General features: G+C 40.5%; 4 protein-coding genes across 13 annotated transcripts; 3 read left to right on the top strand and 1 right to left on the bottom strand.

Moving 5' to 3' along the window:
• Positions 1-4809: 4809 nt before the first annotated feature.
• Positions 4810-22432, bottom strand: HMGCR (3-hydroxy-3-methylglutaryl-CoA reductase). 2 transcript variants are annotated; one of them, XM_035553664.2, is made up of 20 exons: positions 22330-22432; positions 19838-20033; positions 18868-18979; positions 18222-18309; positions 18020-18104; positions 16414-16519; positions 15596-15702; positions 15056-15172; positions 14497-14648; positions 12967-13211; positions 12662-12834; positions 11919-12113; positions 11166-11324; positions 10877-11034; positions 9750-9855; positions 8540-8710; positions 7790-7930; positions 7528-7686; positions 7090-7244; positions 4810-6946 (listed from the first exon to the last, which is right to left on the bottom strand). In XM_035553664.2, exons 2-20 carry the CDS (start codon positions 20000-20002, stop codon positions 6892-6894), a joined length of 2649 nt encoding a protein of 882 aa, XP_035409557.1. In that variant the 5' UTR covers positions 20003-20033; positions 22330-22432; the 3' UTR covers positions 4810-6891. The 2 variants fall into 2 exon arrangements, with proteins under 2 accessions (XP_035409557.1, XP_035409559.1); XM_035553666.2 differs by having other exon boundaries at positions 5977-6946; positions 12662-12831.
• Positions 22433-24491: 2059 nt separating this feature from the next.
• On the top strand, positions 24492-36295 carry LOC126913652 (ankyrin repeat domain-containing protein 31-like). Of its 5 annotated transcripts, none has more exons than XM_050716470.1 (7): positions 24492-24623; positions 25317-25372; positions 26890-26960; positions 30265-30311; positions 30942-31036; positions 32078-32118; positions 33566-34273. In XM_050716470.1, the coding sequence occupies exons 1-7, from the start codon at positions 24523-24525 to the stop codon at positions 33656-33658; spliced, it is 504 nt and encodes a 167-aa protein (XP_050572427.1). In that variant the 5' UTR covers positions 24492-24522; the 3' UTR covers positions 33659-34273. The 5 variants fall into 5 exon arrangements, with proteins under 5 accessions (XP_050572427.1, XP_050572428.1, XP_050572429.1 ...); XM_050716471.1 differs by lacking the exon at positions 33566-34273 and adding an exon at positions 33316-33492; XM_050716472.1 differs by lacking the exons at positions 32078-32118; positions 33566-34273 and adding an exon at positions 36212-36295.
• A 1638-nt stretch (positions 36296-37933) lies between these two features.
• On the top strand, positions 37934-90814 carry LOC118251415 (ankyrin repeat domain-containing protein 31). The gene is made up of 21 exons (XM_050716397.1): positions 37934-37945; positions 38038-38706; positions 41565-41842; positions 42166-42293; positions 44937-45107; positions 47777-47919; positions 51093-51237; positions 53969-54030; positions 55402-55861; positions 56541-56786; positions 61355-61486; positions 62650-62792; positions 65226-65398; positions 65881-65974; positions 66703-66784; positions 69562-69658; positions 71477-72524; positions 74717-74857; positions 75476-75572; positions 78951-79022; positions 89643-90814. Exons 1-21 carry the CDS (start codon positions 37934-37936, stop codon positions 89786-89788), a joined length of 4539 nt encoding a protein of 1512 aa, XP_050572354.1. The 3' UTR covers positions 89789-90814.
• A 2253-nt stretch (positions 90815-93067) lies between these two features.
• On the top strand, positions 93068-112233 carry GCNT4 (glucosaminyl (N-acetyl) transferase 4). 5 transcript variants are annotated; one of them, XM_035553562.2, is made up of 5 exons: positions 93068-93277; positions 93462-93513; positions 96574-96777; positions 108091-108263; positions 108822-112051. In XM_035553562.2, the coding sequence occupies exon 5, from the start codon at positions 108823-108825 to the stop codon at positions 110188-110190; it is 1368 nt and encodes a 455-aa protein (XP_035409455.1). In that variant the 5' UTR covers positions 93068-93277; positions 93462-93513; positions 96574-96777; positions 108091-108263; position 108822; the 3' UTR covers positions 110191-112051. The 5 variants fall into 5 exon arrangements, with proteins under 5 accessions (XP_035409455.1, XP_035409454.1, XP_050572336.1 ...); XM_035553561.2 differs by lacking the exon at positions 93462-93513 and adding an exon at positions 106864-106912; XM_050716379.1 differs by lacking the exons at positions 93462-93513; positions 108091-108263 and adding an exon at positions 100518-101831 and having other exon boundaries at positions 108822-112233.
• The last annotated feature ends 26552 nt before the right edge of the window (positions 112234-138785 follow it).

Consider the following 138785-nt stretch of genomic DNA (forward strand, 5'->3'; position numbering starts at 1 on the left):
GAGCTGATATTCTCAAAAGCTGAAGTAATTTTAACTATTTTACTATCTTTAAACGGGACCAGCTTACACAGAGAAAGGTAGTCCTATGCCAGCTGTCACATGCAAAAGATGGACTGCTGTAAGAATTTTTACACCAACACTTGGCTTTTTCTGAGTACCGTTTAAAAAAGTTTTGTCCTTGGCAATATACCAGTACACAGTATATATAATATAGCAGGCTTAAATGTGTGTGGGGTATGGGCTAACCACTGATTGAGAAAAAAAAAAAAAGGTGATGGTAAAACTATTGCCCACTCATTTTAATGTATGTATAATGGAAAAATATGTCTTTCAGTCCAGCTTTACATAGCTCTTTGTCAGCAGGGTGACTGTCTCCTCAGTGTTCCCGAAGACCCCTTCTCTGAGAATTTGGATTAATAATTACATAGTCTACAACATAAAGGATTATGTAGTGTACAACATAAAGGAAAAGGATTGTTGCGTGGGGGTTAGCAGGGCTGATCGATAGGGCTTTAAACTAGATACGAAGGGGGAAAGAGATAAAAACAGGCACGTCAACGATAAGCTATGAGATGGTATGCCAAAATTTGAGGGACTGCGTGCTAGTGAGATCCTTTAGTCTGCTCCAGGAGGTGCTGGCTACAATGAAGCACATTTGAAATGATTCTGCACCAATGCGTTCAGCATGAGGAACAAGCAAGAGGAGCTGGAAGCCTTGGCTCAATCTGAGAGCTACATCATTGGCATAAGTGAAACCTGGTGGGAAGAGGCCTGTGACTGGTGTGTTATGATGAATGTTTACAGGCTCTGCAGGAGGGATGGGCAGGGCAGGGCAGGGCAGGGGTGGCAGTGTCTGTAATGGAGGGACTGGGCTGTATGGAGCTTGCAGTTGGTGAGAACGCATGTGGGAGCCTCTGGGTAAGGACTGAGGGACAAGCAAATAAAGGGGATGTCGTTGTGGGAGTCTACTATAGACCACCCAGGCGGGATGAAATATGCTTTAAGGAACTAGGAGACATCTCTAGATCACCTGCCCTTGTCCTTATGGGGGACTTCAACTTGCCAGACATGAACTGGGAGTACCACACAGATGATTCGAACAGGTCCAAGAGATTCCTAAAACACCTTGATGATAACTTCTTCGTACAGGTACTAAGGGAGCTTACTAGGAAAGGTGCCTTCCTAGATCTGTTGTCTGTGAACAGACAGGGTCTCGTGGGTGAAGTGGTGATTGGTGGCCATCTTGGCCATAGTGATCATGAAGTAGTAGAGTATAAAATCCTTGGTGATAGGAGGAAAACTGCCACCAAAACTGCCACTAAACTTCAACCCTCAATATGGAGAGAGCAGACTTCAGGCTGCTCAGGTAGTAAGGTCCCCTGGGAAACTGCTTTTGAGGGAATCAAGGTCCATCAGTGCCAGTCAGTGTTTAAGTACCACTTCCTAAGAGCACAAGAACAGGCAATTCCAAATGTCAGATGTCAAGCAGGTGGGGCAGGAGGGGCTTGGCTGAGCAGGGATCTTCTTCTAGAGCTTAGGTGGAAAAAGCGTATGGCCACTAGAAGCAAGGTCAGGCAACATGGGAGGACTACAGAGATGCTGTTTGCCTTTGTAGGGAGAAAATGCATGTGGCCAAAGCTCAATTAGAGTGAAGGCTGACCAGTACTGTGTGGGACAATAAAAAGAAGGTTTTTAAAAATATGTTATCAGCAAAGGGAAGTCCAGAGGTAACATTGGTCTGTTACTTGATGATCACCTCACAAACAGGGATATAGACAAAGCAGAGACATTTAATGCCTTCTTTGCCTCTGTCTTCAGCACCAATGATGGGCTCTGGGACCCCTGGAGCCCTGAGTTGGAGGACTGTGACTGCAGTAACAAGGAATTCCCATCCAACCTCAAACCTGTGTAGGACTTGCTGTTCCAGTTGGATGCATAGAAATCTATGAGACCCAATGGGATTCATCCCAGGGTACTCAGAGAGCTGGCTGCTATCATCACAAGACCTCTCTCAATTATTTTTCAAAAGTCTCGGGAATCTGGAGAGAGCCCAGTTGACTGGAAGCTTTGATATGAGAGGCTGGAGAGCAGACTCGCAGAAAGGGATCTGGGGGTTCTGGTCGAGAGCAAGCTGAACACGAGCCAGCAGTGTGCCCTGGCAGCCAGGAGGGGCAACCCTACCCTGGGGTGCATCAGGCCCAGCACTGCCAGCTGGTCGGGGGAAGGGATTGTCCTGCTCTGCTCTGTGCTGGTGAGGCCTCACCTCAGTACCGTGTGCAGTTTTGGGCACCACAGTATAAAAAGGACATAAAGCTATCAGAGAGCATCCAAAAGAGGGCAACAAAGATGGTGAAGGGTCTAGAGGGCAAGATGTATGAGGAGCGGCTGAGGTCCCTTGATTTGCTCAGCCCAGAGCAGAGCAGGCTGAGGGGAGGCCTCATGGCGGCCTGCAGCTCCCTCACGAGGGGAGCGGAGGGGCAGGCGCTGAGCTCTGCTCTCTGGGGACAGCGACAGGACCCGAGGGGACGGCATGGAGCTGGGAGAGGGGAGGGTCAGGCTGGGTGTTAGGGAAAGGTTCTGCACCCAGAAGGTGGTCAGGCACTGGGACAGGGCAGTGGTCACAGCACCGAGCCTGCTCTGCTGGAGTTCCAGGAGTGTTTGGACAATGCACTCAGACACATGGGCTGATTGTTTGGATGGTCCTGCACAGACTCAGGAACTGGACTCCATAATCCTTGTGGGTCCCTTCCAAATCAGGGTATTTTGTGATTCTATGATTCTAACATACCCTTACTGTGGGACTGCCTTCCACTTGTTCTCAGAGAACAGCATTTTAACACAGTGTAAGGGCAAAACAGCTTTGTTTTCTCCCCCTTGTCCTGATTCTCTCCAGCATCCTGGTGGAACAGCTGGACAAGCAGCTAGGTAGGGGCTTGGTTGCCAGTCTCAGTCACCCCACCACATCTTTACAGATAGCCTAGGAGTTCTAGTAGGAATGCTGTTGGGTTCTGTGACTGGGGAAGAACCTAAAAAGGCGTAGCTAAAGCCGTTAGTGTTCCCCTGGGTAAATTATGAAGCTGACTGAACATAAAGCAGTGGTGAAAATAGGACAGTAGGTAATTTTGCATTGTAATGTATTATACAGTGCAAAGGCCCTAGACCACTGTAGAGATTAAGGGTAGCTTCAGAGGCAGATCTCCTCCTGGAGGATAGTACAAGGCAACATTGGGTCCAGCAGTAATCTCTAGGTAGGAGGACAAGACCCAGAATTGTCAGCACTAGGAGCATCACTGGATGTAATTGCAACTAAAGCAAGATACATCTGCCTGAAATAGAAACTTCACCTGAGGCAACAGAGAGTATCTATGGAACAGAGATGCTGTTGCAGGAATGAGGGCACCACTTGAAACCCAAACCGTCATCTCTCTGTATCAGCAGGTGTCATTATGAAGTGTTACTGCCATAAGCAAAGTGATGCAGGAAAAAGGAGAGAACCTCAAAGGTGGTGAGCCATGTCCCAGAAGACAGATAGGGACGATACATCTGAAAAGCACTTTGAGCAGCAAGAGTTCTCACTCTACCTTGAAAGGCGTGCGAGTGTGGGACATCTACCACAGCTTTTATCAGAACTGTATTTGCATTAGCAGCAAGAGTTCACGCCAGGGATATGAACTGCCCAGACAGTGCTCTGTATAGACATCCAGAATCAGTCTGGATGAACTCAAACCCTTTCGTGGGAACGAAGCTGGTTCACAGTCCCACTCTTTTTCTGGAGCTGGTGTGCCTGCCAGACAACTCCTTGCTGGAGGTCTTTGCTGGCACATACACATTCAGTAACCAAGAAAGCGTCTGCTACAGGCTTCTGGCAGCACACCTACATTAGATATGAACATGGCCTGCACCCCCTCAATGTGTGAGCAAAGCTACCTGTCCTGCCAGTAAGATTAGGTAAGGGACGCTTCATTGATAACTTCTTAGTCTGGCCGAAATCAAAGTGGAAAAAAAAAAAAGTGTAATTAGTGACAGCTGGAGGTGCAGCACTCCCTAGCCTCACAACTCCAAAACTTTGTCAGGCAGCAGGAATGGGACGTGGTGTGGCAGGGGTGAAAGCAGAATTAGGACACAAAAGGAAGTAAGAGGGGAAGCAAACTAGCTGTCAAACAGCTTTTACAATTTTTCTTTGCCAGGATTTTAAAGTATTTGAAAAACTACAATAATTGTAATAATGTAGCATTTAGTTTGCTGCATGTTTTGGAACTTGATTCTAGGCAGCTGAGTTGGTTTTATCACAGAAAGTCAGGCTACACATATTTTGCAGTGGTGTTGAAATACCCTGCTGCAGGCGGTGAAATAGGAAGCCTGTAGTTCCCTAAACTTTAACAGATATGAAATGGTAACCTCTGATTCTGGTATAAAACGCATAGCGCTGAGGAGACTGGAAAAGAATGCAGACTGCTTTGTCTGTTTGATTACAGCATGATGGACATGACCAAGATCAAACACGCGAGGAAAAGGAAAAATACATATATAAAGATCAGATCTGTTCTTTTTAATCTAAAGGAAATGCACAGTAGCAGAGCTTGTATTATCAGGCAGTTGTTGATGTGGTACTAACCTGTTCTTTTATTCTTCCACACTTACACGTCTTGCAAGAACATAGGCAGTACTGCCTATTTCAATAAAAATACATTTTCCCTGTGAAAGCTGTGCTTAAAATTCAGGTAGTAACTTAAAAGATTAAAATGCAGCTCTGAAACTTTTATTTTGGTGGACGCATGAGAAACTGCCAAAAGTAGAATTTAACACTTTTGTGGGAGACATAAGAAGCACACAAACAAGCCTCAACAAAAGGTACCGCTAATGCTGAAGTGAAATGGACAAACCACATAATTTAACTTTTATTTTATTTAATGTTTACAGGCTTCTGCAATAAAATATTCTAGTATCATATCCCCACTGTGTTGAGTACTGTATTGCAGTCCTTAAGCTTCATTTTATGTTGCTTAATAAGATCAGTGTCATAAGATAACCTTAAAATATCACAATTAAACCAGTAAGTTTTCCACTGTTTTACTGAAACTGAAAAAGTAGTTCTGTACCAAAATGTACACAATTTAGTAATAATACAAAATGTTAATTCTGCAAGACAGAATGTCAGTTAAATCCACCAAAATGAACACTGAACCACCATTTATTGCCAGTACAGTGTTACTTTAAATAAGCTCACTGAATGAACATAGAAACCAAGTAGTTCCTCCTTAAATAAAATGGTAGCTATTAACAACAATACTGCAGGAAGATAAACATTCATGGTATTTACATGCTATCATAGCATATCTAGCATGTATGACTTCATGCTTGCACAGTAGCTTTATGAGCTCATTACAGTAATATTAATTTGTTGATGTACTACAAAACAACTCATCATGATTTATATCGAAGTTGCACTTTGAAGAGCACCTCTGCTAGTCACCCCATGAAAAATGCCACTGCATTCCTCTAAGAAATCCAGCTAGTCCAATCCACTGATTCCACCCTAAATCCCCTTCCACCCCTCTCCCCCTAAAAATCATTATCAAGCATATTAACGATTTCCCTCCTGTGATCAACTAGACAGGGCAAGGCATTTAACAATCTTCCAAAAAGTGAATCAAACTAGAATACAACTGTTTTCTCTATTACATTAAGAACACCTGAGACTGCTTCACTGGTCCAAGTACAATATTTTAATACAAAATCTGCTGTATTAACATGTCATTTCACTGAATTCCTTTAATTAGTACTTTTCATTTAAAAAAAGACTTCTTAAATAAATACTCCCCACCCCACCCCCACCCCCCCCACCCCAAAAAAAAGGTTTTAAAAGAATTAAAACATTAAAAAAACCCTTTAGCATTAAAGAACAGTATGATTTTCTGGCTTCATTTTATCTCAGCGTAAGCAGTGGATACACACCTATTCCTGGGGACTAAGTGCCAAACACTAAGAACAAAAAACATTTAGCAATATGCAAACACATTGTACATTAAGAGACCTCTTTTAAGAAGTGTAAACATCTGTTACTGACTTTTGTTGTTTGAATGCACTCCTAATCAAGAAGTTCAAGAAGCTGCATTTGCTTAAATTATTATGCTCTGACATGTAATCAGTTTCAATTTTTTGTACCTGAAGAAAATGACAGAACAGTTAAGATATTTTCCCCACTTCAGTACATATTATATTTAACAGGTCAGCACTTCGTAGGTCACAAGTTTTCTTTAAAGGAATAACCTAAATTGTAGAGTTACAACATTGAATGCTGCTTAGCTGAAGCAGCAGCAAATAAGTACTGTATATTGACAGAGGTTTCTATAAAGCTACTGTGATTTAATAAAAATGTCTCGTAGCTAAAGACCTAACTTTAACATCTGAAAGAAATTAAAACTGGGAGTTCATGGAAAGTGATCAGGTTTGCCATCACTTTAAGAAGGACCAATGCATTCAAGCCAAGGTTGGACAAACCAACCAACAAAAAAGAAGAGAAAAAAGCCACCAACAACAAAACAAACAACTGTACAAAGTACATATCACTTTTCACCTTGGTAGTTACTAGGAGTTTACAAGTTGAAGTAATGTCAACTTGTAAAAACATGGGACTGACCCTTCAGAAGATGATGTGTAAGCGTGAGAATTCCAAAGCTATGTTCAAGACAGCTGACAGGACTTCTTTCATGAAGTTATCTCTAACCACTGAAGAAATTGTCTCACACAAGTCCATTATCTCTCAGTTTATCATCCCCAGAAATCTGAATCAAAGGTGATTTTCATTCTAAACTTCACAGATTACATTATTTTTTTTTCTGTGCACCTAGTCAGTTGGTGGAACAATTCTTCATTTCAAAGCTTTAGTATTCAAGCTGCCTTCTTGGTGCAGGTTCCTTGCAGATCTTGCAGATTTATTTTTGACCTGATAAAAACAGTAAGATAACCAAATCAGTTACATTAAAGTGACAGACTGTTGCTGTATGTTACAAATATTAATATAACCGTTATTGATCGTGTGTACTTGTAAAAAGGACAAATAGCAGAGAAAGATAGGAAATTTCTTACCTGTTGTGGGTCATGTGGCTTTTGACTAGATGCCCAGCAGCAAGAGCTGCCATTAGAGATAACTCCCCAGCCATCACTGTAGCACATACAATTTTAGCAAGCTGACGGGCATTTTCACCAGGGTTATCTTGGCTTGCACCTTGAACCCCTAACATCTGGAGGGAAAAAACATGCTGCATTACACTGTGAAAACTAAGTAAATTTATGCTAAATTTTAATATTCAAGTCTTTACAAATTACATCTAATCAACTAGCTTTAAATTTCTTTAATGTTAATTTAAACTTTAAGAGCTAGCTACATGAAAATAAGTAGATAAGTGTATAATTTTCATGTCAAGTCCACCAAGTTTCAAGAGGGCCAATTCCCACAACAACAGTGGAACATAATAAAAACAATGTGAAAGCAGGCTTTGATTCAGGAAGCTTCCTGCTTTATACCTGCAAACAGGCCTGCTGTGGTAGCAAGTTGGTGCCTCCGCCAACAGTTCCTATTTCTATAGATGGCATCGTACAGCTGATGTACAGGTCTTCATTGGTGGCACCAGTCCGCTCCATCAAAGTGATGCAGTTAGAGCTGCCCACATTCTGCGCAGCATCCTTTAGATTAGGGAGGAGAAAAAAAAAAACACCACATTCAACTAAGTGTTCAGTTAAGAGCTACTCTACTAAAGAAAAGTCGATTAGGTATAAATAAACTTACCTGACCACAGGCAATGTAGATAGCTGTAACAATGTTTGCTGCATGTGCGTTGTAGCCACCTATGCTACCAGCCATAGCAGAACCCACCAAATTTTTGTTTATATTCACTTCAACTATATCTTCGGTAGTTGTCTTCAGTACCTAAACAAAGCGATAGGTTGTTCCTTAATCGGGAGTAGAAACACCCTGTTTCATGTTAATCAGCCCTCCCCCCAACCTTGTTTGCTTCCATATGGAAATTTGACTCAATCATTGTCACAGATGCCTGCTTTTATTTTTGTTCAAAATCATGCAAGACAGTAAGGCAGCTTTGAAATAAGTGGAACCACTTAATCGTCAGTTTCTCCTGTAGTAGGGAGTATATAAACTTTGACAAGAATGCCATGTTTGCACAAATGACAACAAATGAGTGAATTGATCAAAATTACTGAGTTTAATCTCTAAAAGTCTATCAAACTGTGGTATAATTTTTCAAAGGAAAAAAAATGAAACTCTTAATGCCTTCGACTAGATTAAATATATAGCATATTATCTTTGAAAAGACAGTGAAAGAAAAAAGAATATATAATCTATGAGATTCTCAGGGGAAGTGATGTATTGTACAGCAATAGTCTGAAAATACAAGCAGGAAATAATCTTACAAGGAACACAACTAACAGTTAATATTTATGACTTAAAATATGTATCAGTTTTATAAAATATATATATTTTTATGAACCAAATTCAGTAAGAAAGAACGCAGACACCTACTTCTTTAACAACTTTGGCTGGAATGACTGCTTCACAGACAACAGACTTCCCTCTTCCTTCTATCCAGTTTATAGCAGCGGGTTTTTTGTCTGTACAGTAGTTACCGCTGATAGCTATAACCTGAAGATCCGGAAACTCTTCATTCAGTCTTGCCAGAGCTTTTTCAGTACCCTGTTAAAACAGAAACAGGTATGTATCATTAAATGTTAGCGTACCAATTTCGGTTGCAAAGCAAGCTACTCAAGAACACTGGAATAGCAAGATCAGATTAAGTCTAATCAGATCACCAATTACAGCTGAGGAAAAGAAAAGAATTCCCCAAGAAACCTGAAACAGGCACATATGGTAGCACAATCACCATCCTTTCTCTACATGCTGAGAATTACATAGAGAATAACAAACAGCACTGGGTTCTTGCCAGTACGTATGGATTCTCTGGATACATTCCAGGAGAATAGGCATACATTTCCCATACTAGAGATACAGCATGAACCAAGTCAAACGTGACAGGCAAGAAATGAATTCATTTTGAATGCAGTAGGGAAGAGCTTCTCTACACTAGGAAATCAGACAGAAGGTCTGCTATATTTAGTACCTATCTACGGACAGACTCATTTCTGTAATGGTTCTAAGAAATTTTATATAGAACCTTTATATAGAACCAGCAGTCAATATCAAAGTCTATCTCAGACACGACACGTAGGATGTGCCGTTTAATGGTCTTCCACATTCATATTTTAAAAAAACCAAAGACCACACTATCCTGCTGCCACTTATCAGATTCCTCATCCTTTATTTAGAAAAAGTGATAGACACAGTAACAGATTAATTACTGATGGATAAAATAAATCTTTGGCCCAAAACAACAGAATAAGCAGCTTAACTTCTATATTATCAAGAATATTTTATTTAAAAAAAAACTAAAATACAAAATTACTTTAACCTTTTTTTCTTTTGTTGTTCTATTCCTCTTCTTGTTTATGCTCAAAAAGAGCAAGCATTTTAATACATATATAGTACATATATATATATACACATATATATACACACACACACACACATATATATGTTTTATAGCACTGCAACCAGAGCTGCATCTTGTTTTTTACTTTCCATCTTCACATACCAGGTAATCACAAATTAATAGCACACGATTTATTTTAATAGAAATATACATTTATTGAAAAGACTTATAGGGTCTGAACCTTACTTTGGAAATCATATTCATTCCCATTGCATCCCCTGTTCTTGACTGAAAACGGATATAAAGGTTCCGACCAGCCAAACTTATGAGAAGTTTTTGTAGGCGGGCAAACCTGCAAGAAAATGTAATGATTACTAAAAACTAGTTTAATCCTTGAGAATTTTAAGTAGCAAAATGACAGTAAATCATAGCACAGTGTAGTTATCACCATTATCTGCAATCTGTTCTCTTCCTCCCTCAGCACAGGAAAAAAAATCTTCAGCTACCATGCATTCTCTTAAGTAAATACTTTAAAGTGTACTGCTCCTGAGAGCATTGGTTGCCTTTCATGCTTTCTAGACCTTGGAAAATTTTATGTCAGTTTTACAGCAAGGCAAAACCTCTTCCATCTTCAGCAATGGTGCAAGCTCCATAAATCAAAGTTCCTACAGAGTAAGGGCAAACAAGAACTGGGACATACTGCATTTAAACAGCAGCACGAGTTGATTATCACCAAAATACATGCATGTCCATGGTCAACGCTTGTAGGATCAGTAAGAAACAAAACTGATTAGGAAGATTTACAGAAAGATTTCCTTAACAAAGCAAGTAATCCTCAGTCTTAGAAGAAACTCTAGGGTTTGAAATAAACTTATTCTTAATACAGTTTTACATTTTTAGATGTTTCTGTTCTAGTTTTAGTGTACCCTATATTCTCTGGAACCTCCATGTTAGTAATATTATCAGAAGGGCTAGATTCCAGACTTTAAATTACTTTTAGTATAGTACTACTTTTAGTACTTACTACTTTTAGTACTTACTTTTAGTACAGTACTACTGAAAATACAACTGAGCTTTAGAGCTTTAATGGTTTTTAAATGTTTAGACAAAATAAATAATGCATTAAGTAATATACAGTGCAAGGGTATTTGTTGATATGACCCAATTGTTTACCACTTATAGTAAAATGTTTATTACTAGCCTAGCTGTATAGCCAGAGTTACTTCTGTTTTCTTAGATTCACACTACATGGGACAGGCAAAATGAACGTGCCATTTCCTGCACTGCAGCATGTGGAAATACAATTAGGAGCTTTCTACCATTCACAGAAGTCTTTTATCAGGAAACAAGGCCACAATAACCACTGTACTAACCTACTAGTGCTGTCAAAAGCTTCTTTCACTATTTTAAAGCCTTCAGGGCTTTCAAGCCAAGCCTTCACTTCTGCAGCCTGGCAAGCGCTGGGCAGCCTTACAACAGGTCCTCGAGTCATCCCGTCTGCTAGAATGCGGCTACTTGCTCCTCCACCAAGCTACAAATCAAAGCAGAAAGGAAACAAAGATTGCTGAAACTGAGTTTTAGCTTTTATTAAGTCAAAAATATGCCTTTTATCACCCTCAAACACGCTTTACAGAAAGTTTAAGCTTGTCAAATGATACTTACACATATTGCTCTACATCCTCTATTGGTGCTTGCTACAAGACATCCTTCTGTTGTTGCCATCGGAACCTGAAACTCTTTGTTATCCAGATACAATGGTCCTGCTACGCCTACAGGAATAGGCATATAGCCAATCACATTTTCACAGCAAGCTCCCATAACCTTGCAAAAAATAATACAAAAAGGTATCAGTAAGGTTACCAGTTGAGCAGCACAGTATCATGCTACAAACTGTTTACGTGACTTAGCAAGGTATCTTAGCTAGAAATCCACAATCCTATCGATGAAGCAAACAATTCCCAGCTCAAAGAGTTGTAGCTATAATTTTCAATAAATAATACTGTTAAAATTAAGTATTTGACAGAACTATTGAATCTTACTAAGTCTTAAATGCTCTTCAAAATTTAATAGTGTTAAGTGAATTTTAGATGAACTTTTATTTTAATTTGAGCTCAGTGTAATAATATTCATTCAGCTGAAGTCATACTCAGTATTGGCAGAATTATTTATTTATGAGATAAGGCAACTGCATATCTTGGTTGGAAATATTTTTGGGTAAGCTACAAAACTAACCTACCTCTCTAGGTTTAAAAACATTGAAGCAATAAAAGCTAGTGCCTTATGTTTGCCCTTTTTTTTTTTAAATATCAGTTTTGACCAAGCTTCTTGTTAGTTCATACTCATCACTTCAAGCAGATGTTTCATAGGTTTTGAAAACTGTTCACAGGGAGTTTTACTTGTCTACTTTATACTTACCAAAGAATAATTATAGTTCCTATAAGGAAGATATTGCAAAGAAGAAGGTTCAGGGAGTTTCTGTGATAACATTTGTCTGCGAATGGACACGCCTCGCTCCTGAGTTTCCATCAAGGTTTCCAGTTTGTATGCAGGAATATGCTTAGCATTAACTAAGCTGATAACCTCAGCATCAGTGAGGAATTTTGCTCCCTTCTGGAAATGTAAAGGATGGATAGAGTAAGTATAGAGTCTGTTGGTGAAAATCCTTTTAAATGTTTCCAAATGAGAGAAGGTAACTTTACGTTGACAAGATCAGATCCTATCTAAAGAAACAAACTGCCAATGTCAGATTTTTGATCATATCCTGGCCTACTATAAAACTTTTTACACCCTCTTACAACTGAACTTAATGAAACCTCAAGTACTTGGTATGCCATGAACGATGAAGCTGCTTCTTCTCTCCAGCCCCATCTTGGAGAGAGAGAATCACAATAGGAGACTTTTCACATAAAACTTCAAAAACATATACCTATCTGTTTTCCTCATCTCTATTGAAGAAATAAATGCAACAGAAACTGACTGGAGCAGAAATAACTTCTGAAAGGGGTTTGTGTTCTCCACCTCCCCCCCAAGTTCTTAAAGCCATGTAACTCTTTAACATTACAATCAATGGGATCATTTAAAAGCCAGAAAACGAACTGCACAAATTCTTAAATCAGATTTTGTCAGAGGCTATAAAACAAAAAGTTATTTTTCCATACCTCTGCATTCCCAAGAATACGAACACATTCCTCAATAGAACGAGGTTCTTTAGGTAACTCGACTTCCTCCTCTTTTCTATTAATAACTGAGGTAGTTTCCACAGGGTTGCTGCTGCCAACTACAAACGTAGCCTTGGTTGATGACTCTGCTAGTACAGGTTTTATGACTTCTGCTGCATAAAGACAATTAAAATGAACTTTGGTTTACAAAAATCTTAGGTTTCATTTCCAAATATAACATGCTAATACAGATTTTCATTATTTGTTGCAAAGACTCAGCAAGAGATTCAGATGCTAAAAATTACCATTGTCATCTCTGGGAACAAAAGCTGCTTCTACTGTGTTAGATTTCTGATTGTTTTTCAAAAGTCCAGATTGTTTCCTGCAACAATTCTCAGGGACTTTCTTCTGGACCATCACTGGAGATATTATGGGATTCTTCAGTGAAAGCGTGGATTCAGTCTCTGCTTGCTCAAAAAAAATGTATTTCACTGCAAGGAGAAGGGCTAATCCGAGAGTGATTACTTGCTCAATATCCATACTGGCCATTCTAAAAAAGGACAAAAATCAAGAATTAAATGTATGATATGATTTGTGTGTTTTAAAAACGTTCTGACACCCCTTTCTTTTAGAAAGGATAGTAGTTTGATCATCATTTATACACTTATTCAGATGCCAGTCAAAACACATTTTCTAACAGGGAATTCAAGTATGCTAGTTTAGGGTAGATAATTTTTTCTTTGCATTATTAGGATATGTATTTTCAGATTTCATTAACTATTTACAAAATCTTAGTTAAAAAGCAGTCACAGTAAAATAAATGACTACAATAATCACCATTCAACAGGTAAATCATATTCATTTAACACCTATCTCCCAATGATTAAGTAGAAAGAGTCAATCAATTATCATCCTCTGTCACTAATGACTACTGTGGTGCAAGCTGAATTTCTGAGAGGGGGGAAAATAGCCTATAAGATACAGTTCTGAATTCTCAGAAGAAATACAGAACCACAGCTGCTCAGCTTTCAGATGAGCTGAAGGAAAAGCAATAGTGACATGGATCTCTTTTTGTACTTTCGTGTGAATGGTCAGAAACTCTGCAGAAATAATGACACTAACACAGTCAGAAAGCTTAACTTTTCAGTGTGCTCTGAAAAGTGACAGGGTTGTTGGGAAAAGATGGTGTTATCATAGTATCAGAATAGTTTGGGTTGGAAGGGACTTTAAATACCATCTATTTCCAACCCCCCTGCCATGGTCAGGGACCTCACCCACTACACGAGGTAAGCCCCATCCAACCTGGCCTTGAACACTGTGTTGGGAAGTGCACATCCACATCTTCTCTAGGCAACCTGTTCCAGTGCCTCACCACCCTCACAGTAAAGAATTTCTGCCTAATATCTAATCTACATCTACCCTCTTTTAGTTTAAAACCATTACTCCTTGTCCTATCACTACAATCCCTGACAGAGTCCTTTCCCAGGCCCTCTTTAGGTACTGGAAGGCCGCCATAAGGTCTCCCCAAAGCCTTCTCAGGTTGAACAGCTCCAGCTTCCTCAGCCTCTCTTCAGAGGAGAGGTGCTCCAGCCCTCCAGTCCCAATTATGATGCATCCAGCACAGCTGCCTCCTGATCTCTTTCTTATTACTTCAAGGAGACTAAAGGAATAGCAAAATATTGAGGTATTTCTTATGACACGTCATCTCCAGTTTCAAGAAATTCTAGTCAGCTCTGTAGGTTTGTTGTTGTTGCACCCTAACGATCATTGCCTGACAGTACTGGAGAATACACCCTATTCCATGACATTCAGGTATCCTATGTGAAGTTGCTTACCGAGAAAGGTAGAACTGCCATAGTGAAACATTAGGTTCAATTCTCTTTGGTGCGTTCTCATCCAATCCCACTGAATTTTCTGCTGTACTGTTCTGAGAAGTTGGTTCTGCTATCCACCGACTATGGGCATGAACAAGAACCAAACCCAGTGACTGTATTAAAAACAAAAAGCAAGACAAATATTTTTTCAACTGTAATTAGTTATCTAACCTACTAAAATCAATCGTTTTCATTTTTGTTTCCCATGCCTCACAAGTCTAAACCTAAAGGATCTTCTCCTTTCATCTATATCATTTAGCACCCAGCACATTCTTCCTCTTGCTCATCTAATAAGCAGAGAAAGCTGAACACATGTACACACGAAAAGCCAGAATTGTTTTGTATGGACATGGCATATGCAAGAAGACTGTAAATATAGATAAATGGGACGTTATTAAAAACTACCACAGTTAGCTAGAGCAACGGACTGCAGAACACTAGTCTATAGAAAACAAAGGCTTTCTTAGCTTTCCAAGGACCTTACTGACTGCATAGTAACAAGTGAAAAAAAGCCACAAACCATAATCATTTTGACCCTCTGTGTTACAGGATTTGGTTTATTTTCTTCTTCTTCCAGAACACGAGCAAAATGGCTAAGCTGCCATATTGGACGTCCTTCACGACTCTCTCGGGAAAGCTGTAAAAATAAACAAAACCAGGTCTTATTTAGCAGCTATCTGAAGAACAAGCAAGTGATGAAATAGAAATATAGTGTTAAAGCTTATTTACCAAGAAAAGATTTTGTGATTTAAAAAAAAAATAATAAAGAATTGGTCTACAGTCTACTGTTTAGCCTATATTAGAGTTTAAACAGTGAGAAACCCTGGACAGCCATTAATTTAAACTGTTTTTTTTTCCCCCCCTCTGCTTTAGATAAGAACTCAGACCATTGAGTGTGACTTGTTTACAATGGCATTAACAAGTTACTGTCCATCAGCAGAGCCACAGTAACTCTTTCTGTGCATTCCCTCTGTTCACTTCAGAAGGAAGACAAACATAGGCTACCAGAAGTGCAGGGTCTGAATACTAAGCTCCATTGTTGTCTTTAAGTGGGTCTTACCTCTAATACCAAGGATACACAAGCTGGAAAGAAGGTCATGAAGACAAAATAGTTGGCAAGAACAGACATACAGCCAAAACAGCACATAATTTCAAGCTGTCGCACTCCTACAGAAAAAAAAAAAAAGTTTTTTTTTTACATTTGAATATGCAAGAGTTTTTTTTATATACTTGAAGAACGGTTTCTGAAACCATTAAATTGACACTGTAGATTATAGAGGGAATTGCCTAGATTAATGAAAAATGAGCATATTAAGCCCTGTCATTTTGTATTAACCTACTCTTAGCACAATATGTATTTACACAAAAATTTTAAAGTGTAAATGTAAATAAAAATAATTACAGTTTACTAAGATTTTTAAAGCTTTACACTGGAAGTTTGAAACTCTTCCCTTATCTAAATAAAGATCAGTTAACCAACATAGTAGTTACGTATTGAAAACCCTTGTAAAAGGTAGCCTAATAAGTGTTCAGGAAATAAGAATATATGCCCCACCTGCACTTTCACAAGTGTGAAAGTCATGCATTTCAGAACACCCTTAATAAAGATAAATGAGCTAGCAGTGTAAATCATTCAAAAGTTAAAACAACAACAAGAAAAAAATAACCATATGCTATACCAAAATGAGTTTTTTCCTAGACGTGAACAGGAAAACTGCTTATCAACATACACTTCCCCCTTTCTCTGCCCCCAAAATAGCCAAACAAATACATCATCATTCCATTCCCATAGTTAAAACATTTCTTGAAACACTTAATATTCCAACAGTTTTTTTTTTTAAACTGGCAAGACTTAGACCTTTAGACCTGATCACTCACCTGACATAGTACCAACACCAATCACAAGACACTCCACAAGTGCATCCAGTGTAAACGTGGGGCCTAAAATTGCCATTCCACGTGAAATATTTTCTCTTACTTCATCCTAAAAGGAGAAATATCTCTACATTACAATAAGGACAAAAAAATCAAAGTAAGGTACAATGCGCATAACATGATTAGTAAATTGAGTATTATGGTGACACGGCTTTATAAAACAGACATTGAGAAATGAACTATTATGATAGAATGCATTCTTTAATTGCTTGGTTTCTCATAAGCTGTTATGCTTTGACAGTCTTTATTTATGCAACAGGATTATTTAATTTCCAAATTCTTCGTCTTTGGTTCATCACTATTCTGGGCTCCTATGACACTGATGAGCACAGACTTTAATTAATGTACATTCAGAAGATTAAGAGTTCTACACATTAAGACAAAATAGAAGCCGCTTATGTCATGGCATCTCAGAAGTTCTTCTAACCAGATATCTGTAACCTAACTTCTATTATATTTCTTTCTTTAACTCTCTAGACTCAGCTTAAAAGATACTGAAATTTTCCCCTGGCAAAAGGAAAGAGATTTCTTCCAAATACCAGGCATGGATAACTCTAGGGGTCCACTGCTGTTTTTTTTTTCCTCATTTGATTGATTTCAATCAAGGAGAAGCTGTAGTGAAAACGTATTTGTGATTTTTTTTAAACAAATAAAGAAGGATGCAATTATATAATAATATGCAAACACTAATAACATTGCATATATATAGAATATATAATAAACTATATTATATTTATAGAATAATGTACTATATTTTTGTCACAAATATTCTGCTGAATTACTATGAAAAGTATTTTATTGGTATGAAAGTACTTTTAGTGAAATTAATTTGTTTTACAACATAGAATATTAAGAAATAAACATTCCCATCTACAATGGGCTAAATGTACTGTTGATTATTCACATTGTGCTGTGTTAACTGCACTAAAGTATCACAGAATGTTTTAGGTTAGAACGGACCTCTGGAGGTCATCTGGTCCAATCCCCCTGCTCAGCCTGATACAGCTATTTCAGGTCAGCCACAACCACGTCCAGGCAGATTTTGAGCATCTCCGAGGAGATTTCCAAAATTAGAGCAAGACTGTGTGTGTATGCCATAACAATTTGTAGCCGACAAATATGCCATATTTGTTCTGGATTTTGTCTAGAAATGTGTTTTTTCCTGTACCAGCATTATAACTTTAGACATCTGTTTATATACTGTTCTGGAGCCCTACAGAATAATTTTCCTATCCGTAACTGTTCTATGGAAGACTTTGGTCTTAGAACTCTAGCCTCATTAACAGAGTTATAGGCAATACTGTTTGAAGTTCTGATCTTATAAAGTATTCATACATAAAATTAACTTAGCTCACATGATTGTATCGTGTTATTCTTCACTTGGAACACTGACCTGGATAAAAGACACTACTGAATACAGATTACATCTGATCCATTTTGCGTATCACTAATACCACGTTCACCTGTGTGTCTCTCCCTGTGGACTGTTCATCTATGAACACTAAATGCAAAAGCCCTACTGCAAAAAAAAAAAAAAAAAACAACTAACCTGTGAATTGGAACTTAGTGCAAATTTGGCTAATGCACTTGCTCTTGAAAGATCAATCAGAAGCAGGAAAAATGGTAAAGCTTCACTGAAAACAAACAAACAAACAAACAGAAACGTTAATACTTAAATTCAAGATTTAAAATTTACTGTGCTGAAGAAAAAAATTCAAGCAGGAAATCCAGAACAATAATTCACTACTTACTTTAAACCTGTCAATTCTTTATCCAAGAAGTGAATTACCACTGTGCTAAAAACAAAACTTGAGAAGATTGTGAAGAGGCCAGCAATACCTTGAAAAAAAAAAAAAAAAGGGCAAAAATATTTATATGTATATATATACACACATATATGGGGGGGGCAAACAAAACCAAAATAAGCAAAAAAACTGATACCTCTAGATCAATCTAGATGCTAATGAATGACAACTCATCACAGACTGCATTAACAGCAGTTGAGGTACAAACTAATACGGATGCGATTTTCATAAGGATATTTAAATCCAAAATTTGTACAGTATTCAAAGCAAGACTTTGAAAAATAAAAGCCGTAAACCTTCTCATTTATTATCTGCAAAAATGAGAACTGGCTTAAGCAGCACTAATTTTTAGAGTTTATAGCATAATAAACAGCTATTTCAAGAACTGTGTTTCCAACGTTTATATAATCCGACACAATGTCTCTTACAAAATTGCATATCAATTTTTTGCTAGACAGCAGAATGTTCTGCATAGATCAAAGTAAACCTGTTCTGTATCTACGTATTAAAATGCTAACATTCATTACTGATTTATAGTATAAAAAACAAACAACTAAAATGCATACACCAAATAGAAAATCAGATAGAGTACCTAAAATGTATTTTGATCCAAGTTGCCTTAGGTTCTGAAATTGGAAATATATATAAAGGATTGCTATACAGCGTGTGATTGTCAGTATTATGATGTCACTGCTCAGAACATCCTGTATGAAACACAATGGGATTTAGTTAGTTTTCACATTTAGAAGTAACTTGTTGTTAGGTTTCACTAATAACAACAATAAAAAAAAAATCCCTTGTGAAGCAGCACTTATAATGAAGGTGTTTCCCCCCCCCCCGCCCCGAATAAAACAATCACTGCTAGTCTGTCCTAAAAATAAAATATTGCAAACAACATTAATGTCACATCCTTGTTCACAAGACGATGCATAAAAAAATACTAGGTTTAATCACAGAATGGCTGAGGCTGGCAGGGCCCTCTGGGTCCATCTGGCTGAATTCCCTGCCCAAGCAGGGACACACAGAGCAGGGTGCCCAGGACCATGCCCAGGCAGGTGGCTTTTGAAGACCTCCAAGGAGGGAGACACCATAACCTCTCTGGGCAGCCTGTGCCCATGCTCCATCACCCACACAGTACAGAAGTGCTGCCTGGTGTACAGGGGGAACCTCCTGTGTTCCAGTCTGCACCCACTGCCTCTTGTCCTAGCACTGGGCACCACTGAGAAGAGCCTGGCTCCGTCCTCTTTCACCCTCCCTTCAGGGATTTACAGACACAGCTAAGATCCCCCTAAGCCTCCTCTTCACCAGGCTGAACAGTCCCACCTCTCAGCCTTTTCCCATAGGAGAGATGCTCTAGGTTTAATGAAAACTTTCTGCAGCACACCACTGCTTGCATACAGCTTTAAAAATCTAGTATGGGAAAGCAGGTTTTAAGTTTTACCTTTAAGAAGTTTTACCACAGTTATTCTCCTTCTAATACATCACAACCTAATCTTACTCTGTTGGAACCCGTCAATTACCTGATTAACAATAAGTACTATAACATGAATTTAAATCCTTACTTCTTCAAGTTTTGGGCACTCGTAATTCCAGCCACAGATCTTATCGTTCCCAGTGAACATCTTCATCGACATCATACAGATGGTGAGAGTCACTGTTCCCACAATGACTTCCCATGGATGAGAAGCCACAAAAAGGCCATGCATTCGAAAGAGTCTGGACAACATTTTCAGGACTGTTTTTCTATACTTAGCAAACCTGCAATAACAACAAAAAATATTTCACATAAGCAAATTAGAGTTTCTCGGGAAAAGGATAGAGATGTATAAATTCTTGCAAGTCATCTCTCAGGAAGTCTCAAAGCCAGCTATGTAACAGATGAGTAAGGAAACTCATCTTCAAATTTCCAAGTTTTTCTTCAAAAAACATTTATTTCTAGTATTCTGAAACTTAGTATGATCTGCTCCTGCCTTCTCAGCCCACTTTTTTTCTTTAAAAAAAAAAAAAAGAACACACATCTCCCTTATCTCTTCGAAGTGCCTTGCTTACAACACTCCTTCACTCTCCGTTAATGTTGACATTTTTTTAGTATCTCTGTTTAGTATCTACTGTCATGCAATTTCAACACCATTTTGACTCCAACTTCTTGTTTTTACCACCAGCATACGTAAGCACTCACTAAATTCTGTTACTTCTTTCTATCAAAAGATACTAACTTTGACTATATAAGTTACCAACAAACCATTGCTGGTAATTCTCAACTTCAACAGTAGGAATCTCAATGTTACCTTCCTTCGATTGTGTCTTCTCTACTTGCTGATAAATATTCTTCACTGATTCGAGTTAATTACATTCAAAGCAGTTCTTTCTTCACCTCAAGCACACGAATCCTTCTCAAATACAGTATTCTGCAACAGTTCCCTGTACCGTAACTAATTCCCAGGTTACTGATGCATTTCATCATCCCCTTTGCTTTAAATGGATTACAAACATTCAGGAAAAATGCTCACACCTCTCCTTCACGTAACTGAGAACATGGATGCTCCTTCTCTTATAAAATCTGCATCCTAGTCCATTTGCTCTGTGTTGTACCTGTAGACTTCAAGTTCATCGAGGATATTTACTCATGTTTTATAGTATAGAAACAAAATGCCATAAAATTGTCTCTTAAGTACGTTAGTACTGGAACTTTGCTTTTCTCATTGCACATAATCAACTTCTAACACTCTTATGATGAATGTTAACTCTATAGCTACATCCTAAGGTTCAAAAGACACTTAAATAGCAGTCTGACTTGTACTTCTAAATACTGAACTACAAAATGTCAGTACCAACCTAGTACTGTGGAGATTTCCACAGCAGATTGAGGGCTCTACACACCATCACACTGAAGTGGATAGAAATCCCTTCATGTTACCTTCAAATTAACAATCCAACCACCAGGCTTTTAGGGAGACAGTCCTTCTACTATTTCTTGTGCTCCGACACCAAAAACGTGACATTTGTTGTAGAAAATAATAAATTGAACAAATCTATCTGCTCAGTGATACTCAAGATGCCAGAATCATCCTGGTTGTCAGACTGCCTTCCTCTCAGTGCCTACTAAGCATCAAAAGCACCAATATATTTTTCTCTATCCTTCCACAGCGAAGGTGTCAGAACTTTAGTGTCTGATGGAGCGTACTAGGTAGCATCATTAAGAGTACTGCCTTCCATATGAACAAGTTTTTCCATTTCCTTTGAAAGGAAGGAAGAAAAAAAGTCCTCAAACGAAGAAAGCTTGCTTGCCTTTTTTTCCCCAAAATTCTTTTAAAGGTCAACATTACCCCTTGTTTTCCCCCCAACATAATCTGAATATCGTTTTATGAATTTATCTACATATTCTTTTATGAATTTATGTTCTTCAAAAACTGTTTTGTAGTGGTACTATGTTTTTTCCTCAGCAGCACAGAAAGTACCATTTAACTGGAAAAATAAAGACATAGCCATACTAATATCTTACTGCCAAAGATTTTGAAACACAAACAAAAATACAAAAGGCCTAGTAATATCCTACAAAGATACCGGTACTTTTGAATATCACGCTGTTTCAGGAAAATTAAAAATCAGCACTTATCAGATAACGATACAGAGACATTGCGGGGCTTAAAATTATAAACGCAACTCCTAACAATTTCAACTGCCGAAATTTGTAAAAGCAATTAAAGAATTGCTGTTAGGTCTAGGAAAACGCCATCCCCAAAATACATTTCTTCAAAGTTTCCTCACGTTTGTAAGCAAAGCTGGAAGTCCCGTCCTGGTAAGCGTGAAATGGCTTCACGGAAATCCAGCAGGGGAAAACGCGTTTGTTTGGTTATAAAAAGAGCTGTCCGTTGTTGGGCAATGTTCCACAACTGATCCCTGGTACGAAATTTGGGGTGCCTGCCCTGCCGGTCCCCAACGTACGAGGGTTCCCCGGCGGCGCCCCGCAGACCTCCCCCTGCCCCTGCGGCACCCCCACCCGCCGGGCCCCGCGGGGAGGCCGCTCTGCCCGCTCCCGGTCCCCGTCCCTCACCGCTCCGGGCCGAGCAGGCCCGCTCCGTCCTCGTCCTCGGCCCCGTCCCCTCGCCCCGCCGGCCCCGTCCCGCCGCGCCGCGCCGCGCACTGAGGCGGCCGCCCCGCCCCGCGCAAGGACACCCGGGGCACGGCGCCGCGGCCGCCGCCATCGCCCGATCGCGCAGCCAATGGCGAGCGGCCGCCACGCCCGGCCCGCGCCGCGTCGCCGAGGCAACCGCCCGCCGAACGCCGCGCGGAGCCCGGGTCTCGATCAGGAGCGGCGAACACGCCATCTCGCCACGGGGCCGCCCGCCAATGAGGCGCCGCGCTGCCCTCGCCGTGCCTGCTGATTGGGCGGCGGGAAGAGGCTTATTTACATACGGCGATCGAGCGACGGGATCGCCCCGCCCCCGCGCGGCGCGCTGAGGGACACGGCCCGGCCCCGCTCCGCCTCGCCCCGTGCAGGCTCCCCCTCACAGCCCTGATCCGGCCGCGGCTCCGGCAGGGTCCCTCGGCCCGGTCACCGTGGGAAGCAGGCCCTTGGTTCTCAGAGTGCGATGTGCGCGGGTTTGCGGCTTCCTGCCGAAGGCGAGACATTTTATTAGGGTTAGGTATGCGTGTGCAGCCTTCCCTCCATAGGGAAACACAGGGGGCTCATCAGCCTCTCTGTGCATGTAGAGTCATGGGGTCATTAAGGGTGGAAGAGACCTCCGAAATCATTTGGTCCAACCATCCCCCTACCACCAATGTCACCCACTAAACCATGTCCCTAAGCACCACATCCAATCTTTCCTTGAACACCCCCAGGGATGGTGACTCTACCACCTCCCTGGGCAATCCGTCCCAATGCCTGACTGCTCTTTCTGAGAAGAAATGTCTCTTCATTTCCAGCCTAAACCTCACCTGGCGCAACTTGAAGCCATTCCCTCTAATCCTATCACTATTTACCTGCAAGAAGAGGCCAAACCCCAGCTCCCCACACCTTCATGGCAATGCATCACCCCCCTCTCACATGGCCATTCTGTGTTGCCAGGTCTGAGCAATTCCAGGCTGATGTGTTTCAAACAAGACACAACCTGCAATGATTTTGCTACGGACAATTTACACATTGGACTTTCCAAATCTGCTTCTTACATGCACCATTTAGAAATATTTCGAGGCACACCATATGTCAGTTACTGTGCTGCAAAGCATTGACGTAATTCTGAAAAAAAAAAGATATGATGATGAAAGGTTTCCATGAAAACTCCACCCAAAGCAGCTGTTATGAGTGGGGAAATTATTCATGCCAGCTCAGTCTTTTAACACATAATACACTTTGCATTCTCAACATGATATACATAAATCCCGACAACTTGCTGCTGAATATCCCTATTCCCAGCTAGCTTCTTTCCTAATGTGCATTTTCTTGAGCATCTCACCTTTATTCACAGAAAAGTAAAACATTACCACCAAGCTTTCTGGAGTAATTTGGTAATGTGCAACTGCAATTGCTATAATTGCATGTGGATATGATTAAGTCAAAGCAAAACAGCAATTTGTACACACTTGCAGCAATTATGTATAATCGTTATGTAATTTAAGATAGCCTTTATTATCTTTCCCTGTTTTCTATACTTTTTCTGCAGTAGGGTATTTTTTTGGTTTTGTTTTTGTTTATTTGAATATTCTGTGATGGAATATAATTTAGAAATTAATCGGAATGCTTATTTTATCATCAAGTTCAGTGTGAGCACGAGTCACAATCATAATTTGGACTTTATAGGGTTTGTATATATATGGCATAAGGTTTCCTGCCATATATATATATATATATATATATATATATATATATATTTCTTTTTTTATTGTATCTGCAGCTCTCCCTGTGGCCTGCCCACACACCAGCTTGACCCTGGCAGTGACCATGGCAATAGCACTGGCCCAGCAGCTGCTGCAGACATGGAAGGCAAGGCTGAGGCAGAGAAAACGCTCCTCTGATTTTCAAGGTGATCACTGGGTTACGTACAAGAGTGCAGCTGCAAATACTGCAAGAACAACAATATTTCAGTATCTTTACTAATAATTCTGTATCCTGAATGCCCGGCCCCGCTCCCTACAAGATGGCCGCCACCGCTGAGGAGACGGCCGGGGGAGGGGTTGGGAGCGGGGCGGGGCGCGATCGCGGGGCTACCGGGGAAGAGGGAGAGGCGGGGAGCGGGGCGTCAGCATCATGGGGGAGCAGATTTGGGGCAGCGACAGCGACGAGACCGTGGTGGAGGGCTCGGTGGCGGAGAGCGATGTGGAGGAAGAGGAGTTCTACAGGAGGAGATGGTAGCATTCAGGCGGGCGTGGAGCGGGAGGAGCCGCGGGCCCGGCGCGGGGGGTCTGAGGGAGGCCCGCGCCCCGCGCCGCCCTGAGGCGAGGAGCGCCCAAACCCCCGCCGAAATCCTGGAGAGCAAACACCTCGACTGTTTTTCACGAATGTGAAAAATATACATACATCTTGCAGGCCGCCGGTTTTGTACCACTGCTTTCCACAGAGTAACGTTTTAGTCAGTGAGCTGAAACATTCCCAGAATCCTGCTCAGAGAAAATAAAAATTAAGTGCCGTCGAATAAGATTGTTGGTTATGTTGTTTCTCTGCAGTTTTAATGCCATTTTTATGACATTTTTTTCCGTATTCTTTAAAACATTGCAAAGAGCTGAAACTGCCAAGTAGCTGCACTTTTTATTTGTACTTAAATCTCAATATTGACTGGTAATATGTGAAAGTGATGTACTTTCCTACCTAAGGCTTAAAATGCAGAGTAACAGTACAATGCATATATATCATCATGGTTTGGGAGTGCTTTACAACTGGTATTTTTGTTACACAGTACTCATCTAGGTTTGCAACATCCTCGCAAAGTAAGCTGATAAGGTTTGCCTAAACTGCTCATTGAGCTTATGGGAATGGAAAGAGGGTGGTCCAAATGTTTGACATCTTTTCTTTTTTCTTTTCTTTTTTTTTTTCTTTTATAAAAGGTTATCTGTTTTCAATAAGGACATGGATTTAACAACAGAAATAAAAAATAATGGAGGTAGGACAGTCTTTTCTCAGTCTTAGTTTTTTCAGTGAACTGTGTCTGTGGATGTTGCCAGAGTCCGCAATACTGAAATTTAAATGTTGCATTCTTTTGAAATGCAAGTGATCTCTAACTAAACCCATGTTTTTAACTGGTAGTTTACAATAAATAAATAATCAGATTTTGAAAAATCATTTTGCTCTTAATTTCACCATTCTTTATATGTACTATAAATGAGAATGCCTTGCTTAGTAAGTGCATGAAGGATATCCTTTAAATTTAGATACATTTATGTGCATTGTATTTGAACAGAAGGAAATAAATGGAATATATACATCCACATAAACTCATGTGAAACTACAGTAGCATATATTATTGGAAAAAGTTTTAAATTTGTTAAATAGATCCATTCTCTTCAAATACTCAAGTGCATTATTCTAAGTGCATTATTGACTATGTTAAACATAAATGTGTGCACATGCAATTAAAACCTTAAAATCTCCTTCAAGAACTCTGTTGAAAGAGGTTGCATGAACAAGTATCTGGTAGTTACATAACAATTTTACTGTAACGTCTTTGGCTTTTTAACACAATTCATTTCTTTTCCTTAATGTTTTGTTCTGGCAATATAGAGACTGCCTACTCTTTAAGTGACACAAGATGTTCTTCAGGATTCTTTTTTTTTTTTTTTTTTTTTTTTGCCAGCTTGAAAACCTGATTGGATTCAAATCTACCATTTTTTAAATCAAACTAGTCTGAGTTAGCGTACATTTTATATACGGTCCATTGAAATCCGTGGAATTTTTTCCTATTGCTGCCATTTCCTGATGCTGAACCTTTTGAAGTTGCTAAGTAGTTTTGTCTGAGGAGAGAAGCATTTGAACTTATCCTTTTGACCTTACCTATGGTTATCCACAGAAATAAGAACTTGGCAACATTCAGCTTAGATGGTTTAAAGTGTGTTCTTCTGACTTGTTCTTCAGCTTGTGGTGGGAGTGGCTATTCACCTGAGGGTCGGGGTTTCTTTTTCTGTTTCTATGGATGTGACACCTTGAAGTATTTTTAGCATTTTGCCTGTGGTACTTTATGTTTGGTAACTTGGAGTTATTATTTCAGTATTCATATATTTGTGCATACTTGTCTGGTAGCAATTTGGTGATTAGATGCATATCATAAACACTAATTTCAAGAGTATTTTCTTCATGTCAGTGTTGTAGTTTTGTAGCCTAAGGCTCCAGCCCTGGGGGTTTCTCTTTTGTTTCTCTTTTTATTTATTTATTTTTCTCCAGAGTTCTCCCTCCGTATAGTCACCTTGAAAAGTACTGTATATGGAAGTATACATATTTTTACTCAGATGGTTTTATTCATCTCTCCTATGTTGTAGTTCAAAAATCTAGTTAGATAGACCAATAAACCATTCAAGTCTATTGCATATTAGAGATTTTGATACACGTAGAAATTTATGGAACCATAAGACAACAAAACTGCCTTTTACTACTCTATTTTGCCACTGTACTTATTTTTTTTTCTAGGAGTTTCCTCTCCAGAAATCCATTTTATGCATATAGCTCACGATCATATGTATGGACTAAAGTTAAAACAGGTAAATCCAGTATGTACAGAAATGATACATCTCTTTCTATGCATATCTAGCTATTAATAATTAATAAAATCACTGAGCCTGCGATTCTTTTTGTGCAAAACAGATTGGTGGCTTGCAGCTGAAATTTATTTTATGGGAAAAAAAGTTGTCATGTGTAGCACATTTTCTCCAGGAAATCAAAGTCTCTTCCTTGGTACTTCATGAATTTATAGCCTTTCAAATTTGAACCTTTTAGTATGTTCCCTTCAGGTGTGAAAGATAACTATCTGGGTTGACCAGAATACACCCTTGGTTACTCATAACTGAGCTGTGATCCAGCAATGGGACAATTGTTTCTTTATAAAAGAACAAGATAATAGTCTGAAAAGCAGAATAAAATCTCTGTTTATGTGCTAATAGGGCAATTATTCTAATCTATGTGTAATTCTGAGTTCCCTAATCTACTAATTAGCCTAGTTTTTAATGTATTTGACACAGTCCATAGCCAGCCTATTAAATTCTGTTCTGTTGAGCAATCAGCTTTCCACCCTTACATGGCATCCTTGTGTAATTAGAAACACATTCCTATTCTTTAACAGAAATTCTTTTTAAACCTGTGACTGTTATGCTACTTATAGTATTATAGTTCAAAAAAATAGTTTATATTGTATCCTTACCCCAGTACAAGAGGAGTTTAAAAAAAAAATTAAACTGTTCCCTAAATTACAATGGCTATACTGAAAAGACTCTCCTTCTACTGAAGTGAATGTTATTAATAGAGGGCTACAATATAGCAAATAAATTTGGTCAGCTGTCAGCAAAGGAAACACTGAACAAAATTGAAAAGATTTTCTAAGGCTTCTCTCCCTAAATTTATTTTACTGCTAGGCTTGTTTTGACTGAGGTTTATTTAAGGACAGAGGGAAGGAGAAGTGTGCCCACTTGCTTATTAGTTTGCTCCTCTGGGAGCTGATCTGACCATATGCTGCCTGAATTAAGTCTTTGGCTTTGTGGCTGTCATCAGAGTAGCCAGTCGGCAATCCCAATAAGGGATTCTTCCAAGTCTAAGATGGACAAACCTCCTTTCCCCAAAAAGAAGAGTCAGAAAAGCAAAGAACCGTCAAATACTTTAGCAAATAGTTGGGTTAATTCTTTTTTTTTTTTTTTTTAGTGAGATTTATATAGTATGCCACTGGCAGCTTGATCATCCACAGCATGGTGTCAATTTCAAATTTAAATGGTTACTGAAGGCTGTGAAGAACTCTGTTGGGCTCTCATCCTTGCTTCTTGTGTACGTAGACTGCACCAGTGTGGCTTTTCAGCCACTCCAAGAGCCAACATGGAATGTGATTACACCGAAGCCTTTCCTTTAGCTGCATCCTTTGAAATGGCTTATGTGAATACCGCATCTTGATGTGATGTGCAGCCAGAGGGTTGTGTGAGGCCGTGAGTTTCTTCAGGAAAAGCAGTGCCTGTTCCTGTTGTTCTGAAGAGCCTTGGCTTGTGCAGTTGATGTGGGTTCGCAACAGCTTGGGATGTGGAGTCCTGTCTTTGATTCTGCCGTGTAAGAGATTGTCATTAAGACTTTTCTTCAACCAGAGATTTTGTACCCTTCAGGTCCTTTCCACCAGACAAGTCGTTTCCATTATCTATTAAAACCCTATTCCATAGGTTGTTCAGGCAGGCCCCATGATTCACGTTTGTTGGGCATTTTTTTTTTCTTTCCCAGTTCGGTGAAGTGCACCTAAAATTATTAGGTGGCATGTAAAACTTTTAAACTTCAGTCTTTGTTTTTTTTTTTTTTTTTTTTTTTTTTTTTTGGGAACACCTCCAGAATCCCTTGAAATGACTGTATAAATAAAAGCTCAGATGGGAGGAATCAGTTGGGTTTTGCAGGAATTTCCTTACCACAAGCAATACAGCAGGACAGAAGGCTGTTCCCAGTACATGCAGTCTGTGGCCACAAATACTGTGTGTGTAACTTTTATGATTTGAGAAAACCTCTCAACAAGACTTCTGCTATCAGTGCACTGATTTTGCCTAGAATGTAATTTTTTAGCAGGTTATGTAACTCCTCCTTCATCTGAGATACAAAGGTAGTCCACTGAGCTTTAAGTGACTTTCTGAGCAATGTTACCCAAGCAAAGAGATTTACTAGTTCTACTGCTATCCTCCAGACCTCACTTGGTCTCTGGATAATGTTCTGTGTAAATACCCAGGCTGATTTGTACTAAGGATATATTTAGCAAAGTCAATAACTTTCTGCCAGCTATCCCATTGCCATATTTTGGAACTAGATCAGTCAATAATTATTGCATAAGCTGTTTCTAAAAGATCTGTTCTGTTCTTTGGAACCTTTCAGTAGTCATTCCTGCTGGGTGATCACAACCTGTTACTTTTCAGGTCTCTGCTAAAATGGTTGTGATTATTGTGTAACTAGTACCTAGTGCAAGCTGAGTAAGTCATCATTTTGTGTCCACACACAGATGTTCTTTCCCAGAGTTTTCATAGTTCTGTGAATGTTCTCAACTATATGCCAATAATTTGCTTGAAATTGTAGCCAGTAATACTCAATCTTCACCTCATCTAGAACTCTTCTCCAATTCACTTGCTTGTCTTCATCTTCCCTAAATTGCGTTGGACTTTGCGTAAAGCCTTCATTTTCAAACCTTGAGATTTCTCTCTTCTCAAAGTACGGTCAGAGGCACAAAAAGCATTCAAGCTCCTTTTAGTAAAGAACTTGACTTTGGCCCCTGCTCTGACTTTAGCTCTTTTCTTATCTGTATGCTCTTTCCTGTGTTTTTTTGCAGTGGTCCTGACTTCTTGTACCACTTAGAGCTTCCTGATGTGCAGGTCTTGTCATCTGAGAAGTTCCTTAATTCTTCCTTTTCCAGGGATATTCAGAGCTGAGTAATAAACTTCACGATATCTGAAACAGCTTGTTTAATTAGAAGAAGGAATTGTTCGAAAAAACAAAGGTTAAAATTGGGAGTTCAAATATAAATATCTTGTAGTTTAGTCTTCTAATGTATGAAACAGCCAAAGTTCAAAGTAATCATATTGTAATTGCATAGGTGTGTTTTCCTCCTGTGTGAGTTTTCATTCATAATCTTGATTTGTGTTTTAACATTTCTTTAAATAATGCAAAAAAAAAAAGATTAAAGAGAAATGGCTTTTTTATCGTATTAGTAAGGTATGTAAAGACCAGATCCAAAAAATCAATTACAGAAGGAAGAAGATAAGCATATAGCAATGCTGAGAAAGTTAACAATGAAGTACTTTGTTTACTAAGTTGCTAAAACACTTTTCTGTTGTTGTTGTCCAGATACCTCAAGAGAGATATGCACCTGACCAGTCTCAGTCTCTACTGCAGTGAGTATAGTACATCACACAGGAATTCCAGTCAGGCATACTGTAACTAAACCATTCCCGTATACCTCAATTTGTATGTTATTTTATTCCCAGTGTCTTACTGTGAAGCAGTTTTCTTGTTTGCTTAATGAAGGATATATTAATGTCAGAGGTAATCCTGTGTCCCATATCGGTCAAACTGTACCCATGTTTGTCTGTATTAATGGCATTGCCTTTAGTGGTATTAAGATATAAGCAGTTAGACAATTGGAAAAAAAACGTAATTAAAAAAATTATTGGACCTTTTGGTCTTAGAAATTATGGAAGGATTTCAGTAGAGGGTGGATTTGTAACAGAAGGGTGGATTTGTAACAGAAGTACAGAAATAAGTAATACAAAATTGGAAGGGGCTTTTTAAATTTGGAGAATGAGTGTACAAGCAGAGGTAGCTCAATTCAGGAGATCTGGAAGTCTTAATTACTGCATGCCCTTGTAAGCTGGAGAAGTATGCCTCTGAAATAACTTCAATTGTTCCTATAAATAATTGTAAATACAAAACTGCATAAATTAATTTACTGTGGAAATTTTCTTAAGCTGAGACGATTACAATTCTTTCTGAATAGGACCTGTTATTTTATTATTTAATTCTAGGGGCTGGATAAACTATCCATCGCTTACTGAAAATATTTCTAAACCTGCTTTCTCACTAAATTCTGCAGTAGAGGGACAGCAAAATAATTCTTTAGGTATGTTGTACACTGTATGAAACTGCAAGTTGTGCTAGGTATAGCAAAATCATTTGAGAAGCTGAAGATGAGTATCCGTATAGATTGATTTAGTCTGAATATATGTGACCTTTTCAACTGTTGCTTAGTTTTCATAGTTGCCTGTTAGTACTCTGTTAGGACTGTTTGAAAAAATTTTAAAAAATCCTAAGCCAGTGGTATATTTCCAGCTTAAAATTACTTTATTGTTATGGAATTTTTTGGCAAAAGTTACAGGTCACATGGTTGTCAAATGCCATGTAGATGCGTAAGGTAAGCATGGATGTGAGTAACAGACATTGAGGGTTCCTGCATGTTTCTTATTAGTGTTCCCAAGAATAAAAGACATCTCTAAGAAAGGAGACTTAAAAATGCTACCAGTCCTTCCCTAGATCTGTCTGATCTGTCTCTCATCTTTCTGCTGCTACTTCATCTGTACTTCTTTTTTTTCTGTGTGCTCCCAGTTACACAGTACTGCCCCATCTGTTTTGTTGCTCCTCCTCAGCAAATTTTTGCTAACCAAAGCCCATTCACTTTATTTGTGATTAATTTTCACTAAACCAAGTGTAAGGTCATCTTCCCAGGGAGTTGCATGAGTATCAAAACAGAGTGATGTGAGGAGGGGATGTGGGACCAGCCCCTTTCAGAGGTGGTGTTTTTTTGTACTGTATTACTTGTATTATCTAATTGCATTGTAATTATAGAGGGTGGGGAGGATGTCTCATCCTCTGTAATGGGTGGCAATTTCATCTGCTGGTAGTCTTTGGAAGCACAGGCTTCTAAACCACAGTTAAGAAAAGTGACAAAGTACCGCTGGAACGTAATTGGAATATAACAAGGGGTCTAGCAGAGTCTAACTAGAAAACTTATTGTCAGTTAGGAAATATGAACATAGTCATTTTTAAGAATGTTTGAGACTTAATCAGAGGGTGCAGTCTCATTTCATTAGAAATCATGAAAACTTCCAGGGGTGAAATTCAGTGGTAGTACAACTGAAATATTTGTTTACTCTCCTAAATTTAGATACCAACGTGCTTGGATTTCAGAGAGATTCAGAAGGAAAGGTTAGTGTATTTCTACAAGTTAATATATAGAAAATTTCATTTAATTGAATTACCACTGGAAAATATTTTACTGAAAAATACCAGGTTCTCTCATTTTTAAAAGCAGGTACATAGCTATTGAAACCAACACTGAGCACATTAGGTGTAAACATCTTCAGAGCTAACCTAGGCTTTATTCAGTTACCTGCTTTTTGAGTAGGAACTACAGGTAATAAGTTTACAGGGCATAAGCAGTAACAGTGAAGCATGACAAAATTGTCCTGACACAGAATCTATAAGGCAGTGGCTTAAACTGAAGTGGTGAAGACTTCTAGTGACTTAAAACCTGTTCCCCACCAATGAAAGTTATGGAAAAGGCATTAGGAAGGTGTCTGTGGAGGAACAAAGTATCCGTAACTGTCCTGTTTGGGAGCTGTGATTCATTCACTTTTGGACAGAAATAGGTAGTACCAGTCTCTTTGTCTCCTTGCTAATCCCAAAGCTGCTCATGAATTACAGATTTCACTGCTGATCGTGTAGAAGTGAAGGAACAGCTTTGGAGCTACCTTTTCCATCATTTGTCCGCTGCTTTCTCAGAGATTTTGAATCAGGGATAATTCCATTCCTGTGTAAGCCCATCTAATTGGGTGTTGCAAGGTGCTGCATGTTTTCCTTGTAACATGTTTTTGCTGCTTCTGTGCCAGCACTAGTACTTGTTTGACCCCTATCATGAAGTAGGGTTTGGGGAACAACTCTCAGATGTTGTTCATCAATTTTTTAAAGTTGTCTTAGTTGTTTTAGCCAGGTTACCTTTTCAAGCCAAGCTCCACAGAAGATTAGAAAAGTGCCAGTACAGTGCTAGAGAGAATGTGGAAATGCGTAGCTGCCAGCAAACAAAAGGCTGGGATTGTAGCAAGACTAATTTAAATAAGCTTAATGCAACCTAAATATTATGAATGTAACTCACATGTAGTGCTGATTATTTTAAAAACTACCTGCTTGTAGGCACTGTTTTTGCCCATAAAACAAAGAAAACCTTGGAGGGAAGAGGGAATTCCCTCCATCTTTCAGAAACTGTAACAAAAATTTCAACTACATATCAGTGAAACATCCAACCCACAAATATCTAGAACAGGAGTTGAGTCTGCTACCGTTGACATAAACATCCAGTGCTCGAATATGCCTTTGTTACTCCTCCTCTCCTCTTTTTCCTTTTAGCACAGTCCAGCCATGTTTTTTGTGGTGATGAAGTCCAAGCTGTAATGAAGGACTTGAGCATATTTATCACCATCCAGCAGAGGGAGTGCTGGCAGCATTTCATAAAGGGTTTCTTGGCCTTTGTATCATATGTCTTTATGCTGTCTACAGCCATGATTTTACTTGTATCTGGTCTGCTACCTCCGCATGGTTATCTCATTCTATTGCCCTTCTGAGGCACAGTGTCATCTTTGTGCTTTTTGATTTTTAGTCTCAGTTCACTGCTGACCGGTTCATGGCTCTCAGGCCTATGGATGCTGGACAAGGAAACTCATTGAAATTAGCTTCTGCAGGAAAAAAATAACTGCTATTACCAACTCCTATTGCAATGTCATGGACCATCATGAGAATTTCTGCAGCTCTGTTAACATCAGCTGCATGGGTTATAGAGAAACAAGAGGATCTTGGTGCGTACATGGAATGCTTGCTGCCATCTGCAGCTTCTTAGGAAAACTCCCATTAACTCACAGCAAGATACTGGTTTCAGAATTTCTTCCTGAAAAATATATGACTATCAATATGCAACTATAATAGTGGGTTTGGTAAACGAAACGTTCCTAGTGTGCGGAATGGAACAAAAATAGAACCTAAATGCCTTGAAACAAATGCCTGTAGAGAATAGCTAGATCAAGTATATTGAGAAGACCTCCATAGAGGGTATTTCAGGTGTCTGGAGTAGGAAGGTTGGAATTTATCTCTATGGTGAATTATACTTTTTCCATATTGGCTTATGTTGGCACTGCCAAGATCTGAGAGCTGCAGGAAAACGTATTGTGAGAGGAACCTACGACCGTCACAGCTTCTGTGTACTGATTTGAAGAAAGGGCAGGACAGACACCTTGACAACCAGCAGTGAGTCATTGGGCATGTTGGGTTTTTTTACGTAGTCCTGGAAATACAAGAGAAAGTCAATAATAAACACAATCTCTAGAAATCATGACAGCATAAATTGAGTCTTACTGTGTTTTCTTGATTTCGATAAAATAACTGCTTTGATTTGTGCTCTGGTTTGTCTGTCAGTAGTGGGGCCAGTACTGTTCAAAGTCTTCATGGATGACCTGGACAATGGAACAGCATGAACCCTCAGAAAGTTAACAGATTGTGCTAGGGGGAGTGACTGACACGTTGGATAGCTGTGTTGCCAATAGGAGGGACATGGACAGGCTGGTCAGAGAGGAGTCCCATGAATTTCAGCAAGGGAAATTGCGAAGTCCTTTATCTGCAGAGCTATAACCGCATGCACCAGGACATATTGGGGACCAACTGGCTGAAAAGCAGCTCTGCAGTGAAGGACTTCATGCTCCTGTGGTCAATAAGCTGACCACATTCTAGCGATGCACACTTGTGGCAAAGAAGGTGAACAATATCCTGGGCAGTGCTAGGAAGAGAGTTGCCAGCAGGTCTGCCAGGGGGTCCTTCCCCTCTGTTCAGCACTGATGAAGCCACAGCCAGAGTCCTGTGTCCCATGCTGGATCCTCACTACAAGACAGACAGGGGCATACTGGAGGGAGGCCAGCACAGGGCCACAAAGGTGGTTAAGGGACACGATTTCACATGAGGACAGGCTGAGAGATCAGGGACTCCTCAGCCTGGAGAAGAGAAAGATTGGGGGAATCTTATCAACGTGTATAAACAAGTGATAGGAATGAAGATGACTGAGCCAGACTTGTCAGTAGTCTGTATTTCTCAGTCTCTGTAGTTCCCCCACTGTTAGCTCAAGAGGTGATGGGCACAAATGAAAACCAAAGATATTCCATCTGAACACAAGAAGACACTTTTTTACTTTAAAGATGGTCACAGAGTGGAACAGGTTGCTGAGAGAGGTTGTGGAGTCTGTATATGTGGAGGTACTCAAAACCTGACTGGATGTGGTGCTGGGCAAACTGCCGCAGCTAACACTGCTTGAGCAGTGAAGTTGGATTAGATGATCGCAAGGGCTTCCCTTCCAACCTCAACCATTCTCTGATTGTGTACCTCTCATGTCCCGGTATATTGCTATTGTGTTCAGCTCAGCACTCTCCCAAAAGCTGCAAGTGTTGATCCTTCTGAAGTCTTAACTCTTTTATAGTGATTCTCTCGTATGTGTGTTTTGAAGGACTGAACTTCTCTGCTATTGTTTGACGTGGGGCTAGCAGAAATAGGAATCCATATGTCTGCTGCACCCTCATTACTTACACTTCTGCGCTATTCAGTCCATTTCTATCTTTTGTAACATTTCCAAGACACGATCTGTAGCGCCAAATAGCCACCAATTTATCAGTAACTTTTTAATTGTTCTCAAATGTGTAGAAAATCCATATATCTCAACATTCACAAAAGCGATTTGAATGCACTGCCATCTGCTGGAAGTAACGTGTCTCATACAAGCTTGTTCATACAGTTCACGGAGAGTTAGGCATATAAGGCTTGCCTAAGTCTGGCTTTGAGGCTTTTAACCCACAGTTTCTATATCTGCAGTCAAGGTTTCGTAGATGAGACCTTGATTTCAGTGTCCTTCTGCTTTCTCCTGTGCAAGGTTCTGAATCAGCTGAGGCTGGATTTGAATGTGGCCATGCTCAGCTGTTACCCAGTGTGTGCTTCCTGGGTAAGATGGGGTGACGAGATTGTGGGTTAATGCTGTAAGGTCAAGAGGATTTGTGCCTGGATTAAGGCACACCATAATTTGGATTTGTACCAGAAGTAAATGAGACATGAGGGTAGTGGGATTTGAACCAAGGCTTTCAAAGTACCATGGATGTGTTCAGTGGAAGACATTCACAAATACTGTGAGATGGCTGGTATTCAACCCTCTCCCTCACCCCAAAATTAGCAAGTTAATGCCAATGAGATACCTTTACGTGTTGGTATTCTTTTATAGGAACCTCTTCATGAAATGAATTGTTTGAAGCATAGCTCTTCTGGTAGAAGATGGACCTGAACCTACATTAACCACAATGTTGATGTTTTACTGCTGACCTACTGACTGAGGATGAGTTTTGCTCTTCTCTTGAGTGAAACTTTTGTGTATTCAGACCAGAGTTACCAGACTGGGGTGCACAAAAGAGAGAACTCCCTGTTTAAGAATCCTGCTGATGCTTCCGTTCAGTTGCCAGCTGTCTCAGCCCTGCTCCTTCAGCAGCTCTCCCGTTCATTTCCAACAGACAATTGGAGGTGTAGAGACCTTAGGCATTGGGGCTTTAAGTGTCTTTATGGGTAATTGGCAGCTAAGGATTATGTTCGGAGAGGGAAAGTTTGAACTTACATTCTGCAGATTTTGGTTACTTGTAGTCGCACAGGATTTTACTAACAGAAACGAGTGCTGGAGAAATATAGGCTTTATAGGTAGAAGGAGGTTTTTTGAATACCAGTCACGTTTAAGTGTTGGATTTCAGTTGGCATTTGGGTGTTCAAGGTCTTGATAAATTAGCCACTTATGCCTGACTGCTCCTTCTTCATTAACATAAATGTCAGTTTCACCTACCCTTCTACCTTTTTGGTAGAAAATTAATAATATACATATCTGCCATTTATACCATAGTTCTGTAAGTACAGAAGGTTACATCACTGTTTTCTTTTTCCCAGTTGTTTAAAGTTTGAAAAATTGGAGAAGTGGTCTAAAAATAAACTGTAATTCAGTGCACGAAAGTAAAACATAGGCAGTACTAAAAAAAGGAACAATTAGCTGCACAATATAGGAAACAGCAGACGGGAAAAATTTTGCAACAAAGGATCATACATTTATAATGGTTTACAAACTGAACGTGTGTCAACAGTAAATTTTCTGCCCTTTCTGTTTTATTATGTGTGGAAGAACCTTTAACATAGCTGGTAACGTAATTTATCAAAAAAATTACAAAAATATGTAACCAGCAATGTTACAGGATTGCACTGCACAGTATTGCCACTTGCTGGCAGCAAGAGTCTAAAAATATATTGAAAGAAATTATCTTAAGATCCAGTATTATTAAGCAACACCACTATTACATGCACACATCATATGGAAATATATGTTTTAGGCTTGCAGAAGCTTTTGAAACATGGAAAGGAAAAAAACGAAAAACCTATTAATTGATATAAAAATGGGTTCATGGGTTGAAAGCAACTGCAAGTAGAGAAACAACAGCAATATTTCTTTTACAAAAACAGTTGTAGTTTGTGGATCTGTACCGGTGTGGAAACTCAAATGTGCAGCCTCCAGAGATACTCCTAAGATTTTGACCTAAAGCTTGTGAGGCACAAATGCTCCATACCTTGGGATCTGCAGAAACATCTAATCGAAACTTAGAGTACACAGTGTTTTACTGAGTATGCTTTTTATGCTGTATGTCCACTTTGATTATTTCTGTGTGACAAATTTTTAATGCCTTTCTTTTAAGACCTTTTAACATCTTCAGGTCATTGGCAATGGCATAAAATCCTTGACTTCATAACAGATTTAGTCTCTCTCATTCTGAATTTTACTGCTAGGGAATGTAACAGCTGCTCTACTTTTGAAACTGAGGTTTCACGCTAACCCTTACTAAGAAAGTGAATGAACTCTTAGGGTAGGCTTACAGGTCTTAAAGTTTATGCAAAAATTGTAAACAAAACATAGATACTGATGACTTCTAAAGTAAATATTGATTACATGCTTTCTAGAAAGAGTTGTTCCATTCCCTTTTGAAGTTTTTTTTTCTTTTTTTTCCTTTTTTTTTTAATGCATAGATTTCACAGAAAATAAGTTATGAAGGTCTCTCTCCAGTAACAAGCCTGCATCCAGATGCCTTTCTGGAGGAGATAATAGCAGTTCCAAAGGAACAGACACCGCAAGATTTATTTCCACATGTTTTAGAAGATTGCCAGAGAACCTGCATGACTGTGATTGACACAGATAACAGTGTAAAAGAACAATCCTGCAATAATGATACAGATCTTTCATTGGCAACCCTAGGAAATATTTTCATGGAACCACTAGTGCTCACTGAACAGAGCATAGAGACTGCCGAACTTGAAGTCAGTGATTTGTTGAGACCTCTCAGTGATTCTGAGAGTCCTAAAACGATAAACCAATTGCATGACATATTAGACTATCAAGGTCATGTCTTTTCCAGTGATATATCAGCAGATGAGAACAGTGATGCCCTTCCAGTAGAGCTTGTGACAGCTCTGAATTCCTTGTCAGGATCTGTAATACAGTCTGACAGTCCTGTAGTGCCAAGCAAGAGACAGCGTACCACTGAGGAAGAGCAGTTAAATTCAGAATCTAGTACTCCCCAGCAAGATGATGACTGTACACAAATAACAAACCTGTTTGAGCCTCAGCTTCCTACAATTCACGAAGAAGAAATAAAAGCCTTAACAGGATCTAACTTGCAGAGGACAACAAATGAGCAAGTACATACATAATTTAATCAGTATTTGAAAAGTTACCTTTGTCAGAAAATATTTTCTATAATAGTCAAATTACATGGAGATGCAATCTTAACAGGGAATAAACTGGCATCAGTAATTTAAATGCTTAATATATTATTTTTGTTTTACAGTATTATTTTAGTGTGTTTCTCTTTTGATATATCCATGTTATGAAACTGGCTGAACTTGCTGGGATGGGAGAACCTAGTAAAGTCAGTGGCTGATGTGGAAATCTAGAGTCAGCATGGAAGTTTCAAAAACTCTTGATACCTCTGCATATCTTCTTTGTCTGACATAGTTTCCAAGGAAAGTTCCAAACCACTCTTCGGTTATTCCACTGTAACACACTGGCATATACTAACCAATTTTAACTCTAGATTTCTACCTTACCCTGTGTTGTTGTTCTTTTCCCATACTATAGTATGCTGTTTTCTGCTTTCATGTCCCCCGCCACTGTAGCGTACAAATACTTTGCAAGTATTACAAAAAGAAATTATAGCTGTGTCTTTCCCACAGACTAGCAAGGGAAATCCCTGCGTTCAGGTATTTTTACACATATACTCAGAATTGCATTTAGGTTATTTATTTCTGCCTGTGAAAGACTGACTGAAAAAGGCAGTTTTTGTGGCATGGTTTTGGGTTCTTGCCCTCCCCTAAAGAAGCCACTATGTGTGGATACAACATGTGATCCTCATTTTCATTTTTTTCCTGTAACCCTGTGCTGTTCTGTCCACAATGCATGCCTTGTCCTGTAAAGGTGGTCTGGAATAGGTCATGTGAATTCAACAACACAAAGGCAGAAATGTAGAGGGGGGCATGAAGAGAAAGCGATATTATAATGTCTTCCTATTTAGGTTATAGTAAAGGAAAGAGGACACATAGGGGAAAAAGGTTTATGCTGTGGAGTATAGTAGACATCCCTTGTAGATCTGGAATCAGGATCTCTGTGTTGTCTTTGAATAATCTGGAGCTGAAAATCAAAAATAAAGCATGTATAACTAGATACTTTAGGTGTTTGTATAGCCACTCTGCTGCCACAGAATGGCATAAAGCATCCCAAACCTGTCTGTTGTTTCAATCTTTTGTTGGTAATATTAACTGAATATAACAATGTGTAATAAAATGCTAATTTAAAGGTGTTGAAAGGTCTCTAAGCTAATTGTCTCAGAACCACAGCAACTTACATAGTGGTGATTTCTGAAATTTGTTGCACAGCTCTGTGAAGCTAAATATATAGTTTTACTCAATATTACAGCTAAGGCTGTGGAGCAGGGTCCTTTGTGGATGTGGATCTATAATCTCTTTGCAAATAATAATCAATTTTATTATTATTATTTTTTATGTCTCCATCTGCTGTTTTTGAAGGTAGAAAGTAGGCAGGCAATTTAATGAGAAAGAAATCTAGGATATTTGTTTTAGTAACTGTTGCCTTCTGGCAGTATATTGTTCTCCTTGGTCTTTTCTCATCCCTGTTTATTCAGAGGATTCTTCTTGTGGTGAAACAAGGACCCGAAAGAGGCGAGCCTGTTCAGTCCTGTAGATGTAATTGGCATGGTAGAAAGCTCGTTTGTTGTAATATATGGTCCCTTATAAAGCAAGTGGCTTTTATTTTCTTTGAAATGTTTTCTTCTCTTTCTCAAACCCTTTTCTCATAGCAGATGTAATGCAATAGAAAATACTTCATTGATTCAATTTTGTAAACTGAAATAGTTGTTTTCACCCAAATGCTGTGTTACAATGCATCATGTCTTGATCTGAGGGGCCTGGATCTAGGTATGGAATTCAGCTCCTTTCTGCTGAATATGTAAATTCTAAAAAGATCAGTGAGTCTTCCATTTGTGTCTCAGGAAAGGACTAACAAGTTCTCCCACATTGCTGTGAAAGAATTCATATGCATGTGTGCTGAGGGTGTGCCCTCGAAGCTTTCAGCATTAGTCAAGTGTGTAATAAGCTAAAGAGTACTCAAGCTGTTTCAGCAACTTGAGTGATGCCTCAACGGCACGTCATAGTCACTTGACTAAAATTGTGAATAAACTCGAGTAACTCAAATGAATTTCCATGTGATGACATATAATTAGGATGGAATTTTTCTCACTGACTGTTAGAGAAAAGCCTCTGGTGTAGAGCAGTAATTTAAGTTCCCCTTTGCACATCTTAGGATGAGATGAATCACTCTCTGAAAGCCGCTGTTCCTCTTCATCTGTGGTAGGGAGAACTGGGATGTTTAGTGTCATTTAGATGCCTGGTTTTTATAAGGCTGAAGGTAAGTGAAGTGATTCTCTTCTGTGGTGGCTGTAGCTTAGGGATGGTATGTCTTCAGAAACAACTTCTCAGCTGGTAGTTACTGAGCCTCAGGTGAAACATGGTTCCAGATCTTGTGCACTATTCCAGACTTGTGCAAGAGTGGAATAAGAAGGGTTAGCTTAAGACATCATAAATTGTCACATTATTTTTTCAGGACAGGAGCTTGTGTCCATAGGAAACTGAAATGAATCTGCTAAGTCGTTTCACATGTCCAACTAAACAACTTACGGATAATAATAATTTTTGTTCCCTGTCAGCCAGGCTAGATTTATTACCTAAGTTGTGATTCTAAGTATCGTACTTCCCATGGCTAGCTCTCCCACCACATGGTGTGGCATACTACTTTAGGAGTCCCTCTCCCATGAAAACGTAATGTCTCCGGTATCTAGAATTCCAGTTTCTCACTTAAGAAACTCTGTTATCTGTGAGCACATATATCATTTATAACACGGTGTTTTTTGAGTTCTTGTATTATACAGCCCTCGTTTTAATTGCATGCTTACCAGTTGCTTGTAATACTTCTTTTTTTGTCACAGCTTGCGGGTGATCAGCAGAAAGGGAAAGAAGCAATTTCAGATTATTGGAGTGCCATCTCTAATGAAAAACAAAATGAGGAGGGAAGTTTGCATTCAGTGGAGGCTGTTGTACGTGCAGAAACCAATAAAACAGCATCAGGGAGAACAATGCAGCTAGAAGAGACCTCCTCAATAAAGTGCAGAGATAGTATTTCCTGTCATCACCAAGCACTGGAAGAGACACAGCAGAATATGTCTCACAATCACAGTGCAACAAGAAACAAAACCAAGGATTTTAGGTATGACAAAGTCATGCGCAGTATTGTCAAATTCTTCTTTTTATTAATGTAACAAATGTAATTCATACAGACTGCTCATTCCTCACATTAGTGATTTTAGGTGATCCAAAAGTAAAGGTTTTCCTTCTATTTAAATATCTGGAAGTCAGTTTCTTTACTGATTTACCATTTATTCAGTACTACCTAAGTTAGCATATATCCTAGCATGCTATTAGAAACTTCATTTTAAAATCAAATATGTTAACCTTCTTAGGTCTATCGCAAATACCAATTAATACAGAGAAGAAAATACTTTTTTTGATTCTAAACAAATCTCTTGTCAGTAAAATTCTGAAACCTGCTTCTAAAGACAAGGAAGATCTAGAAACCAACATGTACCAAGAAGTAACTCCAAATGAGGATAGAAACGCTGAGCAGATAAGGAGAAGCAAAAGAATCAAAGATAAAATGAGTAAGATATTCTCTCATACTTATCAGGTTATTTTTTTATTTGAAAAACTATTCTGAATCAAATATAATTCATAGCCTTTCCAATATATTGTGGCATGAATTTTTTTAAAAAGGTGACAAACATTTATTTTAATAATTAAAATTATTAATAATTCCCCTTCCTTGTTTAAATCTGTGTATTAGCAACCTAACAGTTGACTTGTATACACAAACTCATTAGGAATCATCAGAATTTTTCCAGGATGCATTTTTAATCATGGAATGAAACTTACTGTATATTCTAAAAAGCAGAAGAAAAATGTTTTATTACAGAGTGAGAATGTTGATCATAATTCTATTATCTAGTATTCAGTGTGCAACATTATTCTGAGGGCAATGGCATCCCCAAAAACTGACCGATACAAAGTAGTTTATTTTATTTTAAATGCCTTCTGTTGTTGTTCTGTCTGTTTATATATAGGATTATAGGCCTTCGCTATCACATACACTGAGCACTCTTTGAAGTATTCTTCCTTGCAGTATTCTTTGTCAGAGAGAAAGATTGCTATTTTTCATCCTTTGAAGGTGAATGCAAAGAAATTCTTTGGCTCATAGAGAAAGTGTGTAGGAGAACACAGAATTTCCACGTTTCATGCTTACCCCAGAGCCAGCCTGTAAGACTGGGGTCTTAAATTTTGTTTTTCTTAAAGCCCACTCAATCTGTTTTTATCTGTGCAGTTACAAACGTTTAAACAGATTTAAAAGTTTGGTAGTATTTGAACTGTTACAGCTACATTATAGATCTTATAAAATATGAATAATTCTACCAGCAATTAACAACCCTTCTCTCTTACAGGGTTTCAGTATTCCCAGTGGAAGTACTATTTTTGTGAGATTTAAAGTTGGATTACTAACTGCTCATCTATTTCATGACTTAGTAGTTTCTACTTAAAAAACAGGCTGTTGTTTTTAGCATGATTTCTGCAGAAAGAGTTGTGCTGCCTATAGAGGTAGCTTCATGTTAATCCATCTAACACGTTTACTCCCCTTTTGCATCAAACCTAGCCATCAGGAGTCTGTGAGTCATCTTAACTTGGTAGTTCACTGAAAAAACAGCACCAAAAAAGTTTCATTTTGGGTCAACAAGCATCACTTGTTTTATTCATGGTCTGACACAAGGAAGGTGGTAGCGAAGGTAGAGTACCAGTGGCAGGAAATAGGTCCTCTTGAAGTAACAATGCCTAATTAAATTGGGTTAAGTATAAAAAAATTGCACTGTGTTCGATGAATATTTGTGTAGTGTAACCCCTTCTGAAATTCTTGGCTGATTTAAAATAACTTTGATTAAGCTATTAAATGATTAAGGTCTTGCAAGGCTGGATAGGTAGAAGAGAAAGACTTTTCATGTGCTCATTTGAAGGAAGGTGCTGCGTAAGTTTCTACCTACTGGATTCTAAAAATCTGTGCAGAGTTGAACATTGAACATAAAAAGGTTGGGAGCAATTTAGACTTGGGCTTACAGTATGCCAGAATGCACAAAATAGTGGAGTCATCAGGCTCCATGAGTTACACCTCTAAGAGAACAATGTCTTTAAAGGTCCTGCTTAAAATTTCTATTCCTGACACTCAGCTGGAGTTTTAGGGCCAGCGAAAGGGCCACACACGTGGAATTTTAGGGCCACATCTGCCACAGACTGTGGAGGAGCAGTGGATATGGCATGCACTCCCTGCAAACCCAAGATTTTTCATTAGTAGATCAACTAATGGTCTGAGACATTTGAGTGTGGTTTCCTGCAGGCCATCTTCCTGTCCTGCCATTTTCTTTCTTCCTTCCCCGTTTTTCAGAAGAGGCAGCAGACTCCATGCAATGAAGAGGTAATGGGATTGTGCTGCTGGTAAAGTGCAGGACAGCTCATCTATATATTGGAAATCATTTTGTCCAAACTGAAAAGCATAATGGGTGCATAATGCGAGACAGCATTTCCTTTGTAAAATAATAAACAAAAAAAATGATGATGGTTTGTTGTATTTTTGACATTTAGAATTCTGACTCCCAAGCAGAGATAATGGATAGCTAATGAGGGTTTTGGTCCAACTGTTTTCCTCACTGCACAAATAGCTGAGCTGGTTGTGAAGTAATACGGAAATATGAAGGAGCTAATTTCATTCCCTATCCTAGTGTAAATGCTCCTTGCTCATAAAGCAGAGGTTTTAAAGCGTAAATGAGTACAAAATCTACTGATGAATATGGCCGTTAAGAAGAAAGAATTTATTGAGTAGCTTGATTAGCTATTGAAATCTGCTTATCATGTAATGGGTAGTGTAGCCTAGAGTACCAGTTTTATCAACTGGTGGGAAACAATGCATTTTGAAAAAATGTAATTGAAAAACAAAAAGCCTAAACTTAGTACCTTTTTGCAAAGTTATTTTCCTGTGTGTTGAACTTAGTTGGGAGTTTTGTTATGGAATTCACTATGGCATCTTTTATTGAGTGTGATTTTTATTTACTTGGTAATGTCCCTTTTGATATATTTATTTCTACTAGATCAAATGAACATTTTTTCTCTCCAGAAGGCTTATCCACTAATTCTAATGCAATCTGAAGCCAAGGTAAGAGAGGAAATTAATTTTTCTGTAAACAGATATTTTAAATTGTTTTTTTCAGGACTAGAAGCCTATTTTGTAAATCCTTGTTGCCCCATATCACTTTCAAGAATAAATAGGAGGAATATTTTTGGTGAGACCTTACTTCATAGAGCTGTTGCTGAAGAAGATATAGACCTCGTACATAACATAATAAAATCTGGTGCAAATGTAAATGCTCAGGATTATGCTGGTAAGTTACAATTATATTAGAGTACTATTTTCCAAATAAGTGTCTAGGTATAACTAATATTATGAGTTTGTGCAGTGAAAGAAACTGTAGTTTTGTGGCTGGTCAGTAGATTATTGAATTTTTATTGATTTAGCTTGTTAACTCTTCTTGAGAAAGTTCATACACATAAAAGTATATTAGAAAATTTTACTGAAAAAGTAAGCACTCAAAAACTTAGAAAAAGCTACAATTATGTTTACTTAACCTTAATTCAATGATCTGTGTGTTTTCATCACAATACAGTCCCTTAAGTAAATGATCAACTTGATGTGCTTCACAGATTTTTTTTATTAATTCTTAGAGTGTGTCCATGTTGTACAGTGGCTGAGATTTCAAAATTGTGATGTGGGAACAAAAATACGTTGTCCTGCAGTTAAAGACTGTTGCATAATGCAGGCATGTAACAGACCAAAAGTAAGCTTGACATTTTGTCTTCTGGAACATACTGACAGATAAATTGAGTCAGGTGCAGATTTTGTATTTCCACAGCATAGGACCCTGGCATTTGAACTCACAGAGTGACCTGTACATTAACTTCTGCTAGAGCTAGATGAGAAAGCTCTTGGTGGGTTTCAAAGCCAGCAACTGACAACAGAGGAACATTGATAGTGTTATCAACTGCAGTCTGTGTGAGCAAGTGTACTAAAGTACAGTAGTTCCAGTTTTTGGTCTCATTGCTGCTTCCTTTTTCTGCCTTTGCACCTTTTGCCAGGCCACGGTTTCTTAATCCCCCAGGCTCTGGCATCTGTCTTTTGGTGTGAAAGGAGCACAACTGCACAAAATGTGCTTTGTCTGAACTCTTTGAAAAGATGGGAAGCTGACCTGGCCCTGCTCCTTTCTTTTACAGTGAGGGAGGTGTAACCAGAAAGGAATTGCCAGACCCGTGCCATTTTAAAATCCACTTTCATCTTACACTCTGGAAAATCACTGTTCTAATTATTATATTCTGGCCCTGTGCCCCGTCTTTTCCTTTAAAACCCTCCACCAGTAATTAGACATATCTTAACCTCATCTTTTTCATTCCTGCTCCACTTCATTACTCTGCTTCAGAACTTTACTGAATACCGGAGGTTGATTTTTTTTCCCCTTTTATTTTCCAGACATTAGTATGAGGGATATGGAAAGCATGAAGGAGATACTGTCTGTGCTCTCAGTTTGAGCCTTGGTTCACAGTCCGTTTAGGGAGCAGAAAAGTATTTGCAATGAAGCTTGTGCTTCTCTATAGTCTCTGGAGAAACAAGTTGCTCAACTGTAATGATTATCTATTAAGCACATTCCAGGTGCAGTTTTTGAGGGGACTATTAATATATCAGATAAAAGATACTTTTAAATGATGGGGAAATAGGTACTTTCACTTAAGTGTCCTTCTTTCTCTTTTCCTTAACAGATTTAAAGCTTTATCTCCAGAATATAGAGTTACTAGAATTTCTTAATGAGCTATAGATGCTCTATTATATTGTTACTGTCAACATTAGGCAATGTAGTTAGAACTTAGCTGAGTTTTGAGCATTTGGGAACAAAGCCTAATAACACAAAGTTTTTGGACAACCCAATGCAATATCCTGTGTACATAATAAACACAATTCTGTGCAAGTATACATTATTCTGGGTTGGGTAGTGTAGAAGAGAGCCTCAAGAGTTTTAACTTTCCAATTAACAGAATTTCACTTAATGAGAGCAGAACAGTCTTAATAAACAATTTATCTCTAGTGTGCAAATTAAGGCCAGACAACCTTCTAGTAATGGAAGATAGTTGAAGAGTAAGGCTGGCCATCAAAATGGACTTCTGTAAGGAATGCTGGTTTGAGAGGTGGGAGATAGGAATTGGAGGATCCTCTGCTTTTTCTCTTTTCTCACTGTACAAAGAAAAATGTAATAAAAGTTTAAGGAGCTGATGCAAAGGTATGCTAAACCCAGTTCAAAGACTTGCGTTCTACCTTTTGTTTTTCCTCAACACCTCCTTCATGGGGTATAATTGTTCCATGGACCATGAAGCTAATACCATGGCTTATTCCATACAGCTAGGAATGGATATGGAACTTCAGTAAGAATTTTGTAATGCTTTCTTTAGAAACTTGAATTTGAACCATTCTTGGATAGAGTTAAAAAACATTTTTGGAGATGCTGCCTTGCTGTTTCAAGTTGCAAATATATGTTTCTAAGATACGGCTTTATACATAACTCCAGGTTTTTATTTCATCTCTTCTTTCTCACCTGCCCTCTTGATCATGGCCATATAAATAAAAGGACATCCTGGAAGATTAACTTGTTCTTAAAATAGCATATACATTGCCTTCATGGTGAAATTACTAAGGTGGAATAATTTTTCTTTTTTTTTTTTTCTCAAAAGAAGTTTCAAAAGAACTATCAAATCTAAAACTAACATTGTTATAGCAGCACGTGGTTCTTCAGTAAGTGCAGATTTTGACAAAAGACTGAGAGCTCGCAACACTTTTGATATTTTAATAAATATTTCTTTATACAACTTACTGTAAAATGCATCAGTTTTCAACTTGTCAGTATGTCCTGGAATATTTATCAAGTAGAAAATCTAACACTGACCTATTTTTTTTATAAATTACACAAATGTGAAATACAATTTTCAGTTGTCAGGATTTCTTCTTTCATAGGCTGGACTGCACTACATGAAGCAAGTGTACAAGGCTGTTATAGGATAGCAAATGAGCTTTTGAAAGCAGGAGCTGATGTTAATGCTAGAGGAAGTGAACAAATAACACCGTTGCAAGATGCAGTTAAGGAAGGCCATTATGAGGTATATTCCAACTTTAATGTAAATTGTGGTTTGGGAATAGAAATTATTGTTGTTAATCCAGAAAGTTATGTAGTTTTATTACATGTGGGTTTGTCCTTTCAGATTATGTGTTAATTCAGGAGTGAATAAGTCTTTTCTGCCTAATTTCTGTTCAAACCATTGCACGTTTTACAAGATTTATCCAATAGCGGAAGTGAGTTGTTTTTTATAACTGTTTGGAACAATGGCTGAAGTGCTGAGGAATAGGTTCCTGCTGTTTAATGCTACTTATTTCACATACCTTATAATCACTGCAGAATCATTTTATGACCTGAGCACTCTTTTGGAGTTTTAATATGTTTTTTTTTTCATGTTTTAGTAAACATGCATGTATGGTGTGCAGCTACAGGTATACACAGACGTTTTTTGGGTAAAAACACATTGCATAGACCGTCATGAATACATGCCTTTGTATTTTACATAGCCTTAAACAGAAAGTCAGCTGAATATTCATTGTGAATTAGTTGTAACTGATGATGGTAAATGCTATGGTTTCATAGCCTGTGTCTGAATTCTAGATCCTCTTTCAGTCTGGTAGTGGTTGCCTTCACCTGCTTGTGTCCGTTCCTAGAGTGGCCCAAATTCCTGTTGCAGTTTTGCATGTTGCTTTTACCTGCTGGCTGCTTCTTTCTCTAGAAGTGCACATCTGCTGCCTAACATTTATTCATTTCTGTGATTTTTTTTAAAAAACTTTTGTACGATATAGTAACTTTTGTCCCTAAGCCTTTGCTCTCTTTCAGTTTCCCAATCAAAATAAGACTTAATCTGTTCCTCTCCAAGTACTGCTGGATGAAGAGCGGGCTTTTGGATAATATTTTTCTCTGAGACCAAGCCCCAGGCTTGGTTTTTACCTGCAGTGAAGAGATTGCAGACTCTTGGGGGTTCATGAAATATTTCTGAGATCTGTGAAAGTACCTAAGCCACTGTGTCCATGGTTAGGCACGAAGGACTCTGTGTCTGCACAAGTAATATTTGAGGATCAGCAACTTGAACAGTGTTGGAAAAACACTGGTCTCTGCTAGGCCATTTGAGACGCATCTGCATTGGGCTTACGTGGCAAGGTTTTGATAGCAGGGGTGGCCTCTGTGAGCAGAGCCCAGCAGCTGCCCCATATCAGATCAGAGCCAGCTCCAGATGGCTCCAAAAGAGACGCGCCGCTGGCCAGAGCTGAGCCATGAGCGATGCTGGTTGGGTCTCTGGGAGAGCAGACTGAAGAAAGGAAAAAAAAAAACAACAAAAACCATGCTGCAGCACAGCAGCTGGGAGAGGGGAGTGAGAAGCAGCCCTGCAACCCCCCAGGTGAGTGCGGCAGGAGGGCAGGAGATGCTCCAGGCACACAGCAGCAGTTCCCCTGCGGCCTGTGGAGAGGCCCCTGGTGTAGCAGGCTGTCCCCCTGCAGCCCATGGGTCCCACATGGAGCAGATCTCCACGCTGCAGCCCGTGGGAGGGACCCCGTGTTGGAGCAGATGCAAAGGGTGACCCTGAAGGAGCAGTGGAGAGGAAGCATCAGGGACTGACTGCAGCCCCCATTCCCTTGTGTTACTTGGTGGGAGGAGGTAGGAGGCAGAAGAAGGTAGATGGGGGGAAGTTGTTTGTGTTTTGCTTTTATTTTTTTCACTGCTCTGGCCTGCAAGTGATAGGTAATAAATTATATTATTCTCCCTATGCTGAGTCTGTTTTGCCTGTGACAGTAATTGGTGAGCGATCTCCCTGTCCTTATCTCAATCATTTAGCCTTTTCCATTTTATCCTCCTTTCCCTTTGAGGAGTGGGAGTGAGAGAGTGGTTGTGGTGGAGTTTGGCTGCCCAGCTGGGTAAAACCACCACAGCATCAACATCAGTCAACACAAAGCTGTGTTATGAGTTATGTGAGCTGGTATATTCACAGGGAATGGTACTGCACAGCGGGGCTCAGAACAGCTGCATCACTGTAGTGGTCTGGCAGGCTTAATTTTTGCTGCTTTGGTAATATGGCATTTGTATGTGCTTCTTTAAAAGCTACTTTTTTTGTGTTGTGTTACTACTGTAGACTGGAAACACAGCTTTTGACTGCCTTATTCCTTTCCCCACCTGCAATATTGCAGAATTAATTTCTCATTTCACAAAAATGGTAAGCATATGGAAGACTTTAAGACTTTCTCATAGTAAAATTAAGGAGGAGAGCATACAAGTGTGATGTGCAGCTCAAGACCTCATTAAGGAAGAAGTTCTCAACATTCCTGGATGAAAGAGTTCGTAGATATGGGACAACTTGTGAAGCCCAAGAGGGTTTTTGCTGTGAATTGAATACCTTTTTTATTTGCTTTGTTGTTAGAAGAATGTATGAATTGAGAAAACTTTGCTAGGAATTCTGTCAGTAGCAGTCTGCTTAGAAGGAATGAGGGGCTTTAAATGCACGGGTGAGGGATAATAGATGATAATAGATGTGGAAGAGAGATAAAGGCAAAGGTACAAGTAAAACAGCACTAGTGCTGGAATAAGATTGCAGCATTAGCCACAGAAAAGAAATCATCAGATTGTAAATTTTCCATGTTTTAAAAAAGTGTTCTTTAAAACTAGATGGAACATTTTGCCGAAGTGATCGTTTCTTAAACAACAACACAATCAGGCTTTGCATTTTGTAAAGAAGCTGAAATGTCAGTAAGACTGTTTAAATGGGTTTCCTTTGACCTGATGTACTTTATACATCTGAAATAGTTGTCGATTCCCTTTGCAGGCACAAGAGTCTCAATAAAGTACACACTTACAGTATAACTTATTTTCTCCCAAAGTAGATGTCTTAAGTAGGTAAACTGACTCATATCCTAAAATTGCTTGTTATTTTCCACCAGTTAAGGACTTAAGGAGTGATGAATCCTACCTTATGTTTTGGGTGGCCTTGGCTTAATGGCATCAGGTTAATCACTGGAAACAATTTTTTAAAATAAAAATAGTAAGATTTTAGAATAATGATGCATCTAGGAGAATACTTAGGATACATTAACTAGTAGAGGGAAGGGCTATTTATTGTAGGCTTTAGATTTATTTTTAGTTGCTCATGTTCTCAAGTATATCAGAGGGAAACATGTATAAGGAAGGAGTATGAAAAATATTGCCAGAAGAGAAACAATCTCAAAAAAAGCCTTGTTTTTCTAGGTGGCAGCATTATTGCTTTGGTATGGAGCTGATCCCTTATTAAAAAATGAGGGGGGGAGATGTGCATTAGAAGAAGCTTCTGACCAATCTATGAAGAGACTGCTTAAAAGCTATCTAGTGAAATCCAGAAGACATTCGGTATCAGGTGGGTGTCCTGGTTTCAGCTAGGACAGAGTTAATTTTCCTCCTAGTAGCTGGTAGTAGCTGTGTTTGGGATTTAGGATGAGACTAATGTTGATGTCACACTGATGTTTTAATTGTTGCAGAGCAGTGCTTACGCTAAGCCAAGGACTTCCCAGCTTCTCGCTCTGTCCTGCCAGCGGGCAGGCTGGGGGTGCAGCAGGAGCTGGGAGGGGACAGACCCAGGACAGCTGACCCAAACTGGCCACAGGGGTATTCCATACCATCCGACGTCATGCTGAACAGTATATAGGGGTGGCTAGCCGGGGTGGGGGGGGCGGCTGCTCGGGGATTGGCAGGGCATCGGTCAGCGGGTGGTGAGCAATTGCACTGTGCATCACTTATTTTGTACACGTTATTAGTAGTAGTACTATTATTATTATTATTTTCCTTTATTTTCTGTACTAATAAACTGTCTTTACCTCAACCCATAGGCTGCCATTTTTTTCCAATTCTCTCCTCAATCCCATGGGGGGTGAGGGGAGGGTGAGCGAACGGCTGTGTGGTGCTTAGCTGCTGTCTGGGTTAAACCACAACAGTGGAGAGAACTGACATATTATCATTATTAAACGAAGGAATTCAGAACATCCATTTCACAATATTTCCTTAAATATAGCTAGTAATTCCACGGACTTTGCTGTCTGATGTTGCAGAGAGCACTCCTTACCCAGCACAATTGCTGTATGCTGGTGAAGTATAAAAGACAATGGTGTTAAGCTTTTTCTTGGGCTGGAGCTACCTCTAAATTTTAAATGAAGATGTGAAGTACAACAGATGTTGCCTATCTAAATGTAAGACGGAGCATGGCAGGACTTGCTGAGATATGACTGCGTTATGGCTTAGGGCTAGGAGTAAGATTTGGCTCTAAACTGGCATAGAGACTGAATTTAGAAGGATTCATGAGGTTAAAAATGGAGGATCTAGGATTAGACCTACATCTGAGTTAAGGCCTTAGTTAAGGCCAAGCCTTAACTGCTCATGTTAGGGCAGGGACTAGGGTTAAGTTACAATTTAGGGGTAATACTAGTGTAGCTGAGGTACAGTAAAGGCTCAGTTTGCAGGGTGTTGGTAGAATGTGTAGGCTAAAGTGAGAACTGGATCTCGTACAGTCTTAGGAGGTAAGCTGAAAAGACAATTCAGAAGGGGCTGTTTGGTCAGGGGCAGATATAAAGAAGTGCCACAAGGTAAGCCTTGATTAGAGGTGGAATTAGGACTCTTGGACACTGATGAACCTGTTTGGTCTGTAGCATATTTCAGTGTGGAAGGAGCACCCAGAATAAACTTAGAGTCAGGGCTGTAAGAATCATAGAATGGCTTGGGTTGGAAGGGACCTTAAAGATCGTCTAGGTCCAACCCCCCTGCCATGGATCACTAAGTCAGGTTGCTCAGGGCCTCGTCCAAGCTGGTCTTGAACACCTCCAGGGATAGGGCATCCAGTGCTTCTCTGGGCAACCTGTGTCAGCGCCTCACCACCCTCTGCGTGAAGAACTTCCTACTAATCTCTGATCTAAATCTCCCCTCTTTTAGTTTAGAACCATTCCCCCATGGTTTTGCAGGACTAGGGAGTGAGCAGAAGTCACTGGCTTCAAATATGAGGGAAATAAAGCTGCTGTCAGGGATTGCTGTACTTGGGAGCTTAAGGCTGCTGTACTACAGTTTAAGGCTGCAGCCACCAAAAATCATCTTGACATTCTGAGCCTTACAAAGATTGGTGGGATAGAACTATGTTCAAAATTAGGGTTTGGATTAGGATTTGGCCTAATCAGTGTTCAATAGCTGGGCCATTGGGCTTGATTTAGGACTAAGACTGGCAGGGACCACTGGACTAACAGTGATCCTAGGGCTAGGGTTAACATCTGGTAAAGGAGATTCCCAGAACTGTTAAGAGAAAGAGTTGCCATGCTGTGAAATGCCTGTTAAATTTAAGGCTGGTTCCATCATGGGTAGTTGGGCAAGAGTTCATGTTGCAGTGAAGGTGACAAAGGGTGATGAGCTAGATTTTTGTTCAATGTGGTGTGGCCAGTCTAGTTTTAAGAATACATTGGAAAAAAGTGAATACGTAAACTTACATGGATTGAGTAAGTATATTAATATCTAAGGCCAGAACTTGGTAGCTGCTGTACTCCTTTTATGCCATTTTGTCAGCACAGAGAGTAGCTGGAATGCGCAAGCAATCCACCAGTAAGGCACTGAATTGGTGCTAGGAAATATCACTCCTTATTTTTATACCAACAGCTTGGCTTTAGCTACTTCATCCCTTTCCCTGCCAAAGTATGCTATGCAGGTAAAGACTTAAGTATCCCACTATCACTGGCTTCAGGAAAGTCTGTTGGGGACCAGAGAAGCCTATCATAAGTTGGGGAAACATAGTAGCTCCTCTAAGTTTCAAAAAGAATTGCTAATATCACTAATCTGAAAAATTTGGAAGCATAATGTCAAACTTTACTCCATCCTCTTCTGGTTTGTACAAAGTCCCTTCTGCAATGAAGATCGGGCTCCAATATTTGGATATGTATTTCATATATTGGTATGTTTTATATTCTAATAAAAACCCTGTGGCTTAGTAAGTTTTCTGGGTAGCTGAATGTGGTAGGTACTGTTGCACAAGATTTTGGACACAATATGCTATATGTACGAAGCAAATAATTATGGTCCCTTTTCAGTAATTGTTTCCTTCTGTCTTATTTTGTTTTCAGGTGGAGATGATGCAGAGAATACATTAAGTGCTCAAAGCATAGATGATACAAACCTGCACCAGGTACATCTTTACAAAGAATTCTGGTGTTAATTTGACGCTGGACTGTTATGGGATTGCTAGCTCTCTTCAGTAAACTGAAGCAGACAATTGTTTCTGAAATGTATTTCAAAAACAGCACGTAATGTACTAGATGCTTTGTATCCAGCAGGGACTGAGGTAGGGTGACATTCAACATTATGCAAACAGTTGCTGATCCTTGATGTTACTTGGGATAAGCTGCAGCCTCATGAAGATGCAAGACAGAGGCAATCAGCTGCCTGTCGTGAACAGTGGTTCTTACTGAGTTTTTGCAAGTGCTGCAGTGGTAATTTACAACAACCATGGTATATCGGTGCCTCTTAGTAATTGTAGAAACCTGACTGAAACTGCAAAATGTTGTCTGGTAGTACTTGGATAGCTGCTTCTTGCACCCATGCATTAAATTGTATTTATTGGGTTTCCGTAGGAAAAGATTAGGCAGCTACTGCCTTGCTCAAGGTTGCAGATAGCACAGTTCAACATACTAAGCTTACTCAAGCATCAAAGTTTTTGCTTAAAATGAACAAAGAAATTTGGTAAAATTTACAAAAAAATATACAGTTCTTTGGGATTTTGAAGGCAGAAAACTGAATGGGAAAAAAATCAAAAAATACACATTCAAAAATGCAAATATATCTGTTATTGATATAGCAGAGGCTACAGCCAAAACTAAAACTACTCAGAAATAGTGTCACTCAGAGATAATTAATATGAGAAGCATTTGTCTTCTTTATATCCACCTGTATACCAAGGAACAATTAACTTACAGAAAACGTGTTTCCCTGATGCTGGATGTAACAAAACAGGCATCACTGTTGCTATTTCCAGTTATAATTGTTGCATTCCAGTTAAAGCAGGAAAACTGAGCTTGCTAAATTGGACAGGATTGCAACAGGAACATGAATTCAACAGTAATAACAATGAAAATCCATTTAAAAAAAGAAAAAGGCAGAAATGGCAGAAGTTCAGCAACTTCTGCCCTAATAGGGGAGGTGATCACCAGTTTGTGTTTCTTCACATCATTGGTTTCTGGATAAAAAGTGTCTGTACAGCATTCTGAGACTACTGATTTAACAGAACCTGATTCTCAGTTGATATTTGCTTTGACTTCCTCTCACAGTGTATCTGTTGTAAAGTAATAACAGGAAATCTAAGAATTATGAGAGTGATCAACGTCTCAAGCAGAGTAACAGCAATAGTTTGACTGATGGGAATCTAAATACTGATATGAGAATACCTTCAGATCAAATCATTTTTTTTGCAAAACTTGACAAATCAAGTTAAATTTAATGTTGATGGAAATGGAATTAATAGGATCTGATTTTAAAACTTTCTTTGCCTTTGTTTGAACAGATTTCCTTACAGACAGATGAGTCTGTACCAGCATGTGCGAATCTTACTGGTACAGGGAGTGCAGACATATTGCAACAGACTACCGTAAATGAGGTGCAAAACATTCATATCAATATATTGGACGGTGGAACCAGCTGCATTGAACAGACACCTCAAACAAATACAGAAGCAATCTTAGCACGTCAGCTTTCAGCAGCTACTAGTGGAGAAAGTGTTTCTAGAAGTCTTTCTAATTCTACTGGTGGTGCACTAAGTACCATTGAAGAAAAGGCTCCACAACCAGAGAAAGGATGGAGGATCCTGCTTAATGCAGAACAAAGTGCTGAAGGCTGTCACACTGAAGCAACTGAAAATGCTAGTACTATAGAGATCCAGTTTACAGCTTTACAACTCCATGAAAAGGAAGCACATCAAATTAAACATAAGAGACAGGACCTTCAGGAGACCAACTCAAAATCAGGTTTGCATTTCAGTATTAAGGCAGACAAGAAGGCTCCTTATTCATTTCAGACTGTGTAAAATGCACAGAAAGAAACCTCCCAGAAAATACCTACAATGTTTTTATTTGTAAATAATTATTTTATCTGTTTGTTGTAAGCATTCTATGTATTTTAATTAAAAAAAAAACAAAACACACACAAATGAAAAAAAAAAATCACAGCTGCGGATTTCCAGAGCATGTTTATTGCCATGAATAAATGGCAAAAACATGGAATATGTTTTGGTACAGCCCACCGTGCCAGATTAACTATTTGGTCATTTTTGCTTTTTTTTGGGGGGGGGGTGCTATTTTATATACAAGTCTCCATTGTATTTATCAAAATGCGACCAGAATGTTTGTTACATTAATTAGAGCGAATTTCTTAAGCACCTTATTTTTTTTAATACTTACAAATCAATAAAGGCCCTTTTTTCACAAAAGAATCTTTGAACTCTTTTGGATTCAATCTCAGTATATTAACATACAGTGAATAGCAAACAAACTATTTATTATGTTAAAGTATTTTCAAAAATTGAATGAGTACTGCAGTGGTATTTTAACCTAGACTAGGTGGTCATTTTAACAAATTTTAACATCATTTAACACATTACAGTATATTAAGGCATAGTTATTCCAAGTTCTTTTGTTAAAATGACAGATGAAGGAGGGTTTGCTGGAATGAATGGAATAGAAGGCACTGAAGAAAATGAAGAAGGAAGTAGAAAAAGCAATGTGTTCTCACAGTTTACTGAAGCAGAAGAAATCCAAACTAAAAGAATGAGATTAGACCTACAGGAGACAAGCCAAAAGAGAGACTTGTGTTCTAGTAGCAGTAAATACAAGCTTTCATCTAATCAATCACAATTCAGTCAAGCATCAGAACAGCAAACATCTAAGAAATCAGGTGAAAGGTTAATTATATTTTATTGAAACAGTGTTGCTGTTTTTTTTCCCAGACATATAGGAGGAAGGCTTCTTGTAATACCAGAGCAAAAGCATGGAAAAATATGAATAGCATACTAAAGAAATAGTTTTGTGAGCTCCAAATACTTGAAATATTGCCAGAAATCAGTTTTACAGAATGGGTATTCTTACTCTGTTTTATGTACATAGCATTCATCAGTCTTTTCAGCATAGTAATTGACGAGATGCAGAATCATAACTGGGAACTTTAAATAACACTAAATTGATACCTAGTTAAATAAGTTACTTAAATGAGAGTATAATACTAAACTGGTCTTCAGTGAGGTATTTTATATATCACAGGTAAAATTGACTCTCTGTGTACCTGACACACATATATTCACTTATATTTTTATATACTATATATATTAGGCACAAATCAGCATACACTCAGGCTGAACTTACTTCCATAGGGTAAGAAGTTCTCGTGCCCTGCAACAAGCTCTTCTGCTGCTCATATATCTTTCTGTTTAGAAGTTTCATCACATGTGTAAGACTTACATTTATTTTGAAGTCTTGCCTTCACAATAAAGCCCTGATCCAACAGATTATTCATCATAACCCCCAAGTATTTTTCACTTACATCTTTTTGGAGAAACTGACAGGTTTTTTTTGGAACCACCATACTACTCAAGACTTATAAAACCAAAACCCATGGTGAGATGGGATGCCTCCTCTTTCAAAACATTTGAATGTAATATATCTGGACTGCTGATTCAGAAATGTTTATCTTCATTACATTTTGGCATTCTTCTTAATTTGTGTTGAAATGAAAAGTACCGTGTCATTAAAAGTTACGAATTCCTTGTGTAGCTTTGCCTAGATGCATAATGGAGTATTTGTCTTCATTGTTATCTCAGAGAATTCTGAAATTTCTGTCTGGTAATTACAAGTTTGAGGAATTTGTTTTTGCTTTAATATACCTGTAAATACTGCCTTTTTAGGGTCTTTGCTGGCTTTGACTGTCTCCTTGTATTCCTTTGTTTTCCATATCATTCTTCCACAACTTATTTGTATTTTCTATTATACACTTCCCATTTTTTTCATTTTTCATTTAATATTTCACTCTCTTCCAGGCCTCTAACCTTGCCTTCCTAAGCCAGACTTGATATGGCTTCTGTGAAAAGTAGTTGTGTCCTGCAAAACATTATTTCTGTTTCTACCTTCTCTGGCAACAACTGACTTCCTGTTGGTGACTTTGATCTTGATGCTTACTAGTTTTATATGTTGAATTAAGGAATCACCAACCAATCTTGGCAATGTCCTGTAACAGTCATGATGCCATGACAAAATTAACAAGTAAACTACACAAGGTTCTTGCTGATCTTTTCTCTTTGATAGTCACAGTCTTCTTGTTCTCTTCAGTCTTCAGTTGTACAGAATTCTGTTTCCTTATTCCGTCTCAGGTGGTTGCTGTTTTTCTATCCATCTCAGGTTTCTGTTGTCTTGAGTTTCTGGACTGCAAGCTCTTGTATTCCTTTGGAAGTGAAGGGGCGGATGGAAAGGAGTCCATGCTTCTTTCTACTTACTGTTCTCCAATATTTGGCAGTGTCAATACTTAGCTTTCCTATCTCCAGATTGGTTCCTCCTGTTGTAGGAAACCCTTTTTACATCATTCTGGAAAGTAAACATGGCACAATTGATACATGGCACCATCTGCTTCTAATTATTGCAAGGATAAACATTGAACATGGAAATCATTCCTTTCTCTCCGAATGTCCTTCTCTGCAGCTCCTATGCTTCTCTCAGTATTTATAGTAAGGTATGTACACCTTGATACATTTTGGATTTTATTTTACTTTACATGTTTTACCTCCTTTACATGCAATTCAGAATTTTAATAAAATTTATCCCAAACATCGGTCTTACGTTTTGGTCTCCTGTGGAATATCATTTCACAGATCACTTTATTTTTTAGTTTGTTTTCAAGAGAGATTCTACAGGTAGTATTTTTTTCTGCTAAAATTTAATTATTTCCTTCATTGCAGAAGAATGTTGCTGTTTGACAGGTCATGGGAGAAAGTGTAGCCCTTTTTATAACTGAACGCATTAATCACTTTGGAGACTGGGAAAATGGCATTCAGATGCAGCAGAAAAAGTGGAAGATGTAGATAATGTTTCCTGGCTTGCAGCATTTTCATGTTTTTGCTGTCTCATGCCTCTTCTTCATTAACTGGCTTTTGTATCGTAGCTGCTTGTTCTGTGTCCCAGTGACCTTCCTTATGCTATTTTGTTCTTGAATAAAAAATTCCTATTCCTAAATGATCACATACACAGTGCCACTTCTATCTACATTCAGTCACCTGTTAGGCTCTCAACATTCATACTGTGCTTATACAGAACAAAGGTACTTCTTATAGTTTGATTTGTGGGAAAAATTACTCATAGGCCAGTGGTGAAGTATACTAATATCTGAAGAAGCTGTTGAAGTATTGCCGCCTAATCAAATCTGACTTGGCTACTGTAACCTCTCCACCTTGTCTTCTGTGTTCTGGCAGTTACTGGATCTTGTATTTGCCAAGATCCTGATCCTTCCTGCTTATGATACACCTGGCAATGTACTCCATGGAAAACTTTGTGATTCACATACCAACGTCCCATTATGCTTTTGCAAATGTTTCCTAACAAGCATGAAGAATACTGTTGTGCATCACAACTTAACTGGAAAACTTTGCAATTATTTCTGTTCACTTGCAGCCAATATTGCTAAGGGTCGTTAGCTTAATGTGCTATTGTGCACCCTTTTTTTTTTTTTTCCTCCTTCATCTCCATAAAGAGTCCCTAGGACATTTCCCCATGAATCAAAGGGGAAAAAAAAAAAAAGCAAGGACCAGAAAGTGGATGATTGCTTTGGGAGTTCAGACCCAGAAGCTTTTAGACAAAATACAGTACATTATCTTACAGAAGAGTAGGTCTCAGGCTGGAGGAGTATTTCAATAATGTGCTCCCTTCTGCATGCTCTAGGATCATAGTTTTCATTTGAAAAAGAAAGTCTTCAGCTATTCTGTTTGCCAATACAATGTGGGCCAAGTACACTCATTACAAAGTTGGCAGCCCAAATGCCTTTTGACAGGTTATAATGGCCTATGTTGAGCTCTGTGCTGCCATGGTCTCACTGCAGCAGGATCTGAATGAGCTAAAGTTAATATGGATATATCCTCACTGCATGTTTATCTTTAATATGTTTGCAATATATCTTTCTTATGCTTCCAAACAGTCCTAGATGACAGGCTCAGTAGTTTACAATAAAGAAAATCTTGGAAAGACAGATTTTCCATGAGGCAGAAGGAACCTAAAAACAGGCAGCTGTCAAATCACAAAAGATGTTTGATAGCAATGGTTACTGGTAACTGGAAATATCTGAGAAGACAGCTTGTCTGATGAGAGGAGGAAATGGGGATGCAGGAAATACTTGTTCATATAAATACTTACAAAAAAATGGATAAGATTTGCAAAATTCTTATTTGAAACCTGGTTTTTAGATGTATTTCAGATTTTTAAGAAATCGGGGAAAGAACCAAATGAATTATTATTATTATTATTGTTGAAAATGTGATAGCACAGTATTAAAACAGTAAGAACAGGAGTAAAAAAAAAACAAAAAAAAAACCTAACGTGTGGTAGAGCTTTTGAAGATTTATACATGCTTTGAATATTGATACATGTCTTTTTGGTGTCCTTACTCCATGTGCAGAATTAATACTTTTTTCATCTGCTTTTTTTCTTTGTATCACTTCCAATTTTATGTCTGTTACCTGAAGCCTGAGAATTAGGACCTATTTGATCATATGATACTATTTAAAGCAGACATTGTTTTGTGAACCAGTAAGAGAAGGATTAAATCAAGTTTATTTATGCTCATGAGTCCAGTGCTGCGCTGGTTTACTTAAAAGGCAGTTCAGCTGTGTTAGTTGACATTAATCAAAGATATAAAATTAGTCTACAGGACTTTGTCACACCACAGCTGTAGAAATATCTTCTGTAGAAATGTATGGCTTCCATAATACAGAATCCAGAATGGAAAAGTGGTAATGGTCAAGTCTCCACTTTTATGTACTTTCTTAAATACTTTTATTTGCATATTTAATATGTTTGGCAGGTATGCCTGGTAACTTACAAGAAATTTGTGGAGAAATGTGACAAGCTTCCTACCTCTATATATTATAAAACTGTTCAACATTGTTATCTTTACGGTTCATCCCTAAATCATTGTACCCTTCTTAAGTCATCTAGATCTGAACTGTGTATGTTTTGGCATAGAATGTGTTGTTTTCCACTCTATTATGCAGTACTTTTCTAAACTTTTGATATAGTCAGTCAATAGCACTGAATAATTAAGGACATAGTATTCCACAAATTTACATTAATCCAAATGAGTTAGAAAACTTAATCCCTTTTATAATGAAACATTTTTTATTGTTCGTGTTGAGCATCCAATATGTGTTCAGAATCTCCCGTATCTAACAGAAAGGAAGATGTAATTTTACATGTTACCTGTAAATACAACAGGTGGATCAAAGAAGAAAAAGAGAAATGCAAAAGGAGAAACTAAGCTGCATATTGCAGCTAGGAGAGGAAATTTGTCTTTGGTGAAAACTCTGATATCATCTGGGATCTGTGTCAATGAGCAGGACAATGCAGGTTTGAATATGGCTCTCATAACTTGTTTTAGATATAATTTTATGTAACGTGTATATTTGGCTTTATGTAATTCATTTAATTTTAATTTAATTATGTATTCTTCATTTCTTTTTGAGATTCTTGAAACTGTTCAACCATAATCCTGTAGAAAATAGCTTCTCTTCATTAGTGTTACACATTTATTAGATAAGCACAGTTTGTATTTTTTTGTTCAGATGTATTTATAACAATTACAAAAAAGACATATTAATTCTTTGAAATATGTTATAGTGTTCAGCAGAGCAAAGGTGCTTTTATGACTGTATATTAGTGCTTGTAAAGCCATATATGCAGACATACATTTCTCACATACAGCATTTATATGAAACCCTTATAGTGATGGGGTGTGTGACAAACTGTGGAGAGTTGTTCTATTTTTCATATTTATGACAACTTGAAACTCATTTTTTGTCTCCTGATTTGTGGGCTTATTGGTAAGAGTAAGTGTGTCTACTTTAGTATTTGATTCCAAACTTTTCAGATGGGTAAGGGAGAAGAGGGGAGGAAGTCATTTAGTAAGTTCAAGCAGCCAGTGAACCTCTGGATTTGTCACAGCATGGAGCAAATGCAGCCTTTCCCTCAGCAGGGACATTAATCAGGGCATGCTCCTCTGTTGAAGAGCACACTGTCAGAGAGTGTATGGAAGGTTGGTATCTATGAGACCTACAGCCTCTATTAAATTTGATTGGAATTGACCAGTGGCCTGGGAAGTTCAGAGGCAACTGATGCTTATGCACTTGGTGATTATATACTCATTTGTGAAGCACGATCACACGAATCTTATTTCCTTAGGAAATTTTCCGTGGGAAATAAGGGTAAAAATCATGTAAGTTTTTAACTCTTTCTACTCTACTTTTTTTGTTTGTTTCTTTTATTGTTTCTAGTGGTGTAGTAGAGAAGTAAAAAATATTTTTCTAGCTAATGCTGGATACACTTTTCTCTGAAGTAAGCTGAATTACATGGGAAATAATTTACCTTAGCATGATGATTCTTTGTTTAAGGTTAATCTTAAACAAAATAGTCCAATGTGGATTTTAAAGCAAACACAGTGAAATGTGTAATTGCTAATTAGTGATTTGTGTGGATGTTTCCAAATCAGATCCATGTCGTCTTGCTTTGATTAGGTTGGACAGCGATTCATGAAGCTTCCAATGGTGGTTGTACTGAAGTGATCTTAGAATTACTGAAAGCTGGTGCTAATGTTAACAGCAGAAGCATGGATGGTGTGTTGCCCATACATGATGCAGTTTCTGGCAATTATTTGGAGGTACATTTTTCTTTTAAGTTACATTACCTAAACCTGATGTCCAGGAGTGGGCCAGCAAAGTAAAATGCTGGTTTAAATAAGAAAAGTCAGTTACTAATACAATTTTAGTATTTTTAGTATTTTTAGTGTATATTTATTAGGAAATAAATCAACATTCTTTGAGTTGATGAAAATTTGAATAATTATTATTTTTCTGTAGTGACAATTGAAGCTGTACGGTCAATTGACATTTTCAGTCCAGTGTACAAATCAGCAAAGTTCAGAAGCAATAAATAGTTCTCTCCCACATATTGGGATTCTTTAAAATAATACTAAAACATTGAGCATTCTAAATTTGAATTCTATAGAGGTGTTTTGAGTTAGATAATTTTCCCATTGAAGTAGATTAAAGCAAGCATAGTTTAACTCTCAAAATATAATTTTTAAAGGAAAATCATATTTAAAGACAAAGAATGGATTTTTCCAAAAATTTAATCATTTCAGGCAAACGTATTTGCCTGATTTGATCAAAAATCAATGAATAATTCTGGTACACCTACACATCCATATTTTGATAAATAGAAAATTAATCAGAAGAATTTAATTAAGTTTTCATGAATACACTTCCTATCGAAACATACAGGATTTGTAAAGGTGTTTCAGAAGGCAAAATACTGACTAAGAGATCAGAGGTGTTTTGTAGGCTAGGGAAAGAAGAAAATCTTTACCCATTAATGAAAAAATGGTTGCTTTTTAAACAGAAGGCTTTGTTCATTTTTTGATGGTGTTGGAGGTTTTTTTGTTTGTTTGTTTTTTTCTTTACACTATGTAAAATAAGAAGTTAAAGAAATATCACAATAACCAAAGAAAATACCAGATTTATTTAAAAAGTAATTTAAAAATATATTCAGTCATAATTTTTCCCTTTTGTAAATCTTTCTGAACCATGAATATTTGCTTGATGCCCATTTAAAAATATTTCAATTTACTATTAAGGAAATCCATCCAAAGTTAAACTTTATTTTAAGAGTGTGGAAGAGATGTTGAAGTCTTTACAACAGACAAAGGTAGGGATACATTTCTAAGAGCACTTAACACTGCATGTATCTTACAAGAGTCCCTGCCAAAGGCCAGTCTTCAGTTTGGAGCTCTTCAGTGATCACGCATAAAACTAGTTCAGGGAGCTGAACAAATGAAAAACTAATCCTCAAAAAACAAGGCTTAGTTTAGAATAGCCCCTGAGCCAGTTTAAGAACTGTGCTAGTGTAAGGGAAAGCATGGGTTGGGGTGGCACATTGTGGGTAGTGTAGGGTTAAGGCAACCCCAGCACAGATGGGATAACTGTCTGTGGAAATGTGACCTGTATGCATTTGGGTTCTCCCACACTGGAGAGTCCCAAATGCAGGCTGGGACTTCCTTATAGCGTGTACTTGGGGTTTGTAATGTGCAAGGTAAGAAAACAGTTGTGGAAGCAGCTTTGGATCCATGTGTAACTGGTAAAACACACTCCTCCGGCTCAGCCAAATGTCTGCATTTTATTTGAACAAACAAATAAAATGTTTTTTTTGGCACAGTGAGTTCCAGGGAACTGAGCATAGAAAGATGATGCCAGATTGACTCAAATGTACCTCCTCTATTCCCATCAAAAGAGCTGATTTTTTGTTGTATTTATCTTTTCTGTGAGGCATCCCATTTATCTTCTCTGTGAGGCAAGATAATATGAAGGAGGCGATTTCACAGTCCTGGTGCCTAACTGTCAGTAGGAGTTTTGAAACATACAAACTGCTATTCAGTATTTGTGGGCAAAACCAATAGAGGATTATGACTGATTATGCCACTACTTTAGAGGTAGCACCACAGATTTTGAAATTCTGTGGGGTGTTCTTTTGATATTTAACAGTATTCTGAATATTTGCAATGTAAGAAAATTAGAAATGTTAAAAATGAGAAATCATACGTATGAAAATTCTTTACTATCTAACCTCTGGCCCCCTCAATGCTTTCATATGATCTCAGTTTTAAAGGGAAATGATTCCACAGATGCCACTAACCTCTTTTCCACATTTTAAAATTAAGCAGATGTATAAGTGATTTTGAGTTAGAAAAGAAATCATCAGAGCACATAGCTGAAAAACAAAAACACTATTAAATGTCTTGAGGAAAAAATCCACTTCTTTTCTGCTCTTTGTTCACAATAAAATTCACCAGTTTCTATTAATTTAGGTCTAAGATGTTTTTTAACTACTGTCTAGTGATTCACAACAAGTTGCCCTTTTAAAATTTGTTATTATAAAGAAAGAAGTATAAAATAAGAGCCAGATAAACTTGGCTCTGCATGTGTAATAGGTTTTAGGGTACCTTATTTGTACCTTTGTTACTCATGGCTTACCATAGATAGTTGTGGTATATTTCTACAGCAAGAATAATCACAATACAAATTATAATATGTAATAGGCAGCCAGGATTCTACTAGAGCATGGAGCAAATCCCTGTGAGAGAGACAGTTCTGGGAAAAGTGCTTTGGATGAAGCTTATGATGATGAAATGAAAGAACTGCTTAAGTCTTATGGTGCTGTTGACTCTGTACTTCCTGTTGAAACTATTGAGGTTACAGGTATGTTGGTTTGGTAATGTAAAAAATAGGATTATCATGTAAAACAGGATCTGTAGTCGTAGTGCAAAACTGTACATTAGATTTCTGCTGATTTGCAGAGCTGCATATTGCCTGGCACAGGTATGTTTAACTCTGTTAACAACTGATGGGGATTTATTTATTTATTTTCAGAAAATAGGATGCATGATGGTTTTTTTTCTTGAGAATCTAAGGAATAAGGACATATTTGGCTCTTTAGATTTTCATTGTCATCCATACTTCCTTTTACAGGACCTTTGTGTTTTTTAAAAGTTGTAGCTTTAAAGACTATGCTGCCTAAATACGATCTCATTTGCATATACAAGATATTTTTTCATAGTATGGTCTGCCATTACATTTTTGTAACCTATACGAGCTCATCTAACCTATGGTGCAATTTCCTCCTGCAATTTCATTTTAAATTATATTTCTTCTTCTTCTTCTTCTTTTTTTTTTTTTTTTTAATTGCAAAGAGAGGAGTTATCTTAGGTCAAGAAGAGCAAAAAGTTGTTTTGAGTGCTGCAAAAATGATGATGCAGCTTTGAAGCCACAATGTGAGAAATCCTGTGTGGTGAGTATGGACAATAGAAGAGTTTTGTTACAGTGCTTCATAGTGGAGTACTGTATAGCGTGATTTACTGACTGAATAACATAAAAATGTCTGAATAACATTAGAATCTATGTAAAGAACAGTATCATGCTCAGTAAACAATAAATTTGTGGATTATCACTTCTCTCAGTTCATGATTTCCATGTATTTATACTTATTGTGCAAATAGTAGGCAACATACAGACTTTTTTTATTCCTTATATGAATAGAAAAAGGTGAGGAATTCTGAGTCTTTTCAACATATTTCCAAAATGGCTCTTTGAAAGTGTAATGATTTTTCTTCATAATGAAGGCATTTAGAAATTGTTTAATCTTAGTTTAAAACACCAGCAAAGATTTTTGCACAAGTTTTATCTTAGGAGAGCTCTTGCTCATACCCGTAGGCTATGTGTATGTTGTCTAGGTGATAATGTCATGGTGAAATCACTGTCTAATCCCTGCAGTGCACTCAGAGGTGGGACTCTAAGCAAAGACAAGTCTGAACCTGGGCAAAACCAGGCTGTGAAAGCCCCTTGCAGAGTATAGCTTTGGCACTACGTGTATCTATCATATCAGTGCCCCCATGACCTTCTCACAGAAGCTGCTCCCTATCTGGAATGACTTGAGTCCACCAATACTTATCCTACCACCATGCAGGATATGGTGCATTTGGCCCTACTTCTTACTATAATTCTTGTATTTGTTGACAGGAGTCTGTTGTAGCCATACAAGATACCAAAAAGAAGCAGAAAGAACTGTTGCTATTTGAATTGAGAACTTCCAAAGATGCAGGTCGATGTAAATTCAAGTTGTTTCAGTTATTTTTTGTAAATATCTAATATCATCACTTTAGAAATATAATTGCAAGTAACAAGTAATAGTATTTGCATATCTCCTTTGGAACATATAGCATGACAATAAGAATTTAATAACAGTTCCCAGATAAGTGTATTTACTGGAATAGAATCATAGAATTATAGAATATCCCAAGTTGGAAGGGACTCACAAGGATCATTAGGTCTACCCAAAAATCAGAATTCAGACCATGTGACTGAGACCACAGTCCAAATGCTTCTTAAACTCTGATAGGTTTGGTGCCCTGACTCCCTAGGCAGCCTGTTCCAGTGCATGACCACCCTCTCAGTGAGGAACCTCTTCCTGATATCCAACCTGACCCTCCCCTGTCACAGCTTGACTTCATTCCCTCAGGTCCTATCACTGGTCCCCAGAGAGCAGAGCTCAGCGCATGCGCCTACGCTCCCCTTGTGAGGAAGCTGTAGACTGTGATGAGGTCTCCCCTCAGCCTCAACTTTTCCAGGCTGAACAAAGCAAGTGACCTCAGCCACTCCTTGTATGTCTTCCCCTTTACTTCCCATTTACAAAAGAATGAATATAATAATAAAAAAGGGAAGCATGCCACTTGGAGGCATGGAAATATTATACGTTTCAAATCAATCATATAAGTAAGGATCATCAGATAAAAATGCACACTATTGGTCAGTGACAAGTATGAGATTCTTTTGGAGCCCCTCCATGAATATGAATATGTGCCTGTAATAGTAAAAAATAATGGGTGCAGCATTTTCATTCTTGTGCAAATGCACTTTCAGGAGCCTAAAATAATTTATAAGGGTAAAAAATATGGCAAACATTATTGATGATGGGCAGTTTCAGAAATGCTGGTGCCTGGAGGTGTAATTTGTCTTAGTCTATCAAATCTCAGTTCAGATTAGTCTCAAGAGACAACTAAGTGACCCCGACTTCCTAAAACATTGCGATGCTGGTGCTGCATAGTTGTTTGAGCATATTGTGTCTGTGCCACGACTGTTTAAGTGGCAAAGCTTGCTGCAGGAAGACTTTTGACAAAAGACTCTCCCCAGCTGCCTCTGCCAGCTAGATGGGACTGTGTACTTTGGAGCAGATCATGCACATGAAAAAGTTTTGCTTCCTGACAGAAAATAAAATTTTATTTATTTATTTATTTCCCTGAAAATAGCTTGGAACTTTCAAATTATATTTAAAATATACCTTCAAAAATAAATGTGAAATATGGAATTGTGCAGATTTGTAGTCTCCAAGTCAAAAGTATGGATTATGAACTATTAATTAAAATCATATTTGCTTGAAAAATGTTTGACAAAGAGACATATGATAGGCAGAAATCTGTATGCATGTTAAAGCTTTATGCATGATAAAGCTGAAACAAAGATCTATGCAATTTCATAAATGAGGAAAATAAGAAGTATCAGACTATTACTGTTTAGGGATATGAATGAAATGAACATGATGACTGGTATAGACTGCTGACTAAGGCACTAATAACGTAGCACCTCTTAAATGAAATCATGGTTACTGCTTGTGGAAAAGTACAAGACTGAACAAGAATATAGGATTATAGTGACAGCATAGAATAAAACCATCAGGGTGTTTACATGCAATACAATTTACTCTAAAAAATAGATTCAAATTCTCTGTTGAGTTATCTTAAGCTTACACTTGAGGGTGGTGAGGCACTGGAGCAGGTTGCCCAGAGAAGCTGTGGATGCACCATGCCTGGAGGTGTCTAAGGCCAGGCTGGATGGGGCTTTGGGCAACCTGGTCTGGTGGGAGGAGTCCCCGCCCATGGCACAGGGGTTGGATCTAGATGGTGTTTAAGGTCCCTTCCAACGCAAACCATTCAGTGATTCTATGATTAATAAGAGTAGTATTTTAATATTTTTTCTATTTTAAAAAATGAGTACTGGCAGATACTGTGAAATAAGTTATTGGAAACAGAAATGCAATTTTAATCATATAATTATCCAGTTTCCGTGATAATGGAGATTTCATATCTCCTCTTTTAGAATCTTAGAAATGAGATTATATGTTTACTGTATTATTCCAGTGGTATCTGCTGATCATGACTTCTGAGCTCTCTTTTTGATATATGTCTAAGAAAAGAAGATATCTAGAGAAGAAATTTTAATTGTTCCTCTTATTTCAGAAAAATATAGCTAACAAATGTGACAATTTCTAATCATATTTTGTCTTGTACTATGTATTAGATAATATGTAGGACTGTGATATGTATGTTTTTAGCACATATTTAACTAAGAACAGTCTAAACTCATCAAACTGTTTTATAATACTAAAATATAGATGTTTTAGCCACTTTCTTACACTTGTGTAACTTCTGCACATAGCCTCACATACCATTATTATGTTATGCAACTCCTTGCAACACAAAGAAACTTAGAAAAAGTTTCAGTTCTTATCAGCCACAGGGCAGTTCTTTAATCTGTCCTGTTCTCATAACAACTTTCTAGGCTAGGCACTTGCACTTCAAAATTTTCTGATACTCAGACTACTTCAGTTTAAATTAAACTTGTGTTTAATTCTTCCTGGGAGCATTTTCTTTGGAAATACTCTGCTTGTAAATAGCTTTTAATGTGAATGACTGTATAAGGTTATGCTGTAAAAATATGTTTGTACTTTGGCTGTGCGTTTGCTACATCAAAAATGTTATTACTATTATCATTTTCTAATGCTTATTGCCATCATAATTTTGATTATATCAAAATATTGGACAGATATGTATGTCCAAAGGCTGTGTCAGATACAAAATACTTTGAATGAAATGTTTGCAAAACAGAAAACAGAAAGGGATGCCCTTGCTAAAAAATACAGGTACGTGGAATATAAGGTTTGTATTTACAGGAATTCTTTAAAGCAGATGTAATTAGAAGTATACAGTAGTGTGAAAGCAAAAATAGGTGCTCTTCATTCAGATTTTGCTGAATTTTTATCAGTATTGGTTTCAGTTACTTCCAGTAAGAGGTAAATTACACAGAATGTGTAAATAAGACAGTTTTATGTGAAGAGAAGTTAGGGTTCCAAGCTATCCTTGTGAACAAGCTAGTGGCTGAATTAAAAAACAACATAATTAATTTAATATTTTCACGGTTTTGTCTGTCTTCTAATGTTGAGAATGAAACTGTTCTAGAGAAAAATGATAAAAATTTCTGGGTATTGCAGATACCCTGCAGCTAATGCAACAGCTGTCCATCAACAGTAATGAGCCAAATTACATTATATTTCCTTTTTATTATTTATATGGTATAAAGTTTAAAATAAACTAATTAACATCTAAGCTTTTGCCACTCAAGATATGAATGTACAGAAGATGAGGAAGCATCATCATATTTTTTTATCTTTCTGTTATTCTGTTAGTTGGCCCAGGGAGAAATACTACTAATACTTCTCTATTTCAGTATGTTCCTTTGAAGATATTAAAATGTTTCTCTCACCTAAGAAAAAGGAGGGGAAAAAAGCACTGTATTTGTCAGTGGCTGTAAATTGCTTTGCCTTTGTCATTCTATTTTCACCATCTTTGCTTTGTACTTTCTCTTCAGTTGCAGCTTCTTTCTGTATCTATTTGGCAATAAAGCAACAAAACTTCCCAGAGAAACAGTGCTAGAAAAATGTGTGGAGCCTCCCAGGCTTCTGTGGTATTCTGTAGTTGTCAAGGCTTACTAATATCAGTGATCAATGATATGCTGATACACTGATCATATCCTGGATTCTAAGCACGTGACAGCAAGCAGTATCACAGTACAGAATGGAACACCAATACGGTCACATTGTAGTTTAGCTATCCTTGTTCTGTACGAGCTAGTCTTGCTGTACCTCTGTCCTGATCCCATCTACAGTCTCTCTTTTCTCAGGTTGGGATAGTGTTACTTGCATGGCATCTCTGCTGTGGGTGGTGTTAAAAGCAAACTGCACTGCTGTTCCTTTGCCCACACTTTGTGGTACTCTATCTTTCCAGCAAGGAGCCAGAGCAATGGTGCAATCAATTATGTCATGAGGGGAGATGAGGAGAAAAGAGTATTAGGCCATGCTGATGGTTCTTGTGCCAAAGTAAGTGGGAAAACAAGGAATTCCCTTCTAGCAGGAGGTGAATCCCTGGAAAGAATCTTACAGGGAGACCAGGTCAACTAGGAAGCAAGTCCTGATGAAGGGAAAGAGATTTCCAAACTGGCATACAACATCCTAAACTGCTTTTGTCTGAATGGTCATGTGATATTATTACAGTTTTGGTGTTCACTAAATGTTTTACAGTGGAAGACCATAAAAATATCTGATAGTACATCCTTTAAAAGCTTTGACTTCAATGAACCATTGCTACTTGCAATGATAAAAGGCTGGCCAATGGCAATAGAGACCCAGGTTAGATTCTATGTGTTAAGGGTGGTATAAGGTTTTTGCTATAGTTTTGATGCTTTCATGCTACTTCTAGACAGAATTCTGCAGTTTGTTGTGCATGAAACCTTGGATCTGAACCATTAACTTTATACATGATTAAAACATTGCTCAAATTTTAGATGTTGGCAAAGTCCTTTGAAACCTACTTTGTTTTTAGTGAGTTACATCTGTTAAACTGTTTTTGTTCTCTGTTCATAGTAACTATGGGGTCTTTAATAAGACTTTTCTAATTTTCTGTAGGGCTTCAGTGGAATCTTTTAAGAAGGGAGCACTGAGGGAACAAGTAGTTAACCTTGCTTCCAGGCAAAAGAGTCTGTTGACTGTTGCCCAAAACCAGAAGGAGTTAGTCCAGAAAATACAAAATTACAGAAAAACAAAGCAAGTATTCAGAGCAGCTCAGTTAGAGGACCAAATCTCAAACATAGTTTTTTCCTATGGAAATGGTAAAGGACAAGGTTTAGCTGCTGATGAAATCATGCATCCTGATGTAGTTACATCTGATACGGGGCTTGGTGCCAGCATGGCTAATGGAAACAGAGTAGAAGCACATCTCTCTTTAGAAAATAGGTTTTCAGCTCAGGAATGCAGCCAACATCCAAACAACTGCTTGGCTGAGACAGAAGCAAATAAAGAAGCGATTAGAAGCAAAGAGGTTTCTGATCATACTTCAACATCTGAAAAGACGATAAGAAAATACCCCTTCAATACTATGTCAAATGCTGTAGAAGTGGTGACAGTGCCTTCAGGAACTGCTGGTTCCACTGCTGAAACAAAGAATTCACAGCAAAACGGCATTGATTGTGTAGCAGTTGCAGAGCAAGGACACAAGTCTTTAGATCCCACTCCAGCAACAAACACATTAAATATTTCAGAAGCCCAAAGCACTGTTGTCAATAACAGTGTTTGTCAGCCAGGTGGTGACTGTCAGCAGGTTCTTACAGATGAGGATCTACACAGATACGTAAATAAGAAGGAAGCTTTCCAGCAACAGCAGCAGCAAGTAATTGTGTCAACATCCACAGAGAACTTTCCAAATACTCTGCAGAAAATGATCTTTCAGCGCAGTGAGAACCCATTTAATGCCAACTTAGTGCTTACAAATCTTACATCAAACACAGATTATCCAGCAAACCTTAGTAAGAAATCTTCCCAGGGCTATAGTTATCAGGAATGTGAACAAAAACAAGTGAAGTATGAAAGAAAAAACAAGAAGAAGCTCCAGTTGATAGATCTACTTCAATTGGGAAGGATTAAGCCAGGAGAAAATGTTTTAGAATTCAAACTGCAGGTAATTGTTGAGATATAATAATGCTAATATTAGCAAATAATGAAAAAAAAATGGGGAAACAGCAGTCTGTATCTTCAGCATTTGGTAGTGAAAATTTGTATGCATTAGTTACAGATAATCTTTTATGAGTTTTAAAGGAAAATGTTAAGTATAATGTCTTCTGTTACCCCATGACTTTAACACCCCAGTCACTGAATGTGTAATGTTTGTGTTTAACTTTTCATTATCAGTTTCTTAGTATTTCCTGTTGCTAAAACCAGAGTGGAATTGTTAGTTGTGTGTAATTGTGTAATACCCAGTTTTCAAATTGAAAGGAGGGGGTACATTCAGGTCCTTATGACAATGTGATTTTTGAGGCAACTGTCAGGTCCCTCAAATAAATAAATGTAACACTAAGGATTTCACTGTGCCACAGCAGACATGAATGCAAGCAAAATTACTTGCTTACATGCCAACTGGTTTTGGAGTCTGATGCGAACCACATTTGCAAAAAGTAAAAGTAAAATCAATGTCTTTTTAATATAAAAACGTGCCCCTGTGCTTCCAAATACAAAGCAGATTTGCAAGACAGCTGCCAGGGAACTGGCTTTGTATTGAGTAAATGATGGAATTATTGACTGAATTCCCAGTTGTGAGCTAGTTGATTTCCAGGGCAACATATTGACTAAAATATGAAAGGTACTTTTCAGCTAATCAGGTATAGTTAATGTAGAAAAGACCCTCATTTATGCACCTACAATCTGCTCAGGAATGCTTTTCTGCTGAGAGCAGCTGTTTGGTGTGTTACTGTGTTTAGTAACATAAGACAGTGTTAGGAAGTTACAGCTCTCTACACTGAGTTATGTCATAGATCTATACACATTCTTCATATTGTTGAAGGAAATGTAATATTTCTCCAAACCACAAGATGAGTAAATTCAAGGATGAAGAATTTGGTATGCTTACTGTCATCTCTGAAGACCGTTACCTATGATATCAGCCTGATACATGTGGATGTGAGGAATTATAGCCCTATATTGAAATGTTGATGTTGGGGGTTTAGAGAAGTCAGTGGTTTTTAGTAGAATGAAAATGGCGCTCATTTATGTCTTAGAAGACAGTGAGTATTGTAGAGATTGGAGTTAAGAAGCCAGTATCTGTTGCATTGCAAAGAAGTGATGATCAGTAAAGTTTCCTTCTTTGTAGTTACAGATATCTACCTGATAACAACATTTAGTGCTTAGTCCTTACTTAAGTTAACTTTGGGTAGGCAGGATGCAATTTTGAACACTGTGGACCCAGCCTATGAAACTGTAAACTGGATTCGGTGTTTGTCAGAATGTTTGGGTTAAACATCTTTGTTTAGATTCTTACAGACACAGAGCCAAGCCATTTATCATGGTAGAAGGCAGTTGAATCTGATGGATCATTCTCCTTTTGTGATTGTTTAACCTCATGCATGCTAAGCAACCTTACCAAGTTCTAACAGTCAACAATCAACAACCTACCAATCAACAACTATTTTTTGTTGTGTTAGCCTGAGACCAGTATAACAAAACCATAACTTACTGATCTGTAAACAACTGTAAGCCATGCTTCCAGAGGTGCATATAAGTTTTCAGAACTGGTCTACTTGTCAAAGAGACAGTAACAATAAATTCTTTTATACTTAATTTTGCATGAGGTAGGGCTGTCAGGTTTCTCCTTTTAATGTCTCTTGATGTAGATGAAGTTTTGTGCAAATATGTTGAATCTTTGAATTGTTGTTGGAATTCTACTGTGACATGTATTTATTCCACACATCTAAGAGACTGACTTTGAGTTACAGTTTTTTGGTGTGTGGGTTCCTAAATTCTCTTTTACAAATTAATTTATTCACAGCTCTGTTATGTCTAAGAGGAAATAAAATGCAAATACTGTTCTGACAAGCACTTGTTATTAAAAGGAATTTGATCTCAAACCTAGGGGGAGTTGTCCTCTGATAGTGTTATCTGTGTGGCGAAAACATCTTATTCTGTTGGAATAAATCCTTTTATCTTATGTATCACAGTTTATGATACATAGTGGCAGTGATTTTTTTTTTTTGAGAAAAAACAAGTTAGCTGCAACATTTCAGTTATATCATCCTTCATCATTTTCCCATATTTTAAGGATTTTAATTTAGATTTGTTGATTTATGAATTAAAAATTCCTCCTTGATTTTTATTTCTTAGGAATTTAGTCATAAAGCCACACTCTTAGAAAATGGCAAGATCAAAACAAGTGAAAACAAAATACTTAAGAACCCAGTTCAGTGGGTTAAAGACCTATTAGGAAGTGATATTTCTGTGACATGGAAGTACGTGTGGAACAAGGTAGGCCTGATTTTACTCTCTGAAATAATACTAATAAATAGAAATAACAAATTTCACAAATCTGTAATTTATAAGGTAAAATGCAATTAGAAAATATTTTCACCATTTAGGACCTCTAGTTCTTAGTTCTTAAAACAGAAGACAGTACAAGCCTAAATTTTAAAGTCTTCTTACTGTTAACGAATAAGCAGCAAACGGAGAGGTACATAACCCCAGAAAAAGAGCAGATGTACAATGATGAACTAGTTCAGAGACCGTGGAATGCCCACTCTGTAAGCTCTCAGTGCTTTTAAAGAGTAGTTTTAAAAATGATTAAGAGACTGACAGAAAAAGCTGAAAGGTAGTTAAGAGAACAAAAAGGAGCAATCTTATTGAAATGTCAGAGTGTCAGGGACAAATGCTGCAAAAATAGTGGCATGGTTTACAGGGCTTAGCAGATAAAGTATGTTTTGTCAGTCAGAATTCAAATGAGCAGAATTTCTGCTTGATATTGATAGACACAGTTTAGACTATTATATGCATAAACTCTATTATAAGAAAAGTGAAAATTTGTCACCTATCAGAAAAAAAAAAAAGTAATTAGAATGACCAGTTATTGATTTAGATTTGTTTGTACAGGTTACGTATCATGGGATGGAGTTGTCAAAACTTCTTGTTGAAGAAGTGCCTGTTTCTAATGACCTGGAATTACCATCACAACAAAGAGAGCCCTTGGGTACGTACCACAAAATCTAATATTCACTATGACTGAAAGCAGCAGAAAGTGATTTCTAAAGAGCTTAAATTCCAAATTCATCCATTGCTTTCTGATTTATTCTGTGCTACATGTGTACTGTAGATCTTGGGCTTGAAACATAGTGACAGAAATTACTAGTTATCTTTAAAGAAGTGCATGTTTATTTTCTTTCAGAATGTGTTTGTGTCGAGAGAATAATTATGATATGGCTGCTATATAAAAATATTTATGTAAAATTTTGTCTAAAATATTTAATATAGAAAGAAGGTGAAGATTTTAATAAGTGAATTTAATACTTTGTTTACTCTGTTGGAAACTCAGATACATGCATAACTTAATTGTATGTACATATTAAAGTCATATTAAATAATTTGTGTCAGTGGACATCCTGGTATGTTCAAGAAACATTAATAACTAGGGAGACATCTTATTTTCTAAAAATAATCAATCATAAGAAACAGAGTGCATTGATATGAGAAAATGACGTTGAATAATTTTTCTCAGAACTGCACAGTAGACTTAAGAACTTCGGCCTGATTTTGATAACGAATGTGCTTCCAGGGAAACCCAAATGTCTTTGACAGTCAATTGCACTTGGAATCCGAACAGCTTTTGGGCTCTTGAAATTGGGTCTGTTAATTTGACGAGTCAGTGCACCTCACGTGAACTGGGATACCAGGCTTGGCCTGTTCTTAAGATACTAAAAGTAAATTAAGATATATTCTTGTGAAATATCTAATCTGATATTCAAACTGTCATGTTCTACTGATAATTGGTTTAGGCTAAGAACACTGAGATGATGAGATTATATTGTCCTGCTTCAGTAAGTTAAGTTTTTACCAGGTGTAAGAGACTTAAAAAAAAATGGATTTAGTCTCTAACTTCTTATAGGCTTTCGAATATTTCACTAGTTCTTATAAATTTCTCCTTTCATGGAAGATTTATGATAAATATTATAACTTCTAAAACAGGGAAATCAGTTTCTTCAAAGAATAGTTACTTGACAAACATAAATCAGACTGGGGATCAGTAAATGTTTTTGTTTTTTGTTGTTTTTTTTTTCATGCCTTTCACACACAGCCCAGGGTGATCTAGGGTAATCTAGGAAAGAGTATTTAGAGAGGTTTTGTTCTCAGGTGTAATACAAGATCACATTAATGTTCAACCATTAGTCCTAGGTGGGAAATTGAGGAGGGAAAGCTGAAGTGTTCTTGCTTTCAGTTCCATTTCAGATACTATATAGCCAGATACGTACTAGGAAATTAAACAGGGTCTTAAAAATTTACAAAAGATGATTAACCTCTGTTGTTGTACTGTGAGAACGGTTGCAGGTGGTTTGAGAGAGAGCTTATTCCAAGGGCAGCTCCCAAGGAGCACTTTGCCTGCAGTCAGCCTGCTGGACAGCATAGGAAGGTTTGTTAATGTGGATGCAAGCTACTCACAAACACACTTCTATTCTCTAATATGTAACATAACAGTCTCATATGTTATATTATTTTTTTAATATATAGTCAAACACTACGTGTTTATAATAGAAGTGTATCCTGCCTATTTGAGGAATCACTCTTTTCTTTTTCTTTCTGTAATAATGAATTGTATTTACTTCAAGACATTCCAGAGCATTGCTAGAAGAGAATACTGGGCCTGATAATTTGACTGTTTTCAGAGCAGAATGCTATTATTTTAAGTAGTACCCTTACACTTCTTCCAGCTTGCCATATCTTAGCTCAATGTTCTGGTCACTGAGCTATTATATGAAGATGATGGGATAGTGGGAAGAAAATGATCTGGCAGTGGCTATATCTAGCCATCTTTTAACAGCAAGAAACAGCTACTACTGAATTTTGCATACAGACCAATGTAGGAAGCATGTCCTAAGAACCTTTAACAAATTAAGGCTCTTAGGCAAGACAGGTGAAGGAGTTCCTGTTCTGTAGCTGCTGATAGCATAAGAAAAGTCCTAGTTTTTCAGCTTTTTGAGATGAAGGTGCTTCCAGGATTGTACAGTAGCAGAATTTTAGGCCCTTGAGGAAGGTTAATGGAAATTACTTGAAGATCCCATGAAGCAAAGGAATCCCAGACTAAGGCAAAAATTTTTAACAGTATTTAACAAATTTTACAAATTGCAATTTGGGAATGAATTATCTTAATCCCAACTAAATTGTAGTTTAGACACCCATGCCTCTTCTTTGAGCCTTTAGTATCTTGTAGGATCACACTAGCAGAAAGCAGGAATTACTGTATTCAAGTCTGAGTGAGAAGTAAACATTGAGAAGATATACAATAATTCTAGACTGTCTGTATTTGGGGAAGCAGAATAAACTATGATTATATGGTTTGGAATTTATTCCTGTGTGCTTTCTGATAAATGCTGTAAAGACATAATGTTTACGAAAAAATGGCCAGGAATAAGCAAGGATTCAGAAGCAGATGTCAGCTGAAGAGCAGATGTCAGTTGCAGAGCAGATGTTCATTTCAGAAATTTTACATTTAAGTGGCTTAAAATAAAAGCATAACCAGTTTTAACAGTAAGTGTAATACATACATACATTTTCCAGGTTGCTATTTTGGGAAGGTAGTCTTTGGAAAACAGCGTGACTAGTGGAGTTCTTGGGCCGTGGCAATCCCTGACTGCCTTTAATAGCCATTGGACACCTGTAAATATTAGAATGACTCCCTACCTTTAGTTCATGAAAGATGCAAAAACTATGAGTAATAAAGGGTGTTTTCAAGGGAACTGGGGTGATTTCTTAATGGCTGATCCATGGAAACTGTTTCAGAAGGTTGATGTTAGTGTTACTTCAGGTACTGAGCATGAAATGAGTGGCTGAGATCAGGAAGACTGCATGAAAGCAAGTAAGAGTAGTTTTGTTGTGATCATACGTGATACCATATGTTTCTGCTTTCCTTGAGACATGCAGTGAAACTCATGCATATTTAGTAGGCTACGTTTCAATCTAAATTTGTATGACATCTAAAGTAATTTTGCCAAGGAAAAAAGTGAATGCCCTAGTCATCCTCTAGCAGCTACAGCTCAGATGTAAAGGAGCAGAAAACCAAAACCTCCTTACATATTAGAGAATGTCAAGCTGAGTGGAAATTTCAGGATTTGCCTTCAAGAAAGGTAAAAAGCATAACTACTCTGTGTGTTAAAGCATTAAACGACCAGCACTAGATAATACTGGTATAAATAAATAGAATAAAGTTGTCTTCATCTTTTTGCACTCTCAGGAAAGAATTTTATCACAAGGGACCCCAGCGACCACACCCAGCACTACCTGAGTCCCCGCACTGACTCTGTTGTTCTGCCTGTTGGGAGCTTTGACCTGAGCAACATGCATCCAAGAACTCAGACAGAAACAGCAAAAACATTGCTATGCACTGAAAGAGAAGCAGCTGAAAGTCTCCCAATTACCAGAGAATTAAGGAGTAAGTTTTTTTTGTTTGTTTGTTTATTTTTTTAACTGGTTAAAAAAAACAAATGGTGGGGGCAGGGGATATAAAACAGTTACACAAGGAAAGAAGAAAGCAGGTTGAAAGGAATTGATTTGTTTGGGGGAGGGAAAGAGTGCTGGGGAAAAATGATGACTCTGCTGATGGGTTAGATTGATCTAAAAGAGGTAATAATGAAGTTTTTGAGAGCTCCGTATGTTCTACTCTCCTGCATCCAAATTAGAAACATTTTGTTATTTTGATGTAGTTAATGAAATAACTCTACGTCATTTGAAGTATTTAGTTGCTTGTCTCCACAGAGTAAGAGCAAAGACAAATGCTTTCGGGAAGAGAAATATGATATAACAGCACTGTGGAATAATATAATTAGTGTAGTCTAATTTAGAGAGAAGAGAGGAAATGTTACTGAGGATGCTGAGATCTGTGTGGAGTTCACTGAGCTTTTAAATGTGTATTTTCAGTATTACATCCTGATTGCACATTAAACCCTATCCGTAGTATTTGCACAATTTCAATGGTGGTTACTGCACTTTGAGCTAGCATTTTTGCCTCTACTGCTGTTGATTACACCACAGAGGGATGACCACCACCAACCCTGATCAACAGCAGTGCAGAGTCAGAGTGGTCAGCTCAAACCCTCCCCATGGCCAATGTCACTGTGCACTGAAGTGGGTAACAGTGCTGAGTCAGTTCCTGCTGTGGCAAACAGGAACGAGGATATCTATCAGAGGTGACAAGTGTCTACATCTGTGTAAACGACTGTAAACCGAAAGAGTGTCCACACAGTAAAGCAATTCCTTACACTTCTGCAGGACTATAGATAGGCCCTTCAGCTGCAGTACAAAAGATGAAGTGAACGCTGGAGTTGAGAATCTTCTGCAGAAAATGCTTTGTTAGCCTAGTTCTGTGTGTGTTTGTGTGTGTGTGTTATAGAAGAAATTATAGTGAGTGTCTTAACTGCCAGGGCAGAATATTTGGAGGGAGGTGGTTTTTAAAATCACAAGAAATAGATTATATAAAACATTGTGTTAACATTTGTGTTTCAAACAAACAAACAAACAGGCTGAACTCCCTTTAATATGAATTGAAAAGTTACATGTTATGGCTCACGGGAGTTGTGTTTCTCTGCTGAGCAAATGATTAGCCAGCTGTGGTCATTTTTTCTCAAGGTACTAGTTGTTGCTCTGCTTACCAACATAACTGTCTGGTAGCATGTGTGGGCCTCATCACCCTATTATCTGTGTGCTCAATCCTGTCTGGAAACTTACAGCAAGAGGGTAGGTTAATTTTGTAGACAAAGGTTCATTTTGTAGACAACAATCCCCACTCTAAGAGACGTGGGGATTATGCAAAAATAAAAATGTATAATAAAATAAAAATTAGTAACTTGGAAATTCACAGAAACATTGTTCCATGTATAGATTTTTTTAATTATTTGCTGCAATTACTCTTTTAAGTGAAGGAAGGAACTGCTTATTGTGCAGTATAATCTTTAAAAAAAATGTAACAAACAACCCTTTTTCCACTTTTTGAGCTTACAGAACCCAAACCTTTTGTATCCACTTCTGAGGAGAACCTTTTCAGATTTCAAGTCTGACCAAAAATATTTTTGAATATAAATTATCAAAATCAAACTCTTAGTTAGGAATAAAAATTCTTTAAAAACAGATGTCTCAGTGTATTTTATTGAATATCTTAAATGAAGCTTTGGGAGTGCCATGAGAACCCATATAGCTCAAAGATGGATTTGCTGTATTGTTTGCCCTTTACGTTTGTTTCCTAAGAAACACTCAGATGCACAATGCCATTGCTTCTTTACTTCATGCTAAATAAATTCTGAATGTAAAGCTCAGCCATTTTAAATTGACTTTTAACTAGTTTTCTTTTGCAGCTTCGCTAGTCCTGGAAAAATGATAGAAGTGTAATTAATTTCAGTTTTCTTGCTAGTCAGTCTTATCTTCTTGTCCTTATGTAGTAGAGAGTTGTGAGGCTGAAACTGCTGATGTGGCAGGAGAATATTTAAATCCAAGTACTTCAGCATCATGAAACAAAACTATGAAGTATTTCTATACCTCATAGATAGGTGTAACGTTAGGGTACTAGTAAACATTGCATATACATATTTGCAAGAATCTTCCATTAGACTTTAAATCGTGAACTCTTCAGAAGAGGGATCTCTTTGCTTCATTGAACTTGTTGAAATATTACTTAGGTATTAGTCCAAAACCCAAATCTGGCCCAGTGTAGTTTATATTTCCTTGCCTTTAAGTAACTGTAATGTAAAGAAATGTAACCCACACCTGAAAGCTTGTAATACTTTTGGTGCTGCATAGAGTTCTAGTTCAGAGCTCCAGATTCTGCAAGGCTTAGAAAATAAAGTCAGAAACTACTTTCACTGACAAACTCTACAATTATTATCTTCACGTATTTGGAGAATAGCTGAAAAAGATCTTGAACACTTAGTGATTCCAAAATCAGTATGTGAATCAAGAACCCCAAGGTTAATTCTTCTTTCTTTCTTTTTTTTTTTTTTTTTTTTTTTTGGGGGGGGGATGGGGTGAGATGAAGAGGTGGGGAGGACACACAAAATATCATGACTCAAAGGAGCTTGATTCTGTATATCTGAATTTTTGTGGTTGGGAATTATTGAAGTAGTGGCCCATCGTCACTATCAATAATGGCAATAATTATATGGAAGAGGAGAAGTACATGGAAGTGTAAAAAAAAAAAAATCCACAGCATCTTATAAATGTGCTTCCTGCATTTAATAAATGTGTCTTCCTTGTTACCTGTAGCTGAATATTCATTAACCACACAATGTCCTTATTTATGTGACTGTAAAAGACAGGGACATGCACTATATATTATTTATATTTTCTGCTACTTTATATTTTGTACTTTGGAAGCAGAGTGAGATCGTAGACAAATACTTCTATCCAGAATATTTTCCCATCTCAGTTATTTGATGGTGCAGCTATTATTTGAATTCTGGCTTCAAAAATTTATTTTTGATGGTGTTTGAATGCATGCTGTGTTCTCTTCTTTATGGCTTACAGACAAAATATTTGAAAATATTTTCCAACACTTCCAACACTTTTAAGTTCCAGACATTTGCTTTAGGTAGTGACATACTTTATGAAGAAGCAAATAGTTCTGTCAGCAGAATTTACAAAGCTGTATTTTCCAGCAACTTTGCATGTCATAACTGAAGTGTAGGCTTACTCCATCTGCACACTCTGCCTTTCCAAAATCCTCTACCTGCTCTTACTTGACCATCAGCAAGGTAAAAGGCAGAATGTTGTGTGACTGACTGGGAGAAGAGCTGAGTGGCTAGCAAGAACTAAACAAAATTCACTTTTGAGACAGCCAGAAAGGAAAAACAAGGAAAGGTTCTCAAGGACTACATGTTGTGGAAACCAATTCTAAGAACTTAATTTCTGTGATTTCTTACCTGTTTTTTTTTTTTTTAATTAATTAATTAATTTATTTCTGAAACTGGAACATTACTTCAAAAGTAACTAGGTGACAGCGAGAGTGATCTCACTAATAGACTAATACTCACTAATAGACTAACTACATAAACTAATGTAGGTCAGATGGGACCCCTGGAGGTCTCCAGCCCTGCCTCCTGCTCAAAGCAGGGCTAACTTCCAAGTTAGATAAAGTTGCTCCAGGCTTTGCCCAGTCAATTTCTGAATATCTTCAAGGATGGATGTTCCACAACATCTCAGTACAAGCTGTTCCAGTTCCTGACCACGCTGGTGAATTTCTTTTCCGTATATCTAGTTGGAATCTTACATGTTACAATTACTGACAGTTGCTTCTTTTCCCTGTGCATAAGAGATTCATTTTCTTAAGAAGTCTGGCGAAAAGTAAGTAAACTGACTCCTAAATGCTTTAAACAGTGTCTCTCTGGCCTTTTTACTTTGTGAAAAAAAAAAAATAGAAAAGGTGTAAAGGAAATACTTTGATAACTGACCTTTCAGTAGCACATAGCTGCTTTTCATCTGCTTTGGTGGTCCTGTGGAGACTGCGAGAAGACTAAGACAAACGGAACTGTTGTAGATAATGTTCCAAATACACATCTATCTTTTTTCTACCTTACTCAAGAAAGCGATAAATGAAAAGCAATGTGATTAACAGCAAGCCTCAAGAGGAAATGTTTTCAGCTGCTGTGTTGCTTGAAACAGCGAAAAGACAGACTTTTTTTTTTTTTTTGTCAAATTAAGGCAGTTAATAGACAACCTCATAATCTTACCTTGATGAGCATTCAGATAATATTGCACTTTTTTTTTTTTTTTTTTCAGGACCAACTTTTCACAAAGTTGGAACAAATCTTCTAAGGAAAACAGTTCAGTGTTTAAATCACCACACAATAACAGCTAGGGAGAAGCCTCTAGAAGTTGTTCTGAGACTCCACATAAAATCTACTGAATGAATCACAGCTCTTGTAGATTTTGCCAGTGCACAAAAAGCATGAACTATTGGTTTTTCTATCAAATAATTGTTCTGACCTGAGCTGAACTGATTTATACGTTGTCTTCTGTTTCTTACCATCTACATTTCAGTGTGCTGTAAATTGTGAGAATTTTAAAGTGTTACTTTCTGATTACTCAGGGTTGTTTCTGGAGCTGGTTCTTACTAACTTGGCACATTAAACTCAGGTTTTCTAAAATGCTTAGATATAATTTTAGAGAACTCTGTATTTGCCTTCCAAATGAGTACACAAGTGAATTGTTGTCTAAGCAGGTATAAAATTATAACTCAAAATAGTAAGTGTAAAAAGAGAGAAACCTGTGGTGGGAACCTGCAGCCTGCTAGTCAGACCGAGAAATAGTCTCCTATTAATCCTTTTACAGCAATCTTACTGCCTTTTAATAAATGATATCAGTAAATGCATTTGTTGTTATTGGAGAACTTAGTAATTTGATATTTAAGTAGAATGATTGACTTAATCCAGAAATGGAAAGGTCATCTGGACAGCTATGTAAAAATATTTGGGTTAGAAAAAAAAGGAATCAGGCATAATGTTTTATATTTAAAATACTTTTTCTTTTTTTTTTTAAATAAATTCAGTCTTGAATATAGATTCTTTTATGGGAGTCTGTATACATTTCAAGATTGATATTTGTGTGTTTGTCAATAATGCCTCTCAACTTTTTGGGAAAAATAAAATTACAGCTACACTGAAGACAGTAAGATCTGCTGAGACTTAAATTATTCTCTCTTTTCCCTGATAGCGTATTGTAACATTTTATTTCTATATCGTAACATTCTCTTTCTGTAAGGAATTTGACTTTTGTGTTCCCAGACTCGTAAATAAAAAACTTAAAATACTTTAATACAACAACACAATGACCCTGAAGAGTAGCAATTCAGAGTGTATGATATCGTATAAAGTAGTCATTACTGGCTAACATGCATATACCCAATGTATCTAGCAGATGAGAAAAAAATGTTACTGTATAAGATTATGATGTGGGCACAGGTTTTAATGGGGAATAATATACTGTATTTATATCACCTATATAGTCACTGCTTGCAGAAAAGCTATAAAGTATTATTAATATTATACTTTTTTTTTTCCCAGATATTTAAAAATAGATTTGCTAGTAACTGTATCTCTCCACAAAGTGTAACATCTCCTTGACTGTGTTGTGGGAACAATACTTCCTGCTACAAGAAATATAAAAATAATTAAAGAAATTTCAGTGTAAACCTTGAAACTGATGCTTTAGAATAAAAGGCGTGAATTCCTGCTCTTTAATCATGCCTGCAAGTCCTTTTTCCATACAGAAGCAGAGTGTAACAAGAAAGGTCACTGTTATGAAATGAATTCAGAGAAGAATGATTCTAGATACCTAATCATTTTTTCTGCTTTATGACATTGCTTTTGTCAATCTTACTGGAGGACAAAAAGACAGGATGAAGTCCTGAGAAATGCTATTCTTTGAGTAGAAGAAGAAACATTGCTTTCTCAAATCTACCATTTTATCTAGCATCCAGAGAATAGAATAATGATCTGTGAAAAGCATGAATTAAATTCCAAATTATTGCCATGTGAATTCTATTTATAGGCAAATGATGAACTGAACCTACAGGTGATCTGTGGTGAGTAGCTGTCTGATTTGTGAATGAAAGAAGCGTAGGCTGGGAGACTATCAGAAGGTGCTCTAAGTCCTCCTGATACAATCTTAGCTGTGTGCTGAACTGCAACCGGTCATTATAATCCATTGGTTAGCTTCCAAATGGAAATGATTCATTTATTTATTTATTTCACAAGATGTTACAAATAACCTTCAAATTTTTTGAAATGGTACCTACCAGTATAGAAAATACAGCAAATGTACTTGATAAATTAATTTTTGGAGAAAAAAGTGCTTTCAAAATCAGGATGGAGGTGGATGCAGAGTGTCACAAAGCAAGCAGCCAAAATCCGTGCTGGCCTGTATCTTTTAGGGAATACCTTACCTTCGGGTATCTGAATAGGATGTCATGTCTGATTTTTAGACAAAGATCGCTAATCTATTTGTAAAGGCAGAGACCTTGGACTACAGGATACAGAGAACAAAAATCTGTCAGAATGAAGATCTACATCACATGAAGTGAGTCAAGAACTGTGGGGAGACCTGGAAAGAAAAGGCATTTTGAGGGGAAAAAAAAACAGCAACAATAAGACAAACAAAAACAGTTACCATGGAAGCATCTTATTTTGTCAGAGAAAGATCCAGTTTTACAATGATGAACTGCCCACAATCATCTCATTTTCCAAGATGCCAATTAATGTCTTAATTAGATGAAATAAGTCATTTGCAACATTACCACTAGCATGGGCAGTACTCATGTGCCTCAATTCAGTAGCAGCCTTTTAAGAGTCACAGGATCTAAATGTTGTTTATGTGAAGTGCTGGCTGTCATTTCTGGGTATGAAGGGCCAATGCATGATGGGATTCCTGGCTTATGGCTGGTGTTCTCTATTTGGGTTCCTGAAAGGAGCACGGAAGAAACCCAAGAAACCTGAAATCTAAGGCTGTATTTATTTTTTTTTGTTGTTCTAAGTCTTCACTGCCGAATCGTAGATCAACTGCTGACATCTTTCAGTGTGTTGTCCGTAGAGTTTCTCTTTGCTGATGCATCTGTAGCCCACAGCTAGACTTACTGCACCTACCAATATCTACTTGAGCTAGATGAGTAGCATCTCCTGTGACTTTGCTACAGATATCACAAATCAGTTAGGCTTCCTCTCAGATGTAGTAATAACCTTCACCTGTGTTACAGAAGTATGGACACTAGATTGACTGCTGCCTGTATATTGACTCAAATATGCTGGTGGTTATAATGTAAGAGCATTTAAATAACTTTTACGGATAATTTACATCAGCAAAATATTTACAAAATGCTTAATGGTATCTCTGGATGGTTTCAGCAATTTGTAATTGGAAAAAATACTGGTAGGATAGCCATTTAAAAATAAATTTAAAAAAAATAATAAAAAGATCTTTCAGGGGATATTTAGTGATCAGAAAATGGAGACTGCACAGAAGTAGCAATCATTGGTGACTAAGCTTTATGCAACTGGAGATTCTGGTCTGACATTTATATTTTTGTGCCATTAATGGGTATTATATAGCACTTAAATAGAATTTTCAGGTTCTTATCTACCACAGAAGCAAGGTCTTGCAAAGTTGTAACAAAATGAAAACAGAAGTTGAAAAACATTTAGAAAGGTTTCAAAAATGTAAGGCTGAAAGAGATACCAATGCACACAGAGAAGTTCTTGGCAGGAGGGATGGAAAAAGTATCAAGGGAACATGTTTTCTCCAGGTTTACAGAAAAAAAAAAAAAAAAAGGAAAAGAAAAAAAAAAGTTAATTCTGATATTGATAATGATTGACACTTTGTCTTCTAGTTTATGAAGGTGGAAGAAAACTGAGAGCACTTGACAAGACAGCAAAGGTGGTAAAGCAGAGAAAGACCCTGGCTATGTGCATACTACCTGCCTAAGCTTTTTTCTGAACCTGAGGCACACATTTGAGTTTTGGATAGTAGCATGGGAGCAGTTCTGCACTGCTAAAAGCCTGTAAGCTGCCAGTAAGGGGATGAGAGTTAACAGATGGCAAAAGTGAGAAAGGAAACTTCAAAGTGGGTATTAAAATGTTAAACATAATAGTAAGCAAAGAGAGAAAAGGGAAGAAGAGCTGAGAAAGAAAAAGGGAAATGAGAAGGAAGTTAGTTGCTTATTTCAGAATATGGAGTAAGAAACATAGGGACTAAATGTTAAAAAACTCATTGATACCTGCTAAGGAAAAAGAGATTGTGTGTGGATGTAGAAACTCTTTTACCCAACACTGCTGTTCAGAACCAAGGGGGAGGCTTTGGAGTGGATAAATCGTAGTGCTTTTACTAACCATTACCTAAAATTACTAAAAATTAGAGGTTAGAATGAAAAGGATTTTTTTTTGTTTGCTTCTGTTTTTGTTTGTTTGTTTGTTTTTGTTTTTGTTTTTAAATTATACACTCAGGTAAATTTGCATTTATAATAGAATGCTGGTGTTTACTTTACAAAATCTTTATCCAATTGGTAAAACATTAATTTGACCTAAAGGAATCAGCAAAGAAAGCCATCAGCTGCCGGTGAATCAACGAACAAAACCAATAGATTTATCTGGTCATAACTTTATTACACTTCCAAATTTGATTTTGGATTTTTTTTTAAGTTAGAGTATTGCAGTGAGAGTGCCGAAAAGATCATTTCTGAAAGTGAAAAATGAATGTCTTTTCTCCAATTATGATATGAAAAAATGTTGTTCATATAACTTCAGACTTTGCCAAGAAGTTTCCCTGTGCTTACCTGCAATATGTGGGCATTTCAGGATGAAAAAGCTTTTTCAACAGATTGAAACAGGCTGAAGTCATGTCTGTCGTGTTACTCTAGACCCAGTATTAATGATAACCTTTCAGCTCAGTTTCTGCCAGTTTATTTTATCAAAATATTCCCAGGCTTGCTTTTAAGATTTTGTTTTTTTCCTGAAGGCATTGTCCTCAGAACTGTTTTGTAACTTCCCATTCAAGCATTTCTCCTTACACTCTTTGAAAGTTAATTCCAGTTGAGTGTGTAAGGGACCTCTGGTATGACTGACTACTCCTTCATAAGAGATATAAGCTTTGTGTGAGGAGCATTGTAATGTTACCTCTCGGATGGGGCATGCATTCAGCCTGCCTGTCTTTGTTTGCCATAGTTCAAGATACTTCAATATACACTAGCCATCGGATTATAGCTCCATCATGCTTTTTTTTTTTTTTTTTTTTTTTTCCATTATGTATTGTGTTATGCCAGGGACATACTGAAGACACATTGAGGGTGTAAAATATGGAATGATATCGTATTCTTGCTGAAGTCAGAAGTTCTGCTGTGTGGAACAACACACACCCTCACATGCAAGATTGTGTATTTGCAATTCTGAACTCAGACCTCTCACTTTTATTAGTAATTTGCTGCTTCTCTGCTCTGGGTGATGTGTTATCAAGGAATGGCAGGCAACTCGTCAGTGAGCATGAGACACAGTTAAAAGGTCTGACACCTACAAGATACGCAGATTTTTCACCACTAGGACCTACCAGTGTGGTCAGTGCAGTGAATCTCTCATGCATGTTGGAATTGGCGTAGGTGACACAGAAAACTTTGGTAACAGAGGAAGACAAACTCCTGGCAGGGCACATCAGAAAGGAGTGCAAGCTAAATGACCACCTGCTGTACCTTGAGACGTTTTCTCTGTATTTCAACAAGTATTTCTTTTGGCTGGCCTAATCCTCTTGAAATGCCTGTCCTCTCAAGATACTGAATGCTGTCAGAACACTTTTTTTTTTAAACAGAGGCCATCACCACTTTTCATGACAATCCTTCCCTGCTAGCATCTGCTACATGTGGCAGTTTCCGTGTTGGGCTGGTTGTGGCAGCTCTAGCACTGTGTGCACCCATACTGAATGGAGAAAGTGTGGATGAAAGATGAACAAATCCCAGTAACTCTGAAAACAGCAGTCTCAAGTGCCTGTTGGATTCTGTACTCCTATGGGGAAAAAAAAAAAAAAAAAAAAAAGAAAGGTCTTATTTGTTGCTGGATCTTAACTCTGCCATTTTGTTACTGATTTTAACAGTAAAAACTACAAGTTCAGGTGCCCTGGCAGTGACACAAATGCCTTAAATTCATGCATTGCAGTAGTTGCGTCAGTCCAGCAGGTATTTAAATATTGCAAATACCCATTGTTCAATGCTGTAATTTTTTGTATAAACGTGTACAGCGTCATTTTTGTACAGTCCATTCAGGATTATAGGAAGGACGTGGTGAGAGGGATCCTCACCCTGAGCACCGAAACACATAGCACTGCCTTGTCTCACTGAAGTCTGGGTGCAAGTATTGTGGTAGCACCATGGGTGAGATATCTGGGGTCTTGGGCTACAAGCATCCTAGTGCACAGGGATCTGTGATGCCTGTGTGGTTCTAACAAGCTACTAACACCTGTCTGATTAATAGTGCCAGTGGTTGCTTTCTCTTGCTTCAGCATGCACTGTGTAATCATTTGCATTCGTTTTCAACAGGTTCTTCTGTCCAGTTCAACTCAGTAGAAAGTCTGACACAAGCTGTCAATGAGACATTAGTTCTACGTACAGAGGAGTTTCTACCATGGTCTGTAATGGAAAAGCACTGGAATTTCTACATGGAATGTGAAGATTTTGGATTCTGAAGACTTCTTGAGTACTAACATATTTTTTTCATCATCATCTAGAAGTAAACATTTGAACTTCTAGAACCAAGTGCTTTGTTACCATCATTCTGATAAATCATTTGCCCAGCACTTGGAATGGACTGAAAGATTGTTTGAGTAAATGAGAAACTGAATAGTACTTTGTAGCAGGTGAAAGTAACTGTCAATATTGAATTTTATGCTTTAACATCATTAAATGGGAAAGTAGACAAGGGCCTGTTATATGCTGGTGCACAATGAAATATATTCTGTGTTGGTAAGTTTGTATGATACTCCACCGATTTCTGTGCCTTCCTACCTGCCCGTGCTTGACAGTACCAGGCAGGTACCAACACCAATGCTCACTTTTTACACCTAAACATTGATCCAGTCTTCCAAAGCACATGCTGTCAGAAGTGGCTGCAAGTGCTTGTGCAATAACGTGAGCTGTTAGGCAGAAATCAAGACGGGCAGCTTTGAAAATAACCAGCAACTTTGCTTTACTGGGCATGGTTATATACAAACATTTGAGAACGGGATGTATGTTGGGAGAGGTTAGAAAAGGCCTCTTAATCTTTCAAAGTGCTCAGGGAAATTCCATTGGTGTTTCAACCAAATCTATCTGATAGTCAAAAAATGCACCAGCGTCTGGCAGGAAATACACCGAGCCCATTCCTGGTAAATGAATTTTTCAGCATAATAACATCCTAGATTCCCACCCTGATCTGTGGAGGCTTTCTGTTTGTTTTTATTTTACAATGTGTGAATCTGCCTCGGTAGTGTATTTATAACACGTTTGAGTTATCTGCATTCAAGTGACGTTCTTGCTCTTTCATTCCCGGGATTGTAAGGACAGTTGAAATAATAACACCTACTACTCCTAACTCCAGTGAATGGGGTGAGAAATACCTCCTGTCAATACCTAACATCCTCAGTTCTCTATCTGGAGTGAGAAGAGCTGTTCTGCAGGGATTTGATTAGTGTCTTTAGTGGGAGAAGGTTTAGGGAAGAGAGAGAGGGGTCTGATGGGCAGAGTTAGTACTCTGCCCTGGGATGCATGAGCAATCATTGCCTGATGGGCTGTAAAGATTGAAAAAAAAAAAAAAAAAAAAAAAAAGCAAGCTGCCTCGAAGCCAAAAAAAAAAAGTTAAAGGCTACTGAGTGACAAGTATTTAGTAAAGGTCAGTTTCCACGCAAAAAGAAAATGGAACATTCTCACAGCTGCTGCAGCAAAACAAACCTGAAGGCATATTGGTTTAAAGGAACTGTTCATTCGGATGCTGCTGCTTGGAACACCCTCGGAAGAGGGAAGTAGTTTTTCATTAGAAGTTGAAGATTTATGACTGTTAAAATTACTACTGAGTTACTTATATGTTTGCTTGACTTCTTTGTTACCAGATGTTTAATAAAATTGCAGTATAAAAACTGGGAGGACTTGACAGTGATGCTTTTAGCCCACAATTATATTAACACAATTAGATGACCTGAGGCAGTACGAAGATACAAAAGTGACAAAAGTCTGAATGATTCAAAACAGGTAGAGAGGTAAAAATGCAGAGAGTTAGGTGAAAACTGCTCTTGTTAACACCTTAAGTAAAAGTCAGTTACCAGTTTGTTGTTGTTGTTCTTCGATATTTGTATTGCACATAAGCATCGTAAGAAACGCATTAGCTTGACAACAGATGTAGGGTTCTACTTCCTAAATCTTCCAACTGTGAATTTTTTATGTTGTGCCTACTGGAATCTTTTTCTTAATGTAAAGACCCACTATGAGACGACAAAAGTCCTGCCTCTGTGAGTAGGATGTTTTGGTTTCTTCGATAAAATTTTTGCTTTCTGAGTGTAGTTCTGGGGGTCAAAGACAGGCAGCTGTTAGTGATCCTGAGCACCGCAGAATAATGAAGCATCTGCTCACAACTGGCAAGCAGAAATGGTTAGTCCTCGCAGCCCTCCTGCTTCTGTCACGATCCAGTTCTCTTTCTTAGCAAACCACTTCTCTACTTGTAGCCTCTGAATTAGTGTGTATTTTGTGATGCACAGAATAAAGGGGAAAGGACAAGAAATGCAGAGAATACAAAACCCGTGGCATTCTGTCTGTTGTTAATATTCAGGTGGGGAACAGGAGGAGAAGGAGATGATGCAGGGAACAAAGGCCACAAATTCAGATTTGTATTTCCACCAATTTATTTATTTATGTATTGCCACGATGGGGTAAAAAAAAAAAAGGATCAGTGAGAAGATTAATACCAGTGAGGAAGAACGCAAGGCACGAAACAAAAGCGTGAGAGGGAAGGAAGATAAGCAGCTGGGAGGCAGACAATACAACACAGATTCATAGGTTCTGAGGCCAGAAGCGACCGATGTGAAAATCTGACCTCCTGCATAACATAGGCCATAGGTTATTAAATGGTAAAAGCGAGGGAGACGAGGGGAAAAGAGACAAGAAGCAAAGACAAAGACATGGATAGAGCCAAATTCACTCTCGGCAGAGGATGAGCACAAAACATTGCACCTTCTTGCCAGGCAAAGCTGAACTATAACCGGCAAGAATAGGTAAGGTAAGAGAAACGTGGGAACGAAGGGCAGCTCTGGGAAGCTGCCAAAAACACTGCAAGGTGCAAATACCTGCGGTGGGTTCATGGTGGTGCCTGGGGAAGTTCTGCTGAAGGGGGGTGGCGGGGTGGAGGCAGAAGATGCCCCAGCATAACATCACCATAGGAATCCTGATAAATTCTTGGAGCAGCCGGAGTTGGCGAGTGTTTTGTGATTATGACACAGAGGAAAAGATTTTTTTATTTTTATTTTTTTGGATTTCAGGCAGTGTTAATCGGGGGGAAAACGCCCTGTTTAAGCGATTACGAGAATGAACCGCTTCACACGAGAGCTTTAGGCTCTTTTCTCCGTCCCCCAGTAGCCCGATGGCCATTTGCACGGCGGCGAGAGCAGCCGCTGACCGTGCCCGGCTGCGGGTGAGCCAAGTGCCCGGCTGCCGCGAACATTGCCCACCTGCTCCGGGCTTTGCTGCGGGGACCCGCATCCTCCACCTCCCCCTCCCCCCCCTCCGCCTCCGCCTCCTCCTCCTCCTCCTCCTCCTCCTTCTGCCCGTCCCGGCCCCAACTTTCCTCGCGGAGCAGCGCGCAGGGGCCGCGGAGGCTCCGCGCTGCCCGGCGGCGGCGCAAACTTGGAGGCTCGACGGCGGAGTTTGGAGAGGAGGCGGGAGGAGGAGGAGGAGGAGGAGGAGGAGGAGGAGGAAGAGAAGGAGGAGGAGAAGGAGGAGGAGGAGGAGGAAGAGGAGGAAGGGGCGCGGCGCCGCTCCGCGGGCGCGCTGCTGCGCGGGGGCGGCAGAGCAGTGCAGGGCAGGGCGCGGCGGCAGGACAGGCGGACAAGGAGGACAGGAGGACGAGCAGACAGGAGGACGAGGAGGGCAGGAGGACAAGCAGTGTCAGTGTTTTCGGTGTCAGCGTCCGCGGGTGCCGCCGAGGAGCCCCGGTAAGAACTCGCGGTGCGCCCCAGAAGTTGCGCGCAGGGGGATTTTCGGGCTGGCAGCGGGACGAGGAGGGGGCTGCGGAGCAGGCGGGAGCCCTTGAAACAGAAAACTTGAAACTGAAAACTTGAAACTGAAGTGAAGGCAGCGAAGGAGGGAAGAGCTGCTTGCTTGCTTGCTGTCTTTCAGGACGAGAACTACAACTATTGAGTGATGCTGGGAGGCAGAAGATTGAAAACAAGTGAGAGAAAGTGGTTTCCTTGCACGGCACGTGGGTCCGTTGTGGAGTGCTTTGCCCCTCGCGGTCTCCTGGATATCCAAAAATTTACAGGGGTTCAAAAGCAAGCGTACAATTTCACGGCAGAAAATCACAGTGTGCTGGTGCTGTGAAACAGAAAGTTGTAACTCCTGGCTTTGTCGATTTCTGAGCTGTAAGTCGGCGCAAACTGAAAGGATGCGTGGAGAAGGTGTAGGAGAGTGCTCGTTCTCTTCTATTCTTCATTCTCTCCCCAAGCACCCGCCTTTGTGTTCTCAGGGACAGCGCCCTGGGCTGGAGGGGCCCCATGGGCTGGGTGGGATGTGCCTGTTCTTGACATGTGCCATGTTCTTGACATGGGAAGGGACGTGGGATGCTGCCATGTTTGTGCATCTGTGGCTGTTGGTTACATATCTGTCACCCGTGGTTTTGGTTCTGTTTTTTTTTTTTTTTTTTTTTTGTGCATTTCTGGGTATGCTGCCTGCCTGTAAAGGCATTTACAGATCAGTGACAGCACTGGCTAGCACTTTCTGAGGCATGATCCAAATTAGCGAGCAATTTTTAAGGACAACATTTGAAAAGCAGTGATGGTGGCAAGGAAAAATCAGCTGTTTTGGATTGCTTGTGGATTGCTTTGGATTACAGTGGGGATGCAGGAGAGGGGGACCAAACACTGAAATCCACTGGTGTGCCAATTGCTGTGACTTTGTGGATGTTAGTCTATTTCCTGGCATAGTATCTGCAAATTATGCTGGTCAATCACCAGACTGTCCGATCATCTCAAAAATAGATCTCCCAAGTTCTTCAGAAGTAGCCCAGGAGATCCAGGAAGGATTGACCAAAGGCAAAATTCAGAAAGTACAAAAGGTCAAGCAGTATGTTATCAGCACATACAAAGAAACTGGTGAGTACTGATGCACAGAATCCAGAGGAACCAAGATAATGTTGAAACATTCATAGAGAACAGATAGGTTCAGAGATCTTGTCAGTCTGTCAGCTGTTTATTCTTTCTGCTGAGGGCCTTATTGGGCGTCCACAGTGTACGGTGTGACTTCAAGAAGGATCCTTAGATCTGTGAATCTCCCCTGTGGAAGCTTTGTGTCAATTAGCAGAACAGAAGGAGAGCATTTCCAGACTTCTGCTGAAAGGTTTCAGAAAAGGACAATAGGTGCAATACAGAAAGGGATTTTGGAAAAGTGTTAGCTGTTGTTTGACACCAGGAATTGAGCACTGGAGAGGTGTTGGCATTATTCTTGGTGGTTACTCTGCCTGTACACAGCAGAAGAAACCGCTTTGGGTAGGGTTAGGTGAGGCTGTCCTGATGCGTGCTCCCAAGGCTGGCTGGTGGAGTGATTTGGTCCCGCTAGCAGATGATGCTATGAGGGCTTTAGCAGAGCTTATGGTGTTTGCTGTTCCAGCTGCGGAATGGCATCAGCAGTCACACGGTGACTGTAGCGTTTGAGGTTTCCCAGGAAATATCAATGAAGGAGAGAAGAGGCACGGCAGATGAGTCACAGAAAGCTTGTTTCTGGAGCATAAACTGCAGGGTGCTGAATCCAGCAAGGGAGATAAGTTTTGTCTGACTCTGTCAACAAGTCAAGCCTCATCAGATTGCTGGCTGGCGAATTCGGGGGGGGGGCTCACAGGGATTTGCCACATGACGGGGTGCGAGGGGCAGCCGTGGCAAGCGCAGAGTTCCCAGACCACGTCCTGCCCAGGTACATCACCCCCTGTCATCTGGTGATGGATCACTTAAACGACCATGGGAAATTCCTGTAGTCGCTGTAATCTCTGTGCTACTGGTGTGTTCATCAATTAATGGCACCTGCGTGTCCGAGGCATGGGGGCAGCACCACGGGGGGGGGATCCCAGGACCACCCTTCCCTGGGAAGCTGCCATGCTGTGCCCATCGTGCTGCAGCAGGGATGCTGCCGGCTGCTCCAGGCCCCTCAGCAGAGCTCTGAGAGCTGTCCGTGCCACCTCGGGGTGGAGCACAGGCTGTGGGCTCCGTGGTTTGTGAGCCCACATGTAGGGGAAGGCTGGTGGCAAAGAGGGGGCTGGTGTGCAAAATGGTTCGGTTGAAGTCTGGGCGGAGAGGGGAAATCTGCTACCGTTCAGCTACCATGCTTTCCTCAGCAGAAAATACCATGGCATTTATTTACTGTACATGCAGACGGTACAATGTGTGGTTTCTCAGATTTCTTTGTGAGTGTTGCATGTGTGAAGCTTATGTGTAGTAGCATAGAAGGAGATTTCTTGCCGTATGAGAGACTTCAAACAGGACGTGGGGTGTTTAGGAATAGGTGGACTTGCAGTGCAGATTGTCGTGCCTAAAACAAACTTCAGAAAGGATCACTGTGACCTTCGCTGTGATACATAGCCCAGATTCCTGCCCTTGGGTCCATAGCCGAGCTCTCTTATCCGAGGACCGAGCATAGCTTTTGGGACGTGAAGTCAAAGGATGCTGGAAGCATCCAACACCCCGGCTTCACGCCCACCTTGGGACTGTGGGCAGTGAGCTGCTTCTGATCTGGGTGCTGGGGTTTCGGCTGCGGGCAGGACGGCTCCAGGGAGCAGCACGGGGCCCTTGCCCACCACCAGAGGCGTTTTGCCCCATCTGTGCCCATCCCCTCAGGGGCCAGCACCCACGGAGCCCCAGTGTCCCCCCACTCTGCCGGTCAGTGCACCCACCTCGGCATGGCCCAGGTCCTGCGCATCCCCTGCCGGGCTGGGGAAGTCGCTTGCCAAGGCCTGAACTCGGGAGGGCTTTCGGCAGTCAGTCCTCCTGTCAGGGTGCTTTTCCCTCTGCATGTTCACTTCTCCCTGCTGTGGAAGCGAATGTGGTTGCTTTGATGTGAGCCGCTCTTCTTTAGGATTGTTTTCCCCCGTGCTTAGGAGTGCTATGTGGATGAACAGAAATAGGTGCTTGTTGTATGGCTAAAGACTTCCGTGGCTTGTCATACAAACCTACACTCATTATTTCACTCATTATTTTTCAGCTAATTTGTTACACTTTTTTATTATTATTACTATTATTATTTGCAGGCAATTATGTCCCTGCTCCATACGTCCGTCCGACTTCGCACTCGCTTGAAAGGCAGACCGACCTGAATGCGGCGGTGCCGGCAGGATGGGGCGGGCAGCGAGGCTTCGTTTCACCACCACATCGGTTGTGCCTGGATGGCTCCTCCTGGGCAGGGCGCCCTGAAGTGTTCCCCAAGGAAAAGAGACCAAAGCAACGTCCAGGAGGTGGGTCTGCAGCTCAGTGTAAATGGTGTTACCAATACAGCAGCTGTGACTCTGGTTGGGAAGGCTTTGGCTCAGTAGGAATTGACTTGAGGGGTGCAATTTACAGCCAGGGTCTGCAGAAAAGAGCCTGTGAGAAGCTCGGCAGGAAGGTGAAGGCTGTTGGGGGAAATGGAGAAATAGGCTCAGCTGCTCACTGAAGCCTTTCTGGAGCACGGTGCAGCTTCTCCTGCCTCCTTCTCCGACAGGAAACTTCCACCCTCTCTTATGCCAACAGTACTTGCCAATGTACACAAGCTTTGCCCCTGTGGGCCTGATTTTTATGCTGTGCAGTAGTTTGGGGGTAAAGGTTAACCCTCACTCCACCATAGACTTATTATTATTTTAAACTCTCATATGAACCAGAGAGAAGCTGTTAAACCCTGGCTTGCCCCAAGTTAGAAGTGAGTAAAATCTATTTACGTGTGTTGGTTTTTTCTTTTTTTTTTCCCTCTTTTTTTTTTTTCTTTTAATCCTCTTTGACTCCTGCCTTTAAGTTCTTGAAAAACATGGATACGGCCACCTTTTAAAGTCAGAGAGCTTAAGTACTCACCTTGCAGGTGATCAGGCTTGAGAGCTTTCACAGCTGACCATCCTTGGGCTTTCCAAACACCTCGGCGTCCTAACAGGGCTGCAAAACCTCTGGCTGGCAGGACAGAGTAGTTTGGGACATACCAAGGGATTTGTCGAGAGGTTTTTCTTTTTAGGCACTTACCAGAGCTGCTTCCAGCAAAAATTACTGTGAAGTAATTGTGGCTAGCAGGGGAGGCAGAGGAGCTGGGCTCACTTCTCCCTTGGGGGGCCGTCTTCTTGCACCGCCTTGCAGCAGCCGCTTGCCTCTTTTACTGGCCGAAGAGCAGAGACCCGACTTCCCTTACCTTGACTTATTTCTGGGACATTATTATGTCCCAGACATTATTATGTCCCAATTATGTTAGGTGTTCTACTGCAATTATGAGCATCACCTACATGTTGACTGCATCGAGAAAAGAGCATTTGGCCTTTTCTAAGGAACATTTACAGAGTTAGGGTTGGGGACAGAGAGATGATCAAAATAACTTACTGTCAGCACAGCAGGTTCTGTAAGGAAACACATATCTATGTATCCCACGCAATAAAGTGTCCCAATATTTAGTGCTGGCATGACAAAATCATTGCCAGACGGGGCAAAGTCAGAGGTGATATCCAGAACTGCTAAATCTTTGCTGAATCTGTATTTCGCATCCATCTGCCCAGACACTGTCTTTTCTCTTCCAGAAGCACAAACATAATGGGCAGTGTTAAACTGTGGATTTTATTGTTATTGTTGTTCCTTGGGCACCTCATTGTTTTAAATCTTCAGGGTCTTAAAACTGACAGGCTTACTGTTTAAATGGCTTCGGTTGAAAAGCAATGGGGTACTTTTCCACATCTTGAACATCACAAATAGAGGTCCATAAAACAGCTCAGAAGTAATTGGGAAAAACAGGAGTTTCTTAGTTCTTTGGCTGTCAGTCACTCAGAGGAAATCTATGTATGACATCAGGCAGGTCAAAACAGGGGGGTGAGCTGTGGGGAAGGATGCTGGCAGTGGGCAATGCTGCCTGGTACAGGGGTGTACATAGCCTGAGGTGCTGGGCTGTTCTTACTGGGGCTCCAGCATGAGGACATACGGGTCAGAAAAATGGGTGAAAAAACAAGCAAACCTGATAGATCAACTGATCTAGATTTGACGCCACTATAAAGCACTCCTACAGGAGCTCTGAGATCCCTATCATTGATAAATCTGCAATGAAAATAACCAGCTAGCAGCAGTAAATACTAGTACATGAATAAATTAATTTTCCCAGCTAGCAGCACTGAATAATCAAGTAGAGATAAAAGTTTAACTCAGCCAGACAGTTTACTAAAGGAAAAAAAAAAAATCACTTAGCAAAGCGCATCACTACTTTTCTCCTTCCCTGGCTTCCCAGAGACGTTTTCTTCTGCCTTCCCCAGAGACCACTCCAGCAGCTTGGTTTGCACAGAGCGGAGGGAAAACCAGAAGGAGCTGACTGCGTCTTTCTGCAGAGCCAGTAGTGGAGACCAAGTCTGCACACAACTACTGTTGGAGTGGGTGTGTGTAAAGCAAACAGAGGTCTCTAATAAGGGAGAGGAGAGAGGAGATCTTTTCCCAGAGTGTTTTTACCTGAAGGAGAGGGAAAAGTTCCTGTTGCTCCTGCTGTTGTATGGAAATGCTGTTGTGCAGCACTGAGGCACTCGGTAGCCTGGTTTCCAAGGAAAGGTGTGGACGCTGGTTTTGAGTCAGGTGCCTCTGAGAGCTGGAGGAACAGCAAGTCAGATAAAGCACATGTTTTGCTGCTCCGTTTGCTTTTTTTTTTTTTTTTCCTCCTTAATGCCACCTACATGAAATCACCTACTCCAACTGATCCCTCCCTCCATTCTCCTCTTTCATCTTTTCCCCCACTCCTTTTCTGCTTCTCCTACTTTTTTCAGCACCTGTCCCTTTCCCGCTGTTTTGTTTTGTTTTTACCAAAGTTGTGGAGGAGGAGTTGCCTGGTTCCTGCACAGCATCTGCAGATGGACTTCTACATGGGAGAAAGAACAACACAGTGGGGCAGGAGCACTCCTGCTCACCTGCATATCCACTCCCTCTCCTTTCACAGTTTTTGTTCGGAATTTATATTTTCCCTTCATTCTTGCTGTGTGGCAGGCACAAAATCAGGTTTCCCTTTGATGGTATTCGTAGTGAGTACAATGTATTTCAGATACAGTGAGGAGAGCGTACTGCCTACTTACAGCTTGAATTTTCCAGGAATCCCCGTTTTGGTAGCAGCCAACGCGCCGTGCCTTGCTGTGCCACGGTCTGGGTTAACCACTCCCAAGCTGAGACGACAACAGATAACGAGTTGGTTCCCACCTGCTGGCCCTCCGGCATGACACCAGCAGTCACGTGTGGCCTCTGTGGCCCACCACAGAGAGCCACAGACCTCTCAGATGGGTAACGCTGGGGCAGAAAATAAACAGTAAATGTTGGAGATGCATGCTAAAGGGAGACCAGGGCTGTTGTTTTCCTGCATCTCCACACAGCCGGTGGTTGAGCTTGGAATTTTGTTTGCTCACCAAACTGGTCCTTCAGGAAGGACTGGCAGAGGGCAGAGCAGGAGGGCCAGTGGGTATTGACCGATGCAAATCTTGCATTCCTCGGGGAAGTCGCCATGCACGGACTGACGCAGGCAGGTGCATTGTAAGCTTCCTCAGGTAGCTCTGCCTGCTTGCTCCATCGCTCCTGTACCTGGAGCTCCTTCCCCTCTCTGTGGGCTGCACGGCGCCAGCCTGCCCTGAGCAGAGATCTGGGTGGATGAGAGACAGCCTCCAACGCAGCACCCTCACCCTGCTGCCTGACACAGGGATACCGGTGTGAGATCCCCCACCAGCAGGCTCTGGGCTGCCTATGATGGACCCTGGTGGCTCAGCACAGCTCCTCCGCATGGGCAGCATCCATGAAAAGCACCTCGAATAGCGTGGCTGTTTCTTTAAAAGAACAGCTTTTTGGAAACTGGTTTATTCCCAAGCAGGCCGTTTCCAGCAGCCGTCCGTGAGTTGTCTGCCAAATAGGAAGGGAGGCTTCTGGAGAGGCTGGGGCTGGTTCTTCGGTGACAGAGGGGTCTGCTCTCTCTTTGCAGCAAAAAAGGCAGTCGGTGTTCATGTTCTCTGATTTGCAGTGCTGATACAGGGACGTGAGAGGTGGTGATTACTTGGATTGCAGGAGAGACTCGCCATGCAGGACAAGAGGCAAGTGAAAGCCAACCACTTGTTCCCGCTCAGGGTGAAGGCAGCTGCAGACTCTTCCTGCACAAAAATGATATTGGCATCGCTGAGTTGCACTGGGATTTGCAGTTACTCCCTGTGCATGCAGTTTATGGAAATGGTAGAAATAACAATGTGAGGAGCAGTGGCAGAGCACTGGGCTCTCTCAGGAGCCAGAGCTCTGCATATGTAAGCCATTAAGATCCCAGCAAAGTGGAAACATGCCTTTAGAGAGGCAGCACGAGCCCAAAGCCTGCAAGTTTCTCCACATGGCTGAAGGAGATCTGCCCATTTCTGTCAGCTGTTTGAGTCCCTCCTTAACCCTTTAGAGCAGGGAAGCCTGAAAGAGAGCTGAAGCAGCTGAAGCCCTCATGGCTACAAGATGTTGGAGCAGGAGGACACCGGCAGCCTTGGTCCTCCAGGATGACCCAGGCTCGTGCCTACCAGAGGAGCTCCTGGGCTGGCCTTTCTCCATAGCTCCTGAACACCATCCTGGAACACTGTTTGCTGGGGCAGTGGCTCTCCTGGGGATGCCTCCTCTATTTTCTCACGGCCTGTTCTTGGGGTGAAACTGATTGTCCTTTGCAGTTCCTTGCATCTTTCCAATGCACTGCAGAGGGACCTCAGACACTTAGTTTGGCAGACATGGGGCAAGGTGAGTCACATGTGCACGGTACAGTGACTGGGACAGGAGACTGCCAGCTAAATGCAAAAGCACATGGCTGTCCACACAGCTTGCAGAGCAGCAGCGGTGCCCGCAATGTTGAGGATTCTCTGACCAGCTTGCATCTGGTGCTAGCGGCGCACCTGACCTTTGCTGAACCATTTTCAGGGATAGCCATTTAAATTTCAATATCACAGAGGGCACACTAGGACCTGGCTGTCAGTCAGAACAGATGTAATTAATGTCTGTGGTTCGTGAGGGAAAGCTTTTAGCCGGACGGCTCCCCAGCCACCGCTCTGCTGCTCCACCTGAAGCCCGAGTGTCTGCGGATGGGATTTCTTCCTCTGCCCGGCTCCTACATTTGCTTTTGTGTGGTGGCCGAACCCTGAGCAGTGTGCGTGGATTTATAAGCACCGAAACCTTTGGTGCAGCGACCTTTGCAGCTGAGGAGAGAGCATATTCCTGAAGAGGCTAGAGTTGCTGTACGTGGGGGATGGATGCTCTGCCTTTCCTCAATTACCCTGAATGCAAGCAGCTGTTGTGAAGGGAGGAGTCACTTTATGGAGTAAGTACCTTGTAGTGTGTAGAAATGTTAGGAGCTGTCTGAGCTGGAATTATACTTGTTTTCATATTTATTTTTTTTCTTTCCCAAAAGAATTCTAGAAGTGGGTTTTAATTCACCTTCACTTAGCCTTTCCTTGGCTTTCACCCTGTAAGAAATTAATATTTCAAGCAATTACAGTCTCTTAGTATAGAAATTCCACATTTCTGTGTTGTTTCTGTAAGCTTTGGTGTAAAATCTAAGAGAAATAGCCAAGAGAAATAGCCACCAGCCCAGTTTGCCTCACTTTCCCTACCAGTGCACATTATTTCTACCTCTGTGAAAATGTCCCAGTACGAACTTGGTATTGACTGTGCTTTGTGATTGACCCAAGCAGGTTGCCTATGGCTTTTGTAGAGGTGCAAATGCTGCTTTCCACATTTATGATGTGCCACTGTAGGGGATTGCACATTTCTGGGTACTCCACAGCTTTAATTTATGTTTCCAGACTGCTGGAATAAGACCGACTAGTTTGCAAGCAGGAATACCTTTTCTTCTTCTTTTTTTTCTTTTTTTCTTTCTCAGAAAGGTGAACTTCAGCACGTCTCGCTGATAGCAGCAAGTAGAGACTGTTGAGATAGCGGGTTTTCTACAGTCACGCTTCCCTGATCAGACCATACTTCATTTCCCCAAACCTTTGCTGTGTTACCTAAAATATACATAATATGTATCTACACACGTGTTATTTCCTCTGTTCTCATTGCCTTGTCCCCATGTTGCTGCAAGTCAGTAGAAACCCAGGTCTAAGTGCGCATTTTCTGACACGCCTGTGCCATCAGCTTGGCCTTCCTTCCCAGCGTTTCCCTGAGCTGGCCATGGCTCTGCTCATAACTATCAACGCTTCCAGTACTCTATGAGTTCACGAGGCTAAGGAAGAAGCCCTGCTAAGGAAGCTGTTCTTGCAGTTTTTTCCATTGTTTTAATTCCAGCAACACTTGAGTTACACTGCCATGAGATGAGTCAAAATACTGTTTGCTTGGCTAGTGTTTCAGGACAAAGAGAGGAAAAAAAAAAAAGCAAACCACTATACTCCAGTTTTATGGGCTTTACAAGTTTTTATGAGTGGTTTGTGAGCTACAAGAGAGCTGCAGAAATCTTCTGCAGCCTCCCAAAAGATGAGACATGCACGTTGGATTGAAGCCCGTAGGAGGGAGTGGAGCACCACTGCCTACTTGCAGAAGGCTGTTGTTTTCTGGTCCTTCTGTAAGCCCAGCATCACTGCTTTAGACACAGGGCACTGTGAAGTGCATTGGAGGTGAGGACTGATAGTTCCTCTTCAAGAACAGCCGGCTCAGGCTTCCCTCCATGCCCCTTGGGGGTACTTGTTCTGCTGGTGAAGACTAGCACAGCTCCTGCATTCATCATCAAGAACATCCTGCATTTTCTTTGGTAATGAGGACCTGATATGTGGCTGAGGTCCTTCAGGGGTGTGTGAAATTCTCCCCCTCCACCATCAAATATCATTGTAATGGATCTAACTAGCAGCCCCTATTCTGGCCCAACAGGAGATAAAAACAGATTCTGAGAACAGAGCAATGGTCACAGTAAGTGTTCTTGTTGGTAAAAGTTTCCAGTCAGGGCTCTTGGTGGATGGTAATTGCCTCATGTCATGGTGCCAGAGAATTGAGCCTTCTGTCCATATTTCTACCTTGGCTAATGCAATTCTCTGGAAACTCCCAATAGCCAGCTGATCGCCTAATTCTTTCTTGAATCCTGCTGAGCTCATGGTCTTTATGATACCTTCTGACAGATGGTAACTACATGTTGTGTAAGAACACATGCATGTTCTTACACAACACAAATTTGTTTGCCTTGTATTTGTTTCTGTCTGTTTTCTTTGAACATCTCTTGATCTTGCATTACAGATGCAAGGGATAAATAAAAACACCCATTTGTCTTCTCTGAGTCATCTAGCACTTTGCATCCCACGCAGCAAGTGCCCAGGCCAGACACTGTGTATGTGTGTATGTACACCAGCTGTGCGTTGTGTGTTGTTTACAAGATGTGATCAACCTTCATTAATTCCTTCAGGAGCCTTGTGTGCAGAAGAGAAAGTGCAGACATGTTAGGAAACTCAGCAAGATGGCAATGCCGTCCTCCCTTCCTAGTATAAAATCCTTGTGCAGAAGAGGGATCACTGATCCCAGATATTTTATAAACAGCAGCATGTTAGCACCTGAGGAAAAAAAAATACATGCGTGAGATAACCATCGTGGTCAGTGCTACCCAAGGTAGGTGCTTCAGGTAGTTGTGGGTAACTGTTACTGTCTGTAGCATGCTGTTCATTCCCTTCCTCTTCCAGAGACGACTGTGCCTACAGTACAGTGCTGTGTCCAAGAGGGGCTTCAAGTGCTGCATTGTGCTAAGAAATAAGAGCTACGCACTGGTATCAAAAACTAATGAGATTTTTGTGATGGCCCTTCTTTCCTGAAGAATTCCATTCTCTTGTGTCACACCACTCCTCAAGAAATCATAGAACGCTTTGATTTGGAAGAACTATCTGGTTCCAACTCCACTGTCATACATCAGCCTGCCCAAAGCCCCATCCAAGCTGTCATTGAACACCTCCAGGGATGGGGCATCCACAGCTTTTCTGGGCAGCCTGTTCCAGTGCCCCACCACCCTCTGAGTGAAGAATTTCTTCCTAATATCTAATCTAAATGTAGTATCTTTTAGTTTAAAGCCATTACCCTTTGTCCTATCACTACATGCCCTTGTAAAAAGTCCCTCCCCATCTCTCCTGTAGGCCCCCTTCAGGTACTGGAAGGCCTCTGTAAGGCCTCCTCTGGGTCCTTCTCTTGCTCCAGGCCAAACAATTCCAACTCCCGCAGCCTAGGAGAGGTGCTCCAGCCCCTTGATCATCTTCGTGGCCCTCCTCTGGACTCACTCTAATATATCCATGTCCTTCTTACACTGGGGGCCCCAGAGATGAATGCAGCACTCCAGGTGGGGGTTCATGAGAGCAGAGCAGAAGGGGAGAATGACCTCCCTCGCCCTGCTGGTCATGCTGCTTTTGATGCAGCCCAGGGTACAGCTGGCTTTCTGGGCTGCAAGCACATTGCCAGCTCATGTGGAGCTTCTCATCAACCAGCACCCCCAGGTCCTTCTCCTCAGGGCTGCTCTCAATCCGTTCTCCACCCAGCCTGTATTGGTGCTTGGGATTGCTCTGACACAGGTGCAGGACCTTGCATTTGGCCTTGTTGAACCTCATGAGCTTCACACAGGCCCACCTCTCAAGTCTGCCCAGGTCCCTCAGGATGGCATCCCTTCCCTCCAGTATGTTGACTGCACCACATAGCTTGGTGTCATCGACAAACTTCAAATCCACGCCTCTCCAGTTTACAGACAAGGATGTCACGTGGGACAGTGTCAAATGCTTTGCACAAGTCCAAGTAGATGATGTCAGTTGGTCTTCCCCTATCTGCCAATGCCATAACCCTATTGTAGAAGGACACCAGATCTGTCAGGCACAATTTGCCCATAGTAAATCACAGTCTGCTGCAGAAATTAACATTGTTCTTGTTACAGGCAAGCGTTTTGTGCCTAAAGAGTGAAGTTGTTGCCCCTGTACTGGTATAGTGACCCTGGCCTTGGATGCCTTGGAGGTAACAATAGAGAATACGAATTTAAGGTAGTACGAGTGGGGCAGGGGGGACAGTGGGATACTGGTAGTGGTGAGCTGCACTGCTGGAGAGTGGCTGGGATCATGCATGGCCTGATTCTGTCTGTACCACTGTGGTGATAGTAATACTGTGTTTTGTAAAAACACGGATGAGGCTGTGGATATAATGGCTGACTTCTTGTGCTCTCTCATCTGACCAGATCCTGGCCAGGATCAGGGAGAGAGCCTCCATAAACAAGGGATTCAGTGGAGTAGCTGCAATTTCTTACCAGTGCTCTTTAGTTCCTTTCTTCTTGAGGAATTCAAACTGCATCACCACAATCTTCTGGGTTTCTATAACCTCTTTATATGGCACAATATTTTCTTGTGGCTGGCAGTGCCGAAAACCATAGGAACATTAAACGGAGCTGAGCACAGATCCTTTGCCCACCATCTGGGAAGAAGGAAACCTCAGTGCTGCCCAGGTGATTTCCTGCACATCCTAGCCTGCCTCCAGACCACACCAGACTCCAGCAGTCCAAGGTAACCGTGGTGTCCTGGCTTTTTTGCTGGAACACCGAGGGACGGAATGTTTGATGCTGGGCAGTAGCTGGCCAGAACTGATGCAGATAGAGGGGTTTTGAGCAGCGGAGTATGTACTCTTTTTTTTTTTTCTTTTTTTCTTTTTTTTTTTTTTTTTCATTTTCCAGCTTCTCTTTTTGCCTTTTCCAGGGAGGTAGATTTGTTCCCTTTCAGCACGTAGCGATCTCTGCTCAGCCAGGCATGACATCAGTTGTCCTTGGTGGCTAGTGAGACCACAGGGCAGAATCATCGGGTAGGTTGCCCACAGAGATCACACTCCACATTTCTGCTTCCTGCAAAGAAAAAGTAGAAGAAAGAAGAAGGAAGAAGAAGAAGGAAGCAGGTGAAGGGGAAACCTGGTCTAGACACTGAGACATTGATTAGACCTTGGGCACGAGTTTGGAGAAGTGAAGGCAAGCAAGTGCTGGCTAAGGAAGAAGGTGGGGTTTTGGCTTTGTGATAATGGAGCGCTGGAAAGAGAGATCTGCTTCTTTCTCATAATTTGTTAGTATGTGTGGTGGCTGTAAAACCTACGGAGAGTTTCCAAGCTCTGGCTTCTGCAAAATAGGTATATTACTGTGCTCCCTTCCCCAGTCTCTAGCTGGCACCCCAGGTGAAACACAGAGTACCGGGGACTCAGGCAAGCTTGTTGAACCTGCACGGGCACCCACATGCAGGCTCGCATCAGGGCTGCATGTATTTATTCAGGGAAGGTGCCATTTCCGTCTCCTTTCTGTTGCTCCTCAAAGAGAAAGTAACTGGAAAAGGAAAACATAAGAAGAGCAGACTAATGACACAACTCTGTTTTGACAGGATAAGTTTTGACTGTGAAGCTAGAGCTTGCAAGACCTGACCACTGTGGGTATGTTAAAGACCCCTAAGTTAGCTGCACACACATCTCAGTACTTGATTTTACATCTATACCTGGAACCTGCAGGCATCTGACTACTCCTGGTGGTCCCACCATTTTATTCCTGCCCATAACTTCACCTGAAAACTGTGAAGAGGGGGAAGCTCCACCTTTTTTTGAAGGGATTCATTTTGGTATTGCATGTGGAAGCATAGATCTTGTTGAGGTTGGTACAGGAGAGGAGAAGGCAGAGCATCACAGGTGCTTTGCCTAACGCTTGTTGCAGGAATTGATGGAGACAGGTTGTGTTAAGCCATCCATCCACCTGGCTCTAATTCTGGGAACGACTGGGAGCTGTTTTACTATGGCATCATCACCTGTTGCACAGCTTCAGGAACCAGAGAGCACATGGTACTTCATCCATGTTCCCTGTCTTGTGCCTGACAAGGGGGAGGGAGGGAGAGGACATTGTGGGGAGACGTACAGGAAAGCTGCCCATTGTCCAGGAAACCTCCTGTCATGGCACTGTGTACAATCCTCCCATATCATCTCACTGGTTTGCAAAAGACCGTGTTGCTTCTGTTCTGAACTGAAGCCTCTCTGTCCTTGTTACGGCATTGCACGTTTACAGCAGGTTATGTGCACCTTTCAGCTGACCGTGCACATGCAAAGTTTCAATGACTGGTCTGATCATCAGCTGGCAAATGCCTACCCAAAGCTGGGCAGAAATTTCCTTTACTCTGAGGCATTCTGGAACAGCTTATTCTTGGAAGAAAATGCTGGAAGCTGTTCTGCATGAACAGTTCAATGTAGCAAGAAAATAGAGGTTAAACTAATGCTGCGCCTGGACCTGGATGCGGACTCTGGTCTAATTTTAGTTCAGGGACAACAATAATGCTGCTTGTACTCAGCTGGTAAGGCAAAAATATATGGAAACAGGATCACTGTGTTTAACTTTCACTGCAGTAATACCTCAGTTGTTAAGTTGCTTCACACAAATCATATTGCACACCCTGTTTCATAAAAAAGGGCTGTGGCTGTGCCTTTGCAGTCACAGCTGAGGTTGAATCACAGAGAAAAGAACAGGAGAGATGCACTGCCTCCCACTGCTGCCCCTCCTGCCTTCAAAGGCTGTATTATACACTCCCTCCAGTGGATGGAAATATTGTCTTCATCTGTCTTTTTTTCAGGGCAGATTAGCAGCATTTTCAAAAAGGAATCTGGACATAGGGAGGACTTTGGACATATCAGACCCTGCTGGGAGGAGAGAGGAAGGGAATCCATTTCCCTCTGCACCTTTCCATAGGCCAACCCTAGTGTCAAAGACAATGAGGACGCCCTGACTGAATTTTAAAACTTTCAGGTTAATTTATTTTTATTTTTTATTATTTTTTATTTTTTAAATACAGACAGTTGTTAAACATGCATTCTTTGCAGACTCATGAGAGAGTTTCTTGCCGCACCCAGTGAATTACCTGGATTTACCCAGGAAAATACACTTTCCTCTCTACTCGTTTAGAGGACAGTCATGTTTCTGCCAATACAGGGGTTGCTGTACCTCAGTTTATGACTCAAATGAAAAAGAGAGGTCTGGAAAATAAACAGTAGGAGTCTTACAACACACTTATCTAGCTTATCTAGCTTATAAGTCTTATCTACCTTATAAGTCCAACACACGTATCTAGCTGGTTATTATCTGAAATCAGAGTTGTTTTATTGCTTTCAGTCAGATAATTAAGGGTAATTAAATCTTTGCCTATTATTGTGGGAAAATCTGTCCTTAAATTAATGTGATGATTAAGGAGAAAGGTGGTGCTTATGCTGTAGCCAGACCAGTGCACTCATGTTTTTGTCAGAAGTTGTAATTGCCTCCGATGTATTGTTCCTATTGTAAAATGTCAATATATCTGTTTTCTTACAGAATGAAGAGGCATAAGTGTCCCTACAGATGTCCCACAAGAAGGAAGATTCTGATTCTGTGTTTCACGGGGTGGGTGATTGCACTCCTGAAACTCCTCCACGTTGAAAGACACTTTTTTCCATCTAAGGGCATTTATTTGGTTGAGCACTTCTTGAGCACTTCTTCTTATGTTAGAAACAGGTATTCCTATCTTAGAAATCACTTTCAGTATGAAATTAATTGTTCATCTATATATGAACAAGATCCCCAAGAAATTGGCAAGAGTTTAGAGATAAGAAGAAAAGATATAATTGATTTAGATGATGAAGATATCATAGCAATGACGAATGATTGCCACATTTATCGCATACTTAGGAAATACCACCTAAAACCTGTTTCTCCAGAGGAAGAGAATTTTCCATTAGCCTATTCTTTGGTTGTTCACAAAGATGCAGTAATGGTAGAAAGGCTCATACATTCACTGTACAGTCATCAAAATATATACTGCATCCATTATGACCAAAAAGCAACAAAAAGTTTCAAATCTGCTATGAACAATCTAGCTAAATGTTTCCCCAATATTTTCATTGCTTCAAAACTGGAGACAGTGGACTACGCACATATTTCGAGGCTGCAAGCAGATTTCAATTGTTTGTCTGATCTGATGGACTCTACAGTTCCCTGGAAGTATGTTATTAACTTGTGTGGACAAGATTTCCCTTTGAGGTCAAATTTCCAATTGGTTGCTGAACTGAAGAAACTCAATGGGGGAAACATGCTGGAAACTGTAAAGCCAAGCAGCAGCAAAAGAGAACGATTTACTTATCACTATGAACTTATGAAAGTGCCTTATGAATACATGCAGATGCCTGTGAAAACCAACGTTTCCAAGAACCCGCCACCTCATAATATTGAGGTATTTGTAGGCAGTGCCTATTTCGTTTTAAGTCGAGCTTTTATTCAGTACACCCTCAGAAGCTCTCTTGCAAAAGATTTTTTTGATTGGTCACGGGATACCTACTCTCCAGATGAACATTTCTGGGCCACTCTTGTACGTGTTCCTGGGGTGCCTGGGGAAATTTCGAGGTCAGCCCAGGATATCACAGACCTTCAGAGCAAAACTCGTTTGGTGAAATGGAATTATCTTGAAGAACATTTATATCCTCCATGCACTGGTACCCACCTTCGCAGTGTCTGTATCTACGGGGCTGCAGAATTACGATGGCTTATGAATTATGGGCATTGGTTTGCCAATAAGTTTGACTCCAAAGTAGACCCCGTCCTGATAAAATGTTTGGCAGAAAAACTGGCAGAGCAACAGAAAGAGTGGGTTTATTTGTCCTCTGACAAATATTTTCTGCGTATAAGTTATGTGAATGCCTCACTATAGCAGTACCATTCTCCCTGCTGTCAGTATTGTGTACTGCTGCAGCATGGGGCCTGGAGTTCCGCCCTGACCTGCTGCAGGAGGCTGGCAGGAGAACTGCTCCTTCTGCATACGGTCCAGGGCTCTGGGGAGACGTGCGCCTGGGCACCTATTTATGAAAAGTCATGTCTCTCTGGTTAACCATTTTGTAACTTGCTACAACGATCCTGTTACTGTTCTTCAAGGTGATTCTGGAAGGGTAAGGTTTGCTTTTGGAGACTCTGGCACTATCCTAATGGAATATTCCAGAAATGTTTTACATTAAGTGTGTTTGCGTCTTTCTTAAGGAACCCTGCCATGCCTGTTTGCCTTTCCCCTTTTCCTTCACTTTTGTTTTTCGTTAAGGTGTGAATCAAAGACCTCTATATCTGCTACCTCAGGAAAACTGGAAGTGCCCAGCTCACAGACAAAGCCAAGAGAACAATGCGACACCACATGAGCTATGCGGCCTCCCCGGCCAGCCTGAAGCCCCAAACTCCCTTTCTGCAGGAGTGAGCAGAGATCTCTGTAACGTGAACGTGGCCGGATGGCACAAGGAGGAGAAGTCCTTGGACACCACATTGCACGTAGCATTTCTTCCTTCTTCCAGCTCATCTGCGCGTTGTCTTTCTTTCTGTGGAGTGTGTGTTCAGGGGCTGTGCCATGCATGTGGAGTGGATGGTGGTGGATTGAAAACAACCTCTGTGAACACGTGTGAATAATGCACTACTCTTCTTCAAGGGTAGCAAGGGTTTGTCCTAATGGCAGCCCCTAAAAGTAGATACCCATGCCAAAAGATGTCTGCCTTCATATCTATCCCTGCCAATAGAAATACCCTCCTGTGAAATCACAGTCTTTTTGGGACAGTATTTTTACACGTGGTGGATAACAACTGCTATTTCTAATTAACACTGAGCAGTCTGGTGCTATTAGGAAACACAAAACATGCTACATCCAGCAGCAATCATCAGAACAGCCATGCTGCAGAAATGAAGGCCCTGTGTAGAAGTGGCTTTTTGTGCAAGTCTTACAGCCTCACACTGCCACGACCCCAGGCTGACGTGTCCCTGCTTTAGAGCAGTTCAGAGTTACAGCAGCCGTACTCTAGGCCACCCATGCTTCCCAAGGCCCATGTCAGGCCTGCTGGTAGCAAAGGGGTTGGGTGGCTTCCTCTCAGCTGGGCTGCCACACCACAGGCTGAGGGAAACCTTGGTCAGTGCAGGATTCTTGTGGCTAAGAAATGCCCCTTGGCATTTTGGGGGATTCTCTGCAATGTTGCCGTGCCACCAGCTCAGTTTTGGTGGTTCCAGAGGACTCTGCAGTCTAGCTTTCTCTGTGTTACTGTCCCATTTCTATGCACCTGGCTCTTATGAGAGGCATTCTCTCATGGGTGGCTTCAGGATATCTGGTTTTACCGACCCACGAGATGCCACAATAATCATGTTGCCCTGCATCCACGAGAAAACTTTGTTTCTTCTTTGAGTTGAAGGAACCAAGTCATTCCTTGGTCTGGGATTTTGTTTCTAAGTGCAATCCTGGTCAGCTTGTTTGTGGCTTGAGGATGGGTTTGAGTCAATAGTCGTGGGCCTTTTCCCCCATTTGTGACACTGATTTCCAATGAGTCCTCAGACAAGTCATCTGATTTTTCTGTTCCAGCTGTAAAATGGGAACAACAATGCTCTACTACCTTGTTAAGCACTTACAAATGTATGGATGATGTCTGTGGTGGGTTGTTTGCACAATAGTAATTGCTGATCAAAACCATTTATGAAGTTTGTGTGTGTGCAAGTCAAGTATCTCTTTGATGTACTGTTTCTCAAATAAAGGGGGATTATTTTTAAAGTGTGTGTTTGCTATTTTGGTGATTTGCTATGTCTGCCTAGAGCTGTTCTGACTTGACTGGAGTTATAGAAATTTTGTAGAATATGAGATATTGGCAGTATGTACAGATTCATACATCCGTACTTATATATAAAAGTAGAGAATTCCACATGGAAACAGGTTAATAAAAGAGGATGTTAGGATGCCAGAAGAACGTGTCTTAGCCTTCTATACACATAAATTTATGTTTAATGATATATTTATTTATTTTTTATTTACTTAAACTGATTTTTTATTTACATGTATGTACATACACACATCCCAATTTGTATTTGAGTGGTTTGCTCTGTCATAAGTTGATAAGCCAAACTGAGCAGCATGTTAAACTTAGCTGAAGTAAATAATTTTAACCAATGTGCAACTTTGCACTACTTTTACTGAATTGGGTTGAGTGATATCTTTAATATAACCAGTCTGAAATAAGGCAGTGCGTGCTTCGCAGCTAATAAAGAAGTGGATGACACAGTATAAGGCAGCATCATCCAATACAGTGGTATGTTTGATAGCTGAGAAGGTACAAGTTTGCATAGTTGCAACTTCATGAAATGCAAATTTTCTACTGAATTATAAAGATGCCTGTTTTCTGAAGGCAATTTTAAAGACCAACCAAGCCTGTAGAAAGGCAGTTCTCAAAATCACAGGATCGTTCAGGCTCGAAAATCATCTAATGCAGCCCCTGGCACAACATGTCCCAGTGTTTCCAGGTTCAAAAATGGACAGAATATAAGTTCCTTAACTTTTGAAAAATATTATCTAGTTTTTGTTGTTGGTGGTGGTGGTTTTGTTTTGTTTTGTTTTGTTTTGTTTGACATTGCTTTTAGCAAGGTAGATACCGTGTTGATGCCTCTGTCTTTGTTTTGTTCAGGATGTCCCACACTGTCTTTCTTCCACTCTTCCTGCCCAGTGTTGGTCACATGGAGCACCTGGACTATCAGTTAACCTGATTTTCCTGTGCAGCAAGGATGTGTATGCAGGGCACTAGTGTTGTTCGTCGCTGTCAGTACAGGTCCAGCCCACTATTTTTATTTAGTGTCTGGAAACAGTAAAGATGCTAAATGTGCCCTAAAATGAAAAAGTTAAGGGGACAAGAAAAAGAACTAATGCACTATGGGGACAACATTTGTACAACTTCTCTCACTAATGAATTTATTAGGCTGGACATGGAATCAGGAAGACAATATATACAAACATAAATGCCTCACGACATGTTTTCTTTGATGTTGGAATAAAAGGATTGGAAAGGAAACACTAGAAACTAGACACCCAACCTATAACCGTAATTAAAATACACCTGGTCTGTTAAGCATTTCTGTGACTGCTGTGTCACTACCATGACATTGGAATCAGAATGTATAAACATGAGAACGACATTTTTGGGTTAGCAAATATGGAGTTTAAGTGTCACATAAATGCATCTTTACAGCATGATCTCAATTTTTAGTTCAGGTATAACATCTGTGTGTATTTGATATTTTTATAGAACGTGCTTATTTCTTGGTGTGGCAGTTTCCATTTACACAGAAATCCTACTGCAGAACAATGTGATCCATTAGTAATGTGGTGTAAATCTTCACTGGAAGTACCCCAGCACTGTTTGGTCTTTCAAGCCAACGGTTGAGTACTATTCTGATCCTTTTTTTCAAGACTATCAGACTCCTGGAGTTTTCTATGGCTAAAGTACACTCATCTTTAGAGCAGCAATCCTCATTAGAAAGGGGAGAAAGGAAAAGCCATGACACTTTGGACTGGAAATTTTCTCAACTGAGACAGAAAGGAGTCAGAAGGTGTATTGAAAAGGGAGACGGGGAAAATATGTCTTCTTGCTACAGAGCTGCCACATACATATCTTAGCAGAGATTTGCTTAAGTGGAAATGCTTGCCTATAGCATGGTTTCTGCTGCCATCTCTGATCAAGGCATGCAAGACTTGCATTAGTATATTTTGAAAATGAAGGTAATTTAGGAGAAAATGCCCAGAGCTTGTATCAGCTTCTATTCTTGTAAGACGTGTGCTTTGAAAAATCTTGAAAGTTTACTGCAGCTTGACTAGATTTTAACAAAATTACTCAGAATATTGTGGTATTTCATCAGAAAGGGCTGAAGAAAGAGCCTGTGATTTTTTTTGCTCAAGGCAGATCAGTGGTTTTTAATGATGTTTTCTGCATTATCTGTAGAAATCAATTTAAACAATGTGCTAATGTGAAAAATTTGTGATGGACTTCAACCTTGCATCTCAAGTGTTTCCTATAACACTTTTGAGTTTATTTTAAAGCCTCTTCCCTGGGCTACAATTAGAGACTTCATTGTGATTTAATTAAAAGCAGCAGCTTTTCTATTGCTGAGCCTTTTTTCACTGCCTGAGTTTGTTCTCTCAGACCGAAAAGATGGCAAGTCCAAGCTTTACCTGGGGCAATGAGAAGGAAACTAGAGAGTACAATGAGATGCGGCAGGTGGCATTATTACCACCACAGCTGGGAAATGAGAACAATTGCATCATAGACCATAGAGGTTCAAGTCACCATTTATTCACAAACATGACAGGAATTGGAAATCATACAGTTGGAATGTCTACCTGCAAATATTTTAGCACTAAATTGCTAGTAGGTTTAGGAAGTTAAGACACACACCTCCCTCCTCAGTACAAGAGAGACCTGGACATACCGGAGAGAGTCCAGCGTATGGCTACCAAGATCATGAAGGGACTGGAGCACCTCTCCTGCGAGGATGGGAAGAGAGCTGGGACTGTTCAGCCTGGAGAAGAGAAGGCCCAGGGAGATCTTATCCATGTCTATAAACACTTGAAGGGATGGTGCAAAAAATAAATGGTGCCCAGTGGCAGGACAAGAGACAATGGTCCCAAACTGAAATGCAGGAGGTTCCCTCTGAATATCAGGAGGCACTTTACTGTGTGGGTGATGGAGTACTGGCACAGCTTGTGGAGTCTCCATCCTTGGAGATCTTCAAAAGCCACCAGGACACGATCCTGGACAACCTGCTCTGGGTGTCCCTGCTTGAGCAGGGGGGTTGGAACAGATGGCCTCCAGAGGTCCTCTGCCAATCTCATCTATTCTGTGACTCTGTGATTCTATGAAACACATAGGCAGGATCTAACTTTTTTCTCTGATACATGGAAAAATTTGCTGTAGACAAAGAATTGTAAGACCATTCATTTAGCAGAAAAGTAGAAACCATCATCCTGAAAGAGGTTTAAATGGCAGAATTGATGGCATCATGTTTTTATTTTCTACAAGAGATATCATACTTGCTTTTGTTTCCTACAGTATTTCCTTGCTGATTAATAATGCAATCCCATGTCCTTTGTGGCCTTAAGATAAGCATATCAATTAGTTTTTGCTTCTCATTTATTCTAAGCTTCTTTGGAGTCCAGAACTTGCTTTCTGTCCAACAACAGGTCTAAGGGCTCTCAATAAAATCAACATGTGGCATGGCTGAATTTCCATTTAGTGGGCTTTGGCAGGATATATGCATGTGTTCAGCTACTCTGGGCCTGACCTGGTACAACACTTAGGAGCTTCCATCACCAGGAGATTGCCCAAATTTTATTCTGCTTGTCTTTCAAGAAAAAGTAATCCTTTGTTCATATGCCAAACAACCTCTTTCTCTTGCCCCCGAATTCTGCTTGGTACAGGCAGAGCTACACATAAAAAAACTGTGTCAAGAAGGTGCATCCAAAGGAGTATGATTATGTACATCATCAGAAAAGGAGGGAAAACAGTTGGTTTAAAAAATTTGTTCCAGGTTATTGAAGAAATGGATGATGCTGGGACTGGACAAGGATAAAATACATGCAGCTGCATTACGTGCAGTTAGTTGGAGACTTACTTCTCTGACTGCTATATTTCTATTAATGTTTTCAAAAAACATTCTTATTTCCAAGCTTTTGCTTGACTGGGATGTGAATACCAGCACTCGATAAAGCTTCATCCCTCTTCGCAGAACAGAGATGTTCTGCAAAACCATGAGCATGTTTAGATGGTTTATTTCTTTGCTAGGGCCTTCAATTCCAGCCTTGCTATATGGCAGAGAAAAATAACTAGAGAATTAAATAGAAAAGCCTCTGGCCATCTGCACACAAGAGATCAGACAACACACCTTCCCAAGGATGGGGCTGCCTCAACAAACCAGGCTGGAGCAGGAGTCAGCCCACTCAGCCAGTGGAGGAAACACTGCCTCTCTTTCAATTCCTTACAGCATATCTGCATTATAATTTTCAAAATCAGTCAGCTAATTGTATTATCTATGTGCTATTCGTTGGCTGAAGTTTGTAATCCTGGAATTCTCCCTCACAGCTTTCTTAAATGAAGATTTACTTAAAATCTCTGTACATACATTTTGTGAATAGACACAGTAGGTCATCCTGTCCTCATTTGAAACCAAGTTTGTGGAGCTGCTGAATCCAGCCCTGTGTGATTAAAATTGTTTCACAACAAACCGGTCCCAAAGCCTTTCTACAAGTATATTTGTTCTCGTTTTCTCCATCTGCTGGGTAAAAGCTCCTGAAAAATCTTTGTGGGATGTTTTCTATTGAGTCTGTTGTTGTGATCAACCATTTGATCATGTTCTTCCTTTTTGTGATTTCTGTGGAAACACAAATCCATGTGTGTCTCCTTGTTCATCGGTGCAGTTGACCCTGCTGATGCAGATGAACAGTGTGCTGAATGTTTAATAAAAAATGGGTTATGGATGAGTGACTTGACCAGATAAAAGTGAAACAACACCTAAAGAGAAGGGAAGGCAGCAAAAAAGAAGTTATGTCAGTGCTTCTGATAGATGGATATACCTGCATTATTTTCTCTCTCTCTCCTTTTTTTTTTTTTTTCTTTTTACCCTAGGCAAAAAGCAACTTGATCTTGGGCCATAAATGCAGAAAGTGAACAAATCAGCTACTACAACATTGCTTAATCTAGCAGACAGAAATTTAGTGAAGGTCCAGGGGCTGGAACACAATGCCAGATATTAGCAATAAAATTCAAATTACGGCTCTTTTTCAGCAAGGGAATTTGGCTTTGGAACAAATTACTGAGGAGCATGTTTGATATGGTGTAATTTGGAGATATTGCTAGTTAAATAGTAATACTTACTTGAAGGCTTGAAGTAGGAATTACTCCAATTTTTCATGGTCTGTACTGTGCAGCAGGCAGGTTTCATTTGATCAGGCCTACAGATAAAGCCATAGAATCAACTTAATAAAAAGCACAGCTAAGTTCAAGTGGGAGCATGAATTGCTCATATTGACCATTGCAAACATAAAGGGCCCTCACATTGATTAGCACCAGTGATGACGACCTACATGTAAAAATGGCTATCTTTAATTATTCTGCTCTTGTTGAAGCACCTGAAGACCCTACTCATAGGAGCAGTTACACCTACTTAACACGGTTTATCTTTATGCAGTTTATTCTCATTAAGAAGGAGGATAGGCAGTGGAGGGGAAGGTCATGTGTACGCCACAGACAGAAAGAGCTGCATCAGTAAGAAGTCATCAGCGTAATCAAAGATGTTATGCTGTAACATTGCACCAACTCTGAGCCCTAGCATACAAGTTTACAAGCAAAGTTAATGGTCAGTGATGCAAACCCATCCTCAAAATCAAGATGAAGATTTTAGTGGGACATGCATTACTGAAAAACATCTGCAAGTGGAGGTTAATGAAGAGGTGCCAGTGCTGCATGGTTGCACCATGAATGGTCCTTGGTGTACAGCAAGTGCTGCTTCTCCCAGCTGACTCCTATGTCAGACTTCACAGTGTTTATCCTTGCTGCTCCTTGCCTCCACTGGAGTCCCATTCCTGCCACCAGGCTAATCTAAAAAATTACAGAAAGGGGCTTCCTGAAAGGATTTCTGAGAAGCCTAATTCTTGACAGTCATGAAACAGTATTTTCTGTTCCCCAAATGAGATGTCTCCGGGCTCCTTGCAGCTCCTGAGACATGCATATTTTCTGCAGACAGACAGTTTTCTCCTTGTTTTCCAATGTCAAGAAAGGCCTCTACAGCAAATCAGTGTTACACTTCTAAAAATCTGAAATATTTAATGACTCTTTTATTATTATTATTATTATTATTATTGTTTTGTTTGTTTTATTAAAGCAACAGGAATGCTAATCAGTAGACCACAATCCTGCAGCTGCATTGGGCTGAACAACTTGGGAAAGAACTACATAACCCTACATTTATGAAATGTTTGTTTCATAATTAAACAGGCAAAAAGAAAACAACAACAACCAGTTTTTTGATGCTGTTCTGGGAGCAGGGCTACTTTATGAAAACAAAAGTATCTTCTGGGTCTGGTGGCAGAGCTGGAGGGCCAGGAGCTGGAGAGGGGTTATGGTAGGGAGGTCAGGAGGGACATGTACCCTGGGCACAGCCCTGCCGGACCCAAACAGTGGGAGCTGGGAGGCCTTGGCTGGGAGGAGAGGAGGGCTGGAGAGGCCAGCTGGGGAGGCTGGGTGTAGCGAGGGACATGTGGGACTGCTGATGTAGCAGGGTGAAAAGTGAGGGAGGGGGAGAGGTGGTGGGGAGCAGCTTGTGAATTACAGATAAGATCTGAAGGGCTAGAAGGCTTTCTTTTTTCATTACGCATTTTGCTGTTTCAGTTTCTGCCAGTATTTTTCCATTATAACTTCTATTGCTTCGAAAAGTTCATGTTATCTAAGATAATCTCCAATTTAAGATCTCGGCCAGTGCAATAATCACATGCCTGAGGCCTTATCTCCTTCCTAGATATGTATATAAAGAAATAGCAATGTCTGAGGGCCCAAATATAGCCAAAATTGTGCAATTTTGTGTATGAAGACTTCATGATGTTTGTGAGCCACTCTTGAAGCAGTATTGCTTTTGTTGTTGTCCCATCCCATATCCAAACAAAGAAGTAAATTCATGCAGTTCTGTGTTTTGGATACTGCAAGCAACCAGGAGTGAGACCGAAATGTGAGTGATAACCATGACAAAGAAGAGACGAGGCATCACAGATGTACAATATCTCTGGAAAAGAACTCTAAAGGTATGCAAAAGTGAATTTTGTCTGGGTTCTGTTACGACAAAGACATTTAAATAATGACAGTTGGATTTAATTACGTTTTGATTTGAAGAAAAGCTCTGAGCTTGATATTGAATTACTATGAGGCTTTGTGTGAGTTACTAGTAAACTTGTCAGAAAATATCTGCTGAAACTGCTTTTCTACAGAATACTGGACTTTTGATTAAGTTATTTGTTCTGCAACCATATTTACTTTCCTTTGGGGAAAAAAAAAAAAAAAAAGCTTCTTCTTGTTGACTGAATATGAAACAATTTCAGATTAAACATTTTCCTAATTTTTCAGTGAGGATACTTCTAGTCACTGTAATATATAGCATACTATTGGAAGTGGTTAGTTAATATTTGCAAAATGTTTAGAAGGACAGAAGTGCTAATGAAAGTTAAGCAAACAAGTCTCAAGGCAGGGTTTCATCAAATGCTAGTAACTTGATGGCATATATAAAGTCTTCAAATAACCTCCAAAATATATTCCTTCTGCTGTCTCTTTTTCTGATCTTTCCCTTCATGCTTGTCTTCTGTGGCACTCTTTTCTGCATCTGCACCTAGGTAAGTTCTGCTTTGGAGCCTGTCTGTAACAACACTTGACCCTGTAAAATCAGCGATGAATGAATTACTCAGATGTGTACTGCCTTTGATGGATAGAAGGAAAACCTCCTTATCATAGTCTTTAAACCTGTGGTCTAAGATGAATAAGAAAGCAATATGAATAGGAGCTAAGAGTTTGGACTTAACCACCCACCCAGCATGCACAGAACCGGAACGTTCAGAGCACGTACTGAAATTCTGAGACTTGGTGTCAGTTTTAGTATGAAAAGTTTACATGATTCTTGTGGAGTAAGCTAGCAACAAATGATAAACAAGCATGATGTTTCTAGTAGGAAGTAAGCTGCTGGTAAACAATTTTTAAGTCTGTATATGCGTACATTTGTCCTTATTACCTCTGCCATAAGTAAATATTTGACTCGCTACTTGGCACATAGCTCTTCAATATGTAAGAATATGTATGGTGCATGATACAGCAGTTACCAATATGATACTTGCTTCTGGATGCAGAAAGTTGGTTTCGGTTCAATAATTTATAAAAATGAAATCATGCTTCCTCCATCAGCTTTGCAAATATCTGCAGCCCAGATAGGTCACTGAGAATCCTTCTCTGATTGCTTTATACCAACTTCCTCCCACAGTATTAAAGTAAAAAAACCTCTGATCAGTATGTTCAGATGGTTAATATAGATGGGTATAAATAGATGGATATGGAAATCCCTCTGTATGTGCGCATCTGTGTGTGCACAGATCCTGATTAGGGGCTTTCTGTCCTTATTTGACCTGTCTATTGTTTATTTTATGCTTTCCTTTCTAGCCTACATAATTGTCATGCAACCACCAAGAAACCCACAGAGCAGTTCTTGTGCTGCTTGTGAGCACAGAGTGGCTGAATAGCAGACTTTACGAAGGCTGAGCTTGGTTATAATAAACATTATTTTATGCTTCAGAATCTGGGGCCAGCAGGACTGGTGAACATGAGGTCAGTCAGGGAATGCAAGTAAGATAGCAAATGCATTAAAGCCTGCTACAGCTGTTTACACTGCACAGGCAGATCCTAGCAACTGTATTTAGACAACTAATGAAATTATAGCCAAAGTAATTTCCTAATGGTGATTTGCTCATCTTTTCATCAATTTACTTTCAGCTTACTCCTCTGCACTTATACATATTAGCTGTGTTCTTATAACCTAAAAGGTACAAATCCTTTTCCTCGTCCAAGGATCTGCTCACTGATTGAGGAACCCATTCTGCACCTGTCCAAGGATCTGCTCACTGACTGAGGAACCCATTCTGCACCTCTGCAGATGCATGCTGTAATGACAGGGAGGTTGTTGCTCTTCTGCTGACAAACCAGCTGTGACTTATATTTCTTTAGACCTTCCTTCCCTTAGGGGCCAGTAGGAAAAAAGGTATGTATTACAAAAAGGAATGGGGAAGAGCACTTGAAATTCCTGCATTTGTCCAACACATTTGGAGGAGCTGAACCATTATTATGTCTATTAACTGTTGTTATGGAAAGTGGTTGCTTCTGAAATACAGTCTTTTCCAGAGTAAAGAAAAGGAATGTTTTGTAATCCACTGGAACAAAGAAGAGCTATTTGGGATAGATAATAATTTAGAGAAGTGACAACTCTGTAGTTTAGAGCTTGTTGGGAAAAAAAAAAAAGAAAAAAAAAAGAAAAAAAAAGTGCGCAAAGAAACTCAGTGCTGGTACCACAGCACAGAGGTAAAAGGCTTTTTACAGAGCAAGGGTTTCTGAGCCATCCTGATTTGTTATGCTAAAGCAATCTCCTCAGACCAAAGCTTACTCTTCCTTTCCCTATGGATTATGTGTCTATATGCTGGTAAAGTCCCTTTTGGGGAATACCATGACTGTGGGACTCCAGGATAAGAGCTATCTTTTAATTCCAACCTTTTCATGAGGCTAGTAGTTAGCAGAAGATAGCATAGGAATTAATGTATGCTAATCATCAGTGGGAGAACAGATTAAGAGTTTAAAGAGTAGCTCAGCACATATGAATAAACCTTACAGGGAACCTAGATTGATTTAATGATAGGCTAATAAATGACGACCGAAAAATATTAGAGGTGAATGATAGATCTGAGCCTGGGCTTTCCACAAGTGGTAGGAAGCAGAAGCATAAGTACCAGGTTGCCAGCAAGCACAATTTTTATCTTACTAAGATGATGTGATCATATGCATTTACCTGATATAGAATAATATATATTATTCATTAAGATAATAATAACTGGTATGGCACCATAATTGTATTCCTCTGTCTTTGAATATAAAGGTCCGTGTTTACACACACTCAAACCCTTGTTGAAGCTTAGATAGATATAGTAAAACTTCTGTCCTAAAGGGAATTTCTGCAGTGTTTCTTTGTTATAATTTTTGCTCTTGATTTTAGGGATCTATATTCCATCTTTTTTACATTTGCTGGTATTTTCATTCTGTTTACACATAGCCATTTGCATATGTTTCCTACCACTGCAGCAAACTGATTTGTTGTGTCATATCCATGTTGGAATAGATTACTTGAGCTCTTGTGATTTTCCAGCTGACATCTGTGTGCAGCACTGTTTTTTCTCATGTACCAAACGATGTGCCTAGAAATCTTGGATGAGAAGATAGTGGTCCCTTTCAAGACGATATAATATGTAACTTACTGAATGGATTTTTTTTAATTGCTTAATAAAATGTGTCTTGTCATGATGGTTTTATTCTGCTGGGCAGCCAAACTCCACCACAACCACTCTCTCACTCCCCCTCCTCAAAAGAAGAGGGGGAGAAAAGGGGATGATGGAAAGTAAAAAAAAAAAAAAAAAGGCTCATGTGTTGAGCCTTTAATTTAATTTCGGATAATTTAATTAAAGGGAAAGGAAGGAGGGAAAAACAAGTAAAGGCTGCATGGAAGCAAAGAAGGAAGGAAAAAAAAATATTCTCTACTTCCCATCATCAAGCATGTTCGGCCAAGTCCTGGGAAGCACGTCCTCAATATGCATCGCGACTGTCCAGGAGGTCAGACATCTTCATAACACAAGCCCCCTCACTCCTTCTCCTCAGTTATCAGTTATCTCTCCAATGTTTCACCAAGACTCATGAAAACTGTTATTTTAAGAGAGCATTTCTGCCAGCATGTCAGGAGATCGGCTACATCTGAAGAGTGAATGTTTCCTGGCATGGTGTACCTTTACCAAAAAATAGGAAACATCAAGTTTTCCACATCCACCTGCAGATGTCTGATCATCTTTTCCTACTCCGGAAATGTAGAGAAAGTGATGTGAATTCAAAAGTTACCTTGAGTCTGGGTAAAATTCACTCAGAGGGACTGGTAGCACAGAATCACAGAATGGTTAAGCTTGGAAGGGACCTCTGAAGATCATTTGGTCCAATCCCTTGACTCAAGCAGGATGACCTAGAGCACGTTGCACAGGATCACATCCAGGTGGGTTTTGAGTATCTCCAGAGATCACTCCACATCCTCTCTGGGACCTGTTCTCATGCTCTGTCACCCTCACAGTAAAGACGCATTTTCTCATGTTCAAACGGAGCTTTCTGTGTTTCGGTTGGTGCCCATTGCTTCTTATCTTATGGCTGGGTACCACCAAAAAGAGTCCAGCCCCATTGTCTTGATGCCCTCCCTTAAGATATTTCTATACATTGATTAGCTTCCCTCTCAGCCTTATCTTCTCCAGGCTGAACAGGCCCAACTCTCCCTGCCTCTCCTCATGAGAGAGGTGATCCCTTCCCCTAGTCATCTTCGTAGCCCTCTGCAGAACTCTCTCCAGGAGCTCCATGTCCCTCTTACACTGGGGAGCCCAGAACTGGACACAGTACTCCAGGTGAGGTCTCACAAGGGCTGAGAAGAGGGGGAGGATCACCTCCCTTGACCTGCTGGGAATGCTCTTCCTAATGCACCCCAGGATACTGTTGGCCTTCTTGGCCACAAGGGCACAGTGCTGGCTCATGGTCAGCCTGCTGCCCACCAGGACTCCCAGGTCTCTCTCTGCAGAGCTGCTCTCCAGCAGGTCAGCCCCCAGCCTGTACTGGTGGCTGGGGTTATTCTCCCCTAGGTGTAGGACCCTGTGCTTGCCCTTGTTGAACTTCATGAGCTTCCTCTCAGCCCAGCTCTCTGGCCTGTCCGGCTCTCTCTGAATGGCAGCACAGCCCTCTGGTGTACCACACCTCACAGTTTTGTGTCATCACCAAACATGCTGAGGGTGCACTCTGTCCCTTCATCCAGGCCACTCATGAGTGAGTTGAACAGGTCTGGACCCAGTACTGACCCCCCCGGGGGTACTGCTAGCTACAGGCTTCCAACCAGACTGCGCCGCTGATCACAACCCTCTGAGCTCTGCCATCCAGGTGGTTCTCAATCCATCTCACTGTCCACTCCCCTAACACACAATTTCCAAGCTTACCTATGAGTATGTTGTGGGAGACAGTGTCAAAAGCCTTGCTGAAGTCAAGGCAGACAACAGCCACCGCTCTCCCCTCATCTACCCAGCTAGTCAGACACAGACACAGACACAGATTTCTAGGTTGGAAGAGACCTCAAGATCATCGAGTCCAACCTCCGACCTAACACTAAGTACTCCACTAAACCATATCGCTAAGCTCTACATCTAAACGTCTTTTAAAGACCTCCAGGGATGGTGACTCCACCACCTCCCTGGGCAGCCCGTTCCAATGCTTAATAACCCTTTCGGTAAAGAAGTACTTCCTAACATCCAACCTAAAACTCCCCTGTTGCAACTTTCGCCCATTCCCCCTCGTCCTGTCACCAGGCACGTGGGAGAACAGTCCAACCCCCACCTCACTACAGCCTCCTTTAAGGTAACTGTAGAGAGCGATAAGGTCGCCCCTGAGCCTCCTCTTCTCCAGGCTGAACAAGCCCAGCTCCCTCAGCCGCTCCTCGTAAGACTTGTTCTCCAGACCCCTCACCAGCTTGGTCGCCCTTCTCTGGACTCGCTCGAGCACATCCATGTCCTTCCTGTAGCGAGGGGCCCAAAACTGAACACAGTACTCGAGGTGCGGCCTCACCAGAGCCGAGTACAGGGGGACAATCACTTCCCTAGACCTGCTGGCCACACTGCTTCTTATACAAGCCAGGATGCTGTTGGCCTTCTTGGCCACCTGAGCACACTGCTGGCTCATATTCAGCCGACTATCAACCAATACTCCCAGGTCCTTCTCGGCCAGGCAGCTTTCCAACCACTCATCATTCTGTCATAGAAGTCATTCATAGTCATTCTGTCATAGAAGGCTCTCAGATTGGTTAAGCACGATTTGCCCTTTGGGAATGCATGCTGACTACTCCCGATCACCTTTTTCTCCACATGATTAGAGATGACCTCCAGGATGAGCTGTTCCATCACCTGTCCAGGGGTGGAGGCGAGGCTGACTGGCCTGTAGTTTCCTGAGTCCTCCCTTCTTGCCCTTTTTGAAGGCTGGCGTGGCATTGGCTTTCTTCCAGACCTCAGGCACCTCCCCTGTTCTCCACAGCCTTTCAAAGCTGTTGGGTAGTGGCGTACCGATAACATCTGCCAGCTCCCTCAGCGCTTGTGAGTGTGTCCCCTCCAGGCCCATGGATTTGTGGCTATGATGTTTGCCTAAATGATCTCTAACCCAATCCTCCCCAGCCAAGAAAAAGTCTGCCTTTCTCCAGAGTTTCCCTCATGTCCCAGGGGTCTGGGATTCCTCAGGGCTGGCCTTAGCAGTAAAGACTGAAGCAGAGAAGGCATCTGGTAACTCTGCCTTCTCTGTATCCTTCGTCACAAGGGCACCTTTCCATTCAGCAACAGGCCCCCATTTTCCCTAGTTTTCTTCTTGTTGCCAATGTATGGTAACAGCCAAAGAGTATGTTCCCAGCAAGGCAGCACATCTTTAAACTGTCAAAGTACTTACATTGACAAATTACATTTTATTACTATTTAATAAAGAACACAAGCAAAATAGTAAATAGTACTTGATAATTTATTTTATTGATCAAATGATTTTATTTTCTATCCTTTTATTGCTTATTATTTCTGTTTTATTTTCTATTTTAATTTATTCATTGTATTAATGTCTCTGGAAATATGTACTGCTCTCCAGCCAGCCATCCTGAGAATGTGCTCCCCAGACAGAATGTGTTCATGAAGTTCACACAGGCCCACCTCTCAAGCCTGTCCAGGTGCCGCTGGATGGAATCCCATCCCTCCAGCACGTTGACTGCACCACACTGCTTGGTGACATCGGCAAACTTGCTGAAGGTGCACTCAATTATAGCTACGTGCCAAAAACACCCAGTAAAAAAAAACAAACAGAAGATTCACCATGGATTTTATTTTTATTTTTTCTTTATTTGTAGAATTATGCCAGTTCTTATGTAGAAACTTCCATCTTATTATATTGTTGTATTTATTTAATGTTTAAAAAAAAAATAGTCAAGTGGCTGGACTTGCCACAAACCTGTCACCTTCACTTTCCCAACCACAAAGACAGCACATCTTTAAACTGTGAAACTACTTATATGGACAAATTCCATTTCATTTCTATTTAATGAATAACATGAACAAAATATTAAATAGTATTTGATTTAACACTTTATTGATCAAATGTTTTTATTTAATATCATACTTATTATTTTTATTGTTTTATTTTATATTTTATATTATATTTATTTATTCACTGTGTTCATCTACATTAAAGTATTTATTGCTCCTTAGCCAGCCAGCCAGAGAGTCTGCTCCCCAGCCCGCCAGGCAAAGAATGTGCTCCCTGGACAGCCATCCAGAGAGTTATTTAAATTATCCCTATTTCCCAGTACTATGGGCACACAAAGAGTCAAGTACCTGGGGTCCTGGCCACTTGTTACCCTGGTGCAGTCAGCATAGTGGTGCCTTGATGTACCAGGAGGAGACACCACTTCCTCGTGTGGATTCAGCACTCACAGGATCCAGTAGGGCTGCATCGTCCCACCACACCTGCAGCACGTCGCCACCGTGTCCCCCTGTGGCAGGAAGCAAAGGCAGTGCTTTCAGGCCCCTTGGCACCCTCTACTCCTCCCCAGCACCCCTGCAGCACCCCCACTGCCCTCATCCACTCCATCCACATCCCTCCTCTCCTCCCCCTGCCATGGGCACCCCTTATATATGGAGGAGAAGTCCCACCCACTATTGTGAACGAGACAATGGCAAAACGGCTCACAGTCCCTCTGCGGCCAATCCAGCTGACAAGCAACATGTCACAGGGGCCCCAAAGGTTCTAGAACCCAGCGCCCACTGCCGCTCTCTACCACAGCAGTATTTCCTACCATTCACATAGTGTTTTTGATGAAAGTAAATCTTCACAAGCATCTTCTTGTCCAAAAAAAAGAAAGTGCACCAACAAACATTAAATTAACTTCAATTAAAGAGCCAGCATTCATATCGTTACTACTGCCATCACGTTAATTTCAGGACTGATGCATATGCACAAAAGCAAACAGCATAGGTGTTCTATGTCAGGAAGGAAGGATGTGCTGGAAGTCACAAAGACAGTTGAGATGTTGTCCTGTAGAGAAAATGAAAGAGCTGTTCGCAGTGTGCTATCTTGGCAGCCAAGCAAATGTTGTGGTTTAACCTGGCAGGCAGATAAGGGCTGGCACACAGCCATTTGCTCACTCTCCACCGCCCCCATTAGACTGGGGGGAGAACCAAAAAAAGGGTTAAAAAAACTCATGGGTTGAGATGAAGATAGTTTAATATGGCAGAAAACAAGGGACAATAACAACAACAGTAATAATAATGATAAAGATATATACGAAGGCAGTGATGCACAACCTTATAAAGTTCAACAAGGGAAGCTCAGGGTCCTGCACTCCAAGAACCAGTACAGGCTGGGGGCTGACCTGCTGGAGAGCAGCTCTGCAGAGAGAGACCTGGGAGTCCTGGTGGGCAGCAGGCTGACCATGAGCCAGCACTGTGCCCTTGTGGCCAAGAAGGCCAACGTATCCTGGGGTGCATTCGGAAGAGTGTTGCCAGCAGACCAAGGGAGGTGATCTTCCTGCTCTACTCAGCCCTGGTAAGGCCACACCTGGAGTATTGTGTCCAGTTCTGGGCTTCCCAGTACAAGAGGGACATGGAGCTACTGGAGCAAGTTCAGATGAGGTCTACAAAGATGATGAGAGGACTGGAGCACCCGTCATACGAGGACAGGCTAAGAGAATTGGGCCTGTTTAGCCTGGAAAAGAGAAGACTGAGGGGAGACCTCATTAAAGTGTATAAATATCCAACGGGAGGGTGTCGAGAGGATGGAGCCAGTCTCCTTTCAGTTGTGCCCAGCGACAGGACAAGAGGCAACGGGCACAGACTGAAGCACAGGAGGTTCTGGATGAATATGAGAGGACACTTCTTTACTGTGAGGGTGACAGAGCACTGGCAAAGGTTGCCCAGAGAGGCTGTGGAGTTGCCTTCTCTGGAGATGTTCAAAACCCACCTGGATGCCATCCTGCACAATGTGCTTTAGGTGATCCTGCTCAGCAGGGGGGTTGGACTCGATGATCTTCAGAGGTCCCCTTCAACCTCGGCCATTCTGTGATCCTGTGATTCTATGGGGAGGCAACATCTTGCATTTGGGTTATTACACTTAATCCAACTGCCATTTGTGTGACAGACAGAGGTGGCATTCAAGTGATTGGAACAATTTTTGGAGTACAGTTCCTGAGGGAACAGATCTTCTGGTGGACAGCATCCAATTACAAACACTTTTTCCTACAAATACCCCGTCCTTGCTAGTTCAATTTAGACAGTGTTCCCCTTTCTCTGGGAAGTGAATTCGCCAAAGAGTAGCATCTGGCTGCCAGAATTCCATTCCATTATGTACCTCACTTCTGTTGCTAACCCACCACTTGGGCTGGATAGGCTTAGGGAATCAAGGGAATTTTTGGTGCAAATTTATCACTCAACCTCAACTATTAATTTCCTTAAAACAACCCGTAAGAGGGAGATCATGTTGATACTGCTACAGTAAGCCAACTCAGCAGACCTTGTGTTCAGTTGCACCTTCAGAACAGTGATCTCTGTCTTGGCCACAGTGCATGTAATTTGAAGTCTCTTTGTATTGACTTTCATGTAAACTTCAAGAACCAGGTCCTGGCTGATTGAGTCTTGCTAGCCATCATTCACCCACACAGGAATTCAGTTTTGTTCCCTCTTGTAAGTACCTCCTGTGCTCTGTAAGTCAGGATGAGAATAATGCTGCTAATACACTGATGTTTCAGTTGTTGCTGAGTGGTGCTTACACTAAGTCAAAGATTTTTTGGCTTCTTATACTGCCGTGCCAGTGAGGAGGCTGGGGATGCACCAGGATCTGGGAGGGAACGCAGCCAGGACAGCTGGCCCAAGGGGGAGAGAGGGATGTCCCATACCACATGGCATCATGCTGGACAATATGAACAGGGGAGTTGTCCTGGGGAGGGGTGCCACTGATCAGGGTCTCACTGGGCATCAGTCAGCAGATGGTGAGCAATTGCATCGTGCATCACTTGCTCTGCATATCCTTTTATCTCTATTATTATTATTATTATTATTATTATTATTATTATTATTATTATTATCCATTTGTTTTCTCTATTAAATGGTCTTTATCTCAATTCATAAGGTTTTTTACTCTTTTTTTTTTTTTTTTTTAAATTTTGTCCCCCATTCCACTGTGTGGGGGGAGGAGTGAGCAAATGGCAGTGTGGTGCTTAGCTGCCTGCCAGGTTAAACCACAGCATTCCTTTTTGGCACCCTATGTGGGGCACAAAGGATTGAGAAAATCATAGAAATGACCAGAGCATGTTAAAATAAATAACAAATTATAAGCATTATATCAGTTCAATAGTTGCTGGTCACAGTGTTAATTTATGAGCTCTCGCAGTTGTGCTTGTTCTCAGAGTCGTGTTTTATAATATCTTACTTGCTGTCTGTGCTCCCGGTCATGCTGCTCATCACTTCTGGGGGCTGGTTTAAGGTTACCATTTTGCTGTACTGTGTACCTCTGATTTATGATATGAAAAAATTACCAGTTGTGAGACTAATCTGATATTTGTATAGCATTGCCTTCATCTCTGTACTTCAGGAGCCATCTGGAACCTGACCTGGAATTCTGGGATGAGAAGCAGAAGAACCCCCCCACGCTTCAAGTGGAAACAGTTAGAGACCTGCTGCTCCACCTGGACTGTCACAAGTCCATGGAGCCAGATGGGATCCACCTGAGGGTGCTGAGGAAGTTGGTGGATGTGATTGCTGGGCTGCTTTCCATCATCTATCAGTAGTCATGGTCATCCAGATAGGTCCTGGATGATTGGAGACTTGCTAATGTGACACCCATCTATAAGAAGGGTCGTAAGGAGGAACTGGGGAACTACAGGCCTGTCAGCCTGACCTCGGTGCCATGAAAGGTGGTGGAACAGGTCATCTTGAATGCAATCATGCAATCTATGTATATGTGGGACAACTAGAGGATCAGGCCCAGTCAGCATGGGTTCATGAAAAGCAAGTCCTGCATGACCAACATCATCTCCTTCTATGACCGGGTGACCTGCCTCGTGGATGAGAGAAAGTCTGTTGACATAGTCTACCTAGCCTTCAGCAAGGCTGTTGACATGGTCTCCCACAGTATTGTCCTGGAGAAGCTTGGACATGTACACTCTTTGCTGGCTTAAAAACTGGCTGGACAGCTGAGCCCAGAGAGTGGTGGTGAATGGAGTGAAATCCAGCTGGCAACCAGTCACGAGTGGTGTTCCCCAGGGGTCGGTGTTGGGGACCATCCTCTTTAATATCTTTATTGATCATTTGGATGAGGGAATTGAGTGCACCCTCAGTAAGTTTTCAGATGACACCAAGTTGGGGAGAAGTGTTGACCTGCAGGAGGGTACGAAGGCCCTGCAGAGGGACCTGAACAGATTGGATCGATGGGCAGAGACCAATGGGATGAGGTTCAGTATGGCTAAGAGCTGGGTCCTGCACTTTGGCCACAGCAACCCCATGCAGTGCTACAGGTTTGGGGCAGAGTGGCTGGAAAGCTGTGCAGAGGAAAAGGATCTGGGAGTGCTAATCGATGCTCGCCTGAACGTGAGCCGGCAGTGTGCCCAGGTGGCCAAGAAGGCCAACGGCATCCTGGCTTGGATCAGGAATAGTGTAGCCAGCAGGACCAGGGAGGTGATTGTTCCCCTGTACTCTGCTCTGGTGAGGCCACACCTTGAGTACTGGGTTCAGCTTTGGGCCCCTCAGTACAAGAAGGACATCGAGGCCCTGGAGCGTGTCCAGAGAAGAGCTACGAAGCTGGTGAAGGGCCTGGAACACAAGTCCTGTGAGGACCGTCCGAGGGCACTGGGGTTGTTTAGTCTGGAGAAGAGGAAGCTCTCTAAAACTACCTGAAAGGAAGTTGTGGGGAGCTACGAGTTGGCCTCTTCTCACAGATAACCAGTGATAGGACTAGAGAGAATGGTCTCAAGTTGTGCCAGGGGAGGTTTAGGTTGGAAATTAGGAGAAATTTCTTCTCAGAAACAGTAGTCAGGTATTGGAGCGGGTTGCCCAGGGAGGTGGTGGTGTCACCATCCCTGGGGGTGCTTAAGCAAATGTTGGACGTGGTGCTTAGGGACATGGTTTAGTGGGTGATATTGGTAGTAGGGTGATGGTTGGACCAGATGATCTTGTAGGTCTCTTCCAACCTTAATGATTCTATGAAAGAAGCTCCTGAACACCTGCAGTACATTGACGATATCATCGTGTGGGGCCACACAGCAGAAGAAGTTTTTGAGAAATGGAAGAAAATAGTCCAATCCCTTCTGAAAGCTGGTTTCACCATAGAACAAAGCAAGATCAAGGAACCTGTACTAGAAATCCAGTTCTTGGGATTGGCAGGTAAAACGTTCTTGGTAAAATGGCAGGATGGACATTGTCAGATCCCCATGGATGTGATCAGCAACATAACAGCTTTGTCTCCACCAACTAGCCTAAAGAAAACACAAGCTTTCCTAGGTCTTGTGGAGTTCAGAAGAATGCATGTTCCAGGCTACAGTCAGTTTGAGCCCTCTATATTGAGCAACTCAAAAGAGGAACTATTTCGAGCAGGGCTCTGAGCAACGACAACATTTGAACAGCTCAAACAGGAAATAGCTCGTGTGGTAGCCCTTGGGCCCGCCCATACAGCACCAGCTGTGCAAAGCATGCTTTACACTGCAGCTGGGAAGCATGGCCTCACCTGGAGCCTCTGGCAGAAAACCCCAGAAGAAACTCAAGGTCGACCTTTGGGGTTCTGGAGAGGGGGTATTGAGGATCAGAAGCCCTGTACAACCCAACTGAAAAGGAGATACTAACAGTGTATGAGGGTGTTCAAGCTGCTTCAGAACTTGTTGGTACATAAGCACAGCTCCTCTTACCACCACGGCTACCTGTGTTACATTGGGTGTTCAAAGTGACAATCCCTTCTATACATCATGCAACTGACACGATGTGGAGTAAGTCAGCAGCATTAGTTACACAGCAGGCTTGAATGGGGAAACTCAACTGCCCAGGAATCCTGGAAGAGATCATGGACTGGCCAGGAGGGTGAGCTGTCTTTAGCTTGATGGGCCCATGAAACATCAGGACATCTGGGGAGAGATGCCACAATATAGATGGGCTCGTGATCGAGGGTTGGACCTGACCATTGAGGCCATCACATAGGTCACCCATGAGTGTGAAACCTGTGCTGCGATCAGGCAAGCTATGAGCGTAAAGTCTCCCTGGAATAGGGGGTGGTGGCTAGGATTTCAATATGGTGAGGCATGGCAAATTGACTATTATCTGACCACTCCCCGCGAAGGCAAGCATTAAATACTCACCGTGGTAGAAGCAACTACTGGGTGGCTGGATGCATACCCAGTAAATCATACCACTGCCCAAAGCACCATCTTGGGCCTGGAAAGGCAAGTTCTGTGGCATCATGGTACACCAGAGAGAATTAAGTTAGACAATGGGAGTCACTTCAAAACAATCTTGTCACCTCTAGGGCCAAGAGGCATGGCACTGAATGAGTGTATCACATCCCTATCACCCACAAGTCTCTGGAAAGGTTGAGAGGTATAAAAAGACTGTTAAAGACTATGCTATGGGTATTGGATGCTGGGACATAGAAACACTAGGACGTGAATTTATCAGAAGCCACTTGACTGGTTAACACCGGGCAATCTGACAACCATCTTATGGTGGAGTTCAGCTGCCCAGCATGGTAAAACCACCCCACCCTTGAGCACAATAATGCTGACTTTTAATAGCTGAGACACAGCTATTGGTGTGGAGACACATATTGGTGAGGAGAAAGAAGTATGCCCTTCAAGGTGGTAGACCAGTTGGGACAGTTTCTCCACAGTCAAGATGCAGGCCTGTAGGGTGACAGAGAGATTTTCTCCGTATTGCCAGATCTGACTGGACACAAGATCCACTGCTGGTCCCATCCTATCGCTCCAATTCATTGCTGTCAGCGTGCTGGTGTGCGATGATGGTGCACTCCGTACAAACTTCTGCCACAGCGACCATGTGCACTGGACTTCATTGGGATCTTTGGGTGTCTGGTCATTGTCCAAATCACTATAAACCATCTCAAGCACAGCTAATTCCCTCACGTGTTGGAGACCTTTCTCCATGGCGGTCCACTTGTCTATTTGATATACAGTATCTTCCTTGAAGGGACAGCTTTCCTTCAAGCCTGACAGGACTCACCTCCACAGGCTGAGAACCTGCACCTCTCTTCCCATTTCTCTGTCAACGACCCTTTCTCTAGAGAGGGATCCCAGCTGCTTGGCTTCCTTGCCTTCTAATTCCTGGCTACTGGCCCCACTGTCCCAGCATCGAAGCAGCCAGGTGAGAATGTGCTCACCTGCGTGACGACTGAAATCCCTTCGCACATCTTGCAACTCACTCAGGGACAGGGATTGGGTGGTTTCTGATTCACTTATGATTTTTGTCTCTTCTTCCTCCTATCTTTGTGATGGCTCTGCATTAGAGCTGCCTGCCTTTTCCACTTCTCCCTCATGGAACTTCCTAGCAGGAGCTTCTTCGCTTACTAAACAAGCTGACTTCCACTTCCATTGTTTTGCCTTGACTGTGGGGGTGACTGATACCATAGGTGGTTGGTCCTCTGGTTTAGCTACAGTGCGTGTTATCTGGTCATTGGATTCAGAGACCTCCTTCTCCCCTTGAGGGTACTGGGTAGTGTTAACTACCCTCTGATAGGCACAGGCTATCCATTGGAAAAGACAACTGTGACATTTATGTTTGCTGATATCAAGAGGTCTCTCATGCAGTGAAGTTTGCTGCTGGCTGCTGCAAGCATTTGTTGTACCAAGAAGCATGGCAACTGTGGTGAAAATGAATCTTGAAAAAATTATTGCACAAAAAGCAGACACAGTAGTATGTACATATGGTAAGAGTAATGAGAAATATCAGAAAGTTTTATTTCCTGAAAATTGCTGTCTTGTGTTTTGCACATAACGTTCCTGTGAATTTCATGCAAAGAGGAAGCTGTGTTACACTGTCTCCAGGGTAGTTTGTCTAACCAGAAGCTGCCAGCAATAGAATTTACAGTAAAAAATATGTAATTCAGTTAGTTTGCTGGCTTCTATAACAGCAATAGAACAAATGCATCATAGAGCAGTTTACTGATTTAGCAAGCCTAATCCTCCACTTCACTTTTCATCTCAGACAGCCCTGGTATGAAAAGCTATTAGGAAAACTCCCTGAAAAACAATGTGTCATATTTTGTACAGATCACTTGAGAAAAGGGTACTTACCGTGCCTTCCTGAAAGGCATGGTAATGACCTGAAAGAGCTGCTGAAAGATTGTTTTAGGCTTGGCCTTATTGTAGAGAAGACAGATAGTGAAGGTCACTTACGTTCTCTGTGCTGTGGTGATGATTTTATTCTTTGCTGATGGTTCATGAGAGCTCCAGGAAGAGCTTTGGTGCCTAAATCTCATGTAGCAGTCTCTTCAGACACTGACTTTCAGAGCAGTGAGTCAGCCAGTTACAGACACAGTTCAGGAGCGCAGCCTTCCTTTTAACAAAATCACTGCCTTTGATTTTGTGAGTGTCAGTGTTTCACGAAGGACAAAAATACTCTGGGACTGGGCACCTGAGGCATCACTTCCATGTGGTGAGCGTGTGACTTGCACAGAGCACCTGCACGCACCCACACGGTTTGTGCAGTGACTCAGAAGGCAGGTCTGCAGCTGCAAGGCTTGTGACAGAGGGGGAAAGAGGTTCCTGCTACAGCAGCTTCTCCACAACATGCAGCAGAGGGGTATATTTGTCCATTTGAATGTCAGTCACCTTGGTGATTTACATGGGGTCATCTTTTCTTTTTCTTTTTTTTTTTTTTTTTTAAGTAAAGTTGAAATCCAGCCCTTTGGGCTATTCCTTGTACAGAACATGAGCTAGACACTCAGATTGGCAAGCAGTGCTGCTTTGCAGAACCCTTTACAGCTCACCTGATGTACCATCACTATTCATCCAGCTGCATTTATGGGTGTGGTAAAATGGAGGAAATGGGCAGCTGTGCTTTACCAAGCTGCTCAAATTCAGAGACAGTTGTTCTGCCAGGTCCTGTGCCTTTGTGTGTGACCCTAGTACAAGCTTTGCCTCTGTTGGAGCCATTCTATAGCGTGCAGTGCTCTGTGCTGCTGCCCAGTGGCTCTGCAGCTGCAGCTCTATGCACTCCCAGGAGAAAAGGATATGGGATCTTTAAAGATCATGAGTGCTAACACCTCTGATTTTCTTACCTGCAACTGCTGCATCTTCTTTAGTAAGAAAGAGGTGCAGCCTCCTGAATTCCCAACCACTGTTGTCATGGTACTTGGTGATTTCTAGGACATATTTGGTTCAAATCTGAGATTAACAGTCAGGCAAAATGGTTTCAGGAAGAAAAGAATCATGCAGTCTGCTTTGGTCAGTGATGCTGGGCATTTTATGTAGGCAAGATGAAGTGACCAGAGTCCTGGAAGCTGGAAGGAAGATGTGATCCCTGCAGTTCATTTGCATTAGACATTGCACAAACAAACAAACATTAAGCTTCAGCGTTTAATATCCATTTGTTTCATATACAAGCTATTAAGATATTGCTTAGAGCATTTCCAGGACACTTTGATATGCAGAGATAACTACTGACCTAGGAAAATCTTTCCATTCTGTGTAATCCAACCCCCAATAATTAGGTCTTCTAACAAATGAACCAGTTCATAATCCTGTCAGCGCAGAGGTAAGAAAGATATGATTAATTTAATGAAAAATTACATTAAAATTAGAACAGGGTGCTGCAATGTGGGGCAGCTAGTCATACGCATTTATAATCACTAAGATTTCTGCCAAATGACATGAGAATTCCACAGCTCTCCTCTTCTTCTCCAACACAGAAACCCATTCATTGTTTGAGGATGAATGATACAACACATTTTTCATGGAGATGGTTCTTAAAAGCAGTCTGCTGTCCTGTTGCCAGTGATTGTCTGATAGTGACAGGAAGTGACTTGTGTGATTCACCAAACTGAAAAAGAGGTGTGGTCTCTGGTGAAAGTAAAAATGCCAGGAAGGTGCTGCCCAGTTCAGCTAACCATGACACATTAATACTTGCCCATTAAAAGCAATGTAAATGATGGAAAATGGGGCTGCGCTCAACTAGATAACCCGGGGAATATGGGGAGTGGTTCATAGCTGGGAGATGACCGAGATTCAAGCAAGTCCGTATCTGTAAGAAAATGATTTAAAGCTCAGGACTGAGTTGGGCTGGGAAAGAGCAAGCCAGTCAAAGGCAGCAAAGTAATAGCAAAACCAGTGACAGAAATGGATAGCAATAGGATAAAGCTAGAGAATAGGGCAGTGCTTGCTATCTTGATTGCATGCACATAAGGAACATGTCAGAGAATGATTGATGCCTCTGTAGAAATTGAGGAAGCCCAATTTTCCACTATACAGTTGAGTTAGACTGGATTTTCTTAAATAAATTGGTGCCCAGCAGCCTGTGGTTTTGTCTCTTACAATCCTCAGCAATGAGTCATGTTTATTGCTACCCAGAAACCTGAATTGCTGGCAAGGGTTGCCTTTCTTGTATTGTAGACCATCATCTTTGCTTGTGGAAAGTGGAACAAAAGATTGTATTTCAATGGCACTCTTCCACTGTCCCTGGGAGCAAGTGGCTCAGGTTCTGTATGGTGCCTGGGAATATCAAGAGACTCAAATGTTTACATGGTAATTTCATATATAAAAGTCCTTTAGGGTTTGTCACCTAAGAGGTCTTTCTGATGGGTGGCTGAAAGTATCCTATGGAATAAATAGTAGAATATCCTGCTGTAAAACTTTTTTTTTTTTTTCCTAATATTCACAGAAATGCTACCATTGTCTGGGACAGAGTGTTGTCTGTAAGAAAAAATGTTCACTGTCTCTGTCTTGTCAGTGATCAAAGCACTTCCTTATTTTTGGCTGCGTTTTATGCCTCTTTTGCCTGGCTGTAAGCAAAGATAAAGCTCTGTAAGAGCCACAGCAGGAAAGGCAGGCAGTAATGGTAAGGATGCTGCCCTCTGATGGGATGCATCTGTTTCCATCCATGGATCCACAAGCAAGTCCCATTGTGATATTGTTCTGGAGGGGACAGAGGCAAGCCTGCAGACTGGAGGGAATACTTCTGCATATTCCCCATGAGACTCGAGGTTACTCTGCTCCTTTAAGGGGTTGCTGATTGCTCGCAGCATCAAATGCTGTGCTTTTGATTCTTGAAATCAATGAAGGTGCTCAAAAGTACCTCAGCAGGATCTGTAGTGTTGCAGGATGCAGCCTTCTGTGCTTGGCTTGTATTTTCAGTTGTGAAGTGTTCGTCCTTTCAGACAAGCATCATTTTCATTTAGAGCTAGCAGTGGTAAGCAAGGGACTAAACTGTTTATGTTTTACAGGGTGAAGAGCACTCTTTGAAGAAAGCAGCACAGACAGGAAAACAGAAAAGAGGAGGCAAAGGGGCTTTGGCTTGAACTTGGTGAGTTCATGTAATTGTGAGCTGAGCAGCAAAATCACAGTGAATCCTGAGACCATGTTGCCAAGACTGACCTCTCTTCTCAGCTGTGGATGAGAAAACTTAAGGATGATGAAGGGAATCTGTCTTGACAGACAGGAATGGTTTTTGAAGTCACATTCAGGTGGGTGCACAGGACTGAAAGCTGTGTCCAGCTGCGGGGCTGTGAGAGGCTGACCCACAGTCTGTGGGATGAGGAGGGGAGGCTGCTGGAGCCCCTCTGTGACCCCCAGGCACAGCCCCCGGCAGACTGCCTGCTCCTCCCTGCAGCTGGCTGTTGCCTCGTGCTTATCCTGTGCTGCTGGGAGCTGGAGAACTGATAAGTGAGAAGTGGGGTCTGTGTCTTTCCTGTTGCTTTGCTGAACTTCCTTTTGCTCTAGGCCAGCTCTGCACATTGCAAAGCTTGGTGAACTCAGAGGCTGAAATTTGAGGAAAGAGATAAGGATGGATGTTTGCATTGCAGCCCGAGGAAGAAGAGCTAATACGAAAGTACGTCTTCAAAGAAATCCCACAAACGGAAAAAAAAAAAAAAAAAACACCTCTTGTTTTTTCAGAATTAACAGCAACCTGGGGAAGAAAAAAAAAAAGAAAAAAAAGAAACTTGCAAAGGGATCTCTTGCAGGCTGACTCTTGAACAGTGGAGCAGTCTGACATGATTTGGGTGGAGAAAGCATGAGGGAAACCACAAGGACTGCCATCTGTAACCAGATGCTTGTCCTCTTTCCTGATAGTAATGTTTAACCAAATTGCATCTGTGCTAATGAGATGTTCTCTGAGAAAGCCTGCCAGGAAAGGAGCTTTAGCAGTTTGGGGGAAAAAAAAGAAACTCTTTCAGAGAATAACCTGGTAGATGTCTGCACAGCAAAAGAAAAATCTGCCATCCCTCTTGGCTTACCAGGCTCAAGCACTTGGCAAGAGGTCCCAGGTGCCTAGTAGACAGGGTGTGGGTGGCTCCTCTGTGTCAGAGGCTGCAAGGAGGCCTTCAAGTTTCTGATCTAGCCAACCCTGGATCAAAGCAACTTGCATTTCTGCTGCAGGATTTTTTGCAT

This window comes from Cygnus atratus, chromosome Z (assembly GCF_013377495.2).
Source record: "Cygnus atratus isolate AKBS03 ecotype Queensland, Australia chromosome Z, CAtr_DNAZoo_HiC_assembly, whole genome shotgun sequence".
NCBI lineage: Eukaryota > Metazoa > Chordata > Aves > Anseriformes > Anatidae > Cygnus > Cygnus atratus.

Excerpts from the sequence above, each read along its gene's own strand:
- HMGCR (XM_035553664.2), bottom strand. The coding sequence starts at position 20,002 with ATGTTGTCCAGACTCTTTCGAATGCATGGCCTTTTTGTGGCTTCTCAT. Across the intron at positions 18,310-18,867 it reads TGGATCAAAATACATTTTAG|GTATTGCTGGCCTCTTCACA; the intron begins GTACTCTATCTG and ends TTTTTTTTCAAG. Across the intron at positions 11,325-11,918 it reads GGAACTATAATTATTCTTTG|GTTATGGGAGCTTGCTGTGA; the intron begins GTAAGTATAAAG and ends ATTTTTTGCAAG.
- LOC126913652 (XM_050716468.1), top strand. The coding sequence starts at position 24,523 with ATGGGGGAGCAGATTTGGGGCAGCGACAGCGACGAGACCGTGGTGGAG. Across the intron at positions 24,624-25,316 it reads GAGTTCTACAGGAGGAGATG|GTTATCTGTTTTCAATAAGG; the intron begins GTAGCATTCAGG and ends CTTTTATAAAAG. Across the intron at positions 30,312-30,941 it reads CAGTCTCAGTCTCTACTGCA|GGGCTGGATAAACTATCCAT; the intron begins GTGAGTATAGTA and ends ATTTAATTCTAG.
- LOC118251415 (XM_050716397.1), top strand. Across the intron at positions 42,294-44,936 it reads AAGAATCAAAGATAAAATGA|GACTAGAAGCCTATTTTGTA; the intron begins GTAAGATATTCT and ends TGTTTTTTTCAG. Across the intron at positions 65,975-66,702 it reads AATGTGAGAAATCCTGTGTG|GAGTCTGTTGTAGCCATACA; the intron begins GTGAGTATGGAC and ends ATTTGTTGACAG.
- GCNT4 (XM_050716379.1), top strand. The coding sequence starts at position 101,764 with ATGCTCTGCCTTTCCTCAATTACCCTGAATGCAAGCAGCTGTTGTGAA. Across the intron at positions 101,832-108,821 it reads GGGAGGAGTCACTTTATGGA|AATGAAGAGGCATAAGTGTC; the intron begins GTAAGTACCTTG and ends GTTTTCTTACAG.